Source organism: Hippopotamus amphibius, chromosome 3 (genome assembly GCF_030028045.1).
Source record: "Hippopotamus amphibius kiboko isolate mHipAmp2 chromosome 3, mHipAmp2.hap2, whole genome shotgun sequence".
In the NCBI taxonomy this organism is placed as follows: Eukaryota; Metazoa; Chordata; class Mammalia; order Artiodactyla; family Hippopotamidae; genus Hippopotamus; species Hippopotamus amphibius.
In genome coordinates this window covers 104,821,087-104,965,265 of record NC_080188.1, presented here as the reverse complement: position 1 = coordinate 104,965,265, position 144,179 = coordinate 104,821,087, and positions in this window count along the sequence as shown.

Below are 144,179 nucleotides of genomic sequence, written 5' to 3'. Positions count from 1 at the left end.
GTGGCACCTAGTGGTGTGATTGCCTACCTATGTGGGTGGCACATCAAGGTGGCACCTGGCAGGGTGGGGAATGACGGGGCTGAAGTGACACCCGGTGGCCATGATGGCCTAGCCATGTGAGTAGCATGCACTATGTAGCACCCCATGGGGCAGTGTCTGAGTGGGCTTAGGTGACACCTCGCGGCCTTGATAGCCTCACCATGCTGGTGACATGGTGAGGTAGCACCTTGCCTGGTGGGGTGTGACGTGGCTGAGATGACACATGGTGGTCATGATCCCTTGCCTCTTAGGTGGCTCCAGCGTGGTGGCACCCTGCTGTGAAAGCTATGAAGGGGTCAAGGTGACATCCCATGGCTATGACAGCCTCACCACATGGGTGACCCAAGTGAGGTGGCTCCCCACAAGACATGGTGTGACTGAGCTAAGCTGTCACCCAGTGGCAGTGATGGCTTCTCCATGCAGGTGACCCATACGAGGTGGTACCCCACTGGGTGGTGTGTGAAGCAACCAAGGTGACACCCAGCAGCTGTGAGGGCCTCATCACGTGGGTGATCTGTGCATGGTGGCTCCCCACCAGGCAGTGTGTGCTCAGGCAGAGGAGACATCTGGCAGCCATGACAGCCTCACCATGCAGTTGACCTTTGCCAGGTGGCAACCCTGCGGGATGGGGTGTGACCATGCAGACGTGACACCCAGCGGTGTGACCACCTTGCCATGCAGGTGCCATGTTGAGGTGACATTCTCCTGGGCAGGGAGTGACGCGGCTGAATATTGGTGGCCGTGAGTGCTGCACCATGTGGGTGGCACATGCTAGGTGACATCCCAATGGGCAAGGTGTACCCAGGCCGAGGTGACACTCAGTGGCTGTGAAGGCCTCACAACACAGGTGACCCATGCGATTTGGAATCCTGCATGGTGTGTTGTGACTGGGTTGACATGACACAGCGACCACATTGGACTTGCAATGTGGGTGGCATGCGTGAGGTTAGCCCTGCCAGGTAGGGTGTGATTGGGCTGAGGTGACACCTGGCAGCCATGATGGGCTTGCCACATGGATGGCACACAAGAGATGACACCCCACTGGGCATGGTGTCATGGGGATGAGGTAAAACACTATGGCCGTTACTGCCTCACCATGTGGGTAGCACATGTGAGGTCGCACCCTACCAGGCCTAGAGTGATGGGGCCAAAGTGAAACATGGTGGCTGAGATGACTTGCCACGTGGGTGGCTAGCACGAGGTGGCACCCAGCTGTGCGTGGTGTGAATGGGCCAAAATGACACCTGGCAGCTGTGACAGCCTCGCCACGCTGGTTACCGCTGTGTGGTGGCATCCCACTGGGTGGTGTATGACTGGGCCAAGGTGACAACCAGCAGCCATGAAGGCCTCACTGCATGGGTGACATTCATGAGTTGAAACCCCACTGGGTGGGGTGTGCCCAGGCCTAGGTGAAACATGGCGGCCATGAGGGCCTCAACACACTGGTGACCCGCATGAGGTGGTATCCTGCAGGGTGGGGTGTGCCCATGCCGAGGTGACACCTGGTTGCTATGATTGCCCTGCAACGTGGGTTACCAGTGCTGGGTGGGGTGCACCCAGGTTGAGGTGACACATGGTTTATGTGACAGATGAGCAATATGGGTGGCATGTGTAAGGTGACACTCCACTGGGAGGGTGTGACCAGGCTGAGGTGACGCCTTGTGGCTGTGATGGCCTTGCCATGTGGTTGGCATGTACGAGGTAGCACCCCACCAGGTAGGGAGTGATGGGGCCGAGGTTCCACCAGGCCACTGTAATGTCCTCAACATGCGGGTGACCAATGAGAGGTAGCATCCCACCAGGTGGGGTGTGCCCAGGCCTAGGTGACACCTGGCAGCCATGATGGCCTCACATTTCAGGTGACTCGTGAGAAGTGGCATTGCACACGGCGAGGTGCACCTGGGTTGAGGTGACACCTGATGACTGTGATGGACTCACCACACGGGTGGCTTGCATGAGGTGACACACTGGAGGACAGAGTGTGATTGAGCTAAGGTGACACCTGGTGGCTGTGGTGTCCTCATCACATGGGTGGCATGCAAGAGATGACACCCCACCAGGTGTGGTGTCATGGGGATGAGGTGACAGCTAGTGGCTGTGACTGCATTGTCATGTGGGTGGCACATGTGAGGTAGCACCCCATCAGGTTGGCAGAGTTGGGGCCGAGGTGACACATGGTGGCTGTGACGGCCTCACCACATGGGTGACCTGCATGAGGTGGCATTCCACCATGAGGCGTGTGTCTGGGCCATTTTGACACCCAGTGGCTGTGATTGTCCTCACCACGCGGGTGGCTCATGCAAGGTTTCACCATGCCAGGTGGTGTGTCATGGGGCTGAGGTGACACACCATGGTCATGATGACCTTGCCATGCTGGTGACATATGTGAGGTGGTACCTGACCTGGTGGAGATTGTCAGGACTGAAGTGACACCTGGAGGCCATGATGGGTTTGCCACACAGGTGACCCGTGTGAGGTGGCCCCCTGATGGGTGGAGTGCAATGGGGATGAGGTGACACCTGGTGGCTGTGACGGCCTTGCCATGTGTGTGGCCTGTATGAGGTAGCACCCCACCAGGTAGGGAGTGATGGGGCCGAGTTTCCACCAGGCCACAGTAATGTCCTGAACATGCGGGTGACCAATGAGATGTAGCATCCCACCAGGTGAGGTGTGCCCAGGCCTAGGTGACACCTGGCAGTGTGTTGGCCTCACCACATGGGTGACCCTGGCAGGCTGGAACCCCACTGGGCAGGTGTTTGTGGGCCAAGGTCAAACACAGGTTCTGTGATGGCCTCACCACATGGGTGGCACCCCACCGGGTTGGGTGTGCCCAGGCCAAGGTGACACTCAGGGGCCATGACAGCCTTACCACGTGGGTGACCAGTGTGATGTGGCAACCTGTTGGGCAGCACATGACTGTGCCAAAGTGACACCTGGTGGCTGTGATGGCCTCACGATGCAGGTGACCTGTACAAGGCCTCACCGCAAGGGTGGCATGCATGAGGTTGCTCTCCACTGGGCAGAGTGTCCCAAGGCCGAGGTGACACCTGCTGGCCATGATGGCCTCACCATGCGGGTGGCACATGTGGAGTGGCATCCCTCTGGGTGGGATTTGCCCAGGCCGAGGTCAAACCGCACTTCCATTATGGCCTCAGTACGTGGGTGACCCACATGAGGTTGCACCCAGCTGGGCAGGTTGTGCCAGTTCTGAGGTGAAACCCAGTGGGCATGAAGGCCTAGCCACACGGGAGACCCACACATGGTGGCACACAGCCAGGCAGTGTGTAACTGGGCCGAGGTGACACCCAGTGACCATTACGGCCTTGCCTCATGCGTGATATGTGTAAAATGGCACTCTGTGGCGTGGGGTGTGACCAGGCCTAAGTGACACCCTGGCCATGAGGGTCTTGCAACGTGCATCACCTGCATGATGTGGCTCCCCACTGGGCAGGTTTTGAAGTAGCCGAGGTGAAACTCGGCCTCCTGACCACATCGCCATGCAGGTGGCATGTGCGAAGTGTCACCATGATGGGTGGGGTGTGACCAGGTCTAGGTGACACCCAGCTGCCATGCAGGCCTCATCAGGCAGATGCACCACAGTATGTGGCACTCCTCCAGTTGGTGTGTGCCCAGGCAAAAGTGAATCCCAGCATTCATGAGGGCATCAACATGTGGGTGACCCATGCGAGGTGGCAGCCCCCAGGTGATGTGTGACTGGGCTGAGGTGAAACCCAATGGAATGTCAGCCTCACCACATAGGTGACCCTGGTGTGGTGGCATCCCACCAGGCGGCATGTGCCCAGGCCAAGGTCAAACACAGCTTCTGTGATGGCCTTGCCACTCGGGTGACAGGTGCAAGGTGGCTCCCCATCAGGTGGCGTGTGCCTGGGCTGAGGTGACAGCCAGCAGCTATGATGTACTTGCCACGTGGGTTACCTATGTGAGGTGGCACCCCACTGGGTGGATATGCCCAGGTTGATGTGACACCTGGCAGCCCTGATGTCCTCAGCACGTGGGTGACTGATGTGAGGTGGCACCCTGCTAGGTGGGGTGTGATGGATCTGAGGTGACATCTGGCAGCCATAATGGCCTTGCAACATGGGTGGCACATGCAAAGTGGCACACTGCAGGTGGGAGGTGAGGGGGTTTAGGTGACACCCAGTGGCTTTGACGGTGCAGCTATGTGTGTGACAAGTGCAAGGGTGCACCCATCTGGGTGGCGTGTTACTGGACCGAGGTTACACCTTGTGACCATAATGACCTCAGCACTTGGGTGGTATGCATGATGTGGCACCCTGCCAGCAGGGTGTGATGGGGCCAATGGACACCCCGTGGTTGTGACAGCCTCTCAACACGGGTGACCCATGTGAGGTGGCTTTTTGCCGGGCAGGGTGTGACTGAGCTGAGGTGACATCTGGCAGCCATTACAGCCTCACCACATGGGTGACACATGCGTGGTGGCATCCTGTTGTGCTGGATGTGCCTGGGCCTAGGTGACAGCCGGTTGCCATGAGGGCCATGCCACAAGTGTGACCCTTGTGAGATGGCACTCTGGTGGGTGGGGTGTGCATGGGCCTAGGTGCCACGTGGTGGCTGAGAGGGCCTCGCAACCCAGGTGACCCTCACGAGATGGCACCCTGCCTGATGGGATGTGCCCAATTCAAGGTGATACCTGATGGTCATGACAGCATCACCACATGCATGGCATGCGCAAGGTGGTACACTGTTGGGCTGTGTTTGATAATCCTAGGTGACACCCTGTGGCCATCATGGCCTTGCCATGTGGGTGGCATGCATGAAGTGGCTCCAGGCCGCACATGGTGTCCCTGGGCTGAGGTGAGACCTGGCAACACTGACGGCCTCACCACATGGCTTACACATGTAAGGTGGCACCCCACAGGGTGGATGTGCCTGGGCTGAGGTGAGGCCTGATATCCCTGGTGGCCTCACCACATGGGTGAATCACATGAGTTGACACCCCACCAGGCAGGGTGTGGTGGGGCTGAAGTGACACCCAGCAGCTGTAATGGCCTTGCAATGTGGGTGGAAGCTGCAAAGTGCCACCGCTCTGGGCAGGGTGTAAGGGTGCCGAGGTGACCCATGGTGCTGTGATGGCCCAGCTACATGGGTGGCAAGTGCAAGGTTGCACCCCACCAGGTGGGGTGTTACAGGGCCGAGGTGGCACCTGGTGTCTGTGATGGCCTCACCACTTGGGTGGCACACACATGGTAGCACCCTGCCAGGCAAGGTGCGATAGGGTCAATGGACACCCTGTGGCTGTGACAGCCTTGCAACCCTGGTGACCTATACTAGGTGGCTTCCTGCTGGCAGGTTGTGACCGAGCTGAGGTGACACCCAGCAGCAGTGATGGCCTTGCCACATGGGTGACCTGCAAGAGGTGGCACCATGCTGTGTGGGTTGTGACCAGGCCAAGGTGACACCTGGTGGCCATGACAGCCTCACCACAATCGTAGCAAGTGTGAGATTGCACCCTGCAGGCTGCAGTGTGACCAGGCCAAAGTGATCCACAGCAGCTGTGAGAGCCACATCACATGGGTGACCCTTGCAAAGTGGCACCCCGTTAGGTGGTGTGTGACTGGTCCAAGGTGATGCCCAGTGGCCATGAGGACCTCACCACATGGGTGACCCACATGAGCTGGCACCCTGCCTGGCAGGGTGTAACCAGGCCAAGGTGACATCTGGTGGCATAGAGGTGCTCACAACGTGAGTAACCATGCGAGGTGGCATCTCACATGGTGGGGTATGCCCGGGTTGAGGTGACACACTTTGACCGAGACAGACTTGCAGCACAGGTGGCATGCACCAGGTGACACCCCACTGTGCAGTGTGTGATCGGGCTGAGGTGACACCTGGTGGCTGTGATGGTCTCATCCTGAGGGAAGCACATGCTAGTTGACACCCTGGCAGGTGGGTATTGACCAGGAAGAGGTGACACCCAGTGGCCGTGATGGCCTCACTACATGGGGGACACACAAGAGATGACATGGTGCCAGGTGTGGTGTCACAGGGACAAGGTGGCACCTAGTGGTGTGATTGCCTACCTATGTGGGTGGCACATCAAGGTGGCAGCTGGCAGGGTGGGGAATGACGGGGCTGAAGTGACACCCGGTGGCCATGATGGCCTAGCCATGTGAGTAGCATGCACTATGTAGCACCCCATGGGGCAGTGTCTGAGTGGGCTTAGGTGACACCTCGCGGCCTTGATAGCCTCACCATGCTGGTGACATGGGTGAGGTAGCACCTTGCCTGGTGGGGTGTGACGTGGCTGAGATGACACATGGTGGTCATGATCCCTTGCCTCTTAGGTGGCTCCAGCGTGGTGGCACCCTGCTGTGAAAGCTATGAAGGGGTCAAGGTGACATCCCATGGCTATGACAGCCTCACCACATGGGTGACCCAAGTGAGGTGGCTCCCCACAAGACATGGTGTGACTGAGCTAAGCTGTCACCCAGTGGCAGTGATGGCTTCTCCATGCAGGTGACCCATACGAGGTGGTACCCCACTGGGTGGTGTGTGAAGCAACCAAGGTGACACCCAGCAGCTGTGAGGGCCTCATCACGTGGGTGATCTGTGCATGGTGGCTCCCCACCAGGCAGTGTGTGCTCAGGCAGAGGAGACATCTGGCAGCCATGACAGCCTCACCATGCAGTTGACCTTTGCCAGGTGGCAACCTGCGGGATGGGGTGTGACCATGCAGACGTGACACCCAGCGGTGTGACCACCTTGCCATGCAGGTGCCATGTTGAGGTGACATTCTCCTGGGCAGGGAGTGACGCGGCTGAATATTGGTGGCCGTGAGTGCTGCACCATGTGGGTGGCACATGCTAGGTGACATCCCAATGGGCAAGGTGTACCCAGGCCGAGGTGACACTCAGTGGCTGTGAAGGCCTCACAACACAGGTGACCCATGCGATTTGGAATCCTGCATGGTGTGTTGTGACTGGGTTGACATGACACAGCGACCACATTGGACTTGCAATGTGGGTGGCATGCGTGAGGTTAGCCCTGCCAGGTAGGGTGTGATTGGAATGAGGTGACACCTGGCAGCCATGATGGGCTTGCCACATGGATGGCACACAAGAGATGACACCCCACTGGGCATGGTGTCATGGGGATGAGGTAAAACACTATGGCCGTTACTGCCTCACCATGTGGGTAGCACATGTGAGGTCGCACCCTACCAGGCCTAGAGTGATGGGGCCAAAGTGAAACATGGTGGCTGAGATGACTTGCCACGTGGGTGGCTAGCACGAGGTGGCACCCAGCTGTGCGTGGTGTGAATGGGCCAAAATGACACCTGGCAGCTGTGACAGCCTCGCCACGCTGGTTACCGCTGTGTGGTGGCATCCCACTGGGTGGTGTATGACTGGGCCAAGGTGACAACCAGCAGCCATGAAGGCCTCACTGCATGGGTGACATTCATGAGTTGAAACCCCACTGGGTGGGGTGTGCCCAGGCCTAGGTGAAACATGGCGGCCATGAGGGCCTCAACACACTGGTGACCCGCATGAGGTGGTATCCTGCTGGGTGGGGTGTGCCCATGCCGAGGTGACACCTGGTTGCTATGATTGCCCTGCAACGTGGGTTACCAGTGCTGGGTGGGGTGCACCCAGGTTGAGGTGACACATGGTTTATGTGACAGATGAGCAATATGGGTGGCATGTGTAAGGTGACACTCCACTGGGGAGGGTGTGACCAGGCTGAGGTGACGCCTTGTGGCTGTGATGGCCTTGCCATGTGGTTGGCATGTACGAGGTAGCACCCCACCAGGTAGGGAGTGATGGGGCCGAGGTTCCACCAGGCCACTGTAATGTCCTCAACATGCGGGTGACCAATGAGAGGTAGCATCCCACCAGGTGGGGTGTGCCCAGGCCTAGGTGACACCTGGCAGCCATGATGGCCTCACATTTCAGGTGACTCGTGAGAAGTGGCATTGCACACGGCGAGGTGCACCTGGGTTGAGGTGACACCTGATGACTGTGATGGACTCACCACACGGGTGGCTTGCATGAGGTGACACACTGGAGGACAGAGTGTGATTGAGCTAAGGTGACACCTGGTGGCTGTGGTGTCCTCATCACATGGGTGGCATGCAAGAGATGACACCCCACCAGGTGTGGTGTCATGGGGATGAGGTGACAGCTAGTGGCTGTGACTGCATTGTCATGTGGGTGGCACATGTGAGGTAGCACCCCATCAGGTTGGCAGAGTTGGGGCCGAGGTGACACATGGTGGCTGTGACGGCCTCACCACATGGGTGACCTGCATGAGGTGGCATTCCACCATGAGGCGTGTGTCTGGGCCATTTTGACACCCAGTGGCTGTGATGTCCTCACCACGCGGGTGGCTCATGCAAGGTTTCACCATGCCAGGTGGTGTGTCATGGGGCTGAGGTGACACACCATGGTCATGATGACCTTGCCATGCTGGTGACATATGTGAGGTGGTACCTGACCTGGTGGAGATTGTCAGGACTGAAGTGACACCTGGAGGCCATGATGGGTTTGCCACACAGGTGACCCGTGTGAGGTGGCCCCCTGATGGGTGGAGTGCAATGGGGATGAGGTGACACCTGGTGGCTGTGACGGCCTTGCCATGTGTGTGGCCTGTATGAGGTAGCACCCCACCAGGTAGGGAGTGATGGGGCCGAGTTTCCACCAGGCCACAGTAATGTCCTGAACATGCGGGTGACCAATGAGATGTAGCATCCCACCAGGTGAGGTGTGCCCAGGCCTAGGTGACACCTGGCAGTGTGTTGGCCTCACCACATGGGTGACCCTGGCAGGCTGGAACCCCACTGGGCAGGTGTTTGTGGGCCAAGGTCAAACACAGGTTCTGTGATGGCCTCACCACATGGGGGGCACCCCACCGGGTTGGGTGTGCCCAGGCCAAGTTGACACTCAGGGGCCATGACAGCCTTACCACGTGGGTGACCAGTGTGATGTGGCAACCTGTTGGGCAGCACATGACTGTGCCAAAGTGACACCTGGTGGCTGTGATGGCCTCACGATGCAGGTGACCTGTACAAGGCCTCACCGCAAGGGTGGCATGCATGAGGTTGCTCTCCACTGGGCAGAGTGTCCCAAGGCCGAGGTGACACCTGCTGGCCATGATGGCCTCACCATGCGGGTGGCACATGTGGAGTGGCATCCCTCTGGGTGGGATTTGCCCAGGCCGAGGTCAAACCGCACTTCCATTATGGCCTCAGTACGTGGGTGACCCACATGAGGTTGCACCCAGCTGGGCAGGTTGTGCCAGTTCTGAGGTGAAACCCAGTGGGCATGAAGGCCTAGCCACACGGGAGACCCACACATGGTGGCACACAGCCAGGCAGTGTGTAACTGGGCCGAGGTGACACCCAGTGACCATTACGGCCTTGCCTCATGCGTGATATGTGTAAAATGGCACTCTGTGGCGTGGGGTGTGACCAGGCCTAAGTGACACCCTGGCCATGAGGGTCTTGCAACGTGCATCACCTGCATGATGTGGCTCCCCACTGGGCAGGTTTTGAAGTAGCCGAGGTGAAACTCGGCCTCCTGACCACATCGCCATGCAGGTGGCATGTGCGAAGTGTCACCATGATGGGTGGGGTGTGACCAGGTCTAGGTGACACCCAGCTGCCATGCAGGCCTCATCAGGCAGATGCACCACAGTATGTGGCACTCCTCCAGTTGGTGTGTGCCCAGGCAAAAGTGAATCCCAGCATTCATGAGGGCATCAACATGTGGGTGACCCATGCGAGGTGGCAGCCCCCAGGTGATGTGTGACTGGGCTGAGGTGAAACCCAATGGAATGTCAGCCTCACCACATAGGTGACCCTGGTGTGGTGGCATCCCACCAGGCGGCATGTGCCCAGGCCAAGGTCAAACACAGCTTCTGTGATGGCCTTGCCACTCGGGTGACAGGTGCAAGGTGGCTCCCCATCAGGTGGCGTGTGCCTGGGCTGAGGTGACAGCCAGCAGCTATGATGTACTTGCCACGTGGGTTACCTATGTGAGGTGGCACCCCACTGGGTGGATATGCCCAGGTTGATGTGACACCTGGCAGCCCTGATGTCCTCAGCACGTGGGTGACTGATGTGAGGTGGCACCCTGCTAGGTGGGGTGTGATGGATCTGAGGTGACATCTGGCAGCCATAATGGCCTTGCAACATGGGTGGCACATGCAAAGTGGCACACTGCAGGTGGGAGGTGAGGGGGTTTAGGTGACACCCAGTGGCTTTGACGGTGCAGCTATGTGTGTGACAAGTGCAAGGGTGCACCCATCTGGGTGGCGTGTTACTGGACCGAGGTTACACCTTGTGACCATAATGACCTCAGCACTTGGGTGGTATGCATGATGTGGCACCCTACCAGCAGGGTGTGATGGGGCCAATGGACACCCCGTGGTTGTGACAGCCTCTCAACACGGGTGACCCATGTGAGGTGGCTTTTTGCCGGGCAGGGTGTGACTGAGCTGAGGTGACATCTGGCAGCCATTACAGCCTCACCACATGGGTGACCCATGCGTGGTGGCATCCTGTTGGGCTGGATGTGCCTGGGCCTAGGTGACAGCCTGTTGCCATGAGGGCCATGCCACAAGTGTGACCCTTGTGAGATGGCACTCTGGTGGGTGGGGTGTGCATGGGCCTAGGTGCCACCTGGTGGCCGAGAGGGCCTCGCAACCCAGGTGACCCTCACGAGATGGCACCCTGCCTGATGGGATGTGCCCAATTCAAGGTGATACCTGATGGTCATGACAGCATCACCACATGCATGGCATGCGCAAGGTGGTACACTGTTGGGCTGTGTTTGATAATCCTAGGTGACACCCTGTGGCCATCATGGCCTTGCCATGTGGGTGGCATGCATGAAGTGGCTCCAGGCCGCACATGGTGTCCCTGGGCTGAGGTGAGACCTGGCAACACTGACGGCCTCACCACATGGCTTACACATGTAAGGTGGCACCCCACAGGGTGGATGTGCCTGGGCTGAGGTGAGGCCTGATATCCCTGGTGGCCTCACCACATGGGTGAATCACATGAGTTGACACCCCACCAGGCAGGGTGTGGTGGGGCTGAAGTGACACCCAGCAGCTGTAATGGCCTTGCAATGTGGGTGGAAGCTGCAAAGTGCCACCGCTCTGGGCAGGGTGTAAGGGTGCCGAGGTGACCCATGGTGCTGTGATGGCCCAGCTCCATGGGTGGCAAGTGCAAGGTTGCACCCCACCAGGTGGGGTGTTACAGGGCCGAGGTGGCACCTGGTGTCTGTGATGGCCTCACCACTTGGGTGGCACACACATGGTAGCACCCTGCCAGGCAAGGTGCGATAGGGTCAATGGACACCCTGTGGCTGTGACAGCCTTGCAACCCTGGTGACCTATACTAGGTGGCTTCCTGCTGGCAGGTTGTGACCGAGCTGAGGTGACACCCGGCAGCAGTGATGGCCTTGCCACATGGGTGACCTGCAAGAGGTGGCACCATGCTGTGTGGGTTGTGACCAGGCCAAGGTGACACCTGGTGGCCATGACAGCCTCACCACAATCGTAGCAAGTGTGAGATTGCACCCTGCAGGCTGCAGTGTGACCAGGCCAAAGTGATCCACAGCAGCTGTGAGAGCCACATCACATGGGTGACCCTTGCAAAGTGGCACCCCGTTAGGTGGTGTGTGACTGGTCCAAGGTGATGCCCAGTGGCCATGAGGACCTCACCACATGGGTGACCCACATGAGCTGGCACCCTGCCTGGCAGGGTGTAACCAGGCCAAGGTGACATCTGGTGGCATAGAGGTGCTCACAACGTGAGTAACCATGCGAGGTGGCATCTCACATGGTGGGGTATGCCCGGGTTGAGGTGACACACTTTGACCGAGACAGACTTGCAGCACAGGTGGCATGCACCAGGTGACACCCCACTGTGCAGTGTGTGATCAGGCTGAGGTGACACCTGGTGGCTGTGATGGTCTCGTCCTGAGGGAAGCACATGCTAGTTGACACCCTGGCAGGTGGGTATTGACCAGGAAAAGGTGACACCCAGTGGCCGTGATGGCCTCACTACATGGGGGACACACAAGAGATGACATGGTGCCAGGTGTGGTGTCACAGGGACAAGGTGGCACCTAGTGGTGTGATTGCCTAGCTATGTGGGTGGCACATCAAGGTGGCACCTGGCAGGGTGGGGAATGACGGGGCTGAAGTGACACCCGGTGGCCATGATGGCCTAGCCATGTGAGTAGCATGCACTATGTAGCACCCCATGGGGCAGTGTCTGAGTGGGCTTAGGTGACACCTCGCGGCCTTGATAGCCTCACCATGCTGGTGACATGGGTGAGGTAGCACCTTGCCTGGTGGGGTGTGACGTGGCTGAGATGACACATGGTGGTCATGATCCCTTGCCTCTTAGGTGGCTCCAGCGTGGTGGCACCCTGCTGTGAAAGCTATGAAGGGGTCAAGGTGACATCCCATGGCTATGACAGCCTCACCACATGGGTGACCCAAGTGAGGTGGCTCCCCACAAGACATGGTGTGACTGAGCTAAGCTGTCACCCAGTGGCAGTGATGGCTTCTCCATGCAGGTGACCCATACGAGGTGGTACCCCACTGGGTGGTGTGTGAAGCAACCAAGGTGACACCCAGCAGCTGTGAGGGCCTCATCACGTGGGTGATCTGTGCATGGTGGCTCCCCACCAGGCAGTGTGTGCTCAGGCAGAGGAGACATCTGGCAGCCATGACAGCCTCACCATGCAGTTGACCTTTGCCAGGTGGCAACCTGCGGGATGGGGTGTGACCATGCAGACGTGACACCCAGCGGTGTGACCACCTTGCCATGCAGGTGCCATGTTGAGGTGACATTCTCCTGGGCAGGGAGTGACGCGGCTGAATATTGGTGGCCGTGAGTGCTGCACCATGTGGGTGGCACATGCTAGGTGACATCCCAATGGGCAAGGTGTACCCAGGCCGAGGTGACACTCAGTGGCTGTGAAGGCCTCACAACACAGGTGACCCATGCGATTTGGAATCCTGCATGGTGTGGTGTGACTGGGTTGACATGACACAGCGACCACATTGGACTTGCAATGTGGGTGGCATGCGTGAGGTTAGCCCTGCCAGGTAGGGTGTGATTGGGCTGAGGTGACACCCGGCAGCCATGATGGGCTTGCCACATGGATGGCACACAAGAGATGACACCCCACTGGGCATGGTGTCATGGGGATGAGGTAAAACACTATGGCCATTACTGCCTCACCATGTGGGTAGCACATGTGAGGTCGCACCCTACCAGGCCTAGAGTGATGGGGCCAAAGTGAAACATGGTGGCTGAGATGACTTGCCACGTGGGTGGCTAGCACGAGGTGGCACCCAGCTGTGCGTGGTGTGAACGGGCCAAAATGACACCTGGCAGCTGTGACAGCCTTGCCACGCTGGTTACCACTGTGTGGTGGCATCCCACTGGGTGGTGTATGACTGGGCCAAGGTGACAACCAGCAGCCATGAAGGCCTCACTGCATGGGTGACATTCGTGAGTTGAAACCCCACTGGGTGGGGTGTGCCCAGGCCTAGGTGAAACATGGCGGCCGTGAGGGCCTCAACACACTGGTGACCCGCATGAGGTGGTATCCTGCTGGGTGGGGTGTGCCCATGCCGAGGTGACACCTGGTTGCTATGATTGCCCTGCAACGTGGGTTACCAGTGCTGGGTGGGGTGCACCCAGGTTGAGGTGACACATGGTTTATGTGACAGATGAGCAATATGGGTGGCATGTGTAAGGTGACACTCCACTGGGGAGGGTGTGACCAGGCTGAGGTGACACCTTGTGGCTGTGATGGCCTTGCCATGTGGTTGGCATGTACGAGGTAGCACCCCACCAGGTAGGGAGTGATGGGGCCGAGGTTCCACCAGGCCACTGTAATGTCCTCAACATGCGGGTGACCAATGAGAGGTAGCATCCCACCAGGTGGGGTGTGCCCAGGCCTAGGTGACACCTGGCAGCCATGATGGCCTCACATTTCAGGTGACTCGTGCAAAGTGGCATTGCACACGGCGAGGTGCACCTGGGTTGAGGTGACACCTGATGACTGTGATGGACTCACCACACGGGTGGCTTGCATGAGGTGACACACTGGAGGACAGAGTGTGATTGAGCTAAGGTGACACCTGGTGGCTGTGGTGTCCTCATCACATGGGTGGCATGCAAGAGATGACACCCCACCAGGTGTGGTGTCATGGGGATGAGGTGACAGCTAGTGGCTGTGACTGCATTGTCATGTGGGTGGCACATGTGAGGTAGCACCCCATCAGGTTGGCAGAGTTGGGGCCGAGGTGACACATGGTGGCTGTGACGGCCTCACCACATGGGTGACCTGCATGAGGTGGCATTCCACCATGAGGCATTTGTCTGGGCCATTTTGACACCCAGTGGCTGTGATGTCCTCACCACGCGGGTGGCTCATGCAAGGTTTCACCATGCCAGGTGGTGTGTCATGGGGCTGAGGTGACACACCATGGTCATGATGACCTTGCCATGCTGGTGACATATGTGAGGTGGTACCTGACCTGGTGGAGATTGTCAGGACTGAAGTGACACCTGGAGGCCATGATGGGTTTGCCACACAGGTGACCCGTGTGAGGTGGCCCCCTGATGGGTGGAGTGCAATGGGGATGAGGTGACACCTGGTGGCTGTGACGGCCTTGCCATGTGTGTGGCCTGTATGAGGTAGCACCCCACCAGGTAGGGAGTGATGGGGCCGAGTTTCCACCAGGCCACAGTAATGTCCTGAACATGCGGGTGACCAATGAGATGTAGCATCCCACCAGGTGAGGTGTGCCCAGGCCTAGGTGACACCTGGCAGTGTGTTGGCCTCACCACATGGGTGACCCTGGCAGGCTGGAACCCCACTGGGCAGGTGTTTGTGGGCCAAGGTCAAACACAGGTTCTGTGATGGCCTCACCACATGGGTGGCACCCCACCGGGTTGGGTGTGCCCAGGCCAAGGTGACACTCAGGGGCCATGACAGCCTTACCACGTCGGTGACCAGTGTGATGTGGCAACCTGTTGGGCAGCACATGACTGTGCCAAAGTGACACCTGGTGGCTGTGATGGCCTCACGATACAGGTGACCTGTACAAGGCCTCACCGCAAGGGTGGCATGCATGAGGTTGCTCTCCACTGGGCAGAGTGTCCCAAGGCCGAGGTGACACCTGCTGGCCATGATGGCCTCACCATGCGGGTGGCACATGTGGAGTGGCATCCCTCTGGGTGGGATTTGCCCAGGCCGAGGTCAAACCGCACTTCCATTATGGCCTCAGTACGTGGGTGACCCACATGAGGTTGCACCCAGCTGGGCAGGTTGTGCCAGTTCTGAGGTGAAACCCAGTGGGCATGAAGGCCTAGCCACACGGGAGACCCACACATGGTGGCACACAGCCAGGCAGTGTGTAACTGGGCCGAGGTGACACCCAGTGACCATTACGGCCTTGCCTCATGCGTGATATGTGTAAAATGGCACTCTGTGGCGTGGGGTGTGACCAGGCCTAAGTGACACCCTGGCCATGAGGGTCTTGCAACGTGCATCACCTGCATGATGTGGCTCCCCACTGGGCAGGTTTTGAAGTAGCCGAGGTGAAACTCGGCCTCCTGACCACATCGCCATGCAGGTGGCATGTGCAAAGTGTCACCATGATGGGTGGGGTGTGACCAGGTCTAGGTGACACCCAGCTGCCATGCAGGCCTCATCAGGCAGATGCACCACAGTATGTGGCACTCCTCCAGTTGGTGTGTGCCCAGGCAAAAGTGAATCCCAGCATTCATGAGGGCATCAACATGTGGGTGACCCATGCGAGGTGGCAGCCCCCAGGTGATGTGTGACTGGGCTGAGGTGAAACCCAATGGAATGTCAGCCTCACCACATAGGTGACCCTGGTGTGGTGGCATCCCACCAGGCGGCATGTGCCCAGGCCAAGGTCAAACACAGCTTCTGTGATGGCCTTGCCACTCGGGTGACAGGTGCAAGGTGGCTCCCCATCAGGTGGCGTGTGCCTGGGCTGAGGTGACAGCCAGCAGCTATGATGTACTTGCCACGTGGGTTACCTATGTGAGGTGGCACCCCACTGGGTGGATATGCCCAGGTTGATGTGACACCTGGCAGCCCTGATGTCCTCAGCACGTGGGTGACTGATGTGAGGTGGCACCCTGCTAGGTGGGGTGTGATGGATCTGAGGTGACATCTGGCAGCCATAATGGCCTTGCAACATGGGTGGCACATGCAAAGTGGCACACTGCAGGTGGGAGGTGAGGGGGTTTAGGTGACACCCAGTGGCTTTGACGGTGCAGCTATGTGTGTGACAAGTGCAAGGGTGCACCCATCTGGGTGGCGTGTTACTGGACCGAGGTTACACCTTGTGACCATAATGACCTCAGCACTTGGGTGGTATGCATGATGTGGCACCCTGCCAGCAGGGTGTGATGGGGCCAATGGACACCCCGTGGTTGTGACAGCCTCTCAACACGGGTGACCCATGTGAGGTGGCTTTTTGCCGGGCAGGGTGTGACTGAGCTGAGGTGACATCTGGCAGCCATTACAGCCTCACCACATGGGTGACACATGCGTGGTGGCATCCTGTTGTGCTGGATGTGCCTGGGCCTAGGTGACAGCCGGTTGCCATGAGGGCCATGCCACAAGTGTGACCCTTGTGAGATGGCACTCTGGTGGGTGGGGTGTGCATGGGCCTAGGTGCCACGTGGTGGCTGAGAGGGCCTCGCAACCCAGGTGACCCTCACGAGATGGCACCCTGCCTGATGGGATGTGCCCAATTCAAGGTGATACCTGATGGTCATGACAGCATCACCACATGCATGGCATGCGCAAGGTGGTACACTGTTGGGCTGTGTTTGATAATCCTAGGTGACACCCTGTGGCCATCATGGCCTTGCCATGTGGGTGGCATGCATGAAGTGGCTCCAGGCCGCACATGGTGTCCCTGGGCTGAGGTGAGACCTGGCAACACTGACGGCCTCACCACATGGCTTACACATGTAAGGTGGCACCCCACAGGGTGGATGTGCCTGGGCTGAGGTGAGGCCTGATATCCCTGGTGGCCTCACCACATGGGTGAATCACATGAGTTGACACCCCACCAGGCAGGGTGTGGTGGGGCTGAAGTGACACCCAGCAGCTGTAATGGCCTTGCAATGTGGGTGGAAGCTGCAAAGTGCCACCGCTCTGGGCAGGGTGTAAGGGTGCCGAGGTGACCCATGGTGCTGTGATGGCCCAGCTCCATGGGTGGCAAGTGCAAGGTTGCACCCCACCAGGTGGGGTGTTACAGGGCCGAGGTGGCACCTGGTGTCTGTGATGGCCTCACCACTTGGGTGGCACACACATGGTAGCACCCTGCCAGGCAAGGTGCGATAGGGTCAATGGACACCCTGTGGCTGTGACAGCCTTGCAACCCTGGTGACCTATACTAGGTGGCTTCCTGCTGGCAGGTTGTGACCGAGCTGAGGTGACACCCGGCAGCAGTGATGGCCTTGCCACATGGGTGACCTGCAAGAGGTGGCACCATGCTGTGTGGGTTGTGACCAGGCCAAGGTGACACCTGGTGGCCATGACAGCCTCACCACAATCGTAGCAAGTGTGAGATTGCACCCTGCAGGCTGCAGTGTGACCAGGCCAAAGTGATCCACAGCAGCTGTGAGAGCCACATCACATGGGTGACCCTTGCAAAGTGGCACCCCGTTAGGTGGTGTGTGACTGGTCCAAGGTGATGCCCAGTGGCCATGAGGACCTCACCACATGGGTGACCCACATGAGCTGGCACCCTGCCTGGCAGGGTGTAACCAGGCCAAGGTGACATCTGGTGGCATAGAGGTGCTCACAACGTGAGTAACCATGCGAGGTGGCATCTCACATGGTGGGGTATGCCCGGGTTGAGGTGACACACTTTGACCGAGACAGACTTGCAGCACAGGTGGCATGCACCAGGTGACACCCCACTGTGCAGTGTGTGATCGGGCTGAGGTGACACCTGGTGGCTGTGATGGTCTCATCCTGAGGGAAGCACATGCTAGTTGACACCCTGGCAGGTGGGTATTGACCAGGAAGAGGTGACACCCAGTGGCCGTGATGGCCTCACTACATGGGGGACACACAAGAGATGACATGGTGCCAGGTGTGGTGTCACAGGGACAAGGTGGCACCTAGTGGTGTGATTGCCTACCTATGTGGGTGGCACATCAAGGTGGCAGCTGGCAGGTTGGGGAATGACGGGGCTGAAGTGACACCCGGTGGCCATGATGGCCTAGCCATGTGAGTAGCATGCACTATGTAGCACCCCATGGGGCAGTGTCTGAGTGGGCTTAGGTGACACCTCGCGGCCTTGATAGCCTCACCATGCTGGTGACATGGGTGAGGTAGCACCTTGCCTGGTGGGGTGTGACGTGGCTGAGATGACACATGGTGGTCATGATCCCTTGCCTCTTAGGTGGCTCCAGCGTGGTGGCACCCTGCTGTGAAAGCTATGAAGGGGTCAAGGTGACATCCCATGGCTATGACAGCCTCACCACATGGGTGACCCAAGTGAGGTGGCTCCCCACAAGACATGGTGTGACTGAGCTAAGCTGTCACCCAGTGGCAGTGATGGCTTCTCCATGCAGGTGACCCATACGAGGTGGTACCCCACTGGGTGGTGTGTGAAGCAACCAAGGTGACACCCAGCAGCTGTGAGGGCCTCATCACGTGGGTGATCTGTGCATGGTGGCTCCCCACCAGGCAGTGTGTGCTCAGGCAGAGGAGACATCTGGCAGCCATGACAGCCTCACCATGCAGTTGACCTTTGCCAGGTGGCAACCTGCGGGATGGGGTGTGACCATGCAGACGTGACACCCAGCGGTGTGACCACCTTGCCATGCAGGTGCCATGTTGAGGTGACATTCTCCTGGGCAGGGAGTGACGCGGCTGAATATTGGTGGCCGTGAGTGCTGCACCATGTGGGTGGCACATGCTAGGTGACATCCCAATGGGCAAGGTGTACCCAGGCCGAGGTGACACTCAGTGGCTGTGAAGGCCTCACAACACAGGTGACCCATGCGATTTGGAATCCTGCATGGTGTGTTGTGACTGGGTTGACATGACACAGCGACCACATTGGACTTGCAATGTGGGTGGCATGCGTGAGGTTAGCCCTGCCAGGTAGGGTGTGATTGGGCTGAGGTGACACCTGGCAGCCATGATGGGCTTGCCACATGGATGGCACACAAGAGATGACACCCCACTGGGCATGGTGTCATGGGGATGAGGTAAAACACTATGGCCGTTACTGCCTCACCATGTGGGTAGCACATGTGAGGTCGCACCCTACCAGGCCTAGAGTGATGGGGCCAAAGTGAAACATGGTGGCTGAGATGACTTGCCACGTGGGTGGCTAGCACGAGGTGGCACCCAGCTGTGCGTGGTGTGAATGGGCCAAAATGACACCTGGCAGCTGTGACAGCCTCGCCACGCTGGTTACCGCTGTGTGGTGGCATCCCACTGGGTGGTGTATGACTGGGCCAAGGTGACAACCAGCAGCCATGAAGGCCTCACTGCATGGGTGACATTCATGAGTTGAAACCCCACTGGGTGGGGTGTGCCCAGGCCTAGGTGAAACATGGCGGCCATGAGGGCCTCAACACACTGGTGACCCGCATGAGGTGGTATCCTGCTGGGTGGGGTGTGCCCATGCCGAGGTGACACCTGGTTGCTATGATTGCCCTGCAACGTGGGTTACCAGTGCTGGGTGGGGTGCACCCAGGTTGAGGTGACACATGGTTTATGTGACAGATGAGCAATATGGGTGGCATGTGTAAGGTGACACTCCACTGGGGAGGGTGTGACCAGGCTGAGGTGACGCCTTGTGGCTGTGATGGCCTTGCCATGTGGTTGGCATGTACGAGGTAGCACCCCACCAGGTAGGGAGTGATGGGGCCGAGGTTCCACCAGGCCACTGTAATGTCCTCAACATGCGGGTGACCAATGAGAGGTAGCATCCCACCAGGTGGGGTGTGCCCAGGCCTAGGTGACACCTGGCAGCCATGATGGCCTCACATTTCAGGTGACTCGTGAGAAGTGGCATTGCACACGGCGAGGTGCACCTGGGTTGAGGTGACACCTGATGACTGTGATGGACTCACCACACGGGTGGCTTGCATGAGGTGACACACTGGAGGACAGAGTGTGATTGAGCTAAGGTGACACCTGGTGGCTGTGGTGTCCTCATCACATGGGTGGCATGCAAGAGATGACACCCCACCAGGTGTGGTGTCATGGGGATGAGGTGACAGCTAGTGGCTGTGACTGCATTGTCATGTGGGTGGCACATGTGAGGTAGCACCCCATCAGGTTGGCAGAGTTGGGGCCGAGGTGACACATGGTGGCTGTGACGGCCTCACCACATGGGTGACCTGCATGAGGTGGCATTCCACCATGAGGCGTGTGTCTGGGCCATTTTGACACCCAGTGGCTGTGATGTCCTCACCACGCGGGTGGCTCATGCAAGGTTTCACCATGCCAGGTGGTGTGTCATGGGGCTGAGGTGACACACCATGGTCATGATGACCTTGCCATGCTGGTGACATATGTGAGGTGGTACCTGACCTGGTGGAGATTGTCAGGACTGAAGTGACACCTGGAGGCCATGATGGGTTTGCCACACAGGTGACCCGTGTGAGGTGGCCCCCTGATGGGTGGAGTGCAATGGGGATGAGGTGACACCTGGTGGCTGTGACGGCCTTGCCATGTGTGTGGCCTGTATGAGGTAGCACCCCACCAGGTAGGGAGTGATGGGGCCGAGTTTCCACCAGGCCACAGTAATGTCCTGAACATGCGGGTGACCAATGAGATGTAGCATCCCACCAGGTGAGGTGTGCCCAGGCCTAGGTGACACCTGGCAGTGTGTTGGCCTCACCACATGGGTGACCCTGGCAGGCTGGAACCCCACTGGGCAGGTGTTTGTGGGCCAAGGTCAAACACAGGTTCTGTGATGGCCTCACCACATGGGGGGCACCCCACCGGGTTGGGTGTGCCCAGGCCAAGTTGACACTCAGGGGCCATGACAGCCTTACCACGTGGGTGACCAGTGTGATGTGGCAACCTGTTGGGCAGCACATGACTGTGCCAAAGTGACACCTGGTGGCTGTGATGGCCTCACGATGCAGGTGACCTGTACAAGGCCTCACCGCAAGGGTGGCATGCATGAGGTTGCTCTCCACTGGGCAGAGTGTCCCAAGGCCGAGGTGACACCTGCTGGCCATGATGGCCTCACCATGCGGGTGGCACATGTGGAGTGGCATCCCTCTGGGTGGGATTTGCCCAGGCCGAGGTCAAACCGCACTTCCATTATGGCCTCAGTACGTGGGTGACCCACATGAGGTTGCACCCAGCTGGGCAGGTTGTGCCAGTTCTGAGGTGAAACCCAGTGGGCATGAAGGCCTAGCCACACGGGAGACCCACACATGGTGGCACACAGCCAGGCAGTGTGTAACTGGGCCGAGGTGACACCCAGTGACCATTACGGCCTTGCCTCATGCGTGATATGTGTAAAATGGCACTCTGTGGCGTGGGGTGTGACCAGGCCTAAGTGACACCCTGGCCATGAGGGTCTTGCAACGTGCATCACCTGCATGATGTGGCTCCCCACTGGGCAGGTTTTGAAGTAGCCGAGGTGAAACTCGGCCTCCTGACCACATCGCCATGCAGGTGGCATGTGCGAAGTGTCACCATGATGGGTGGGGTGTGACCAGGTCTAGGTGACACCCAGCTGCCATGCAGGCCTCATCAGGCAGATGCACCACAGTATGTGGCACTCCTCCAGTTGGTGTGTGCCCAGGCAAAAGTGAATCCCAGCATTCATGAGGGCATCAACATGTGGGTGACCCATGCGAGGTGGCAGCCCCCAGGTGATGTGTGACTGGGCTGAGGTGAAACCCAATGGAATGTCAGCCTCACCACATAGGTGACCCTGGTGTGGTGGCATCCCACCAGGCGGCATGTGCCCAGGCCAAGGTCAAACACAGCTTCTGTGATGGCCTTGCCACTCGGGTGACAGGTGCAAGGTGGCTCCCCATCAGGTGGCGTGTGCCTGGGCTGAGGTGACAGCCAGCAGCTATGATGTACTTGCCACGTGGGTTACCTATGTGAGGTGGCACCCCACTGGGTGGATATGCCCAGGTTGATGTGACACCTGGCAGCCCTGATGTCCTCAGCACGTGGGTGACTGATGTGAGGTGGCACCCTGCTAGGTGGGGTGTGATGGATCTGAGGTGACATCTGGCAGCCATAATGGCCTTGCAACATGGGTGGCACATGCAAAGTGGCACACTGCAGGTGGGAGGTGAGGGGGTTTAGGTGACACCCAGTGGCTTTGACGGTGCAGCTATGTGTGTGACAAGTGCAAGGGTGCACCCATCTGGGTGGCGTGTTACTGGACCGAGGTTACACCTTGTGACCATAATGACCTCAGCACTTGGGTGGTATGCATGATGTGGCACCCTACCAGCAGGGTGTGATGGGGCCAATGGACACCCCGTGGTTGTGACAGCCTCTCAACACGGGTGACCCATGTGAGGTGGCTTTTTGCCGGGCAGGGTGTGACTGAGCTGAGGTGACATCTGGCAGCCATTACAGCCTCACCACATGGGTGACCCATGCGTGGTGGCATCCTGTTGGGCTGGATGTGCCTGGGCCTAGGTGACAGCCTGTTGCCATGAGGGCCATGCCACAAGTGTGACCCTTGTGAGATGGCACTCTGGTGGGTGGGGTGTGCATGGGCCTAGGTGCCACCTGGTGGCCGAGAGGGCCTCGCAACCCAGGTGACCCTCACGAGATGGCACCCTGCCTGATGGGATGTGCCCAATTCAAGGTGATACCTGATGGTCATGACAGCATCACCACATGCATGGCATGCGCAAGGTGGTACACTGTTGGGCTGTGTTTGATAATCCTAGGTGACACCCTGTGGCCATCATGGCCTTGCCATGTGGGTGGCATGCATGAAGTGGCTCCAGGCCGCACATGGTGTCCCTGGGCTGAGGTGAGACCTGGCAACACTGACGGCCTCACCACATGGCTTACACATGTAAGGTGGCACCCCACAGGGTGGATGTGCCTGGGCTGAGGTGAGGCCTGATATCCCTGGTGGCCTCACCACATGGGTGAATCACATGAGTTGACACCCCACCAGGCAGGGTGTGGTGGGGCTGAAGTGACACCCAGCAGCTGTAATGGCCTTGCAATGTGGGTGGAAGCTGCAAAGTGCCACCGCTCTGGGCAGGGTGTAAGGGTGCCGAGGTGACCCATGGTGCTGTGATGGCCCAGCTCCATGGGTGGCAAGTGCAAGGTTGCACCCCACCAGGTGGGGTGTTACAGGGCCGAGGTGGCACCTGGTGTCTGTGATGGCCTCACCACTTGGGTGGCACACACATGGTAGCACCCTGCCAGGCAAGGTGCGATAGGGTCAATGGACACCCTGTGGCTGTGACAGCCTTGCAACCCTGGTGACCTATACTAGGTGGCTTCCTGCTGGCAGGTTGTGACCGAGCTGAGGTGACACCCGGCAGCAGTGATGGCCTTGCCACATGGGTGACCTGCAAGAGGTGGCACCATGCTGTGTGGGTTGTGACCAGGCCAAGGTGACACCTGGTGGCCATGACAGCCTCACCACAATCGTAGCAAGTGTGAGATTGCACCCTGCAGGCTGCAGTGTGACCAGGCCAAAGTGATCCACAGCAGCTGTGAGAGCCACATCACATGGGTGACCCTTGCAAAGTGGCACCCCGTTAGGTGGTGTGTGACTGGTCCAAGGTGATGCCCAGTGGCCATGAGGACCTCACCACATGGGTGACCCACATGAGCTGGCACCCTGCCTGGCAGGGTGTAACCAGGCCAAGGTGACATCTGGTGGCATAGAGGTGCTCACAACGTGAGTAACCATGCGAGGTGGCATCTCACATGGTGGGGTATGCCCGGGTTGAGGTGACACACTTTGACCGAGACAGACTTGCAGCACAGGTGGCATGCACCAGGTGACACCCCACTGTGCAGTGTGTGATCAGGCTGAGGTGACACCTGGTGGCTGTGATGGTCTCGTCCTGAGGGAAGCACATGCTAGTTGACACCCTGGCAGGTGGGTATTGACCAGGAAAAGGTGACACCCAGTGGCCGTGATGGCCTCACTACATGGGGGACACACAAGAGATGACATGGTGCCAGGTGTGGTGTCACAGGGACAAGGTGGCACCTAGTGGTGTGATTGCCTAGCTATGTGGGTGGCACATCAAGGTGGCACCTGGCAGGGTGGGGAATGACGGGGCTGAAGTGACACCCGGTGGCCATGATGGCCTAGCCATGTGAGTAGCATGCACTATGTAGCACCCCATGGGGCAGTGTCTGAGTGGGCTTAGGTGACACCTCGCGGCCTTGATAGCCTCACCATGCTGGTGACATGGGTGAGGTAGCACCTTGCCTGGTGGGGTGTGACGTGGCTGAGATGACACATGGTGGTCATGATCCCTTGCCTCTTAGGTGGCTCCAGCGTGGTGGCACCCTGCTGTGAAAGCTATGAAGGGGTCAAGGTGACATCCCATGGCTATGACAGCCTCACCACATGGGTGACCCAAGTGAGGTGGCTCCCCACAAGACATGGTGTGACTGAGCTAAGCTGTCACCCAGTGGCAGTGATGGCTTCTCCATGCAGGTGACCCATACGAGGTGGTACCCCACTGGGTGGTGTGTGAAGCAACCAAGGTGACACCCAGCAGCTGTGAGGGCCTCATCACGTGGGTGATCTCTGCATGGTGGCTCCCCACCAGGCAGTGTGTGCTCAGGCAGAGGAGACATCTGGCAGCCATGACAGCCTCACCATGCAGTTGACCTTTGCCAGGTGGCAACCTGCGGGATGGGGTGTGACCATGCAGACGTGACACCCAGCGGTGTGACCACCTTGCCATGCAGGTGCCATGTTGAGGTGACATTCTCCTGGGCAGGGAGTGACGCGGCTGAATATTGGTGGCCGTGAGTGCTGCACCATGTGGGTGGCACATGCTAGGTGACATCCCAATGGGCAAGGTGTACCCAGGCCGAGGTGACACTCAGTGGCTGTGAAGGCCTCACAACACAGGTGACCCATGCGATTTGGAATCCTGCATGGTGTGGTGTGACTGGGTTGACATGACACAGCGACCACATTGGACTTGCAATGTGGGTGGCATGCGTGAGGTTAGCCCTGCCAGGTAGGGTGTGATTGGGCTGAGGTGACACCCGGCAGCCATGATGGGCTTGCCACATGGATGGCACACAAGAGATGACACCCCACTGGGCATGGTGTCATGGGGATGAGGTAAAACACTATGGCCATTACTGCCTCACCATGTGGGTAGCACATGTGAGGTCGCACCCTACCAGGCCTAGAGTGATGGGGCCAAAGTGAAACATGGTGGCTGAGATGACTTGCCACGTGGGTGGCTAGCACGAGGTGGCACCCAGCTGTGCGTGGTGTGAACGGGCCAAAATGACACCTGGCAGCTGTGACAGCCTTGCCACGCTGGTTACCACTGTGTGGTGGCATCCCACTGGGTGGTGTATGACTGGGCCAAGGTGACAACCAGCAGCCATGAAGGCCTCACTGCATGGGTGACATTCGTGAGTTGAAACCCCACTGGGTGGGGTGTGCCCAGGCCTAGGTGAAACATGGCGGCCGTGAGGGCCTCAACACACTGGTGACCCGCATGAGGTGGTATCCTGCTGGGTGGGGTGTGCCCATGCCGAGGTGACACCTGGTTGCTATGATTGCCCTGCAACGTGGGTTACCAGTGCTGGGTGGGGTGCACCCAGGTTGAGGTGACACATGGTTTATGTGACAGATGAGCAATATGGGTGGCATGTGTAAGGTGACACTCCACTGGGGAGGGTGTGACCAGGCTGAGGTGACACCTTGTGGCTGTGATGGCCTTGCCATGTGGTTGGCATGTACGAGGTAGCACCCCACCAGGTAGGGAGTGATGGGGCCGAGGTTCCACCAGGCCACTGTAATGTCCTCAACATGCGGGTGACCAATGAGAGGTAGCATCCCACCAGGTGGGGTGTGCCCAGGCCTAGGTGACACCTGGCAGCCATGATGGCCTCACATTTCAGGTGACTCGTGCAAAGTGGCATTGCACACGGCGAGGTGCACCTGGGTTGAGGTGACACCTGATGACTGTGATGGACTCACCGCACGGGTGGCTTGCATGAGGTGACACACTGGAGGACAGAGTGTGATTGAGCTAAGGTGACACCTGGTGGCTGTGGTGTCCTCATCACATGGGTGGCATGCAAGAGATGACACCCCACCAGGTGTGGTGTCATGGGGATGAGGTGACAGCTAGTGGCTGTGACTGCATTGTCATGTGGGTGGCACATGTGAGGTAGCACCCCATCAGGTTGGCAGAGTTGGGGCCGAGGTGACACATGGTGGCTGTGACGGCCTCACCACATGGGTGACCTGCATGAGGTGGCATTCCACCATGAGGCATTTGTCTGGGCCATTTTGACACCCAGTGGCTGTGATGTCCTCACCACGCGGGTGGCTCATGCAAGGTTTCACCATGCCAGGTGGTGTGTCATGGGGCTGAGGTGACACACCATGGTCATGATGACCTTGCCATGCTGGTGACATATGTGAGGTGGTACCTGACCTGGTGGAGATTGTCAGGACTGAAGTGACACCTGGAGGCCATGATGGGTTTGCCACACAGGTGACCCGTGTGAGGTGGCCCCCTGATGGGTGGAGTGCAATGGGGATGAGGTGACACCTGGTGGCTGTGACGGCCTTGCCATGTGTGTGGCCTGTATGAGGTAGCACCCCACCAGGTAGGGAGTGATGGGGCCGAGTTTCCACCAGGCCACAGTAATGTCCTGAACATGCGGGTGACCAATGAGATGTAGCATCCCACCAGGTGAGGTGTGCCCAGGCCTAGGTGACACCTGGCAGTGTGTTGGCCTCACCACATGGGTGACCCTGGCAGGCTGGAACCCCACTGGGCAGGTGTTTGTGGGCCAAGGTCAAACACAGGTTCTGTGATGGCCTCACCACATGGGTGGCACCCCACCGGGTTGGGTGTGCCCAGGCCAAGGTGACACTCAGGGGCCATGACAGCCTTACCACGTCGGTGACCAGTGTGATGTGGCAACCTGTTGGGCAGCACATGACTGTGCCAAAGTGACACCTGGTGGCTGTGATGGCCTCACGATACAGGTGACCTGTACAAGGCCTCACCGCAAGGGTGGCATGCATGAGGTTGCTCTCCACTGGGCAGAGTGTCCCAAGGCCGAGGTGACACCTGCTGGCCATGATGGCCTCACCATGCGGGTGGCACATGTGGAGTGGCATCCCTCTGGGTGGGATTTGCCCAGGCCGAGGTCAAACCGCACTTCCATTATGGCCTCAGTACGTGGGTGACCCACATGAGGTTGCACCCAGCTGGGCAGGTTGTGCCAGTTCTGAGGTGAAACCCAGTGGGCATGAAGGCCTAGCCACACGGGAGACCCACACATGGTGGCACACAGCCAGGCAGTGTGTAACTGGGCCGAGGTGACACCCAGTGACCATTACGGCCTTGCCTCATGCGTGATATGTGTAAAATGGCACTCTGTGGCGTGGGGTGTGACCAGGCCTAAGTGACACCCTGGCCATGAGGGTCTTGCAACGTGCATCACCTGCATGATGTGGCTCCCCACTGGGCAGGTTTTGAAGTAGCCGAGGTGAAACTCGGCCTCCTGACCACATCGCCATGCAGGTGGCATGTGCGAAGTGTCACCATGATGGGTGGGGTGTGACCAGGTCTAGGTGACACCCAGCTGCCATGCAGGCCTCATCAGGCAGATGCACCACAGTATGTGGCACTCCTCCAGTTGGTGTGTGCCCAGGCAAAAGTGAATCCCAGCATTCATGAGGGCATCAACATGTGGGTGACCCATGCGAGGTGGCAGCCCCCAGGTGATGTGTGACTGGGCTGAGGTGAAACCCAATGGAATGTCAGCCTCACCACATAGGTGACCCTGGTGTGGTGGCATCCCACCAGGCGGCATGTGCCCAGGCCAAGGTCAAACACAGCTTCTGTGATGGCCTTGCCACTCGGGTGACAGGTGCAAGGTGGCTCCCCATCAGGTGGCGTGTGCCTGGGCTGAGGTGACAGCCAGCAGCTATGATGTACTTGCCACGTGGGTTACCTATGTGAGGTGGCACCCCACTGGGTGGATATGCCCAGGTTGATGTGACACCTGGCAGCCCTGATGTCCTCAGCACGTGGGTGACTGATGTGAGGTGGCACCCTGCTAGGTGGGGTGTGATGGATCTGAGGTGACATCTGGCAGCCATAATGGCCTTGCAACATGGGTGGCACATGCAAAGTGGCACACTGCAGGTGGGAGGTGAGGGGGTTTAGGTGACACCCAGTGGCTTTGACGGTGCAGCTATGTGTGTGACAAGTGCAAGGGTGCACCCATCTGGGTGGCGTGTTACTGGACTGAGGTTACACCTTGTGACCATAATGACCTCAGCACTTGGGTGGTATGCATGATGTGGCACCCTGCCAGCAGGGTGTGATGGGGCCAATGGACACCCCGTGGTTGTGACAGCCTCTCAACACGGGTGACCCATGTGAGGTGGCTTTTTGCCGGGCAGGGTGTGACTGAGCTGAGGTGACATCTGGCAGCCATTACAGCCTCACCACATGGGTGACCCATGCGTGGTGGCATCCTGTTGGGCTGGATGTGCCTGGGCCTAGGTGACAGCCGGTTGCCATGAGGGCCATGCCACAAGTGTGACCCTTGTGAGATGGCACTCTGGTGGGTGGGGTGTGCATGGGCCTAGGTGCCACGTGGTGGCTGAGAGGGCCTCGCAACCCAGGTGACCCTCACGAGAGGGCACCCTGCCTGATGGGATGTGCCCAATTCAAGGTGATACCTGATGGTCATGACAGCATCACCACATGCATGGCATGCGCAAGGTGGTACACTGTTGGGCTGTGTTTGATAATCCTAGGTGACACCCTGTGGCCATCATGGCCTTGCCATGTGGGTGGCATGCATGAAGTGGCTCCAGGCCGCACATGGTGTCCCTGGGCTGAGGTGAGACCTGGCAACACTGACGGCCTCACCACATGGCTTACACATGTAAGGTGGCACCCCACAGGGTGGATGTGCCTGGGCTGAGGTGAGGCCTGATATCCCTGGTGGCCTCACCACATGGGTGAATCACATGAGTTGACACCCCACCAGGCAGGGTGTGGTGGGGCTGAAGTGACACCCAGCAGCTGTAATGGCCTTGCAATGTGGGTGGAAGCTGCAAAGTGCCACCGCTCTGGGCAGGGTGTAAGGGTGCCGAGGTGACCCATGGTGCTGTGATGGCCCAGCTACATGGGTGGCAAGTGCAAGGTTGCACCCCACCAGGTGGGGTGTTACAGGGCCGAGGTGGCACCTGGTGTCTGTGATGGCCTCACCACTTGGGTGGCACACACATGGTAGCACCCTGCCAGGCAAGGTGCGATAGGGTCAATGGACACCCTGTGGCTGTGACAGCCTTGCAACCCTGGTGACCTATACTAGGTGGCTTCCTGCTGGCAGGTTGTGACCGAGCTGAGGTGACACCCGGCAGCAGTGATGGCCTTGCCACATGGGTGACCTGCAAGAGGTGGCACCATGCTGTGTGGGTTGTGACCAGGCCAAGGTGACACCTGGTGGCCATGACAGCCTCACCACAATCGTAGCAAGTGTGAGATTGCACCCTGCAGGCTGCAGTGTGACCAGGCCAAAGTGATCCACAGCAGCTGTGAGAGCCACATCACATGGGTGACCCTTGCAAAGTGGCACCCCGTTAGGTGGTGTGTGACTGGTCCAAGGTGATGCCCAGTGGCCATGAGGACCTCACCACATGGGTGACCCACATGAGCTGGCACCCTGCCTGGCAGGGTGTAACCAGGCCAAGGTGACATCTGGTGGCATAGAGGTGCTCACAACGTGAGTAACCATGCGAGGTGGCATCTCACATGGTGGGGTATGCCCGGGTTGAGGTGACACACTTTGACCGAGACAGACTTGCAGCACAGGTGGCATGCACCAGGTGACACCCCACTGTGCAGTGTGTGATCGGGCTGAGGTGACACCTGGTGGCTGTGATGGTCTCATCCTGAGGGAAGCACATGCTAGTTGACACCCTGGCAGGTGGGTATTGACCAGGAAGAGGTGACACCCAGTGGCCGTGATGGCCTCACTACATGGGGGACACACAAGAGATGACATGGTGCCAGGTGTGGTGTCACAGGGACAAGGTGGCACCTAGTGGTGTGATTGCCTACCTATGTGGGTGGCACATCAAGGTGGCAGCTGGCAGGTTGGGGAATGACGGGGCTGAAGTGACACCCGGTGGCCATGATGGCCTAGCCATGTGAGTAGCATGCACTATGTAGCACCCCATGGGGCAGTGTCTGAGTGGGCTTAGGTGACACCTCGCGGCCTTGATAGCCTCACCATGCTGGTGACATGGGTGAGGTAGCACCTTGCCTGGTGGGGTGTGACGTGGCTGAGATGACACATGGTGGTCATGATCCCTTGCCTCTTAGGTGGCTCCAGCGTGGTGGCACCCTGCTGTGAAAGCTATGAAGGGGTCAAGGTGACATCCCATGGCTATGACAGCCTCACCACATGGGTGACCCAAGTGAGGTGGCTCCCCACAAGACATGGTGTGACTGAGCTAAGCTGTCACCCAGTGGCAGTGATGGCTTCTCCATGCAGGTGACCCATACGAGGTGGTACCCCACTGGGTGGTGTGTGAAGCAACCAAGGTGACACCCAGCAGCTGTGAGGGCCTCATCACGTGGGTGATCTGTGCATGGTGGCTCCCCACCAGGCAGTGTGTGCTCAGGCAGAGGAGACATCTGGCAGCCATGACAGCCTCACCATGCAGTTGACCTTTGCCAGGTGGCAACCTGCGGGATGGGGTGTGACCATGCAGACGTGACACCCAGCGGTGTGACCACCTTGCCATGCAGGTGCCATGTTGAGGTGACATTCTCCTGGGCAGGGAGTGACGCGGCTGAATATTGGTGGCTGTGAGTGCTGCACCATGTGGGTGGCACATGCTAGGTGACATCCCAATGGGCAAGGTGTACCCAGGCCGAGGTGACACTCAGTGGCTGTGAAGGCCTCACAACACAGGTGACCCATGCGATTTGGAATCCTGCATGGTGTGTTGTGACTGGGTTGACATGACACAGCGACCACATTGGACTTGCAATGTGGGTGGCATGCGTGAGGTTAGCCCTGCCAGGTAGGGTGTGATTGGGCTGAGGTGACACCCAGCAGCCATGATGGGCTTGCCACATGGATGGCACACAAGAGATGACACCCCACTGGGCATGGTGTCATGGGGATGAGGTAAAACACTATGGCCGTTACTGCCTCACCATGTGGGTAGCACATGTGAGGTCGCACCCTACCAGGCCTAGAGTGATGGGGCCAAAGTGAAACATGGTGGCTGAGATGACTTGCCACGTGGGTGGCTAGCACGAGGTGGCACCCAGCTGTGCGTGGTGTGAATGGGCCAAAATGACACCTGGCAGCTGTGACAGCCTCGCCACGCTGGTTACCGCTGTGTGGTGGCATCCCACTGGGTGGTGTATGACTGGGCCAAGGTGACAACCAGCAGCCATGAAGGCCTCACTGCATGGGTGACATTCATGAGTTGAAACCCCACTGGGTGGGGTGTGCCCAGGCCTAGGTGAAACATGGCGGCCATGAGGGCCTCAACACACTGGTGACCCGCATGAGGTGGTATCCTGCTGGGTGGGGTGTGCCCATGCCGAGGTGACACCTGGTTGCTATGATTGCCCTGCAACGTGGGTTACCAGTGCTGGGTGGGGTGCACCCAGGTTGAGGTGACACATGGTTTATGTGACAGATGAGCAATATGGGTGGCATGTGTAAGGTGACACTCCACTGGGGAGGGTGTGACCAGGCTGAGGTGACGCCTTGTGGCTGTGATGGCCTTGCCATGTGGTTGGCATGTACGAGGTAGCACCCCACCAGGTAGGGAGTGATGGGGCCGAGGTTCCACCAGGCCACTGTAATGTCCTCAACATGCGGGTGACCAATGAGAGGTAGCATCCCACCAGGTGGGGTGTGCCCAGGCCTAGGTGACACCTGGCAGCCATGATGGCCTCACATTTCAGGTGACTCGTGAGAAGTGGCATTGCACACGGCGAGGTGCACCTGGGTTGAGGTGACACCTGATGACTGTGATGGACTCACCACACGGGTGGCTTGCATGAGGTGACACACTGGAGGACAGAGTGTGATTGAGCTAAGGTGACACCTGGTGGCTGTGGTGTCCTCATCACATGGGTGGCATGCAAGAGATGACACCCCACCAGGTGTGGTGTCATTGGGATGAGGTGACAGCTAGTGGCTGTGACTGCATTGTCATGTGGGTGGCACATGTGAGGTAGCACCCCATCAGGTTGGCAGAGTTGGGGCCGAGGTGACACATGGTGGCTGTGACGGCCTCACCACATGGGTGACCTGCATGAGGTGGCATTCCACCATGAGGCGTGTGTCTGGGCCATTTTGACACCCAGTGGCTGTGATGTCCTCACCACGCGGGTGGCTCATGCAAGGTTTCACCATGCCAGGTGGTGTGTCATGGGGCTGAGGTGACACACCATGGTCATGATGACCTTGCCATGCTGGTGACATATGTGAGGTGGTACCTGACCTGGTGGAGATTGTCAGGACTGAAGTGACACCTGGAGGCCATGATGGGTTTGCCACACAGGTGACCCGTGTGAGGTGGCCCCCTGATGGGTGGAGTGCAATGGGGCTGAGGTGACACCTGGTGGCTGTGACGGCCTTGCCATGTGGGTGGCCTGTATGAGGTAGCACCCCACCAGGTAGGGAGTGATGGGGCCGAGTTTCCACCAGGCCACAGTAATGTCCTGAACATGCGGGTGACCAATGAGATGTAGCATCCCACCAGGTGAGGTGTGCCCAGGCCTAGGTGACACCTGGCAGTGTGTTGGCCTCACCACATGGGTGACCCTGGCAGGCTGGAACCCCACTGGGCAGGTGTTTGTGGGCCAAGGTCAAACACAGGTTCTGTGATGGCCTCACCACATGGGTGGCACCCCACCGGGTTGGGTGTGCCCAGGCCAAGGTGACACTCAGGGGCCATGACAGCCTTACCACGTGGGTGACCAGTGTGATGTGGCAACCTGTTGGGCAGCACATGACTGTGCCAAAGTGACACCTGGTGGCTGTGATGGCCTCACCATGCAGGTGACCTGTACAAGGCCTCACCGCAAGGGTGGCATGCATGAGGTTGCTCTCCACTGGGCAGAGTGTCCCAAGGCCGAGGTGACACCTGCTGGCCATGATGGCCTCACCATGCGGGTGGCACATGTGGAGTGGCATCCCTCTGGGTGGGATTTGCCCAGGCCGAGGTCAAACCGCACTTCCATTATGGCCTCAGTACGTGGGTGACCCACATGAGGTTGCACCCAGCTGGGCAGGTTGTGCCAGTTCTGAGGTGAAACCCAGTGGGCATGAAGGCCTAGCCACACGGGAGACCCACACATGGTGGCACACAGCCAGGCAGTGTGTAACTGGGCCGAGGTGACACCCAGTGACCATTACGGCCTTGCCTCATGCGTGATATGTGTAAAATGGCACTCTGTGGCGTGGGGTGTGACCAGGCCTAAGTGACACCCTGGCCATGAGGGTCTTGCAACGTGCATCACCTGCATGATGTGGCTCCCCACTGGGCAGGTTTTGAAGTAGCCGAGGTGAAACTCGGCCTCCTGACCACATCGCCATGCAGGTGGCATGTGCGAAGTGTCACCATGATGGGTGGGGTGTGACCAGGTCTAGGTGACACCCAGCTGCCATGCAGGCCTCATCAGGCAGATGCACCACAGTATGTGGCACTCCTCCAGTTGGTGTGTGCCCAGGCAAAAGTGAATCCCAGCATTCATGAGGGCATCAACATGTGGGTGACCCATGCGAGGTGGCAGCCCCCAGGTGATGTGTGACTGGGCTGAGGTGAAACCCAATGGAATGTCAGCCTCACCACATAGGTGACCCTGGTGTGGTGGCATCCCACCAGGCGGCATGTGCCCAGGCCAAGGTCAAACACAGCTTCTGTGATGGCCTTGCCACTCGGGTGACAGGTGCAAGGTGGCTCCCCATCAGGTGGCGTGTGCCTGGGCTGAGGTGACAGCCAGCAGCTATGATGTACTTGCCACGTGGGTTACCTATGTGAGGTGGCACCCCACTGGGTGGATATGCCCAGGTTGATGTGACACCTGGCAGCCCTGATGTCCTCAGCACGTGGGTGACTGATGTGAGGTGGCACCCTGCTAGGTGGGGTGTGATGGATCTGAGGTGACATCTGGCAGCCATAATGGCCTTGCAACATGGGTGGCACATGCAAAGTGGCACACTGCAGGTGGGAGGTGAGGGGGTTTAGGTGACACCCAGTGGCTTTGACGGTGCAGCTATGTGTGTGACAAGTGCAAGGGTGCACCCATCTGGGTGGCGTGTTACTGGACCGAGGTTACACCTTGGGACCATAATGACCTCAGCACTTGGGTGGTATGCATGATGTGGCACCCTGCCAGCAGGGTGTGATGGGGCCAATGGACACCCCGTGGTTGTGACAGCCTCTCAACACGGGTGACCCATGTGAGGTGGCTTTTTGCCGGGCAGGGTGTGACTGAGCTGAGGTGACATCTGGCAGCCATTACAGCCTCACCACATGGGTGACACATGCGTGGTGGCATCCTGTTGTGCTGGATGTGCCTGGGCCTAGGTGACAGCCGGTTGCCATGAGGGCCATGCCACAAGTGTGACCCTTGTGAGATGGCACTCTGGTGGGTGGGGTGTGCATGGGCCTAGGTGCCACGTGGTGGCTGAGAGGGCCTCGCAACCCAGGTGACCCTCACGAGATGGCACCCTGCCTGATGGGATGTGCCCAATTCAAGGTGATACCTGATGGTCATGACAGCATCACCACATGCATGGCATGCGCAAGGTGGTACACTGTTGGGCTGTGTTTGATAATCCTAGGTGACACCCTGTGGCCATCATGGCCTTGCCATGTGGGTGGCATGCATGAAGTGGCTCCAGGCCGCACATGGTGTCCCTGGGCTGAGGTGAGACCTGGCAACACTGACGGCCTCACCACATGGCTTACACATGTAAGGTGGCACCCCACAGGGTGGATGTGCCTGGGCTGAGGTGAGGCCTGATATCCCTGGTGGCCTCACCACATGGGTGAATCACATGAGTTGACACCCCACCAGGCAGGGTGTGGTGGGGCTGAAGTGACACCCAGCAGCTGTAATGGCCTTGCAATGTGGGTGGAAGCTGCAAAGTGCCACCGCTCTGGGCAGGGTGTAAGGGTGCCGAGGTGACCCATGGTGCTGTGATGGCCCAGCTCCATGGGTGGCAAGTGCAAGGTTGCACCCCACCAGGTGGGGTGTTACAGGGCCGAGGTGGCACCTGGTGTCTGTGATGGCCTCACCACTTGGGTGGCACACACATGGTAGCACCCTGCCAGGCAAGGTGCGATAGGGTCAATGGACACCCTGTGGCTGTGACAGCCTTGCAACCCTGGTGACCTATACTAGGTGGCTTCCTGCTGGCAGGTTGTGACCGAGCTGAGGTGACACCCGGCAGCAGTGATGGCCTTGCCACATGGGTGACCTGCAAGAGGTGGCACCATGCTGTGTGGGTTGTGACCAGGCCAAGGTGACACCTGGTGGCCATGACAGCCTCACCACAATCGTAGCAAGTGTGAGATTGCACCCTGCAGGCTGCAGTGTGACCAGGCCAAAGTGATCCACAGCAGCTGTGAGAGCCACATCACATGGGTGACCCTTGCAAAGTGGCACCCCGTTAGGTGGTGTGTGACTGGTCCAAGGTGATGCCCAGTGGCCATGAGGACCTCACCACATGGGTGACCCACATGAGCTGGCACCCTGCCTGGCAGGGTGTAACCAGGCCAAGGTGACATCTGGTGGCATAGAGGTGCTCACAACGTGAGTAACCATGCGAGGTGGCATCTCACATGGTGGGGTATGCCCGGGTTGAGGTGACACACTTTGACCGAGACAGACTTGCAGCACAGGTGGCATGCACCAGGTGACACCCCACTGTGCAGTGTGTGATCGGGCTGAGGTGACACCTGGTGGCTGTGATGGTCTCGTCCTGAGGGAAGCACATGCTAGTTGACACCCTGGCAGGTGGGTATTGACCAGGAAGAGGTGACACCCAGTGGCCGTGATGGCCTCACTACATGGGGGACACACAAGAGATGACATGGTGCCAGGTGTGGTGTCACAGGGACAAGGTGGCACCTAGTGGTGTGATTGCCTAGCTATGTGGGTGGCACATCAAGGTGGCACCTGGCAGGGTGGGGAATGACGGGGCTGAAGTGACACCTGGTGGCCATGATGGCCTAGCCATGTGAGTAGCATGCACTATGTAGCACCCCATCGGGCAGTGTCTGAGTGGGCTTAGGTGACACCTCGCGGCCTTGATAGCCTCACCATGCTGGTGACATGGGTGAGGTAGCACCTTGCCTGGTGGGGTGTGACGTGGCTGAGATGACACATGGTGGTCATGATCCCTTGCCTCTTAGGTGGCTCCAGCGTGGTGGCACCCTGCTGTGAAAGCTATGAAGGGGTCAAGGTGACATCCCATGGCTATGACAGCCTCACCACATGGGTGACCCAAGTGAGGTGGCTCCCCACAAGACATGGTGTGACTGAGCTAAGCTGTCACCCAGTGGCAGTGATGGCTTCTCCATGCAGGTGACCCATACGAGGTGGTACCCCACTGGGTGGTGTGTGAAGCAACCAAGGTGACACCCAGCAGCTGTGAGGGCCTCATCACGTGGGTGATCTCTGCATGGTGGCTCCCCACCAGGCAGTGTGTGCTCAGGCAGAGGAGACATCTGGCAGCCATGACAGCCTCACCATGCAGTTGACCTTTGCCAGGTGGCAACCTGCGGGATGGGGTGTGACCATGCAGACGTGACACCCAGCGGTGTGACCACCTTGCCATGCAGGTGCCATGTTGAGGTGACATTCTCCTGGGCAGGGAGTGATGCGGCTGAACATTGGTGGCCGTGAGTGCTGCACCATGTGGGTGGCACATGCTAGGTGACATCCCAATGGGCAAGGTGTACCCAGGCCGAGGTGACACTCAGTGGCTGTGAAGGCCTCACAACACAGGTGACCCATGCGATTTGGAATCCTGCATGGTGTGTTGTGACTGGGTTGACATGACACAGCGACCACATTGGACTTGCAATGTGGGTGGCATGCGTGAGGTTAGCCCTGCCAGGTAGGGTGTGATTGGGCTGAGGTGACACCCGGCAGCCATGATGGGCTTGCCACATGGATGGCACACAAGAGATGACACCCAACTGGGCATGGTGTCATGGGGATGAGGTAAAACACTATGGCCGTTACTGCCTCACCATGTGGGTAGCACATGTGAGGTCGCACCCTACCAGGCCTAGAGTGATGGGGTCAAAGTGAAACATGGTGGCTGAGATGACTTGCCACGTGGGTGGCTAGCACGAGGTGGCACCCAGCTGTGCGTGGTGTGAACGGGCCAAAATGACACCTGGCAGCTGTGACAGCCTCGCCACGCTGGTTACTGCTGTGTGGTGGCATCCCACTGGGTGGTGTATGACTGGGCCAAGGTGACAACCAGCAGCCATGAAGGCCTCACTACATGGGTGACATTCGTGAGTTGAAACCCCACTGGGTGGGGTGTGCCCAGGCCTAGGTGAAACATGGCGGCCGTGAGGGCCTCAACACACTGGTGACCCGCATGAGGTGGTATCCTGCTGGGTGGGGTGTGCCCATGCCGAGGTGACACCTGGTTGCTATGATTGCCCTGCAACGTGGGTTACCAGTGCTGGGTGGGGTGCACCCAGGTTGAGGTGACACATGGTTTATGTGACAGATGAGCAATATGGGTGGCATGTGTAAGGTGACACTCCACTGGGGAGGGTGTGACCAGGCTGAGGTGACACCTTGTGGCTGTGATGGCCTTGCCATGTGGTTGGCATGTACGAGGTAGCACCCCACCAGGTAGGGAGTGATGGGGCCGAGGTTCCACCAGGCCACTGTAATGTCCTCAACATGCGGGTGACCAATGAGAGGTAGCATCCCACCAGGTGGGGTGTGCCCAGGCCTAGGTGACACCTGGCAGCCATGATGGCCTCACATTTCAGGTGACTCGTGCAAAGTGGCATTGCACACGGCGAGGTGCACCTGGGTTGAGGTGACACCTGATGACTGTGATGGACTCACCACACGGGTGGCTTGCATGAGGTGACACACTGGAGGACAGAGTGTGATTGAGCTAAGGTGACACCTGGTGGCTGTGGTGTCCTCATCACATGGGTGGCATGCAAGAGATGACACCCCACCAGGTGTGGTGTCATGGGGATGAGGTGACAGCTAGTGGCTGTGACTGCATTGTCATGTGGGTGGCACATGTGAGGTAGCACCCCATCAGGTTGGCAGAGTTGGGGCCGAGGTGACACATGGTGGCTGTGACGGCCTCACCACATGGGTGACCTGCATGAGGTGGCATTCCACCATGAGGCGTGTGTCTGGGCCATTTTGACACCCAGTGGCTGTGATGTCCTCACCACGCGGGTGGCTCATGCAAGGTTTCACCATGCCAGGTGGTGTGTCATGGGGCTGAGGTGACACACCATGGTCATGATGACCTTGCCATGCTGGTGACATATGTGAGGTGGTACCTGACCTGGTGGAGATTGACAGGACTGAAGTGACACCTGGAGGCCATGATGGGTTTGCCACACAGGTGACCTGTGTGAGGTGGCCCCCTGATGGGTGGAGTGCAATGGGGCTGAGGTGACACCTGGTGGCTGTGACGGCCTTGCCATGTGTGTGGCCTGTATGAGGTAGCACCCCACCATGTAGGGAGTGATGGGGCCGAGTTTCCACCAGGCCACAGTAATGTCCTGAACATGCGGGTGACCAATGAGATGTAGCATCCCACCAGGTGAGGTGTGCCCAGGCCTAGGTGACACCTGGCAGTGTGTTGGCCTCACCACATGGGTGACCCTGGCAGGCTGGAACCCCACTGGGCAGGTGTTTGTGGGCCAATGTCAAACACAGGTTCTGTGATGGCCTCACCACATGGGTGGCACCCCACCGGGTTGGGTGTGCCCAGGCCAAGGTGACACTCAGGGGCCATGACAGCCTTACCACGTGGGTGACCAGTGTGATGTGGCAACCTGTTGGGCAGCACATGACTGTGCCAAAGTGACACCTGGTGGCTGTGATGGCCTCACCATGCAGGTGACCTGTACAAGGCCTCACCGCAAGGGTGGCATGCATGAGGTTGCTCTCCACTGGGCAGAGTGTCCCAAGGCCGAGGTGACACCTGCTGGCCATGATGGCCTCACCATGCGGGTGGCACATGTGGAGTGGCATCCCTCTGGGTGGGATTTGCCCAGGCCGAGGTCAAACCGCACTTCCATTATGGCCTCAGTACGTGGGTGACCCACATGAGGTTGCACCCAGCTGGGCAGGTTGTGCCAGTTCTGAGGTGAAACCCAGTGGGCATGAAGGCCTAGCCACACGGGAGACCCACACATGGTGGCACACAGCCAGGCAGTGTGTAACTGGGCCGAGGTGACACCCTGTGACCATTACGGCCTTGCCTCATGCGTGATATGTGTAAAATGGCACTCTGTGGCGTGGGGTGTGACCAGGCCTAAGTGACACCCTGGCCATGAGGGTCTTGCAACGTGCATCACCTGCATGATGTGGCTCCCCACTGGGCAGGTTTTGAAGTAGCCGAGGTGAAACTCGGCCTCCTGACCACATCGCCATGCAGGTGGCATGTGCGAAGTGTCACCATGATGGGTGGGGTGTGACCAGGTCTAGGTGACACCCAGCTGCCATGCAGGCCTCATCAGGCAGATGCACCACAGTATGTGGCACTCCTCCAGTTGGTGTGTGCCCAGGCAAAAGTGAATCCCAGCATTCATGAGGGCATCAACATGTGGGTGACCCATGTGAGGTGGCAGCCCCCAGGTGATGTGTGACTGGGCTGAGGTGAAACCCAATGGAATGTCAGCCTCACCACATAGGTAACCCTGGTGTGGTGGCATCCCACCAGGCGGCATGTGCCCAGGCCAAGGTCAAACACAGCTTCTGTGATGGCCTTGCCACTCGGGTGACAGGTGCAAGGTGGCTCCCCATCTGGTGGCGTGTGCCTGGGCTGAGGTGACAGCCAGCAGCTATGATGTACTTGCCACGTGGGTTACCTATGTGAGGTGGCACCCCACTGGGTGGATATGCCCAGGTTGATGTGACACCTGGCAGCCCTGATGTCCTCAGCACGTGGGTGACTGATGTGAGGTGGCACCCTGCTAGGTGGGGTGTGATGGATCTGAGGTGACATCTGGCAGCCATAATGGCCTTGCAACATGGGTGGCACATGCAAAGTGGCACACCGCAGGTGGGATGTGAGGGGGTCTAGGTGACACCCGGTGGCTTTGACGGTGCAGCTATGTGTGTGACAAGTGCAAGGGTGCACCCATCTGGGTGGGGTGTTACTGGACCGAGGTTACACCTTGTGACCATAATGGCCTCAGCACTTGGGTGGTATGCATGATGTGGCACCCTGCCAGCAGGGTGTGATGGGGCCAATGGACACCCCGTGGTTGTGACAGCCTCTCAACACGGGTGACCCATGTGAGGTGGCTTTTTGCCGGGCAGGGTGTGACTGAGCTGAGGTGACATCTGGCAGCCATTACAGCCTCACCACATGGGTGACCCATGCGTGGTGGCATCCTGTTGGGCTGGATGTGCCTGGGCCTAGGTGACAGCCGGTTGCCATGAGGGCCATGCCACAAGTGTGACCCTTGTGAGATGGCACTCTGGTGGGTGGGGTGTGCATGGGCCTAGGTGCCACCTGGTGGACGAGAGGGCCTCGCAACCCAGGTGACCCTCACGAGATGGCACCCTGCCTGATGGGATGTGCCCAATTCAAGGTGATACCTGATGGTCATGACAGCATCACCACATGCATGGCATGCGCAAGGTGGTACACTGTTGGGCTGTGTTTGATAATCCTAGGTGACACCCTGTGGCCATCATGGCCTTGCCATGTGGGTGGCATGCATGAAGTGGCTCCAGGCCGCACATGGTGTCCCTGGGCTGAGGTGAGACCTGGCAACACTGACGGCCTCACCACATGGCTTACACATGTAAGGTGGCACCCCACAGGGTGGATGTGCCTGGGCTGAGGTGAGGCCTGATATCCCTGGTGGCCTCACCACATGGGTGAATCACATGAGTTGACACCCCACCAGGCAGGGTGTGCTGGGGCTGAAGTGACACCCAGCAGCTGTAATGGCCTTGCAATGTGGGTGGAAGCTGCAAAGTGCCACCGCTCTGGGCAGGGTGTAAGGGTGCCGAGGTGACCCATGGTGCTGTGATGGCCCAGCTACATGGGTGGCAAGTGCAAGGTTGCACCCCACCAGGTGGGGTGTTACAGGGCCGAGGTGGCACCTGGTGTCTGTGATGGCCTCACCACTTGGGTGGCACACACATGGTAGCACCCTGCCAGGCAAGGTGCGATAGGGTCAATGGACACCCTGTGGCTGTGACAGCCTTGCAACCCTGGTGACCTATACTAGGTGGCTTCCTGCTGGCAGGTTGTGACCGAGCTGAGGTGACACCCGGCAGCAGTGATGGCCTTGCCACATGGGTGACCTGCAAGAGGTGGCACCATGCTGTGTGGGTTGTGACCAGGCCAAGGTGACACCTGGTGGCCATGACAGCCTCACCACAATCGTAGCAAGTGTGAGATTGCACCCTGCAGGCTGCAGTGTGACCAGGCCAAAGTGATCCACAGCAGCTGTGAGAGCCACATCACATGGGTGACCCTTGCAAAGTGGCACCCCGTTAGGTGGTGTGTGACTGGTCCAAGGTGATGCCCAGTGGCCATGAGGACCTCACCACATGGGTGACCCACATGAGCTGGCACCCTGCCTGGCAGGGTGTAACCAGGCCAAGGTGACATCTGGTGGCATAGAGGTGCTCACAACGTGAGTAACCATGCGAGGTGGCATCTCACATGGTGGGGTATGCCCGGGTTGAGGTGACACACTTTGACCGAGACAGACTTGCAGCACAGGTGGCATGCACCAGGTGACACCCCACTGTGCAGTGTGTGATCGGGCTGAGGTGACACCTGGTGGCTGTGATGGTCTCATCCTGAGGGAAGCACATGCTAGTTGACACCCTGGCAGGTGGGTATTGACCAGGAAGAGGTGACACCCAGTGGCCGTGATGGCCTCACTACATGGGGGACACACAAGAGATGACATGGTGCCAGGTGTGGTGTCACAGGGACAAGGTGGCACCTAGTGGTGTGATTGCCTACCTATGTGGGTGGCACATCAAGGTGGCAGCTGGCAGGGTGGGGAATGACGGGGCTGAAGTGACACCCGGTGGCCATGATGGCCTAGCCATGTGAGTAGCATGCACTATGTAGCACCCCATGGGGCAGTGTCTGAGTGGGCTTAGGTGACACCTCGCGGCCTTGATAGCCTCACCATGCTGGTGACATGGGTGAGGTAGCACCTTGCCTGGTGGGGTGTGACGTGGCTGAGATGACACATGGTGGTCATGATCCCTTGCCTCTTAGGTGGCTCCAGCGTGGTGGCACCCTGCTGTGAAAGCTATGAAGGGGTCAAGGTGACATCCCATGGCTATGACAGCCTCACCACATGGGTGACCCAAGTGAGGTGGCTCCCCACAAGACATGGTGTGACTGAGCTAAGCTGTCACCCAGTGGCAGTGATGGCTTCTCCATGCAGGTGACCCATACGAGGTGGTACCCCACTGGGTGGTGTGTGAAGCAACCAAGGTGACACCCAGCAGCTGTGAGGGCCTCATCACGTGGGTGATCTGTGCATGGTGGCTCCCCACCAGGCAGTGTGTGCTCAGGCAGAGGAGACATCTGGCAGCCATGACAGCCTCACCATGCAGTTGACCTTTGCCAGGTGGCAACCTGCGGGATGGGGTGTGACCATGCAGACGTGACACCCAGCGGTGTGACCACCTTGCCATGCAGGTGCCATGTTGAGGTGACATTCTCCTGGGCAGGGAGTGACGCGGCTGAATATTGGTGGCCGTGAGTGCTGCACCATGTGGGTGGCACATGCTAGGTGACATCCCAATGGGCAAGGTGTACCCAGGCCGAGGTGACACTCAGTGGCTGTGAAGGCCTCACAACACAGGTGACCCATGCGATTTGGAATCCTGCATGGTGTGTTGTGACTGGGTTGACATGACACAGCGACCACATTGGACTTGCAATGTGGGTGGCATGCGTGAGGTTAGCCCTGCCAGGTAGGGTGTGATTGGGCTGAGGTGACACCCGGCAGCCATGATGGGCTTGCCACATGGATGGCACACAAGAGATGACACCCCACTGGGCATGGTGTCATGGGGATGAGGTAAAACACTATGGCCGTTACTGCCTCACCATGTGGGTAGCACATGTGAGGTCGCACCCTACCAGGCCTAGAGTGATGGGGCCAAAGGGAAACATGGTGGCTGAGATGACTTGCCACGTGGGTGGCTAGCACGAGGTGGCACCCAGCTGTGCGTGGTGTGAACAGGCCAAAATGACACCTGGCAGCTGTGACAGCCTCGCCACGCTGGTTACCGCTGTGTGGTGGCATCCCACTGGGTGGTGTATGACTGGGCCAAGGTGACAACCAGCAGCCATGAAGGCCTCACTACATGGGTGACATTCGTGATTTGAAACCCCACTGGGTGGGGTGTGCCCAGGCCTAGGTGAAACATGGCGGCCGTGAGGGCCTCAACACACTGGTGACCCGCATGAGGTGGTATCCTGCTGGGTGGGGTGTGCCCATGCCGAGGTGACACCTGGTTGCTATGATTGCCCTGCAACGTGGGTTACCAGTGCTGGGTGGGGTGCACCCAGGTTGAGGTGACACATGGTTTATGTGACAGATGAGCAATATGGGTGGCATGTGTAAGGTGACACTCCACTGGGGAGGGTGTGACCAGGCTGAGGTGACACCTTGTGGCTGTGACGGCCTTGCCATGTGGTTGGCATGTACGAGGTAGCACCCCACCAGGTAGGGAGAGATGGGGCCGAGGTTCCACCAGGCCACTGTAATGTCCTCAACATGCGGGTGACCAATGAGAGGTAGCATCCCACCAGGTGGGGTGTGCCCAGGCCTAGGTGACACCTGGCAGCCATGATGGCCTCACATTTCAGGTGACTCGTGCGAAGTGGCATTGCACACGGCGAGGTGCACCTGGGTTGAGGTGACACCTGATGACTGTGATGGACTCACCACACGGGTGGCTTGCATGAGGTGACACACTGGAGGACAGAGTGTGATTGAGCTAAGGTGACACCTGGTGGCTGTGGTGTCCTCATCACATGGGTGGCATGCAAGTGATGACACCCCACCAGGTGTGGTGTCATTGGGATGAGGTGACAGCTAGTGGCTGTGACTGCATTGTCATGTGGGTGGCACATGTGAGGTAGCACCCCATCAGGTTGGCAGAGTTGGGGCCGAGGTGACACATGGTGGCTGTGACGGCCTCACCACATGGGTGACCTGCATGAGGTGGCATTCCACCATGAGGCGTGTGTCTGGGCCATTTTGACACCCAGTGGCTGTGATGTCCTCACCACGCGGGTGGCTCATGCAAGGTTTCACCATGCCAGGTGGTGTGTCATGGGGCTGAGGTGACACACCATGGTCATGATGACCTTGCCATGCTGGTGACATATGTGAGGTGGTACCTGACCTGGTGGAGATTGTCAGGACTGAAGTGACACCTGGAGGCCATGATGGGTTTGCCACACAGGTGACCCATGTGAGGTGGCCCCCTGATGGGTGGAGTGCAATGGGGATGAGGTGACACCTGGTGGCTGTGACGGCCTTGCCATGTGGGTGGCCTGTATGAGGTAGCACCCCACCAGGTAGGGAGTGATGGGGCCGAGTTTCCACCAGGCCACAGTAATGTCCTGAACATGCGGGTGACCAATGAGATGGAGCATCCCACCAGGTGAGGTGTGCCCAGGCCTAGGTGACACCTGGCAGTGTGTTGGCCTCACCACATGGGTGACCCTGGCAGGCTGGAACCCCACTGGGCAGGTGTTTGTGGGCCAAGGTCAAACACAGGTTCTGTGATGGCCTCACCACATGGGTGGCACCCCACCGGGTTGGGTGTGCCCAGGCCAAGGTGACACTCAGGGGCCATGACAGCCTTACCATGTGGGTGACCAGTGTGATGTGGCAACCTGTTGGGCAGCACATGACTGTGCCAAAGTGACACCTGGTGGCTGTGATGGCCTCACCATGCAGGTGACCTGTACAAGGCCTCACAGCAAGGGTGGCATGCATGAGGTTGCTCTCCACTGGGCAGAGTGTCCCAAGGCCGAGGTGACACCTGCTGGCCATGATGGCTTCACCATGCGGGTGGCACATGTGGAGTGGCATCCCTCTGGGTGGGATTTGCCCAGGCCGAGGTCAAACCGCACTTCCATTATGGCCTCAGTACGTGGGTGACCCACATGAGGTTGCACCCAGCTGGGCAGGTTGTGCCAGTTCTGAGGTGAAACCCAGTGGGCATGAAGGCCTAGCCACACGGGAGACCCACACATGGTGGCACACAGCCAGGCAGTGTGTAACTGGGCCGAGGTGACACCCAGTGACCATTACGGCCTTGCCTCATGCGTGATATGTGTAAAATGGCACTCTGTGGCGTGGGGTGTGACCAGGCCTAAGTGACACCCTGGCCATGAGGGTCTTGCAACGTGCATCACCTGCATGATGTGGCTCCCCACTGGGCAGGTTTTGAAGTAGCCGAGGTGAAACTCGGCCTCCTGACCACATCGCCATGCAGGTGGCATGTGCGAAGTGTCACCATGATGGGTGGGGTGTGACCAGGTCTAGGTGACACCCAGCTGCCATGCAGGCCTCATCAGGCAGATGCACCACAGTATGTGGCACTCCTCCAGTTGGTGTGTGCCCAGGCAAAAGTGAATCCCAGCATTCATGAGGGCATCAACATGTGGGTGACCCATGCGAGGTGGCAGCCCCCAGGTGATGTGTGACTGGGCTGAGGTGAAACCCAATGGAATGTCAGCCTCACCACATAGGTGACCCTGGTGTGGTGGCATCCCACCAGGCGGCATGTGCCCAGGCCAAGGTCAAACACAGCTTCTGTGATGGCCTTGCCACTCGGGTGACAGGTGCAAGGTGGCTCCCCATCTGGTGGCGTGTGCCTGGGCTGAGGTGACAGCCAGCAGCTATGATGTACTTGCCACGTGGGTTACCTATGTGAGGTGGCACCCCACTGGGTGGATATGCCCAGGTTGATGTGACACCTGGCAGCCCTGATGGCCTCAGCACGTGGGTGACTGATGTGAGGTGGCACCCTGCTAGGTGGGGTGTGATGGATCTGAGGTGACATCTGGCAGCCATAATGGCCTTGCAACATGGGTGGCACATGCAAAGTGGCACACTGCAGGTGGGAGGTGAGGGGGTTTAGGTAACACCCAGTGGCTTTGACGGTGCAGCTATGTGTGTGACAAGTGCAAGGGTGCACCCATCTGGGTGGCGTGTTACTGGACCGAGGTTACACCTTGTGACCATAATGACCTCAGCACTTGGGTGGTATGCATGATGTGGCACCCTGCCAGCAGGGTGTGATGGGGCCAATGGACACCCCGTGGTTGTGACAGCCTCTCAACACGGGTGACCCATGTGAGGTGGCTTTTTGCCGGGCAGGGTGTGACTGAGCTGAGGTGACATCTGGCAGCCATTACAGCCTCACCGCATGGGTGACACATGCGTGGTGGCATCCTGTTGTGCTGGATGTGCCTGGGCCTAGGTGACAGCCGGTTGCCATGAGGGCCATGCCACAAGTGTGACCCTTGTGAGATGGCACTCTGGTGGGTGGGGTGTGCATGGGCCAGGTGCCACGTGGTGGCTGAGAGGGCCTCGCAACCCAGGTGACCCTCACGAGATGGCACCCTGCCTGATGGGATGTGCCCAATTCAAGGTGATACCTGATGGTCATGACAGCATCACCACATGCATGGCATGCGCAAGGTGGTACACTGTTGGGCTGTGTTTGATAATCCTAGGTGACACCCTGTGGCCATCATGGCCTTGCCATGTGGGTGGCATGCATGAAGTGGCTCCAGGCCGCACATGGTGTCCCTGGGCTGAGGTGAGACCTGGCAACACTGACGGCCTCACCACATGGCTTACACATGTAAGGTGGCACCCCACAGGGTGGATGTGCCTGGGCTGAGGTGAGGCCTGATATCCCTGGTGGCCTCACCACATGGGTGAATCACATGAGTTGACACCCCACCAGGCAGGGTGTGCTGGGGCTGAAGTGACACCCAGCAGCTGTAATGGCCTTGCAATGTGGGTGGAAGCTGCAAAGTGCCACCGCTCTGGGCAGGGTGTAAGGGTGCCGAGGTGACCCATGGTGCTGTGATGGCCCAGCTACATGGGTGGCAAGTGCAAGGTTGCACCCCACCAGGTGGGGTGTTACAGGGCCGAGGTGGCACCTGGTGTCTGTGATGGCCTCACCACTTGGGTGGCACACACATGGTAGCACCCTGCCAGGCAAGGTGCGATAGGGTCAATGGACACCCTGTGGCTGTGACAGCCTTGCAACCCTGGTGACCTATACTAGGTGGCTTCCTGCTGGCAGGTTGTGACCGAGCTGAGGTGACACCTGGCAGCAGTGATGGCCTTGCCACATGGGTGACCTGCAAGAGGTGGCACCATGCTGTGTGGGTTGTGACCAGGCCAAGGTGACACCTGGTGGCCATGACAGCCTCACCACAATCGTAGCAAGTGTGAGATTGCACCCTGCAGGCTGCAGTGTGACCAGGCCAAAGTGATCCACAGCAGCTGTGAGAGCCACATCACATGGGTGACCCTTGCAAAGTGGCACCCCGTTAGGTGGTGTGTGACTGGTCCAAGGTGATGCCCAGTGGCCATGAGGACCTCACCACATGGGTGACCCACATGAGCTGGCACCCTGCCTGGCAGGGTGTAACCAGGCCAAGGTGACATCTGGTGGCATAGAGGTGCTCACAACGTGAGTAACCATGCGAGGTGGCATCTCACATGGTGGGGTATGCCCGGGTTGAGGTGACACACTTTGACCGAGACAGACTTGCAGCACAGGTGGCATGCACCAGGTGACACCCCACTGTGCAGTGTGTGATCGGGCTGAGGTGACACCTGGTGGCTGTGATGGTCTCGTCCTGAGGGAAGCACATGCTAGTTGACACCCTGGCAGGTGGGTATTGACCAGGAAGAGGTGACACCCAGTGGCCGTGATGGCCTCACTACATGGGGGACACACAAGAGATGACATGGTGCCAGGTGTGGTGTCACAGGGACAAGGTGGCACCTAGTGGTGTGATTGCCTAGCTATGTGGGTGGCACATCAAGGTGGCACCTGGCAGGGTGGGGAATGACAGGGCTGAAGTGACACCCGGTGGCCATGATGGCCTAGCCATGTGAGTAGCATGCACTATGTAGCACCCCATGGGGCAGTGTCTGAGTGGGCTTAGGTGACACCTCGCGGCCTTGATAGCCTCACCATGCTGGTGACATGGGTGAGGTAGCACCTTGCCTGGTGGGGTGTGACGTGGCTGAGATGACACATGGTGGTCATGATCCCTTGCCTCTTAGGTGGCTCCAGCGTGGTGGCACCCTGCTGTGAAAGCTATGAAGGGGTCAAGGTGACATCCCATGGCTATGACAGCCTCACCACATGGGTGACCCAAGTGAGGTGGCTCCCCACAAGACATGGTGTGACTGAGCTAAGCTGTCACCCAGTGGCAGTGATGGCTTCTCCATGCAGGTGACCCATACGAGGTGGTACCCCACTGGGTGGTGTGTGAAGCAACCAAGGTGACACCCAGCAGCTGTGAGGGCCTCATCACGTGGGTGATCTCTGCATGGTGGCTCCCCACCAGGCAGTGTGTGCTCAGGCAGAGGAGACATCTGGCAGCCATGACAGCCTCACCATGCAGTTGACCTTTGCCAGGTGGCAACCTGCGGGATGGGGTGTGACCATGCAGACGTGACACCCAGCGGTGTGACCACCTTGCCATGCAGGTGCCATGTTGAGGTGACATTCTCCTGGGCAGGGAGTGACGGGGATGAATATTGGTGGCCGTGAGTGCTGCACCATGTGGGTGGCACATGCTAGGTGACATCCCAATGGGCAAGGTGTACCCAGGCCGAGGTGACACTCAGTGGCTGTGAAGGCCTCACAACACAGGTGACCCATGCGATTTGGAATCCTGCATGGTGTGTTGTGACTGGGTTGACATGACACAGCGACCACATTGGACTTGCAATGTGGGTGGCATGCGTGAGGTTAGCCCTGCCAGGTAGGGTGTGATTGGGCTGAGGTGACACCCGGCAGCCATGATGGGCTTGCCACATGGATGGCACACAAGAGATGACACCCCACTGGGCATGGTGTCATGGGGATGAGGTAAAACACTATGGCCGTTACTGCCTCACCATGCGGGTAGCACATGTGAGGTCGCACCCTACCAGGCCTAGAGTGATGGGGCCAAAGGGAAACATGGTGGCTGAGATGACTTGCCACGTGGGTGGCTAGCACGAGGTGGCACCCAGCTGTGCGTGGTGTGAACGGGCCAAAATGACACCTGGCAGCTGTGACAGCCTCGCCACGCTGGTTACCGCTGTGTGGTGGCATCCCACTGGGTGGTGTATGACTGGGCCAAGGTGACAACCAGCAGCCATGAAGGCCTCACTGCATGGGTGACATTCGTGAGTTGAAACCCCACTGGGTGGGGTGTGCCCAGGCCTAGGTGAAGCATGGCGGCAGTGAGGCCCTCAACACACTGGTGACCCGCATGAGGTGGTATCCTGCTGGGTGGGGTGTGCCCATGCCGAGGTGACACCTGGTTGCTATGATTGCCCTGCAACGTGGGTTACCAGTGCTGGGTGGGGTGCACCCAGGTTGAGGTGACACATGGTTTATGTGACAGATGAGCAATATGGGTGGCATGTGTAAGGTGACACTCCACTGGGGAGGGTGTGACCAGGCTGAGGTGACACCTTGTGGCTGTGATGGCCTTGCCATGTGGTTGGCATGTACGAGGTAGCACCCCACCAGGTAGGGAGTGATGGGGCCGAGGTTCCACCAGGCCACTGTAATGTCCTCAACATGCGGGTGACCAATGAGAGGTAGCATCCCACCAGGTGGGGTGTGCCCAGGCCTAGGTGACACCTGGCAGCCATGATGGCCTCACATTTCAGGTGACTCGTGCGAAGTGGCATTGCACACGGCGAGGTGCACCTGGGTTGAGGTGACACCTGATGACTGTGATGGACTCACCACACGGGTGGCTTGCATGAGGTGACACACTGGAGGACAGAGTGTGATTGAGCTAAGGTGACACCTGGTGGCTGTGGTGTCCTCATCACATGGGTGGCATGCAAGAGATGACACCCCACCAGGTGTGGTGTCATGGGGATGAGGTGACAGCTAGTGGCTGTGACTGCATTGTCATGTGGGTGGCACATGTGAGGTAGCACCCCATCAGGTTGGCAGAGTTGGGGCCGAGGTGACACATGGTGGCTGTGACGGCCTCACCACATGGGTGACCTGCATGAGGTGGCATTCCACCATGAGGCGTGTGTCTGGGCCATTTTGACACCCAGTGGCTGTGATGTCCTCACCACGCGGGTGGCTCATGCAAGGTTTCACCATGCCAGGTGGTGTGTCATGGGGCTGAGGTGACACACCATGGTCATGATGACCTTGCCATGCTGGTGACATATGTGAGGTGGTACCTGACCTGGTGGAGATTGTCAGGACTGAAGTGACACCTGGCGGCCATGATGGGTTTGCCACACAGGTGACCCGTGTGAGGTGGCCCCCTGATGGGTGGAGTGCAATGGGGATGAGGTGACACCTGGTGGCTGTGACGGCCTTGCCATGTGGGTGGCCTGTATGAGGTAGCACCCCACCAGGTAGGGAGTGATGGGGCCGAGTTTCCACCAGGCCACAGTAATGTCCTGAACATGCGGGTGACCAATGAGATGTAGCATCCCACCAGGTGAGGTGTGCCCAGGCCTAGGTGACACCTGGCAGTGTGTTGGCCTCACCACATGGGTGACCCTGGCAGGCTGGAACCCCAGTGGGCAGGTGTTTGTGGGCCAAGGTCAAACACAGGTTCTGTGATGGCCTCACCACATGGGTGGCACCCCACCGGGTTGGGTGTGCCCAGGCCAAGGTGACACTCAGGGGCCATGACAGCCTTACCACGTGGGTGACCAGTGTGATGTGGCAACCTGTTGGGCAGCACATGACTGTGCCAAAGTGACACCTGGTGGCTGTGATGGCCTCACCATGCAGGTGACCTGTACAAGGCCTCACCGCATGGGTGGCATGCATGAGGTTGCTCTCCACTGGGCAGAGTGTCCCAAGGCCGAGGTGACACCTGCTGGCCATGATGGCCTCACCATGCGGGTGGCACATGTGGAGTGGCATCCCTCTGGGTGGGATTTGCCCAGGCCGAGGTCAAACCCCACTTCCATTATGGCCTCAATACGTGGGTGACCCACATGAGGTTGCACCCAGCTGGGCAGGTTGTGCCAGTTCTGAGGTGAAACCCAGTGGGCATGAAGGCCTAGCCACACGGGAGACCCACACATGGTGGCACACAGCCAGGCAGTGTGTAACTGGGCCGAGGTGACACCCAGTGACCATTACGGCCTTGCCTCATGCGTGATATGTGTAAAATGGCACTCTGTGGCGTGGGGTGTGACCAGGCCTAAGTGACACCCTGGCCATGAGGGTCTTGCAACGTGCATCACCTGCATGATGTGGCTCCCCACTGGGCAGGTTTTGAAGTAGCCGAGGTGAAACTCGGCCTCCTGACCACATCGCCATGCAGGTGGCATGTGCGAAGTGTCACCGTGATGGGTGGGGTGTGACCAGGTCTAGGTGACACCCAGCTGCCATGCAGGCCTCATCAGGCAGATGCACCACAGTATGTGGCACTCCTCCAGTTGGTGTGTGCCCAGGCAAAAGTGAATCCCAGCATTCATGAGGGCATCAACATGTGGGTGACCCATGCGAGGTGGCAGCCCCCAGGTGATGTGTGACTGGGCTGAGGTGAAACCCAATGGAATGTCAGCCTCACCACATAGGTGACCCTGGTGTGGTGGCATCCCACCAGGTGGCATGTGCCCAGGCCAAGGTCAAACACAGCTTCTGTGATGGCCTTGCCACTCGGGTGACAGGTGCAAGGTGGCTCCCCATCTGGTGGCGTGCGCCTGGGCTGAGGTGTCAGCCAGCAGCTATGATGTACTTGCCACGTGGGTTACCTATGTGAGGTGGCACCCCACTGGGTGGATATGCCCAGGTTGATGTGACACCTGGCAGCCCTGATGTCCTCAGCATGTGGGTGACTGATGTGAGGTGGCACCCTGCTAGGTGGGGTGTGATGGATCTGAGGTGACATCTGGCAGCCATAATGGCCTTGCAACATGGGTGGCACATGCAAAGTGGCACACCGCAGGTGGGATGTGAGGGGGTCTAGGTGACACCCGGTTGCTTTGACGGTGCAGCTATGTGTGTGACAAGTGCAAGGGTGCACCCATCTGGGTGGCGTGTTACTGGACCGAGGTTACACCTTGTGACCATAATGGCCTCAGCACTTGGGTGGTATGCATGATGTGGCACCCTGCCAGCAGGGTGTGATGGGGCCAATGGACACCCCGTGGTTGTGACAGCCTCTCAACACGGGTGACCCATGTGAGGTGGCTTTTTGCCGGGCAGGGTGTGACTGAGCTGAGGTGACATCTGGCAGCCATTACAGCCTCACCACATGGGTGACCCATGCGTGGTGGCATCCTGTTGGGCTGGATGTGCCTGGGCCTAGGTCACAGCCTGTTGCCATGAGGGCCATGCCGCAAGTGTGACCCTTGTGAGATGGCACTCTGGTGGGTGGGGTGTGCATGGGCCTAGGTGCCACCTGGTGGCCGAGAGGGCCTCGCAACCCAGGTGACCCTCACGAGATGGCACCCTGCCTGATGGGATGTGCCCAATTCAAGGTGATACCTGATGGTCATGACAGCATCACCACATGCATGGCATGCGCAAGGTGGTACACTGTTGGGCTGTGTTTGATAATCCTAGGTGACACCCTGTGGCCATCATGGCCTTGCCATGTGGGTGGCATGCATGAAGTGGCTCCAGGCCGCACATGGTGTCCCTGGGCTGAGGTGAGACCTGGCAACACTGACGGCCTCACCACATGGCTTACACATGTAAGGTGGCACCCCACAGGGTGGATGTGCCTGGGCTGAGGTGAGGCCTGATATCCCTGGTGGCCTCACCACATGGGTGAATCACATGAGTTGACACCCCACCAGGCAGGGTGTGCTGGGGCTGAAGTGACACCCAGCAGCTGTAATGGCCTTGCAATGTGGGTGGAAGCTGCAAAGTGCCACCGCTCTGGGCAGGGTGTAAGGGTGCCGAGGTGACCCATGGTGCTGTGATGGCCCAGCTACATGGGTGGCAAGTGCAAGGTTGCACCCCACCAGGTGGGGTGTTACAGGGCCGAGGTGGCACCTGGTGTCTGTGATGGCCTCACCACTTGGGTGGCACACACATGGTAGCACCCTGCCAGGCAAGGTGCGATAGGGTCAATGGACACCCTGTGGCTGTGACAGCCTTGCAACCCTGGTGACCTATACTAGGTGGCTTCCTGCTGGCAGGTTGTGACCGAGCTGAGGTGACACCCGGCAGCAGTGATGGCCTTGCCACATGGGTGACCTGCAAGAGGTGGCACCATGCTGTGTGGGTTGTGACCAGGCCAAGGTGACACCTGGTGGCCATGACAGCCTCACCACAATCGTAGCAAGTGTGAGATTGCACCCTGCAGGCTGCAGTGTGACCAGGCCAAAGTGATCCACAGCAGCTGTGAGAGCCACATCACATGGGTGACCCTTGCAAAGTGGCACCCCGTTAGGTGGTGTGTGACTGGTCCAAGGTGATGCCCAGTGGCCATGAGGACCTCACCACATGGGTGACCCACATGAGCTGGCACCCTGCCTGGCAGGGTGTAACCAGGCCAAGGTGACATCTGGTGGCATAGAGGTGCTCACAACGTGAGTAACCATGCGAGGTGGCATCTCACATGGTGGGGTATGCCCGGGTTGAGGTGACACACTTTGACCGAGACAGACTTGCAGCACAGGTGGCATGCACCAGGTGACACCCCACTGTGCAGTGTGTGATCGGGCTGAGGTGACACCTGGTGGCTGTGATGGTCTCGTCCTGAGGGAAGCACATGCTAGTTGACACCCTGGCAGGTGGGTATTGACCAGGAAGAGGTGACACCCAGTGGCCGTGATGGCCTCACTACATGGGGGACACACAAGAGATGACATGGTGCCAGGTGTGGTGTCACAGGGACAAGGTGGCACCTAGTGGTGTGATTGCCTAGCTATGTGGGTGGCACATCAAGGTGGCAGCTGGCAGGGTGGGGAATGACGGGGCTGAAGTGACACCCGGTGGCCATGATGGCCTAGCCATGTGAGTAGCATGCACTATGTAGCACCCCATCGGGCAGTGTCTGAGTGGGCTTAGGTGACACCTCGTGGCCTTGATAGCCTCACCATGCTGGTGACATGGGTGAGGTAGCACCTTGCCTGGTGGGGTGTGACGTGGCTGAGTTGACACATGGTGGTCATGATCCCTTGCCTCTTAGGTGGCTCCAGCGTGGTGGCACCCTGCTGTGAAAGCTATGAAGGGGTCAAGGTGACATCCCATGGCTATGACAGCCTCACCACATGGGTGACCCAAGTGAGGTGGCTCCCCACAAGACATGGTGTGACTGAGCTAAGCTGTCACCCAGTGGCAGTGATGGCTTCTCCATGCAGGTGACCCATACGAGGTGGTACCCCACTGGGTGGTGTGTGAAGCAACCAAGGTGACACCCAGCAGCTGTGAGGGCCTCATCACGTGGGTGATCTCTGCATGGTGGCTCCCCACCAGGCAGTGTGTGCTCAGGCAGAGGAGACATCTGGCAGCCATGACAGCCTCACCATGCAGTTGACCTTTGCCAGGTGGCAACCTGCGGGATGGGGTGTGACCATGCAGACGTGACACCCAGCGGTGTGACCACCTTGCCATGCAGGTGCCATGTTGAGGTGACATTCTCCTGGGCAGGGAGTGACGCGGCTGAATATTGGTGGCCGTGAGTGCTGCACCATGTGGGTGGCACATGCTAGGTGACATCCCAATGGGCAAGGTGTACCCAGGCCGAGGTGACACTCAGTGGCTGTGAAGGCCTCACAACACAGGTGACCCATGCGATTTGGAATCCTGCATGGTGTGTTGTGACTGGGTTGACATGACACAGCGACCACATTGGACTTGCAATGTGGGTGGCATGCGTGAGGTTAGCCCTGCCAGGTAGGGTGTGATTGGGCTGAGGTGACACCCAGCAGCCATGATGGGCTTGCCACATGGATGGCACACAAGAGATGACACCCCACTGGGCATGTTGTCATGGGGATGACGTAAAACACCATGGCCGTTACTGCCTCACCATGTGGGTAGCACATGTGAGGTCGCACCCTACCAGGCCTAGAGTGATAGGGCCAAAGTGAAACATGGTGGCTGAGATGACTTGCCACGTGGGTGGCTAGCACGAGGTGGCACCCAGCTGTGCGTGGTGTGAACGGGCCAAAATGACACCTGGCAGCTGTGACAGCCTCGCCACGCTGGTTACCGCTGTGTGGTGGCATCCCACTGGGTGGTGTATGACTGGGCCAAGGTGACAACCAGCAGCCATGAAGGCCTCACTACATGGGTGACATTCGTGAGTTGAAACCCCACTGGGTGGGGTGTGCCCAGGCCTAGGTGAAACATGGCGGCCGTGAGGGCCTCAACACACTGGTGACCCGCATGAGGTGGTATCCTGCTGGGTGGGGTGTGCCCATGCCGAGGTGACACCTGGTTGCTATGATTGCCCTGCAACGTGGGTTACCAGTGCTGGGTGGGGTGCACCCAGGTTGAGGTGACACATGGTTTATGTGACAGATGAGCAATATGGGTGGCATGTGTAAGGTGACACTCCACTGGGGAGGGTGTGACCAGGCTGAGGTGACACCTTGTGGCTGTGATGGCCTTGCCATGTGGGTGGCATGTACGAGGTAGCACCCCACCAGGTAGGGAGTGATGGGGCCGAGGTTCCACCAGGCCACTGTAATGTCCTCAACATGCGGGTGACCAATGAGAGGTAGCATCCCACCAGGTGGGGTGTGCCCAGGCCTAGGTGACACCTGGCAGCCATGATGGCCTCACATTTCAGGTGACTCGTGCGAAGTGGCATTGCACACGGCGAGGTGCACCTGGGTTGAGGTGACACCTGATGACTGTGATGGACTCACCACACGGGTGGCTTGCATGAGGTGACACACTGGAGGACAGAGTGTGATTGAGCTAAGGTGACACCTGGTGGCTGTGGTGTCCTCATCACATGGGTGGCATGCAAGAGATGACACCCCACCAGGTGTGGTGTCATGGGGATGAGGTGACAGCTAGTGGCTGTGACTGCATTGTCATGTGGGTGGCACATGTGAGGTAGCACCCCATCAGGTTGGCAGAGTTGGGGCCGAGGTGACACATGGTGGCTGTGACAGCCTCACCACATGGGTGACCTGCATGAGGTGGCATTCCACCATGAGGCGTGTGTCTGGGCCATTTTGACACCCAGTGGCTGTGATGTCCTCACCACGCGGGTGGCTCATGCAAGGTTTCACCATGCCAGGTGGTGTGTCATGGGGCTGAGGTGACACACCATGGTCATGATGACCTTGCCATGCTGGTGACATATGTGAGGTGGTACCTGACCTGGTGGAGATAGTCAGGACTGAAGTGACACCTGGCGGCCATGATGGGTTTGCCACACAGGTGACCCGTGTGAGGTGGCCCCCTGATGGGTGGAGTGCAATGGGGCTGAGGTGACACCTGGTGGCTGTGACGGCCTTGCCATGTGGGTGGCCTGTATGAGGTAGCACCCCACCAGGTAGGGAGTGATGGGGCCGAGTTTCCACCAGGCCACAGTAATGTCCTGAACATGCGGGTGACCAATGAGATGTAGCATCCCACCAGGTGAGGTGTGCCCAGGCCTAGGTGACACCTGGCAGTGTGTTGGCCTCACCACATGGGTGACCCTGGCAGGCTGGAACCCCACTGGGCAGGTGTTTGTGGGCCAAGGTCAAACACAGGTTCTGTGATGGCCTCACCACATGGGTGGCACCCCACCGGGTTGGGTGTGCCCAGGCCAAGGTGACACTCAGGGGCCATGACAGCCTTACCACGTGGGTGACCAGTGTGATGTGGCAACCTGTTGGGCAGCACATGACTGTGCCAAAGTGACACCTGGTGGCTGTGATGGCCTCACCATGCAGGTGACCTGTACAAGGCCTCACTGCAAGGGTGGCATGCATGAGGTTGCTCTCCACTGGGCAGAGTGTCCCAAGGCCTAGGTGACACCTGCTGGCCATGATGGCCTCACCATGCGGGTGGCACATGTGGAGTGGCATCCCTCTGGGTGGGATTTGCCCAGGCCGAGGTCAAACCCCACTTCCATTATGGCCTCAATACGTGGGTGACCCACATGAGGTTGCACCCAGCTGGGCAGGTTGTGCCAGTTCTGAGGTGAAATCCAGTGGGCATGAAGGCCTAGCCACACGGGAGACCCACACATGGTGGCACACAGCCAGGCAGTGTGTAACTGGGCCGAGGTGACACCCAGTGACCATTACGGCCTTGCCTCATGGGTGATATGTGTAAAGTGGCACTCTGTGGGGCGGGGTGTGACCAGGCCTAAGTGACACCCTGGCCATGAGGGTCTTGCAATGTGCATCACCTGCATGATGTGGCTCCCCACTGGGCAGGGTGTGAAGTAGCCGAGGTGAAACTCGGCCTCCTGAGCACATCGCCATGCAGGTGGCATGTTCGAAGTGTCACCGTGATGGGTGGGGTGTGACCAGGTCTAGGTGACACCCAGCTGCCATGCAGGCCTCATCAGGCAGATGCACCACAGTATGTGGCACTCCTCCAGTTGGTGTGTGCCCAGGCAAAAGTGAATCCCAGCATTCATGAGGGCATCAACATGTGGGTGACCCATGCGAGGTGGCAGCCCCCAGGTGATGTGTGACTGGGCTGAGGTGAAACCCAATGGAATGTCAGCCTCACCACATAGGTGACCCTGGTGTGGTGGCATCCCACCAGGCGGCATGTGCCCAGGCCAAGGTCAAACACAGCTTCTGTGATGGCCTTGCCACTCGGGTGACAGGTGCAAGGTGGCTCCCCATCAGGTGGCATGTGCCTGGGCTGAGGTGACAGCCAGCAGCTATGATGTACTTGCCACGTGGGTTACCTATGTGAGGTGGCACCCCACTGGGTGGATATGCCCAGGTTGATGTGACACCTGGCAGCCCTGATGTCCTCAGCACGTGGGTGACTGATGTGAGGTGGCACCCTGCTAGGTGGGGTGTGATGGATCTGAGGTGACATCTGGCAGCCATAATGGCCTTGCAACATGGGTGGCACATGCAAAGTGGCACACCGCAGGTGGGATGTGAGGGGGTCTAGGTGACACCCGGTGGCTTTGACGGTGCAGCTATGTGTGTGACAAGTGCAAGGGTGCACCCATCTGGGTGGGGTGTTACTGGACCGAGGTTACACCTTGTGACCATAATGGCCTCAGCACTTGGGTGGTATGCATGATGTGGCACCCTGCCAGCAGGGTGTGATGGGGCCAATGGACACCCCGTGGTTGTGACAGCCTCTCAACACGGGTGACCCATGTGAGGTGGCTTTTTGCCGGGCAGGGTGTGACTGAGCTGAGGTGACATCTGGCAGCCATTACAGCCTCACCACATGGGTGACCCATGCGTGGTGGCATCCTGTTGGGCTGGATGTGCCTGGGCCTAGGTGACAGCCTGTTGCCATGAGGGCCATGCCGCAAGTGTGACCCTTGTGAGATGGCACTCTGGTGGGTGGGGTGTGCATGGGCCTAGGTGCCACCTGGTGGCCGAGAGGGCCTCGCAACCCAGGTGACCCTCACGAGATGGCACCCTGCCTGATGGGATGTGCCCAATTCAAGGTGATACCTGATGGTCATGACAGCATCACCACATGCATGGCATGCGCAAGGTGGTACACTGTTGGGCTGTGTTTGATAATCCTAGGTGACACCCTGTGGCCATCATGGCCTTGCCATGTGGGTGGCATGCATGAAGTGGCTCCAGGCCGCACATGGTGTCCCTGGGCTGAGGTGAGACCTGGCAACACTGACGGCCTCACCACATGGCTTACACATGTAAGGTGGCACCCCACAGGGTGGATGTGCCTGGGCTGAGGTGAGGCCTGATATCCCTGGTGGCCTCACCACATGGGTGAATCACATGAGTTGACACCCCACCAGGCAGGGTGTGGTGGGGCTGAAGTGACACCCAGCAGCTGTAATGGCCTTGCAATGTGGGTGGAAGCTGCAAAGTGCCACCGCTCTGGGCAGGGTGTAAGGGTGCTGAGGTGACCCATGGTGCTGTGATGGCCCAGCTACATGGGTGGCAAGTGCAAGGTTGCACCCCACCAGGTGGGGTGTTACAGGGCCGAGGTGGCACCTGGTGTCTGTGATGGCCTCACCACTTGGGTGGCACACACATGGTAGCACCCTGCCAGGCAAGGTGCGATAGGGTCAATGGACACCCTGTGGCTGTGACAGCCTTGCAACCCTGGTGACCTATACTAGGTGGCTTCCTGCTGGCAGGTTGTGACCGAGCTGAGGTGACACCCGGCAGCAGTGATGGCCTTGCCACATGGGTGACCTGCAAGAGGTGGCACCATGCTGTGTGGGTTGTGACCAGGCCAAGGTGACACCTGGTGGCCATGACAGCCTCACCACAATCGTAGCAAGTGTGAGATTGCACCCTGCAGGCTGCAGTGTGAGCAGGCCAAAGTGATCCACAGCAGCTGTGAGAGCCACATCACATGGGTGACCCTTGCAAAGTGGCACCCCGTTAGGTGGTGTGTGACTGGTCCAAGGTGATGCCCAGTGGCCATGAGGACCTCACCACATGGGTGACCCACATGAGCTGGCACCCTGCCTGGCAGGGTGTAACCAGGCCAAGGTGACATCTGGTGGCATAGAGGTGCTCACAACGTGAGTAACCATGCGAGGTGGCATCTCACATGGTGGGGTATGCCCGGGTTGTGGTGACACACTTTGACCGAGACAGACTTGCAGCACAGGTGGCATGCACCAGGTGACACCCCACTGTGCAGTGTGTGATCGGGCTGAGGTGACACCTGGTGGCTGTGATGGTCTCGTCCTGAGGGAAGCACATGCTAGTTGACACCCTGGCAGGTGGGTATTGACCAGGAAGAGGTGACACCCAGGGGCCGTGATGGCCTCACTACATGGGGGACACACAAGAGATGACATGGTGCCAGGTGTGGTGTCACAGGGACAAGGTGGCACCTAGTGGTGTGATTGCCTAGCTATGTGGGTGGCACATCAAGGTGGCACCTGGCAGGGTGGGGAATGACGGGGCTGAAGTGACACCCGGTGGCCATGATGGCCTAGCCATGTGAGTAGCATGCACTATGTAGCACCCCATGGGGCAGTGTCTGAGTGGGCTTAGGTGACACCTCGCGGCCTTGATAGCCTCACCATGCTGGTGACATGGGTGAGGTAGCACCTTGCCTGGTGGGGTGTGACGTGGCTGAGATGACACATGGTGGTCATGATCCCTTGCCTCTTAGGTGGCTCCAGCGTGGTGGCACCCTGCTGTGAAAGCTATGAAGGGGTCAAGGTGACATCCCATGGCTATGACAGCCTCACCACATGGGTGACCCAAGTGAGGTGGCTCCCCACAAGACATGGTGTGACTGAGCTAAGCTGTCACCCAGTGGCAGTGATGGCTTCTCCATGCAGGTGACCCATACGAGGTGGTACCCCACTGGGTGGTGTGTGAAGCAACCAAGGTGACACCCAGCAGCTGTGAGGGCCTCATCACGTGGGTGATCTCTGCATGGTGGCTCCCCACCAGGCAGTGTGTGCTCAGGCAGAGGAGACATCTGGCAGCCATGACAGCCTCACCATGCAGTTGACCTTTGCCAGGTGGCAACCTGCGGGATGGGGTGTGACCATGCAGACGTGACACCCAGTGGTGTGACCACCTTGCCATGCAGGTGCCATGTTGAGGTGACATTCTCCTGGGCAGGGAGTGACGCGGCTGAATATTGGTGGCCGTGAGTGCTGCACCATGTGGGTGGCACATGCTAGGTGACATCCCAATGGGCAAGGTGTACCCAGGCCGAGGTGACACTCAGTGGCTGTGAAGGCCTCACAACACAGGTGACCCATGCGATTTGGAATCCTGCATGGTGTGTTGTGACTGGGTTGACATGACACAGCGACCACATTGGACTTGCAATGTGGGTGGCATGCATGAGGTTAGCCCTGCCAGGTAGGGTGTGATTGGGCTGAGGTGACACCCGGCAGCCATGATGGGCTTGCCACATGGATGGCACACAAGAGATGACACCCCACTGGGCATGGTGTCATGGGGATGAGGTAAAACACTATGGCCTTTAATGCCTCACCATGTGGGTAGCACATGTGAGGTCGCACCCTACCAGGCCTAGAGTGATGGGGCCAAAGTGAAACATGGTGGCTGAGATGACTTGCCACGTGGGTGGCTAGCACGAGGTGGCACCCAGCTGTGCGTGGTGTGAATGGGCCAAAATGACACCTGGCAGCTGTGACAGCCTCGCCACGCTGGTTACCGCTGTGTGGTGGCATCCCACTGGGTGGTGTATGACTGGGCCAAGGTGACAACCAGCAGCCATGAAGGCCTCACTGCATGGGTGACATTCGTGAGTTGAAACCCCACTGGGTGGGGTGTGCCCAGGCCTAGGTGAAACATGGCGGCCGTGAGGGACTCAACACACTGGTGACCCACATGAGGTGGTATCCTGCTGGGTGGGGTGTGCCCATGCCGAGGTGACACCTGGTTGCTATGATTGCCCTGCAACGTGGGTTACCAGTGCTGGGTGGGGTGCACCCAGGTTGAGGTGACACATGGTTTATGTGACAGATGAGCAATATGGGTGGCATGTGTAAGGTGACACTCCACTGGGGAGGGTGTGACCAGGCTGAGGTGACACCTTGTGGCTGTGATGGCCTTGCCATGTGGTTGGCATGTACGAGGTAGCACCCCACCAGGTAGGGAGTGATGGGGCCGAGGTTCCACCAGGCCACTGTAATGTCCTCAACATGCGGGTGACCAATGAGAGGTAGCATCCCACCAGGTGGGGTGTGCCCAGGCCTAGGTGACACCTGGCAGCCATGATGGCCTCACATTTCAGGTGACTCGTGCAAAGTGGCATTGCACACGGCGAGGTGCACCTGGGTTGAGGTGACACCTGATGACTGTGATGGACTCACCACACGGGTGGCTTGCATGAGGTGACACACTGGAGGACAGAGTGTGATTGAGCTAAGGTGACACCTGGTGGCTGTGGTGTCCTCATCACATGGGTGGCATGCAAGAGATGACACCCCACCAGGTGTGGTGTCATGGGGATGAGGTGACAGCTAGTGGCTGTGACTGCATTGTCATGTGGGTGGCACATGTGAGGTAGCACCCCATCAGGTTGGCAGAGTTGGGGCCGAGGTGACACATGGTGGCTGTGACAGCCTCACCACATGGGTGACCTGCATGAGGTGGCATTCCACCATGAGGCGTGTGTCTGGGCCATTTTGACACCCAGTGGCTGTGATGTCCTCACCACGCGGGTGGCTCATGCAAGGTTTCACCATGCCAGGTGGTGTGTCATGGGGCTGAGGTGACACACCATGGTCATGATGACCTTGCCATGCTGGTGACATATGTGAGGTGGTACCTGACCTGGTGGAGATTGACAGGACTGAAGTGACACCTGGCGGCCATGATGGGTTTGCCACACAGTTGACCCGTGTGAGGTGGCCCCCTGATGGGTGGAGTGCAATGGGGCTGAGGTGACACCTGGTGGCTGTGACGGCCTTGCCATGTGGGTGGCCTGTATGAGGTAGCACCCCACCAGGTAGGGAGTGATGGGGCCGAGTTTCCACCAGGCCACAGTAATGTCCTGAACATGCGGGTGACCAATGAGATGTAGCATCCCACCAGGTGAGGTGTGCCCAGGCCTAGGTGACACCTGGCAGTGTGTTGGCCTCACCACATGGGTGACCCTGGCAGGCTGGAACCCCACTGGGCAGGTGTTTGTGGGCCAAGGTCAAACACAGGTTCTGTGATGGCCTCACCACATGGGTGGCACCCCACTGGGTTGGGTGTGCCCAGGCCAAGGTGACACTCAGGGGCCATGACAGCCTTACCACGTGGGTGACCAGTGTGATGTGGCAACCTGTTGGGCAGCACATGACTGTGCCAAAGTGACACCTGGTGGCTGTGATGGCCTCTCCATGCAGGTGACCTGTACAAGGCCTCACCGCATGGGTGGCATGCATGAGGTTGCTCTCCACTGGGCAGAGTGTCCCAAGGCCGAGGTGACACCTGCTGGCCATGATGGCCTCACCATGCGGATGGCACATGTGGAGTGGCATCCCTCTGGGTGGGATTTGCCCAGGCCAAGGTCAAACCCCACTTCCATTATGGCCTCAATACGTGGGTGACCCACATGAGGTTGCACCCAGCTGGGCAGGTTGTGCCAGTTCTGAGGTGAAACCCAGTGGGCATGAAGGCCTAGCCACACGGGAGACCCACACATGGTAGCACACAGCCATGCAGTGTGTAACTGGGCCGAGGTGACACCCAGTGACCATTACGGCCTTGCCTCATGGGTGATATGTGTAAAGTGGCACTCTGTGGGGTGGGGTGTGACCAGGCCTAAGTGACACCCTGGCCATGAGGGTCTTGCCACGTGCATCACCTGCATGATGTGGCTCCCCACTGGGCAGGGTGTGAAGTAGCCGAGGTGAAACTCGGCCTCCTGAGCACATCGCCATGCAGGTGGCATGTGCGAAGTGTCACCGTGATGGGTGGGTTGTGACCAGGTCTAGGTGACACCCAGCTGCCATGCAGGCCTCATCAGGCAGATGCACCACAGTATGTGGCACTCCTCCAGTTGGTGTGTGCCCAGGCGCAAGTGAATCCCAGCATTCATGAGGGCATCAACATGTGGGTGACCCATGCGAGGTGGCAGCCCCCAGGTGATGTGTGACTGGGCTGAGGTGAAACCCAATGGAATGTCAGCCTCACCACATAGGTGACCCTGGTGTGGTGGCATCCCACCAGGCGGCATGTGCCCAGGCCAAGGTCAAACACAGCTTCTGTGATGGCCTTGCCACTCGGGTGACAGGTGCAAGGTGGCTCCCCATCAGGTGGCATGTGCCTGGTCTGAGGTGACAGCCAGCAGCTATGATGTACTTGCCACGTGGGTTACCTATGTGAGGTGCCACCCCACTGGGTGGATATGCCCAGGTTGATGTGACACCTGGCAGCCCTGATGGCCACAGCACGTGTGTGACTGATGTGAGGTGGCACCCTGCTAGGTGGGGTGTGATGGATCTGAGGTGACATCTGGCAGCCATAATGGCCTTGCAACATGGGTGGCACATGCAAAGTGGCACACTGCAGGTGGGAGGTGAGGGGGTGTAGGTGACACCCAGTGGCTTTGACGGTGCAGCTATGTGTGTGACAAGTGCAAGGGTGCACCCATCTGGGTGGCGTGTTACTGGACCGAGGTTACACCTTGTGACCATAATGACCTCAGCACTTGGGTGGTATGCATGATGTGGCACCCTGCCAGCAGGGTGTGATGGGGCCAATGGACACCCCGTGGTTGTGACAGCCTCTCAACACGGGTGACCCATGTGAGGTGGCTTTTTGCCAGGCAGGGTGTGACTGAGCTGAGGTGACATCTGGCAGCCATTACAGCCTCACCACATGGGTGACCCATGCGTGGTGGCATCCTGTTGGGCTGGATGTGCCTGGGCCTAGGTGACAGCCGGTTGCCATGAGGGCCATGCCACAAGTGTGACCCTTGTGAGATGGCACTCTGGTGGGTGGGGTGTGCATGGGCCTAGGTGCCACCTGGTGGCCGAGAGGGCCTCGCAACCCAGGTGACCCTCACGAGATGGCACCCTGCCTGATGGGATGTGCCCAATTCAAGGTGATACCTGATGGTCATGACAGCATCACCACATGCATGGCATGCGCAAGGTGGTACACTGTTGGGCTGTGTTTGATAATCCTAGGTGACACCCTGTGGCCATCATGGCCTTGCCATGTGGGTGGCATGCATGAAGTGGCTCCAGGCCGCACATGGTGTCCCTGGGCTGAGGTGAGACCTGGCAACACTGACGGCCTCACCACATGGCTTACACATGTAAGGTGGCACCCCACAGGGTGGATGTGCCTGGGCTGAGGTGAGGCCTGATATCCCTGGTGGCCTCACCACATGGGTGAATCACATGAGTTGACACCCCACCAGGCAGGGTGTGGTGTGGCTGAAGTGACACCCAGCAGCTGTAATGGCCTTGCAATGTGGGTGGAAGCTGCAAAGTGCCACCGCTCTGGGCAGGGTGTAAGGGTGCCGAGGTGACCCATGGTGCTGTGATGGCCCAGCTACATGGGTGGCAAGTGCAAGGTTGCACCCCACCAGGTGGGGTGTTACAGGGCCGAGGTGGCACCTGGTGTCTGTGATGGCCTCACCACTTGGGTGGCACACACATGGTAGCACCCTGCCAGGCAAGGTGCGATAGGGTCAATGGACACCCTGTGGCTGTGACAGCCTTGCAACCCTGGTGACCTATACTAGGTGGCTTCCTGCTGGCAGGTTGTGACCGAGCTGAGGTGACACCCGGCAGCAGTGATGGCCTTGCCACATGGGTGACCTGCAAGAGGTGGCACCATGCTGTGTGGGTTGTGACCAGGCCAAGGTGACACCTGGTGGCCATGACAGCCTCACCACAATCGTAGCAAGTGTGAGATTGCACCCTGCAGGCTGCAGTGTGACCAGGCCAAAGTGATCCACAGCAGCTGTGAGAGCCACATCACATGGGTGACCCTTGCAAAGTGGCACCCTGTTAGGTGGTGTGTGACTGGTCCAAGGTGATGCCCAGTGGCCATGAGGACCTCACCACATGGGTGACCCACATGAGCTGGCACCCTGCCTGGCAGGGTGTAACCAGGCCAAGGTGACATCTGGTGGCATAGAGGTGCTCACAACGTGAGTAACCATGCGAGGTGGCATCTCACATGGTGGGGTATGCCCGGGTTGAGGTGACACACTTTGACCGAGACAGACTTGCAGCACAGGTGGCATGCACCAGGTGACACCCCACTGTGCAGTGTGTGATCGGGCTGAGGTGACACCTGGTGGCTGTGATGGTCTCGTCCTGAGGGAAGCACATGCTAGTTGACACCCTGGCAGGTGGGTATTGACCAGGAAGAGGTGACACCCAGGGGCCGTGATGGCCTCACTACATGGGGGACACACAAGAGATGACATGGTGCCAGGTGTGGTGTCACAGGGACAAGGTGGCACCTAGTGGTGTGATTGCCTAGCTATGTGGGTGGCACATCAAGGTGGCACCTGGCAGGGTGGGGAATGACGGGGCTGAAGTGACACCCGGTGGCCATGATGGCCTAGCCATGTGAGTAGCATGCACTATGTAGCACCCCATGGGGCAGTGTCTGAGTGGGCTTAGGTGACACCTCGCGGCCTTGATAGCCTCACCATGCTGGTGACATGGGTGAGGTAGCACCTTGCCTGGTGGGGTGTGACGTGGCTGAGATGACACATGGTGGTCATGATCCCTTGCCTCTTAGGTGGCTCCAGCGTGGTGGCACCCTGCTGTGAAAGCTATGAAGGGGTCAAGGTGACATCCCATGGCTATGACAGCCTCACCACATGGGTGACCCAAGTGAGGTGGCTCCCCACAAGACATGGTGTGACTGAGCTAAGCTGTCACCCAGTGGCAGTGATGGCTTCTCCATGCAGGTGACCCATACGAGGTGGTACCCCACTGGGTGGTGTGTGAAGCAACCAAGGTGACACCCAGCAGCTGTGAGGGCCTCATCACGTGGGTGATCTGTGCATGGTGGCTCCCCACCAGGCAGTGTGTGCTCAGGCAGAGGAGACATCTGGCAGCCATGACAGCCTCACCATGCAGTTGACCTTTGCCAGGTGGCAACCTGCGGGATGGGGTGTGACCATGCAGACGTGACACCCAGCGGTGTGACCACCTTGCCATGCAGGTGCCATGTTGAGGTGACATTCTCCTGGGCAGGGAGTGACGCGGCTGAATATTGGTGGCCGTGAGTGCTGCACCATGTGGGTGGCACATGCTAGGTGACATCCCAATGGGCAAGGTGTACCCAGGCCGAGGTGACACTCAGTGGCTGTGAAGGCCTCACAACACAGGTGACCCATGCGATTTGGAATCCTGCATGGTGTGTTGTGACTGGGTTGACATGACACAGCGACCACATTGGACTTGCAATGTGGGTGGCATGCGTGAGGTTAGCCCTGCCAGGTAGGGTGTGATTGGGCTGAGGTGACACCCGGCAGCCATGATGGGCTTGCCACATGGATGGCACACAAGAGATGACACCCCACTGGGCATGGTGTCATGGGGATGAGGTAAAACACTATGGCCGTTAATGCCTCACCATGTGGGTAGCACATGTGAGGTCGCACCCTACCAGGCCTAGAGTGATGGGGCCAAAGTGAAACATGGTGGCTGAGATGACTTGCCACGTGGGTGGCTAGCACGAGGTGGCACCCAGCTGTGCGTGGTGTGAATGGGCCAAAATGACACCTGGCAGCTGTGACAGCCTCGCCACGCTGGTTACCGCTGTGTGGTGGCATCCCACTGGGTGGTGTATGACTGGGCCAAGGTGACAACCAGCAGCCATGAAGGCCTCACTGCATGGGTGACATTCGTGAGTTGAAACCCCACTGGGTGGGGTGTGCCCAGGCCTAGGTGAAACATGGCGGCCGTGAGGGACTCAACACACTGGTGACCCACATGAGGTGGTATCCTGCTGGGTGGGGTGTGCCCATGCCGAGGTGACACCTGGTTGCTATGATTGCCCTGCAACGTGGGTTACCAGTGCTGGGTGGGGTGCACCCAGGTTGAGGTGACACATGGTTTATGTGACAGATGAGCAATATGGGTGGCATGTGTAAGGTGACACTCCACTGGGGAGGGTGTGACCAGGCTGAGGTGACACCTTGTGGCTGTGATGGCCTTGCCATGTGGTTGGCATGTACAAGGTAGCACCCCACCAGGTAGGGAGTGATGGGGCCGAGGTTCCACCAGGCCACTGTAATGTCCTCAACATGCGGGTGACCAATGAGAGGTAGCATCCCACCAGGTGGGGTGTGCCCAGGCCTAGGTGACACCTGGCAGCCATGATGGCCTCACATTTCAGGTGACTCGTGCAAAGTGGCATTGCACACGGCGAGGTGCACCTGGGTTGAGGTGACACCTGATGACTGTGATGGACTCACCACACGGGTGGCTTGCATGAGGTGACACACTGGAGGACAGAGTGTGATTGAGCTAAGGTGACACCTGGTGGCTGTGGTGTCCTCATCACATGGGTGGCATGCAAGAGATGACACCCCACCAGGTGTGGTGTCATGGGGATGAGGTGACAGCTAGTGGCTGTGACTGCATTGTCATGTGGGTGGCACATGTGAGGTAGCACCCCATCAGGTTGGCAGAGTTGGGGCCGAGGTGACACATGGTGGCTGTGACGGCCTCACCACATGGGTGACCTGCATGAGGTGGCATTCCACCATGAGGCGTGTGTCTGGGCCATTTTGACACCCAGTGGCTGTGATGTCCTCACCACGCGGGTGGCTCATGCAAGGTTTCACCATGCCAGGTGGTGTGTCATGGGGCTGAGGTGACACACCATGGTCATGATGACCTTGCCATGCTGGTGACATATGTGAGGTGGTACCTGACCTGGTGGAGATTGACAGGACTGAAGTGACACCTGGCGGCCATGATGGGTTTGCCACACAGGTGACCCGTGTGAGGTGGCCCCCTGATGGGTGGAGTGCAATGGGGCTGAGGTGACACCTGGTGGCTGTGACGGCCTTGCCATATGGGTGGCCTGTATGAGGTAGCACCCCACCAGGTAGGGAGTGATGGGGCCGAGTTTCCACCAGGCCACAGTAATGTCCTGAACATGCGGGTGACCAATGAGATGTAGCATCCCACCAGGTGAGGTGTGCCCAGGCCTAGGTGACACCTGGCAGTGTGTTGGCCCCACCACATGGGTGACCCTGGCAGGCTGGAACCCCACTGGGCAGGTGTTTGTGGGCCAAGGTCAAACACAGGTTCTGTGATGGCCTCACCACATGGGTGGCACCCCACCGGGTTGGGTGTGCCCAGGCCAAGGTGACACTCAGGGGCCATGACAGCCTTACCACGTGGGTGACCAGTGTGATGTGGCAACCTGTTGGGCAGCACATGACTGTGCCAAAGTGACACCTGGTGGCTGTGATGGCCTCACGATGCAGGTGACCTGTACAAGGCCTCACCGCAAGGGTGGCATGCATGAGGTTGCTCTCCACTGGGCAGAGTGTCCCAAGGCCGAGGTGACACCTGCTGGCCATGATGGCCTCACCATGCGGGTGGCACATGTGGAGTGGCATCCCTCTGGGTGGGATTTGCCCAGGCCGAGGTCAAACCGCACTTCCATTATGGCCTCAGTACGTGGGTGACCCACATGAGGTTGCACCCAGCTGGGCAGGTTGTGCCAGTTCTGAGGTGAAACCCAGTGGGCATGAAGGCCTAGCCACACGGGAGACCCACACATGGTGGCACACAGCCAGGCAGTGTGTAACTGGGCCGAGGTGACACCCAGTGACCATTACGGCCTTGCCTCATGCGTGATATGTGTAAAATGGCACTCTGTGGCGTGGGGTGTGACCAGGCCTAAGTGACACCCTGGCCATGAGGGTCTTGCAACGTGCATCACCTGCATGATGTGGCTCCCCACTGGGCAGGTTTTGAAGTAGCCGAGGTGAAACTCGGCCTCCTGACCACATCGCCATGCAGGTGGCATGTGCGAAGTGTCACCATGATGGGTGGGGTGTGACCAGGTCTAGGTGACACCCAGCTGCCATGCAGGCCTCATCAGGCAGATGCACCACAGTATGTGGCACTCCTCCAGTTGGTGTGTGCCCAGGCGCAAGTGAATCCCAGCATTCATGAGGGCATCAACATGTGGGTGACCCATGCGAGGTGGCAGCCCCCAGGTGATGTGTGACTGGGCTGAGGTGAAACCCAATGGAATGTCAGCCTCACCACATAGGTGACCCTGGTGTGGTGGCATCCCACCAGGCGGCATGTGCCCAGGCCAAGGTCAAACACAGCTTCTGTGATGGCCTTGCCACTCGGGTGACAGGTGCAAGGTGGCTCCCCATCAGGTGGCGTGTGCCTGGGCTGAGGTGACAGCCAGCAGCTATGATGTACTTGCCACGTGGGTTACCTATGTGAGGTGGCACCCCACTGGGTGGATATGCCCAGGTTGATGTGACACCTGGCAGCCCTGATGTCCTCAGCACGTGGGTGACTGATGTGAGGTGGCACCCTGCTAGGTGGGGTGTGATGGATCTGAGGTGACATCTGGCAGCCATAATGGCCTTGCAACATGGGTGGCACATGCAAAGTGGCACACTGCAGGTGGGAGGTGAGGGGGTTTAGGTGACACCCAGTGGCTTTGACGGTGCAGCTATGTGTGTGACAAGTGCAAGGGTGCACCCATCTGGGTGGCGTGTTACTGGACCGAGGTTACACCTTGTGACCATAATGACCTCAGCACTTGGGTGGTATGCATGATGTGGCACCCTGCCAGCAGGGTGTGATGGGGCCAATGGACACCCCGTGGTTGTGACAGCCTCTCAACACGGGTGACCCATGTGAGGTGGCTTTTTGCCGGGCAGGGTGTGACTGAGCTGAGGTGACATCTGGCAGCCATTACAGCCTCACCACATGGGTGACACATGCGTGGTGGCATCCTGTTGTGCTGGATGTGCCTGGGCCTAGGTGACAGCCGGTTGCCATGAGGGCCATGCCACAAGTGTGACCCTTGTGAGATGGCACTCTGGTGGGTGGGGTGTGCATGGGCCTAGGTGCCACGTGGTGGCTGAGAGGGCCTCGCAACCCAGGTGACCCTCACGAGATGGCACCCTGCCTGATGGGATGTGCCCAATTCAAGGTGATACCTGATGGTCATGACAGCATCACCACATGCATGGCATGCGCAAGGTGGTACACTGTTGGGCTGTGTTTGATAATCCTAGGTGACACCCTGTGGCCATCATGGCCTTGCCATGTGGGTGGCATGCATGAAGTGGCTCCAGGCCGCACATGGTGTCCCTGGGCTGAGGTGAGACCTGGCAACACTGACGGCCTCACCACATGGCTTACACATGTAAGGTGGCACCCCACAGGGTGGATGTGCCTGGGCTGAGGTGAGGCCTGATATCCCTGGTGGCCTCACCACATGGGTGAATCACATGAGTTGACACCCCACCAGGCAGGGTGTGGTGGGGCTGAAGTGACACCCAGCAGCTGTAATGGCCTTGCAATGTGGGTGGAAGCTGCAAAGTGCCACCGCTCTGGGCAGGGTGTAAGGGTGCCGAGGTGACCCATGGTGCTGTGATGGCCCAGCTACATGGGTGGCAAGTGCAAGGTTGCACCCCACCAGGTGGGGTGTTACAGGGCCGAGGTGGCACCTGGTGTCTGTGATGGCCTCACCACTTGGGTGGCACACACATGGTAGCACCCTGCCAGGCAAGGTGCGATAGGGTCAATGGACACCCTGTGGCTGTGACAGCCTTGCAACCCTGGTGACCTATACTAGGTGGCTTCCTGCTGGCAGGTTGTGACCGAGCTGAGGTGACACCCGGCAGCAGTGATGGCCTTGCCACATGGGTGACCTGCAAGAGGTGGCACCATGCTGTGTGGGTTGTGACCAGGCCAAGGTGACACCTGGTGGCCATGACAGCCTCACCACAATCGTAGCAAGTGTGAGATTGCACCCTGCAGGCTGCAGTGTGACCAGGCCAAAGTGATCCACAGCAGCTGTGAGAGCCACATCACATGGGTGACCCTTGCAAAGTGGCACCCCGTTAGGTGGTGTGTGACTGGTCCAAGGTGATGCCCAGTGGCCATGAGGACCTCACCACATGGGTGACCCACATGAGCTGGCACCCTGCCTGGCAGGGTGTAACCAGGCCAAGGTGACATCTGGTGGCATAGAGGTGCTCACAACGTGAGTAACCATGCGAGGTGGCATCTCACATGGTGGGGTATGCCCGGGTTGAGGTGACACACTTTGACCGAGACAGACTTGCAGCACAGGTGGCATGCACCAGGTGACACCCCACTGTGCAGTGTGTGATCGGGCTGAGGTGACACCTGGTGGCTGTGATGGTCTCATCCTGAGGGAAGCACATGCTAGTTGACACCCTGGCAGGTGGGTATTGACCAGGAAGAGGTGACACCCAGTGGCCGTGATGGCCTCACTACATGGGGGACACACAAGAGATGACATGGTGCCAGGTGTGGTGTCACAGGGACAAGGTGGCACCTAGTGGTGTGATTGCCTACCTATGTGGGTGGCACATCAAGGTGGCAGCTGGCAGGGTGGGGAATGACGGGGCTGAAGTGACACCCGGTGGCCATGATGGCCTAGCCATGTGAGTAGCATGCACTATGTAGCACCCCATGGGGCAGTGTCTGAGTGGGCTTAGGTGACACCTCGCGGCCTTGATAGCCTCACCATGCTGGTGACATGGGTGAGGTAGCACCTTGCCTGGTGGGGTGTGACGTGGCTGAGATGACACATGGTGGTCATGATCCCTTGCCTCTTAGGTGGCTCCAGCGTGGTGGCACCCTGCTGTGAAAGCTATGAAGGGGTCAAGGTGACATCCCATGGCTATGACAGCCTCACCACATGGGTGACCCAAGTGAGGTGGCTCCCCACAAGACATGGTGTGACTGAGCTAAGCTGTCACCCAGTGGCAGTGATGGCTTCTCCATGCAGGTGACCCATACGAGGTGGTACCCCACTGGGTGGTGTGTGAAGCAACCAAGGTGACACCCAGCAGCTGTGAGGGCCTCATCACGTGGGTGATCTGTGCATGGTGGCTCCCCACCAGGCAGTGTGTGCTCAGGCAGAGGAGACATCTGGCAGCCATGACAGCCTCACCATGCAGTTGACCTTTGCCAGGTGGCAACCTGCGGGATGGGGTGTGACCATGCAGACGTGACACCCAGCGGTGTGACCACCTTGCCATGCAGGTGCCATGTTGAGGTGACATTCTCCTGGGCAGGGAGTGACGCGGCTGAATATTGGTGGCCGTGAGTGCTGCACCATGTGGGTGGCACATGCTAGGTGACATCCCAATGGGCAAGGTGTACCCAGGCCGAGGTGACACTCAGTGGCTGTGAAGGCCTCACAACACAGGTGACCCATGCGATTTGGAATCCTGCATGGTGTGTTGTGACTGGGTTGACATGACACAGCGACCACATTGGACTTGCAATGTGGGTGGCATGCATGAGGTTAGCCCTGCCAGGTAGGGTGTGATTGGGCTGAGGTGACACCCGGCAGCCATGATGGGCTTGCCACATGGATGGCACACAAGAGATGACACCCCACTGGGCATGGTGTCATGGGGATGAGGTAAAACACTATGGCCGTTAATGCCTCACCATGTGGGTAGCACATGTGAGGTCGCACCCTACCAGGCCTAGAGTGATGGGGCCAAAGTGAAACATGGTGGCTGAGATGACTTGCCACGTGGGTGGCTAGCACGAGGTGGCACCCAGCTGTGCGTGGTGTGAATGGGCCAAAATGACCCCTGGCAGCTGTGACAGCCTCGCCACGCTGGTTACCGCTGTGTGGTGGCATCCCACTGGGTGGTGTATGACTGGGCCAAGGTGACAACCAGCAGCCATGAAGGCCTCACTGCATGGGTGACATTCGTGAGTTGAAACCCCACTGGGTGGGGTGTGCCCAGGCCTAGGTGAAACATGGCGGCCGTGAGGGACTCAACACACTGGTGACCCACATGAGGTGGTATCCTGCTGGGTGGGGTGTGCCCATGCCGAGGTGACACCTGGTTGCTATGATTGCCCTGCAACGTGGGTTACCAGTGCTGGGTGGGGTGCACCCAGGTTGAGGTGACACATGGTTTATGTGACAGATGAGCAATATGGGTGGCATGTGTAAGGTGACACTCCACTGGGGAGGGTGTGACCAGGCTGAGGTGACACCTTGTGGCTGTGATGGCCTTGCCATGTGGTTGGCATGTACAAGGTAGCACCCCACCAGGTAGGGAGTGATGGGGCCGAGGTTCCACCAGGCCACTGTAATGTCCTCAACATGCGGGTGACCAATGAGAGGTAGCATCCCACCAGGTGGGGTGTGCCCAGGCCTAGGTGACACCTGGCAGCCATGATGGCCTCACATTTCAGGTGACTCGTGCAAAGTGGCATTGCACACGGCGAGGTGCACCTGGGTTGAGGTGACACCTGATGACTGTGATGGACTCACCACACGGGTGGCTTGCATGAGGTGACACACTGGAGGACAGAGTGTGATTGAGCTAAGGTGACACCTGGTGGCTGTGGTGTCCTCATCACATGGGTGGCATGCAAGAGATGACACCCCACCAGGTGTGGTGTCATGGGGATGAGGTGACAGCTAGTGGCTGTGACTGCATTGTCATGTGGGTGGCACATGTGAGGTAGCACCCCATCAGGTTGGCAGAGTTGGGGCCGAGGTGACACATGGTGGCTGTGACGGCCTCACCACATGGGTGACCTGCATGAGGTGGCATTCCACCATGAGGCGTGTGTCTGGGCCATTTTGACACCCAGTGGCTGTGATGTCCTCACCACGCGGGTGGCTCATGCAAGGTTTCACCATGCCAGGTGGTGTGTCATGGGGCTGAGGTGACACACCATGGTCATGATGACCTTGCCATGCTGGTGACATATGTGAGGTGGTACCTGACCTGGTGGAGATTGACAGGACTGAAGTGACACCTGGCGGCCATGATGGGTTTGCCACACAGGTGACCCGTGTGAGGTGGCCCCCTGATGGGTGGAGTGCAATGGGGCTGAGGTGACACCTGGTGGCTGTGACGGCCTTGCCATATGGGTGGCCTGTATGAGGTAGCACCCCACCAGGTAGGGAGTGATGGGGCCGAGTTTCCACCAGGCCACAGTAATGTCCTGAACATGCGGGTGACCAATGAGATGTAGCATCCCACCAGGTGAGGTGTGCCCAGGCCTAGGTGACACCTGGCAGTGTGTTGGCCTCACCACATGGGTGACCCTGGCAGGCTGGAACCCCACTGGGCAGGTGTTTGTGGGCCAAGGTCAAACACAGGTTCTGTGATGGCCTCACCACATGGGTGGCACCCCACCGGGTTGGGTGTGCCCAGGCCAAGGTGACACTCAGGGGCCATGACAGCCTTACCACGTGGGTGACCAGTGTGATGTGGCAACCTGTTGGGCAGCACATGACTGTGCCAAAGTCACACCTGGTGGCTGTGATGGCCTCACCATGCAGGTGACCTGTACAAGGCCTCACCGCAAGGGTGGCATGCATGAGGTTGCTCTCCACTGGGCAGAGTGTCCCAAGGCCGAGGTGACACCTGCTGGCCATGATGGCCTCACCATGCGGGTGGCACATGTGGAGTGGCATCCCTCTGGGTGGGATTTGCCCAGGCCGAGGTCAAACCGCACTTCCATTATGGCCTCAGTACGTGGGTGACCCACATGAGGTTGCACCCAGCTGGGCAGGTTGTGCCAGTTCTGAGGTGAAACCCAGTGGGCATGAAGGCCTAGCCACACGGGAGACCCACACATGGTGGCACACAGCCAGGCAGTGTGTAACTGGGCCGAGGTGACACCCAGTGACCATTACGGCCTTGCCTCATGCGTGATATGTGTAAAATGGCACTCTGTGGCGTGGGGTGTGACCAGGCCTAAGTGACACCCTGGCCATGAGGGTCTTGCAACGTGCATCACCTGCATGATGTGGCTCCCCACTGGGCAGGTTTTGAAGTAGCCGAGGTGAAACTCGGCCTCCTGACCACATCGCCATGCAGGTGGCATGTGCGAAGTGTCACCATGATGGGTGGGGTGTGACCAGGTCTAGGTGACACCCAGCTGCCATGCAGGCCTCATCAGGCAGATGCACCACAGTATGTGGCACTCCTCCAGTTGGTGTGTGCCCAGGCAAAAGTGAATCCCAGCATTCATGAGGGCATCAACATGTGGGTGACCCATGCGAGGTGGCAGCCCCCAGGTGATGTGTGACTGGGCTGAGGTGAAACCCAATGGAATGTCAGCCTCACCACATAGGTGACCCTGGTGTGGTGGCATCCCACCAGGCGGCATGTGCCCAGGCCAAGGTCAAACACAGCTTCTGTGATGGCCTTGCCACTCGGGTGACAGGTGCAAGGTGGCTCCCCATCAGGTGGCGTGTGCCTGGGCTGAGGTGACAGCCAGCAGCTATGATGTACTTGCCACGTGGGTTACCTATGTGAGGTGGCACCCCACTGGGTGGATATGCCCAGGTTGATGTGACACCTGGCAGCCCTGATGTCCTCAGCACGTGGGTGACTGATGTGAGGTGGCACCCTGCTAGGTGGGGTGTGATGGATCTGAGGTGACATCTGGCAGCCATAATGGCCTTGCAACATGGGTGGCACATGCAAAGTGGCACACTGCAGGTGGGAGGTGAGGGGGTTTAGGTGACACCCAGTGGCTTTGACGGTGCAGCTATGTGTGTGACAAGTGCAAGGGTGCACCCATCTGGGTGGCGTGTTACTGGACCGAGGTTACACCTTGGGACCATAATGACCTCAGCACTTGGGTGGTATGCATGATGTGGCACCCTGCCAGCAGGGTGTGATGGGGCCAATGGACACCCCGTGGTTGTGACAGCCTCTCAACACGGGTGACCCATGTGAGGTGGCTTTTTGCCGGGCAGGGTGTGACTGAGCTGAGGTGACATCTGGCAGCCATTACAGCCTCACCACATGGGTGACACATGCGTGGTGGCATCCTGTTGTGCTGGATGTGCCTGGGCCTAGGTGACAGCCGGTTGCCATGAGGGCCATGCCACAAGTGTGACCCTTGTGAGATGGCACTCTGGTGGGTGGGGTGTGCATGGGCCTAGGTGCCACGTGGTGGCTGAGAGGGCCTCGCAACCCAGGTGACCCTCACGAGATGGCACCCTGCCTGATGGGATGTGCCCAATTCAAGGTGATACCTGATGGTCATGACAGCATCACCACATGCATGGCATGCGCAAGGTGGTACACTGTTGGGCTGTGTTTGATAATCCTAGGTGACACCCTGTGGCCATCATGGCCTTGCCATGTGGGTGGCATGCATGAAGTGGCTCCAGGCCGCACATGGTGTCCCTGGGCTGAGGTGAGACCTGGCAACACTGACGGCCTCACCACATGGCTTACACATGTAAGGTGGCACCCCACAGGGTGGATGTGCCTGGGCTGAGGTGAGGCCTGATATCCCTGGTGGCCTCACCACATGGGTGAATCACATGAGTTGACACCCCACCAGGCAGGGTGTGGTGGGGCTGAAGTGACACCCAGCAGCTGTAATGGCCTTGCAATGTGGGTGGAAGCTGCAAAGTGCCACCGCTCTGGGCAGGGTGTAAGGGTGCCGAGGTGACCCATGGTGCTGTGATGGCCCAGCTACATGGGTGGCAAGTGCAAGGTTGCACCCCACCAGGTGGGGTGTTACAGGGCCGAGGTGGCACCTGGTGTCTGTGATGGCCTCACCACTTGGGTGGCACACACATGGTAGCACCCTGCCAGGCAAGGTGCGATAGGGTCAATGGACACCCTGTGGCTGTGACAGCCTTGCAACCCTGGTGACCTATACTAGGTGGCTTCCTGCTGGCAGGTTGTGACCGAGCTGAGGTGACACCCGGCAGCAGTGATGGCCTTGCCACATGGGTGACCTGCAAGAGGTGGCACCATGCTGTGTGGGTTGTGACCAGGCCAAGGTGACACCTGGTGGCCATGACAGCCTCACCACAATCGTAGCAAGTGTGAGATTGCACCCTGCAGGCTGCAGTGTGACCAGGCCAAAGTGATCCACAGCAGCTGTGAGAGCCACATCACATGGGTGACCCTTGCAAAGTGGCACCCCGTTAGGTGGTGTGTGACTGGTCCAAGGTGATGCCCAGTGGCCATGAGGACCTCACCACATGGGTGACCCACATGAGCTGGCACCCTGCCTGGCAGGGTGTAACCAGGCCAAGGTGACATCTGGTGGCATAGAGGTGCTCACAACGTGAGTAACCATGCGAGGTGGCATCTCACATGGTGGGGTATGCCCGGGTTGAGGTGACACACTTTGACCGAGACAGACTTGCAGCACAGGTGGCATGCACCAGGTGACACCCCACTGTGCAGTGTGTGATCGGGCTGAGGTGACACCTGGTGGCTGTGATGGTCTCATCCTGAGGGAAGCACATGCTAGTTGACACCCTGGCAGGTGGGTATTGACCAGGAAGAGGTGACACCCAGTGGCCGTGATGGCCTCACTACATGGGGGACACACAAGAGATGACATGGTGCCAGGTGTGGTGTCACAGGGACAAGGTGGCACCTAGTGGTGTGATTGCCTACCTATGTGGGTGGCACATCAAGGTGGCAGCTGGCAGGGTGGGGAATGACGGGGCTGAAGTGACACCCGGTGGCCATGATGGCCTAGCCATGTGAGTAGCATGCACTATGTAGCACCCCATGGGGCAGTGTCTGAGTGGGCTTAGGTGACACCTCGCGGCCTTGATAGCCTCACCATGCTGGTGACATGGGTGAGGTAGCACCTTGCCTGGTGGGGTGTGACGTGGCTGAGATGACACATGGTGGTCATGATCCCTTGCCTCTTAGGTGGCTCCAGCGTGGTGGCACCCTGCTGTGAAAGCTATGAAGGGGTCAAGGTGACATCCCATGGCTATGACAGCCTCACCACATGGGTGACCCAAGTGAGGTGGCTCCCCACAAGACATGGTGTGACTGAGCTAAGCTGTCACCCAGTGGCAGTGATGGCTTCTCCATGCAGGTGACCCATACGAGGTGGTACCCCACTGGGTGGTGTGTGAAGCAACCAAGGTGACACCCAGCAGCTGTGAGGGCCTCATCACGTGGGTGATCTGTGCATGGTGGCTCCCCACCAGGCAGTGTGTGCTCAGGCAGAGGAGACATCTGGCAGCCATGACAGCCTCACCATGCAGTTGACCTTTGCCAGGTGGCAACCTGCGGGATGGGGTGTGACCATGCAGACGTGACACCCAGCGGTGTGACCACCTTGCCATGCAGGTGCCATGTTGAGGTGACATTCTCCTGGGCAGGGAGTGACGCGGCTGAATATTGGTGGCCGTGAGTGCTGCACCATGTGGGTGGCACATGCTAGGTGACATCCCAATGGGCAAGGTGTACCCAGGCCGAGGTGACACTCAGTGGCTGTGAAGGCCTCACAACACAGGTGACCCATGCGATTTGGAATCCTGCATGGTGTGTTGTGACTGGGTTGACATGACACAGCGACCACATTGGACTTGCAATGTGGGTGGCATGCGTGAGGTTAGCCCTGCCAGGTAGGGTGTGATTGGGCTGAGGTGACACCCGGCAGCCATGATGGGCTTGCCACATGGATGGCACACAAGAGATGACACCCCACTGGGCATGGTGTCATGGGGATGAGGTAAAACACTATGGCCGTTACTGCCTCACCATGTGGGTAGCACATGTGAGGTCGCACCCTACCAGGCCTAGAGTGATGGGGCCAAAGTGAAACATGGTGGCTGAGATGACTTGCCACGTGGGTGGCTAGCACAAGGTGGCACCCAGCTGTGCGTGGTGTGAATGGGCCAAAATGACACCTGGCAGCTGTGACAGCCTCGCCACGCTGGTTACCGCTGTGTGGTGGCATCCCACTGGGTGGTGTATGACTGGGCCAAGGTGACAACCAGCAGCCATGAAGGCCTCACTGCATGGGTGACATTCATGAGTTGAAACCCCACTGGGTGGGGTGTGCCCAGGCCTAGGTGAAACATGGCGGCCATGAGGGCCTCAACACACTGGTGACCCGCATGAGGTGGTATCCTGCTGGGTGGGGTGTGCCCATGCCGAGGTGACACCTGGTTGCTATGATTGCCCTGCAACGTGGGTTACCAGTGCTGGGTGGGGTGCACCCAGGTTGAGGTGACACATGGTTTATGTGACAGATGAGCAATATGGGTGGCATGTGTAAGGTGACACTCCACTGGGAGGGTGTGACCAGGCTGAGGTGACGCCTTGTGGCTGTGATGGCCTTGCCATGTGGTTGGCATGTACGAGGTAGCACCCCACCAGGTAGGGAGTGATGGGGCCGAGGTTCCACCAGGCCACTGTAATGTCCTCAACATGCGGGTGACCAATGAGAGGTAGCATCCCACCAGGTGGGGTGTGCCCAGGCCTAGGTGACACCTGGCAGCCATGATGGCCTCACATTTCAGGTGACTCGTGAGAAGTGGCATTGCACACGGCGAGGTGCACCTGGGTTGAGGTGACACCTGATGACTGTGATGGACTCACCACACGGGTGGCTTGCATGAGGTGACACACTGGAGGACAGAGTGTGATTGAGCTAAGGTGACACCTGGTGGCTGTGGTGTCCTCATCACATGGGTGGCATGCAAGAGATGACACCCCACCAGGTGTGGTGTCATTGGGATGAGGTGACAGCTAGTGGCTGTGACTGCATTGTCATGTGGGTGGCACATGTGAGGTAGCACCCCATCAGGTTGGCAGAGTTGGGGCCGAGGTGACACATGGTGGCTGTGACGGCCTCACCACATGGGTGACCTGCATGAGGTGGCATTCCACCATGAGGCGTGTGTCTGGGCCATTTTGACACCCAGTGGCTGTGATGTCCTCACCACGCGGGTGGCTCATGCAAGGTTTCACCATGCCAGGTGGTGTGTCATGGGGCTGAGGTGACACACCATGGTCATGATGACCTTGCCATGCTGGTGACATATGTGAGGTGGTACCTGACCTGGTGGAGATTGTCAGGACTGAAGTGACACCTGGAGGCCATGATGGGTTTGCCACACAGGTGACCCGTGTGAGGTGGCCCCCTGATGGGTGGAGTGCAATGGGGATGAGGTGACACCTGGTGGCTGTGACGGCCTTGCCATGTGTGTGGCCTGTATGAGGTAGCACCCCACCAGGTAGGGAGTGATGGGCCGAGTTTCCACCAGGCCACAGTAATGTCCTGAACATGCGGGTGACCAATGAGATGTAGCATCCCACCAGGTGAGGTGTGCCCAGGCCTAGGTGACACCTGGCAGTGTGTTGGCCTCACCACATGGGTGACCCTGGCAGGCTGGAACCCCACTGGGCAGGTGTTTGTGGGCCAAGGTCAAACACAGGTTCTGTGATGGCCTCACCACATGGGGGGCACCCCACCGGGTTGGGTGTGCCCAGGCCAAGTTGACACTCAGGGGCCATGACAGCCTTACCACGTGGGTGACCAGTGTGATGTGGCAACCTGTTGGGCAGCACATGACTGTGCCAAAGTCACACCTGGTGGCTGTGATGGCCTCACCATGCAGGTGACCTGTACAAGGCCTCACCGCAAGGGTGGCATGCATGAGGTTGCTCTCCACTGGGCAGAGTGTCCCAAGGCCGAGGTGACACCTGCTGGCCATGATGGCCTCACCATGCGGGTGGCACATGTGGAGTGGCATCCCTCTGGGTGGGATTTGCCCAGGCCGAGGTCAAACCCCACTTCCATTATGGCCTCAGTACGTGGGTGACCCACATGAGGTTGCACCCAGCTGGGCAGGTTGTGCCAGTTCTGAGGTGAAACCCAGTGGGCATGAAGGCCTAGCCACACGGGAGACCCACACATGGTGGCACACAGCCAGGCAGTGTGTAACTGGGCCGAGGTGACACCCAGTGACCATTACGGCCTTGCCTCATGCGTGATATGTGTAAAATGGCACTCTGTGGCGTGGGGTGTGACCAGGCCTAAGTGACACCCTGGCCATGAGGGTCTTGCAACGTGCATCACCTGCATGATGTGGCTCCCCACTGGGCAGGTTTTGAAGTAGCCGAGGTGAAACTCGGCCTCCTGACCACATCGCCATGCAGGTGGCATGTGCGAAGTGTCACCATGATGGGTGGGGTGTGACCAGGTCTAGGTGACACCCAGCTGCCATGCAGGCCTCATCAGGCAGATGCACCACAGTATGTGGCACTCCTCCAGTTGGTGTGTGCCCAGGCGCAAGTGAATCCCAGCATTCATGAGGGCATCAACATGTGGGTGACCCATGCGAGGTGGCAGCCCCCAGGTGATGTGTGACTGGGCTGAGGTGAAACCCAATGGAATGTCAGCCTCACCACATAGGTGACCCTGGTGTGGTGGCATCCCACCAGGCGGCATGTGCCCAGGCCAAGGTCAAACACAGCTTCTGTGATGGCCTTGCCACTCGGGTGACAGGTGCAAGGTGGCTCCCCATCACGTGGCGTGTGCCTGGGCTGAGGTGACAGCCAGCAGCTATGATGTACTTGCCACGTGGGTTACCTATGTGAGGTGGCACCCCACTGGGTGGATATGCCCAGGTTGATGTGACACCTGGCAGCCCTGATGTCCTCAGCACGTGGGTGACTGATGTGAGGTGGCACCCTGCTAGGTGGGGTGTGATGGATCTGAGGTGACATCTGGCAGCCATAATGGCCTTGCAACATGGGTGGCACATGCAAAGTGGCACACTGCAGGTGGGAGGTGAGGGGGTTTAGGTGACACCCAGTGGCTTTGACGGTGCAGCTATGTGTGTGACAAGTGCAAGGGTGCACCCATCTGGGTGGCGTGTTACTGGACCGAGGTTACACCTTGTGACCATAATGACCTCAGCACTTGGGTGGTATGCATGATGTGGCACCCTGCCAGCAGGGTGTGATGGGGCCAATGGACACCCCGTGGTTGTGACAGCCTCTCAACACGGGTGACCCATGTGAGGTGGCTTTTTGCCGGGCAGGGTGTGACTGAGCTGAGGTGACATCTGGCAGCCATTACAGCCTCACCACATGGCTGACCCATGCGTGGTGGCATCCTGTTGGGCTGGATGTGCCTGGGCCTAGGTGACAGCCTGTTGCCATGAGGGCCATGCCACAAGTGTGACCCTTGTGAGATGGCACTCTGGTGGGTGGGGTGTGCATGGGCCTAGGTGCCACCTGGTGGCCGAGAGGGCCTCGCAACCCAGGTGACCCTCACGAGATGGCACCCTGCCTGATGGGATGTGCCCAATTCAAGGTGATACCTGATGGTCATGACAGCATCACCACATGCATGGCATGCGCAAGGTGGTACACTGTTGGGCTGTGTTTGATAATCCTAGGTGACACCCTGTGGCCATCATGGCCTTGCCATGTGGGTGGCATGCATGAAGTGGCTCCAGGCCGCACATGGTGTCCCTGGGCTGAGGTGAGACCTGGCAACACTGACGGCCTCACCACATGGCTTACACATGTAAGGTGGCACCCCACAGGGTGGATGTGCCTGGGCTGAGGTGAGGCCTGATATCCCTGGTGGCCTCACCACATGGGTGAATCACATGAGTTGACACCCCACCAGGCAGGGTGTGGTGTGGCTGAAGTGACACCCAGCAGCTGTAATGGCCTTGCAATGTGGGTGGAAGCTGCAAAGTGCCACCGCTCTGGGCAGGGTGTAAGGGTGCCGAGGTGACCCATGGTGCTGTGATGGCCCAGCTACATGGGTGGCAAGTGCAAGGTTGCACCCCACCAGGTGGGGTGTTACAGGGCCGAGGTGGCACCTGGTGTCTGTGATGGCCTCACCACTTGGGTGGCACACACATGGTAGCACCCTGCCAGGCAAGGTGCGATAGGGTCAATGGACACCCTGTGGCTGTGACAGCCTTGCAACCCTGGTGACCTATACTAGGTGGCTTCCTGCTGGCAGGTTGTGACCGAGCTGAGGTGACACCCGGCAGCAGTGATGGCCTTGCCACATGGGTGACCTGCAAGAGGTGGCACCATGCTGTGTGGGTTGTGACCAGGCCAAGGTGACACCTGGTGGCCATGACAGCCTCACCACAATCGTAGCAAGTGTGAGATTGCACCCTGCAGGCTGCAGTGTGACCAGGCCAAAGTGATCCACAGCAGCTGTGAGAGCCACATCACATGGGTGACCCTTGCAAAGTGGCACCCCGTTAGGTGGTGTGTGACTGGTCCAAGGTGATGCCCAGTGGCCATGAGGACCTCACCACATGGGTGACCCACATGAGCTGGCACCCTGCCTGGCAGGGTGTAACCAGGCCAAGGTGACATCTGGTGGCATAGAGGTGCTCACAACGTGAGTAACCATGCGAGGTGGCATCTCACATGGTGGGGTATGCCCGGGTTGAGGTGACACACTTTGACCGAGACAGACTTGCAGCACAGGTGGCATGCACCAGGTGACACCCCACTGTGCAGTGTGTGATCGGGCTGAGGTGACACCTGGTGGCTGTGATGGTCTCGTCCTGAGGGAAGCACATGCTAGTTGACACCCTGGCAGGTGGGTATTGACCAGGAAGAGGTGACACCCAGTGGCCGTGATGGCCTCACTACATGGGGGACACACAAGAGATGACATGGTGCCAGGTGTGGTGTCACAGGGACAAGGTGGCACCTAGTGGTGTGATTGCCTAGCTATGTGGGTGGCACATCAAGGTGGCAGCTGGCAGGGTGGGGAATGACGGGGCTGAAGTGACACCCGGTGGCCATGATGGCCTAGCCATGTGAGTAGCATGCACTATGTAGCACCCCATGGGGCAGTGTCTGAGTGGGCTTAGGTGACACCTCGCGGCCTTGATAGCCTCACCATGCTGGTGACATGGGTGAGGTAGCACCTTGCCTGGTGGGGTGTGACGTGGCTGAGATGACACATGGTGGTCATGATCCCTTGCCTCTTAGGTGGCTCCAGCGTGGTGGCACCCTGCTGTGAAAGCTATGAAGGGGTCAAGGTGACATCCCATGGCTATGACAGCCTCACCACATGGGTGACCCAAGTGAGGTGGCTCCCCACAAGACATGGTGTGACTGAGCTAAGCTGTCACCCAGTGGCAGTGATGGCTTCTCCATGCAGGTGACCCATACGAGGTGGTACCCCACTGGGTGGTGTGTGAAGCAACCAAGGTGACACCCAGCAGCTGTGAGGGCCTCATCACGTGGGTGATCTCTGCATGGTGGCTCCCCACCAGGCAGTGTGTGCTCAGGCAGAGGAGACATCTGGCAGCCATGACAGCCTCACCATGCAGTTGACCTTTGCCAGGTGGCAACCTGCGGGATGGGGTGTGACCATGCAGACGTGACACCCAGCGGTGTGACCACCTTGCCATGCAGGTGCCATGTTGAGGTGACATTCTCCTGGGCAGGGAGTGACGCGGCTGAATATTGGTGGCCGTGAGTGCTGCACCATGTGGGTGGCACATGCTAGGTGACATCCCAATGGGCAAGGTGTACCCAGGCCGAGGTGACACTCAGTGGCTGTGAAGGCCTCACAACACAGGTGACCCATGCGATTTGGAATCCTGCATGGTGTGGTGTGACTGGGTTGACATGACACAGCGACCACATTGGACTTGCAATGTGGGTGGCATGCGTGAGGTTAGCCCTGCCAGGTAGGGTGTGATTGGGCTGAGGTGACACCCGGCAGCCATGATGGGCTTGCCACATGGATGGCACACAAGAGATGACACCCCACTGGGCATGGTGTCATGGGGATGAGGTAAAACACTATGGCCGTTACTGCCTCACCATGTGGGTAGCACATGTGAGGTCGCACCCTACCAGGCCTAGAGTGATGGGGCCAAAGGGAAACATGGTGGCTGAGATGACTTGCCACGTGGGTGGCTAGCACGAGGTGGCACCCAGCTGTGCGTGGTGTGAACGGGCCAAAATGACACCTGGCAGCTGTGACAGCCTCGCCACGCTGGTTACCGCTGTGTGGTGGCATCCCACTGGGTGGTGTATGACTGGGCCAAGGTGACAACCAGCAGCCATGAAGGCCTCACTGCATGGGTGACATTCGTGAGTTGAAACCCCACTGGGTGGGGTGTGCCCAGGCCTAGGTGAAACATGGCGGCAGTGAGGCCCTCAACACACTGGTGACCCGCATGAGGTGGTATCCTGCTGGGTGGGGTGTGCCCATGCCGAGGTGACACCTGGTTGCTATGATTGCCCTGCAACGTGGGTTACCAGTGCTGGGTGGGGTGCACCCAGGTTGAGGTGACACATGGTTTATGTGACAGATGAGCAATATGGGTGGCATGTGTAAGGTGACACTCCACTGGGGAGGGTGTGACCAGGCTGAGGTGACACCTTGTGGCTGTGATGGCCTTGCCATGTGGTTGGCATGTACGAGGTAGCACCCCACCAGGTAGGGAGTGATGGGGCCGAGGTTCCACCAGGCCACTGTAATGTCCTCAACATGCGGGTGACCAATGAGAGGTAGCATCCCACCAGGTGGGGTGTGCCCAGGCCTAGGTGACACCTGGCAGCCATGATGGCCTCACATTTCAGGTGACTCGTGCGAAGTGGCATTGCACACGGCAAGGTGCACCTGGGTTGAGGTGACACCTGATGACTGTGATGGACTCACCACACGGGTGGCTTGCATGAGGTGACACACTGGAGGACAGAGTGTGATTGAGCTAAGGTGACACCTGGTGGCTGTGGTGTCCTCATCACATGGGTGGCATGCAAGAGATGACACCCCACCAGGTGTGGTGTCATGGGGATGAGGTGACAGCTAGTGGCTGTGACTGCATTGTCATGTGGGTGGCACATGTGAGGTAGCACCCCATCAGGTTGGCAGAGTTGGGGCCGAGGTGACACATGGTGGCTGTGACGGCCTCACCACATGGGTGACCTGCATGAGGTGGCATTCCACCATGAGGCGTGTGTCTGGGCCATTTTGACACCCAGTGGCTGTGATGTCCTCACCACGCGGGTGGCTCATGCAAGGTTTCACCATGCCAGGTGGTGTGTCATGGGGCTGAGGTGACACACCATGGTCATGATGACCTTGCCATGCTGGTGACATATGTGAGGTGGTACCTGACCTGGTGGAGATTGTCAGGACTGAAGTGACACCTGGCGGCCATGATGGGTTTGCCACACAGGTGACCCGTGTGAGGTGGCCCCCTGATGGGTGGAGTGCAATGGGGATGAGGTGACACCTGGTGGCTGTGACGGCCTTGCCATGTGGGTGGCCTGTATGAGGTAGCACCCCACCAGGTAGGGAGTGATGGGGCCGAGTTTCCACCAGGCCACAGTAATGTCCTGAACATGCGGGTGACCAATGAGATGTAGCATCCCACCAGGTGAGGTGTGCCCAGGCCTAGGTGACACCTGGCAGTGTGTTGGCCTCACCACATGGGTGACCCTGGCAGGCTGGAACCCCACTGGGCAGGTGTTTGTGGGCCAAGGTCAAACACAGGTTCTGTGATGGCCTCACCACATGGGTGGCACCCCACCGGGTTGGGTGTGCCCAGGCCAAGGTGACACTCAGGGGCCATGACAGCCTTACCACGTGGGTGACCAGTGTGATGTGGCAACCTGTTGGGCAGCACATGACTGTGCCAAAGTGACACCTGGTGGCTGTGATGGCCTCACGATGCAGGTGACCTGTACAAGGCCTCACCGCATGGGTGGCATGCATGAGGTTGCTCTCCACTGGGCAGAGTGTCCCAAGGCCGAGGTGACACCTGCTGGCCATGATGGCCTCACCATGCGGGTGGCACATGTGGAGTGGCATCCCTCTGGGTGGGATTTGCCCAGGCCGAGGTCAAACCCCACTTCCATTATGGCCTCAATACGTGGGTGACCCACATGAGGTTGCACCCAGCTGGGCAGGTTGTGCCAGTTCTGAGGTGAAACCCAGTGGGCATGAAGGCCTAGCCACACGGGAGACCCACACATGGTGGCACACAGCCAGGCAGTGTGTAACTGGGCCGAGGTGACACCCAGTGACCATTACGGCCTTGCCTCATGCGTGATATGTGTAAAATGGCACTCTGTGGCGTGGGGTGTGACCAGGCCTAAGTGACACCCTGGCCATGAGGGTCTTGCAACGTGCATCACCTGCATGATGTGGCTCCCCACTGGGCAGGTTTTGAAGTAGCTGAGGTGAAACTCGGCCTCCTGACCACATCGCCATGCAGGTGGCATGTGCGAAGTGTCACCGTGATGGGTGGGGTGTGACCAGGTCTAGGTGACACCCAGCTGCCATGCAGGCCTCATCAGGCAGATGCACCACAGTATGTGGCACTCCTCCAGTTGGTGTGTGCCCAGGCAAAAGTGAATCCCAGCATTCATGAGGGCATCAACATGTGGGTGACCCATGCGAGGTGGCAGCCCCCAGGTGATGTGTGACTGGGCTGAGGTGAAACCCAATGGAATGTCAGCCTCACCACATAGGTGACCCTGGTGTGGTGGCATCCCACCAGGTGGCATGTGCCCAGGCCAAGGTCAAACACAGCTTCTGTGATGGCCTTGCCACTCGGGTGACAGGTGCAAGGTGGCTCCCCATCTGGTGGCGTGTGCCTGGGCTGAGGTGACAGCCAGCAGCTATGATGTACTTGCCACGTGGGTTACCTATGTGAGGTGGCACCCCACTGGGTGGATATGCCCAGGTTGATGTGACACCTGGCAGCCCTGATGTCCTCAGCATGTGGGTGACTGATGTGAGGTGGCACCCTGCTAGGTGGGGTGTGATGGATCTGAGGTGACATCTGGCAGCCATAATGGCCTTGCAACATGGGTGGCACATGCAAAGTGGCACACCACAGGTGGGATGTGAGGGGGTCTAGGTGACACCCGGTTGCTTTGACGGTGCAGCTATGTGTGTGACAAGTGCAAGGGTGCACCCATCTGGGTGGCGTGTTACTGGACCGAGGTTACACCTTGTGACCATAATGGCCTCAGCACTTGGGTGGTATGCATGATGTGGCACCCTGCCAGCAGGGTGTGATGGGGCCAATGGACACCCCGTGGTTGTGACAGCCTCTCAACACGGGTGACCCATGTGAGGTGGCTTTTTGCCGGGCAGGGTGTGACTGAGCTGAGGTGACATCTGGCAGCCATTACAGCCTCACCACATGGGTGACCCATGCGTGGTGGCATCCTGTTGGGCTGGATGTGCCTGGGCCTAGGTCACAGCCTGTTGCCATGAGGGCCATGCCGCAAGTGTGACCCTTGTGAGATGGCACTCTGGTGGGTGGGGTGTGCATGGGCCTAGGTGCCACCTGGTGGCCGAGAGGGCCTCGCAACCCAGGTGACCCTCACGAGATGGCACCCTGCCTGATGGGATGTGCCCAATTCAAGGTGATACCTGATGGTCATGACAGCATCACCACATGCATGGCATGCGCAAGGTGGTACACTGTTGGGCTGTGTTTGATAATCCTAGGTGACACCCTGTGGCCATCATGGCCTTGCCATGTGGGTGGCATGCATGAAGTGGCTCCAGGCCGCACATGGTGTCCCTGGGCTGAGGTGAGACCTGGCAACACTGACGGCCTCACCACATGGCTTACACATGTAAGGTGGCACCCCACAGGGTGGATGTGCCTGGGCTGAGGTGAGGCCTGATATCCCTGGTGGCCTCACCACATGGGTGAATCACATGAGTTGACACCCCACCAGGCAGGGTGTGGTGGGGCTGAAGTGACACCCAGCAGCTGTAATGGCCTTGCAATGTGGGTGGAAGCTGCAAAGTGCCACCGCTCTGGGCAGGGTGTAAGGGTGCCGAGGTGACCCATGGTGCTGTGATGGCCCAGCTACATGGGTGGCAAGTGCAAGGTTGCACCCCACCAGGTGGGGTGTTACAGGGCCGAGGTGGCACCTGGTGTCTGTGATGGCCTCACCACTTGGGTGGCACACACATGGTAGCACCCTGCCAGGCAAGGTGCGATAGGGTCAATGGACACCCTGTGGCTGTGACAGCCTTGCAACCCTGGTGACCTATACTAGGTGGCTTCCTGCTGGCAGGTTGTGACCGAGCTGAGGTGACACCCGGCAGCAGTGATGGCCTTGCCACATGGGTGACCTGCAAGAGGTGGCACCATGCTGTGTGGGTTGTGACCAGGCCAAGGTGACACCTGGTGGCCATGACAGCCTCACCACAATCGTAGCAAGTGTGAGATTGCACCCTGCAGGCTGCAGTGTGACCAGGCCAAAGTGATCCACAGCAGCTGTGAGAGCCACATCACATGGGTGACCCTTGCAAAGTGGCACCCCGTTAGGTGGTGTGTGACTGGTCCAAGGTGATGCCCAGTGGCCATGAGGACCTCACCACATGGGTGACCCACATGAGCTGGCACCCTGCCTGGCAGGGTGTAACCAGGCCAAGGTGACATCTGGTGGCATAGAGGTGCTCACAACGTGAGTAACCATGCGAGGTGGCATCTCACATGGTGGGGTATGCCCGGGTTGAGGTGACACACTTTGACCGAGACAGACTTGCAGCACAGGTGGCATGCACCAGGTGACACCCCACTGTGCAGTGTGTGATCGGGCTGAGGTGACACCTGGTGGCTGTGATGGTCTCGTCCTGAGGGAAGCACATGCTAGTTGACACCCTGGCAGGTGGGTATTGACCAGGAAGAGGTGACACCCAGTGGCCGTGATGGCCTCACTACATGGGGGACACACAAGAGATGACATGGTGCCAGGTGTGGTGTCACAGGGACAAGGTGGCACCTAGTGGTGTGATTGCCTAGCTATGCGGGTGGCACATCAAGGTGGCACCTGGCAGGGTGGGGAATGACGGGGCTGAAGTGACACCCGGTGGCCATGATGGCCTAGCCATGTGAGTAGCATGCACTATGTAGCACCCCATCGGGCAGTGTCTGAGTGGGCTTAGGTGACACCTCGTGGCCTTGATAGCCTCACCATGCTGGTGACATGGGTGAGGTAGCACCTTGCCTGGTGGGGTGTGACGTGGCTGAGTTGACACATGGTGGTCATGATCCCTTGCCTCTTAGGTGGCTCCAGCGTGGTGGCACCCTGCTGTGAAAGCTATGAAGGGGTCAAGGTGACATCCCATGGCTATGACAGCCTCACCACATGGGTGACCCAAGTGAGGTGGCTCCCCACAAGACATGGTGTGACTGAGCTAAGCTGTCACCCAGTGGCAGTGATGGCTTCTCCATGCAGGTGACCCATACGAGGTGGTACCCCACTGGGTGGTGTGTGAAGCAACCAAGGTGACACCCAGCAGCTGTGAGGGCCTCATCACGTGGGTGATCTGTGCATGGTGGCTCCCCACCAGGCAGTGTGTGCTCAGGCAGAGGAGACATCTGGCAGCCATGACAGCCTCACCATGCAGTTGACCTTTGCCAGGTGGCAACCTGCGGGATGGGGTGTGACCATGCAGACGTGACACCCAGCGGTGTGACCACCTTGCCATGCAGGTGCCATGTTGAGGTGACATTCTCCTGGGCAGGGAGTGACGCGGCTGAATATTGGTGGCCGTGAGTGCTGCACCATGTGGGTGGCACATGCTAGGTGACATCCCAATGGGCAAGGTGTACCCAGGCCGAGGTGACACTCAGTGGCTGTGAAGGCCTCACAACACAGGTGACCCATGCGATTTGGAATCCTGCATGGTGTGTTGTGACTGGGTTGACATGACACAGCGACCACATTGGACTTGCAATGTGGGTGGCATGCGTGAGGTTAGCCCTGCCAGGTAGGGTGTGATTGGGCTGAGGTGACACCCAGCAGCCATGATGGGCTTGCCACATGGATGGCACACAAGAGATGACACCCCACTGGGCATGGTGTCATGGGGATGACGTAAAACACCATGGCCGTTACTGCCTCACCATGTGGGTAGCACATGTGAGGTCGCACCCTACCAGGCCTAGAGTGATAGGGCCAAAGTGAAACATGGTGGCTGAGATGACTTGCCACGTGGGTGGCTAGCACGAGGTGGCACCCAGCTGTGCGTGGTGTGAACGGGCCAAAATGACACCTGGCAGCTGTGACAGCCTCGCCACGCTGGTTACCGCTGTGTGGTGGCATCCCACTGGGTGGTGTATGACTGGGCCAAGGTGACAACCAGCAGCCATGAAGGCCTCACTACATGGGTGACATTCGTGAGTTGAAACCCCACTGGGTGGGGTGTGCCCAGGCCTAGGTGAAACATGGCGGCCGTGAGGGCCTCAACACACTGGTGACCCGCATGAGGTGGTATCCTGCTGGGTGGGGTGTGCCCATGCCGAGGTGACACCTGGTTGCTATGATTGCCCTGCAACGTGGGTTACCAGTGCTGGGTGGGGTGCACCCAGGTTGAGGTGACACATGGTTTATGTGACAGATGAGCAATATGGGTGGCATGTGTAAGGTGACACTCCACTGGGGAGGGTGTGACCAGGCTGAGGTGACACCTTGTGGCTGTGATGGCCTTGCCATGTGGGTGGCATGTACGAGGTAGCACCCCACCAGGTAGGGAGTGATGGGGCCGAGGTTCCACCAGGCCACTGTAATGTCCTCAACATGCGGGTGACCAATGAGAGGTAGCATCCCACCAGGTGGGGTGTGCCCAGGCCTAGGTGACACCTGGCAGCCATGATGGCCTCACATTTCAGGTGACTCGTGCGAAGTGGCATTGCACACGGCGAGGTGCACCTGGGTTGAGGTGACACCTGATGACTGTGATGGACTCACCACACGGGTGGCTTGCATGAGGTGACACACTGGAGGACAGAGTGTGATTGAGCTAAGGTGACACCTGGTGGCTGTGGTGTCCTCATCACATGGGTGGCATGCAAGAGATGACACCCCACCAGGTGTGGTGTCATGGGGATGAGGTGACAGCTAGTGGCTGTGACTGCATTGTCATGTGGGTGGCACATGTGAGGTAGCACCCCATCAGGTTGGCAGAGTTGGGGCCGAGGTGACACATGGTGGCTGTGACAGCCTCACCACATGGGTGACCTGCATGAGGTGGCATTCCACCATGAGGCGTGTGTCTGGGCCATTTTGACACCCAGTGGCTGTGATGTCCTCACCACGCGGGTGGCTCATGCAAGGTTTCACCATGCCAGGTGGTGTGTCATGGGGCTGAGGTGACACACCATGGTCATGATGACCTTGCCATGCTGGTGACATATGTGAGGTGGTACCTGACCTGGTGGAGATAGTCAGGACTGAAGTGACACCTGGCGGCCATGATGGGTTTGCCACACAGGTGACCCGTGTGAGGTGGCCCCCTGATGGGTGGAGTGCAATGGGGCTGAGGTGACACCTGGTGGCTGTGACGGCCTTGCCATGTGGGTGGCCTGTATGAGGTAGCACCCCACCAGGTAGGGAGTGATGGGGCCGAGTTTCCACCAGGCCACAGTAATGTCCTGAACATGCGGGTGACCAATGAGATGTAGCATCCCACCAGGTGAGGTGTGCCCAGGCCTAGGTGACACCTGGCAGTGTGTTGGCCTCACCACATGGGTGACCCTGGCAGGCTGGAACCCCACTGGGCAGGTGTTTGTGGGCCAAGGTCAAACACAGGTTCTGTGATGGCCTCACCACATGGGTGGCACCCCACCGGGTTGGGTGTGCCCAGGCCAAGGTGACACTCAGGGGCCATGACAGCCTTACCACGTGGGTGACCAGTGTGATGTGGCAACCTGTTGGGCAGCACATGACTGTGCCAAAGTGACACCTGGTGGCTGTGATGGCCTCACCATGCAGGTGACCTGTACAAGGCCTCACTGCAAGGGTGGCATGCATGAGGTTGCTCTCCACTGGGCAGAGTGTCCCAAGGCCTAGGTGACACCTGCTGGCCATGATGGCCTCACCATGCGGGTGGCACATGTGGAGTGGCATCCCTCTGGGTGGGATTTGCCCAGGCCGAGGTCAAACCGCACTTCCATTATGGCCTCAATACGTGGGTGACCCACATGAGGTTGCACCCAGCTGGGCAGGTTGTGCCAGTTCTGAGGTGAAACCCAGTGGGCATGAAGGCCTAGCCACACGGGAGACCCACACATGGTGGCACACAGCCAGGCAGTGTGTAACTGGGCCGAGGTGACACCCAGTGACCATTACGGCCTTGCCTCATGGGTGATATGTGTAAAGTGGCACTCTGTGGGGTGGGGTGTGACCAGGCCTAAGTGACACCCTGGCCATGAGGGTCTTGCAATGTGCATCACCTGCATGATGTGGCTCCCCACTGGGCAGGGTGTGAAGTAGCCGAGGTGAAACTCGGCCTCCTGAGCACATCGCCATGCAGGTGGCATGTTCGAAGTGTCACCGTGATGGGTGGGGTGTGACCAGGTCTAGGTGACACCCAGCTGCCATGCAGGCCTCATCAGGCAGATGCACCACAGTATGTGGCACTCCTCCAGTTGGTGTGTGCCCAGGCGCAAGTGAATCCCAGCATTCATGAGGGCATCAACATGTGGGTGACCCATGCGAGGTGGCAGCCCCCAGGTGATGTGTGACTGGGCTGAGGTGAAACCCAATGGAATGTCAGCCTCACCACATAGGTGACCCTGGTGTGGTGGCATCCCACCAGGCGGCATGTGCCCAGGCCAAGGTCAAACACAGCTTCTGTGATGGCCTTGCCACTCGGGTGACAGGTGCAAGGTGGCTCCCCATCAGGTGGCATGTGCCTGGGCTGAGGTGACAGCCAGCAGCTATGATGTACTTGCCACGTGGGTTACCTATGTGAGGTGGCACCCCACTGGGTGGATATGCCCAGGTTGATGTGACACCTGGCAGCCCTGATGTCCTCAGCACGTGGGTGACTGATGTGAGGTGGCACCCTGCTAGGTGGGGTGTGATGGATCTGAGGTGACATCTGGCAGCCATAATGGCCTTGCAACATGGGTGGCACATGCAAAGTGGCACACCGCAGGTGGGATGTGAGGGGGTCTAGGTGACACCCGGTGGCTTTGACGGTGCAGCTATGTGTGTGACAAGTGCAAGGGTGCACCCATCTGGGTGGGGTGTTACTGGACCGAGGTTACACCTTGTGACCATAATGGCCTCAGCACTTGGGTGGTATGCATGATGTGGCACCCTGCCAGCAGGGTGTGATGGGGCCAATGGACACCCCGTGGTTGTGACAGCCTCTCAACACGGGTGACCCATGTGAGGTGGCTTTTTGCCGGGCAGGGTGTGACTGAGCTGAGGTGACATCTGGCAGCCATTACAGCCTCACCACATGGGTGACCCATGCGTGGTGGCATCCTGTTTGGCTGGATGTGCCTGGGCCTAGGTGACAGCCTGTTGCCATGAGGGCCATGCCGCAAGTGTGACCCTTGTGAGATGGCACTCTGGTGGGTGGGGTGTGCATGGGCCTAGGTGCCACCTGGTGGCCGAGAGGGCCTCGCAACCCAGGTGACCCTCACGAGATGGCACCCTGCCTGATGGGATGTGCCCAATTCAAGGTGATACCTGATGGTCATGACAGCATCACCACATGCATGGCATGCGCAAGGTGGTACACTGTTGGGCTGTGTTTGATAATCCTAGGTGACACCCTGTGGCCATCATGGCCTTGCCATGTGGGTGGCATGCATGAAGTGGCTCCAGGCCGCACATGGTGTCCCTGGGCTGAGGTGAGACCTGGCAACACTGACGGCCTCACCACATGGCTTACACATGTAAGGTGGCACCCCACAGGGTGGATGTGCCTGGGCTGAGGTGAGGCCTGATATCCCTGGTGGCCTCACCACATGGGTGAATCACATGAGTTGACACCCCACCAGGCAGGGTGTGGTGGGGCTGAAGTGACACCCAGCAGCTGTAATGGCCTTGCAATGTGGGTGGAAGCTGCAAAGTGCCACCGCTCTGGGCAGGGTGTAAGGGTGCTGAGGTGACCCATGGTGCTGTGATGGCCCAGCTACATGGGTGGCAAGTGCAAGGTTGCACCCCACCAGGTGGGGTGTTACAGGGCCGAGGTGGCACCTGGTGTCTGTGATGGCCTCACCACTTGGGTGGCACACACATGGTAGCACCCTGCCAGGCAAGGTGCGATAGGGTCAATGGACACCCTGTGGCTGTGACAGCCTTGCAACCCTGGTGACCTATACTAGGTGGCTTCCTGCTGGCAGGTTGTGACCGAGCTGAGGTGACACCCGGCAGCAGTGATGGCCTTGCCACATGGGTGACCTGCAAGAGGTGGCACCATGCTGTGTGGGTTGTGACCAGGCCAAGGTGACACCTGGTGGCCATGACAGCCTCACCACAATCGTAGCAAGTGTGAGATTGCACCCTGCAGGCTGCAGTGTGAGCAGGCCAAAGTGATCCACAGCAGCTGTGAGAGCCACATCACATGGGTGACCCTTGCAAAGTGGCACCCCGTTAGGTGGTGTGTGACTGGTCCAAGGTGATGCCCAGTGGCCATGAGGACCTCACCACATGGGTGACCCACATGAGCTGGCACCCTGCCTGGCAGGGTGTAACCAGGCCAAGGTGACATCTGGTGGCATAGAGGTGCTCACAACGTGAGTAACCATGCGAGGTGGCATCTCACATGGTGGGGTATGCCCGGGTTGAGGTGACACACTTTGACCGAGACAGACTTGCAGCACAGGTGGCATGCACCAGGTGACACCCCACTGTGCAGTGTGTGATCGGGCTGAGGTGACACCTGGTGGCTGTGATGGTCTCGTCCTGAGGGAAGCACATGCTAGTTGACACCCTGGCAGGTGGGTATTGACCAGGAAGAGGTGACACCCAGGGGCCGTGATGGCCTCACTACATGGGGGACACACAAGAGATGACATGGTGCCAGGTGTGGTGTCACAGGGACAAGGTGGCACCTAGTGGTGTGATTGCCTAGCTATGTGGGTGGCACATCAAGGTGGCACCTGGCAGGGTGGGGAATGACGGGGCTGAAGTGACACCCGGTGGCCATGATGGCCTAGCCATGTGAGTAGCATGCACTATGTAGCACCCCATGGGGCAGTGTCTGAGTGGGCTTAGGTGACACCTCGTGGCCTTGATAGCCTCACCATGCTGGTGACATGGGTGAGGTAGCACCTTGCCTGGTGGGGTGTGACGTGGCTGAGATGACACATGGTGGTCATGATCCCTTGCCTCTTAGGTGGCTCCAGCGTGGTGGCACCCTGCTGTGAAAGCTATGAAGGGGTCAAGGTGACATCCCATGGCTATGACAGCCTCACCACATGGGTGACCCAAGTGAGGTGGCTCCCCACAAGACATGGTGTGACTGAGCTAAGCTGTCACCCAGTGGCAGTGATGGCTTCTCCATGCAGGTGACCCATACGAGGTGGTACCCCACTGGGTGGTGTGTGAAGCAACCAAGGTGACACCCAGCAGCTGTGAGGGCCTCATCACGTGGGTGATCTGTGCATGGTGGCTCCCCACCAGGCAGTGTGTGCTCAGGCAGAGGAGACATCTGGCAGCCATGACAGCCTCACCATGCAGTTGACCTTTGCCAGGTGGCAACCTGCGGGATGGGGTGTGACCATGCAGACGTGACACCCAGCGGTGTGACCACCTTGCCATGCAGGTGCCATGTTGAGGTGACATTCTCCTGGGCAGGGAGTGACGCGGCTGAATATTGGTGGCCGTGAGTGCTGCACCATGTGGGTGGCACATGCTAGGTGACATCCCAATGGGCAAGGTGTACCCAGGCCGAGGTGACACTCAGTGGCTGTGAAGGCCTCACAACACAGGTGACCCATGCGATTTGGAATCCTGCATGGTGTGGTGTGACTGGGTTGACATGACACAGCGACCACATTGGACTTGCAATGTGGGTGGCATGCGTGAGGTTAGCCCTGCCAGGTAGGGTGTGATTGGGCTGAGGTGACACCCGGCAGCCATGATGGGCTTGCCACATGGATGGCACACAAGAGATGACACCCCACTGGGCATGGTGTCATGGGGATGAGGTAAAACACTATGGCCGTTACTGCCTCACCATGTGGGTAGCACATGTGAGGTCGCACCCTACCAGGCCTAGAGTGATGGGGCCAAAGGGAAACATGGTGGCTGAGATGACTTGCCACGTGGGTGGCTAGCACGAGGTGGCACCCAGCTGTGCGTGGTGTGAACGGGCCAAAATGACACCTGGCAGCTGTGACAGCCTCGCCACGCTGGTTACCGCTGTGTGGTGGCATCCCACTGGGTGGTGTATGACTGGGCCAAGGTGACAACCAGCAGCCATGAAGGCCTCACTGCATGGGTGACATTCGTGAGTTGAAACCCCACTGGGTGGGGTGTGCCCAGGCCTAGGTGAAACATGGCGGCAGTGAGGCCCTCAACACACTGGTGACCCGCATGAGGTGGTATCCTGCTGGGTGGGGTGTGCCCATGCCGAGGTGACACCTGGTTGCTATGATTGCCCTGCAACGTGGGTTACCAGTGCTGGGTGGGGTGCACCCAGGTTGAGGTGACACATGGTTTATGTGACAGATGAGCAATATGGGTGGCATGTGTAAGGTGACACTCCACTGGGGAGGGTGTGACCAGGCTGAGGTGACACCTTGTGGCTGTGATGGCCTTGCCATGTGGTTGGCATGTACGAGGTAGCACCCCACCAGGTAGGGAGTGATGGGGCCGAGGTTCCACCAGGCCACTGTAATGTCCTCAACATGCGGGTGACCAATGAGAGGTAGCATCCCACCAGGTGGGGTGTGCCCAGGCCTAGGTGACACCTGGCAGCCATGATGGCCTCACATTTCAGGTGACTCGTGCGAAGTGGCATTGCACACGGCAAGGTGCACCTGGGTTGAGGTGACACCTGATGACTGTGATGGACTCACCACACGGGTGGCTTGCATGAGGTGACACACTGGAGGACAGAGTGTGATTGAGCTAAGGTGACACCTGGTGGCTGTGGTGTCCTCATCACATGGGTGGCATGCAAGAGATGACACCCCACCAGGTGTGGTGTCATGGGGATGAGGTGACAGCTAGTGGCTGTGACTGCATTGTCATGTGGGTGGCACATGTGAGGTAGCACCCCATCAGGTTGGCAGAGTTGGGGCCGAGGTGACACATGGTGGCTGTGACGGCCTCACCACATGGGTGACCTGCATGAGGTGGCATTCCACCATGAGGCGTGTGTCTGGGCCATTTTGACACCCAGTGGCTGTGATGTCCTCACCACGCGGGTGGCTCATGCAAGGTTTCACCATGCCAGGTGGTGTGTCATGGGGCTGAGGTGACACACCATGGTCATGATGACCTTGCCATGCTGGTGACATATGTGAGGTGGTACCTGACCTGGTGGAGATAGTCAGGACTGAAGTGACACCTGGCGGCCATGATGGGTTTGCCACACAGGTGACCCGTGTGAGGTGGCCCCCTGATGGGTGGAGTGCAATGGGGCTGAGGTGACACCTGGTGGCTGTGACGGCCTTGCCATGTGGGTGGCCTGTATGAGGTAGCACCCCACCAGGTAGGGAGTGATGGGGCCGAGTTTCCACCAGGCCACAGTAATGTCCTGAACATGCGGGTGACCAATGAGATGTAGCATCCCACCAGGTGAGGTGTGCCCAGGCCTAGGTGACACCTGGCAGTGTGTTGGCCTCACCACATGGGTGACCCTGGCAGGCTGGAACCCCACTGGGCAGGTGTTTGTGGGCCAAGGTCAAACACAGGTTCTGTGATGGCCTCACCACATGGGTGGCACCCCACCGGGTTGGGTGTGCCCAGGCCAAGGTGACACTCAGGGGCCATGACAGCCTTACCACGTGGGTGACCAGTGTGATGTGGCAACCTGTTGGGCAGCACATGACTGTGCCAAAGTGACACCTGGTGGCTGTGATGGCCTCACCATGCAGGTGACCTGTACAAGGCCTCACTGCAAGGGTGGCATGCATGAGGTTGCTCTCCACTGGGCAGAGTGTCCCAAGGCCTAGGTGACACCTGCTGGCCATGATGGCCTCACCATGCGGGTGGCACATGTGGAGTGGCATCCCTCTGGGTGGGATTTGCCCAGGCCGAGGTCAAACCGCACTTCCATTATGGCCTCAATACGTGGGTGACCCACATGAGGTTGCACCCAGCTGGGCAGGTTGTGCCAGTTCTGAGGTGAAACCCAGTGGGCATGAAGGCCTAGCCACACGGGAGACCCACACATGGTGGCACACAGCCAGGCAGTGTGTAACTGGGCCGAGGTGACACCCAGTGACCATTACGGCCTTGCCTCATGGGTGATATGTGTAAAGTGGCACTCTGTGGGGTGGGGTGTGACCAGGCCTAAGTGACACCCTGGCCATGAGGGTCTTGCAATGTGCATCACCTGCATGATGTGGCTCCCCACTGGGCAGGGTGTGAAGTAGCCGAGGTGAAACTCGGCCTCCTGAGCACATCGCCATGCAGGTGGCATGTTCGAAGTGTCACCGTGATGGGTGGGGTGTGACCAGGTCTAGGTGACACCCAGCTGCCATGCAGGCCTCATCAGGCAGATGCACCACAGTATGTGGCACTCCTCCAGTTGGTGTGTGCCCAGGCGCAAGTGAATCCCAGCATTCATGAGGGCATCAACATGTGGGTGACCCATGCGAGGTGGCAGCCCCCAGGTGATGTGTGACTGGGCTGAGGTGAAACCCAATGGAATGTCAGCCTCACCACATAGGTGACCCTGGTGTGGTGGCATCCCACCAGGCGGCATGTGCCCAGGCCAAGGTCAAACACAGCTTCTGTGATGGCCTTGCCACTCGGGTGACAGGTGCAAGGTGGCTCCCAATCAGGTGGCATGTGCCTGGGCTGAGGTGACAGCCAGCAGCTATGATGTACTTGCCACGTGGGTTACCTATGTGAGGTGGCACCCCACTGGGTGGATATGCCCAGGTTGATGTGACACCTGGCAGCCCTGATGTCCTCAGCACGTGGGTGACTGATGTGAGGTGGCACCCTGCTAGGTGGGGTGTGATGGATCTGAGGTGACATCTGGCAGCCATAATGGCCTTGCAACATGGGTGGCACATGCAAAGTGGCACACCGCAGGTGGGATGTGAGGGGGTCTAGGTGACACCCGGTGGCTTTGACGGTGCAGCTATGTGTGTGACAAGTGCAAGGGTGCACCCATCTGGGTGGGGTGTTACTGGACCGAGGTTACACCTTGTGACCATAATGGCCTCAGCACTTGGGTGGTATGCATGATGTGGCACCCTGCCAGCAGGGTGTGATGGGGCCAATGGACACCCCGTGGTTGTGACAGCCTCTCAACACGGGTGACCCATGTGAGGTGGCTTTTTGCCGGGCAGGGTGTGACTGAGCTGAGGTGACATCTGGCAGCCATTACAGCCTCACCACATGGGTGACCCATGCGTGGTGGCATCCTGTTTGGCTGGATGTGCCTGGGCCTAGGTGACAGCCTGTTGCCATGAGGGCCATGCCGCAAGTGTGACCCTTGTGAGATGGCACTCTGGTGGGTGGGGTGTGCATGGGCCTAGGTGCCACCTGGTGGCCGAGAGGGCCTCGCAACCCAGGTGACCCTCACGAGATGGCACCCTGCCTGATGGGATGTGCCCAATTCAAGGTGATACCTGATGGTCATGACAGCATCACCACATGCATGGCATGCGCAAGGTGGTACACTGTTGGGCTGTGTTTGATAATCCTAGGTGACACCCTGTGGCCATCATGGCCTTGCCATGTGGGTGGCATGCATGAAGTGGCTCCAGGCCGCACATGGTGTCCCTGGGCTGAGGTGAGACCTGGCAACACTGACGGCCTCACCACATGGCTTACACATGTAAGGTGGCACCCCACAGGGTGGATGTGCCTGGGCTGAGGTGAGGCCTGATATCCCTGGTGGCCTCACCACATGGGTGAATCACATGAGTTGACACCCCACCAGGCAGGGTGTGGTGGGGCTGAAGTGACACCCAGCAGCTGTAATGGCCTTGCAATGTGGGTGGAACCTGCAAAGTGCCACCGCTCTGGGCAGGGTGTAAGGGTGCTGAGGTGACCCATGGTGCTGTGATGGCCCAGCTACATGGGTGGCAAGTGCAAGGTTGCACCCCACCAGGTGGGGTGTTACAGGGCCGAGGTGGCACCTGGTGTCTGTGATGGCCTCACCACTTGGGTGGCACACACATGGTAGCACCCTGCCAGGCAAGGTGCGATAGGGTCAATGGACACCCTGTGGCTGTGACAGCCTTGCAACCCTGGTGACCTATACTAGGTGGCTTCCTGCTGGCAGGTTGTGACCGAGCTGAGGTGACACCCGGCAGCAGTGATGGCCTTGCCACATGGGTGACCTGCAAGAGGTGGCACCATGCTGTGTGGGTTGTGACCAGGCCAAGGTGACACCTGGTGGCCATGACAGCCTCACCACAATCGTAGCAAGTGTGAGATTGCACCCTGCAGGCTGCAGTGTGAGCAGGCCAAAGTGATCCACAGCAGCTGTGAGAGCCACATCACATGGGTGACCCTTGCAAAGTGGCACCCCGTTAGGTGGTGTGTGACTGGTCCAAGGTGATGCCCAGTGGCCATGAGGACCTCACCACATGGGTGACCCACATGAGCTGGCACCCTGCCTGGCAGGGTGTAACCAGGCCAAGGTGACATCTGGTGGCATAGAGGTGCTCACAACGTGAGTAACCATGCGAGGTGGCATCTCACATGGTGGGGTATGCCCGGGTTGAGGTGACACACTTTGACCGAGACAGACTTGCAGCACAGGTGGCATGCACCAGGTGACACCCCACTGTGCAGTGTGTGATCGGGCTGAGGTGACACCTGGTGGCTGTGATGGTCTCGTCCTGAGGGAAGCACATGCTAGTTGACACCCTGGCAGGTGGGTATTGACCAGGAAGAGGTGACACCCAGGGGCCGTGATGGCCTCACTACATGGGGGACACACAAGAGATGACATGGTGCCAGGTGTGGTGTCACAGGGACAAGGTGGCACCTAGTGGTGTGATTGCCTAGCTATGTGGGTGGCACATCAAGGTGGCACCTGGCAGGGTGGGGAATGACGGGGCTGAAGTGACACCCGGTGGCCATGATGGCCTAGCCATGTGAGTAGCATGCACTATGTAGCACCCCATGGGGCAGTGTCTGAGTGGGCTTAGGTGACACCTCGTGGCCTTGATAGCCTCACCATGCTGGTGACATGGGTGAGGTAGCACCTTGCCTGGTGGGGTGTGACGTGGCTGAGATGACACATGGTGGTCATGATCCCTTGCCTCTTAGGTGGCTCCAGCGTGGTGGCACCCTGCTGTGAAAGCTATGAAGGGGTCAAGGTGACATCCCATGGCTATGACAGCCTCACCACATGGGTGACCCAAGTGAGGTGGCTCCCCACAAGACATGGTGTGACTGAGCTAAGCTGTCACCCAGTGGCAGTGATGGCTTCTCCATGCAGGTGACCCATACGAGGTGGTACCCCACTGGGTGGTGTGTGAAGCAACCAAGGTGACACCCAGCAGCTGTGAGGGCCTCATCACGTGGGTGATCTGTGCATGGTGGCTCCCCACCAGGCAGTGTGTGCTCAGGCAGAGGAGACATCTGGCAGCCATGACAGCCTCACCATGCAGTTGACCTTTGCCAGGTGGCAACCTGCGGGATGGGGTGTGACCATGCAGACGTGACACCCAGCGGTGTGACCACCTTGCCATGCAGGTGCCATGTTGAGGTGACATTCTCCTGGGCAGGGAGTGACGCGGCTGAATATTGGTGGCCGTGAGTGCTGCACCATGTGGGTGGCACATGCTAGGTGACATCCCAATGGGCAAGGTGTACCCAGGCCGAGGTGACACTCAGTGGCTGTGAAGGCCTCACAACACAGGTGACCCATGCGATTTGGAATCCTGCATGGTGTGGTGTGACTGGGTTGACATGACACAGCGACCACATTGGACTTGCAATGTGGGTGGCATGCGTGAGGTTAGCCCTGCCAGGTAGGGTGTGATTGGGCTGAGGTGACACCCGGCAGCCATGATGGGCTTGCCACATGGATGGCACACAAGAGATGACACCCCACTGGGCATGGTGTCATGGGGATGAGGTAAAACACTATGGCCGTTACTGCCTCACCATGTGGGTAGCACATGTGAGGTCGCACCCTACCAGGCCTAGAGTGATGGGGCCAAAGGGAAACATGGTGGCTGAGATGACTTGCCACGTGGGTGGCTAGCACGAGGTGGCACCCAGCTGTGCGTGGTGTGAACGGGCCAAAATGACACCTGGCAGCTGTGACAGCCTCGCCACGCTGGTTACCGCTGTGTGGTGGCATCCCACTGGGTGGTGTATGACTGGGCCAAGGTGACAACCAGCAGCCATGAAGGCCTCACTGCATGGGTGACATTCGTGAGTTGAAACCCCACTGGGTGGGGTGTGCCCAGGCCTAGGTGAAACATGGCGGCAGTGAGGCCCTCAACACACTGGTGACCCGCATGAGGTGGTATCCTGCTGGGTGGGGTGTGCCCATGCCGAGGTGACACCTGGTTGCTATGATTGCCCTGCAACGTGGGTTACCAGTGCTGGGTGGGGTGCACCCAGGTTGAGGTGACACATGGTTTATGTGACAGATGAGCAATATGGGTGGCATGTGTAAGGTGACACTCCACTGGGGAGGGTGTGACCAGGCTGAGGTGACACCTTGTGGCTGTGATGGCCTTGCCATGTGGTTGGCATGTACGAGGTAGCACCCCACCAGGTAGGGAGTGATGGGGCCGAGGTTCCACCAGGCCACTGTAATGTCCTCAACATGCGGGTGACCAATGAGAGGTAGCATCCCACCAGGTGGGGTGTGCCCAGGCCTAGGTGACACCTGGCAGCCATGATGGCCTCACATTTCAGGTGACTCGTGCGAAGTGGCATTGCACACGGCAAGGTGCACCTGGGTTGAGGTGACACCTGATGACTGTGATGGACTCACCACACGGGTGGCTTGCATGAGGTGACACACTGGAGGACAGAGTGTGATTGAGCTAAGGTGACACCTGGTGGCTGTGGTGTCCTCATCACATGGGTGGCATGCAAGAGATGACACCCCACCAGGTGTGGTGTCATGGGGATGAGGTGACAGCTAGTGGCTGTGACTGCATTGTCATGTGGGTGGCACATGTGAGGTAGCACCCCATCAGGTTGGCAGAGTTGGGGCCGAGGTGACACATGGTGGCTGTGACGGCCTCACCACATGGGTGACCTGCATGAGGTGGCATTCCACCATGAGGCGTGTGTCTGGGCCATTTTGACACCCAGTGGCTGTGATGTCCTCACCACGCGGGTGGCTCATGCAAGGTTTCACCATGCCAGGTGGTGTGTCATGGGGCTGAGGTGACACACCATGGTCATGATGACCTTGCCATGCTGGTGACATATGTGAGGTGGTACCTGACCTGGTGGAGATAGTCAGGACTGAAGTGACACCTGGCGGCCATGATGGGTTTGCCACACAGGTGACCCGTGTGAGGTGGCCCCCTGATGGGTGGAGTGCAATGGGGCTGAGGTGACACCTGGTGGCTGTGACGGCCTTGCCATGTGGGTGGCCTGTATGAGGTAGCACCCCACCAGGTAGGGAGTGATGGGGCCGAGTTTCCACCAGGCCACAGTAATGTCCTGAACATGCGGGTGACCAATGAGATGTAGCATCCCACCAGGTGAGGTGTGCCCAGGCCTAGGTGACACCTGGCAGTGTGTTGGCCTCACCACATGGGTGACCCTGGCAGGCTGGAACCCCACTGGGCAGGTGTTTGTGGGCCAAGGTCAAACACAGGTTCTGTGATGGCCTCACCACATGGGTGGCACCCCACCGGGTTGGGTGTGCCCAGGCCAAGGTGACACTCAGGGGCCATGACAGCCTTACCACGTGGGTGACCAGTGTGATGTGGCAACCTGTTGGGCAGCACATGACTGTGCCAAAGTGACACCTGGTGGCTGTGATGGCCTCACCATGCAGGTGACCTGTACAAGGCCTCACTGCAAGGGTGGCATGCATGAGGTTGCTCTCCACTGGGCAGAGTGTCCCAAGGCCTAGGTGACACCTGCTGGCCATGATGGCCTCACCATGCGGGTGGCACATGTGGAGTGGCATCCCTCTGGGTGGGATTTGCCCAGGCCGAGGTCAAACCGCACTTCCATTATGGCCTCAATACGTGGGTGACCCACATGAGGTTGCACCCAGCTGGGCAGGTTGTGCCAGTTCTGAGGTGAAACCCAGTGGGCATGAAGGCCTAGCCACACGGGAGACCCACACATGGTGGCACACAGCCAGGCAGTGTGTAACTGGGCCGAGGTGACACCCAGTGACCATTACGGCCTTGCCTCATGGGTGATATGTGTAAAGTGGCACTCTGTGGGGTGGGGTGTGACCAGGCCTAAGTGACACCCTGGCCATGAGGGTCTTGCAATGTGCATCACCTGCATGATGTGGCTCCCCACTGGGCAGGGTGTGAAGTAGCCGAGGTGAAACTCGGCCTCCTGAGCACATCGCCATGCAGGTGGCATGTTCGAAGTGTCACCGTGATGGGTGGGGTGTGACCAGGTCTAGGTGACACCCAGCTGCCATGCAGGCCTCATCAGGCAGATGCACCACAGTATGTGGCACTCCTCCAGTTGGTGTGTGCCCAGGCGCAAGTGAATCCCAGCATTCATGAGGGCATCAACATGTGGGTGACCCATGCGAGGTGGCAGCCCCCAGGTGATGTGTGACTGGGCTGAGGTGAAACCCAATGGAATGTCAGCCTCACCACATAGGTGACCCTGGTGTGGTGGCATCCCACCAGGCGGCATGTGCCCAGGCCAAGGTCAAACACAGCTTCTGTGATGGCCTTGCCACTCGGGTGACAGGTGCAAGGTGGCTCCCCATCAGGTGGCATGTGCCTGGGCTGAGGTGACAGCCAGCAGCTATGATGTACTTGCCACGTGGGTTACCTATGTGAGGTGGCACCCCACTGGGTGGATATGCCCAGGTTGATGTGACACCTGGCAGCCCTGATGTCCTCAGCACGTGGGTGACTGATGTGAGGTGGCACCCTGCTAGGTGGGGTGTGATGGATCTGAGGTGACATCTGGCAGCCATAATGGCCTTGCAACATGGGTGGCACATGCAAAGTGGCACACCGCAGGTGGGATGTGAGGGGGTCTAGGTGACACCCGGTGGCTTTGACGGTGCAGCTATGTGTGTGACAAGTGCAAGGGTGCACCCATCTGGGTGGGGTGTTACTGGACCGAGGTTACACCTTGTGACCATAATGGCCTCAGCACTTGGGTGGTATGCATGATGTGGCACCCTGCCAGCAGGGTGTGATGGGGCCAATGGACACCCCGTGGTTGTGACAGCCTCTCAACACGGGTGACCCATGTGAGGTGGCTTTTTGCCGGGCAGGGTGTGACTGAGCTGAGGTGACATCTGGCAGCCATTACAGCCTCACCACATGGGTGACCCATGCGTGGTGGCATCCTGTTTGGCTGGATGTGCCTGGGCCTAGGTGACAGCCTGTTGCCATGAGGGCCATGCCGCAAGTGTGACCCTTGTGAGATGGCACTCTGGTGGGTGGGGTGTGCATGGGCCTAGGTGCCACCTGGTGGCCGAGAGGGCCTCGCAACCCAGGTGACCCTCACGAGATGGCACCCTGCCTGATGGGATGTGCCCAATTCAAGGTGATACCTGATGGTCATGACAGCATCACCACATGCATGGCATGCGCAAGGTGGTACACTGTTGGGCTGTGTTTGATAATCCTAGGTGACACCCTGTGGCCATCATGGCCTTGCCATGTGGGTGGCATGCATGAAGTGGCTCCAGGCCGCACATGGTGTCCCTGGGCTGAGGTGAGACCTGGCAACACTGACGGCCTCACCACATGGCTTACACATGTAAGGTGGCACCCCACAGGGTGGATGTGCCTGGGCTGAGGTGAGGCCTGATATCCCTGGTGGCCTCACCACATGGGTGAATCACATGAGTTGACACCCCACCAGGCAGGGTGTGGTGGGGCTGAAGTGACACCCAGCAGCTGTAATGGCCTTGCAATGTGGGTGGAAGCTGCAAAGTGCCACCGCTCTGGGCAGGGTGTAAGGGTGCTGAGGTGACCCATGGTGCTGTGATGGCCCAGCTACATGGGTGGCAAGTGCAAGGTTGCACCCCACCAGGTGGGGTGTTACAGGGCCGAGGTGGCACCTGGTGTCTGTGATGGCCTCACCACTTGGGTGGCACACACATGGTAGCACCCTGCCAGGCAAGGTGCGATAGGGTCAATGGACACCCTGTGGCTGTGACAGCCTTGCAACCCTGGTGACCTATACTAGGTGGCTTCCTGCTGGCAGGTTGTGACCGAGCTGAGGTGACACCCGGCAGCAGTGATGGCCTTGCCACATGGGTGACCTGCAAGAGGTGGCACCATGCTGTGTGGGTTGTGACCAGGCCAAGGTGACACCTGGTGGCCATGACAGCCTCACCACAATCGTAGCAAGTGTGAGATTGCACCCTGCAGGCTGCAGTGTGAGCAGGCCAAAGTGATCCACAGCAGCTGTGAGAGCCACATCACATGGGTGACCCTTGCAAAGTGGCACCCCGTTAGGTGGTGTGTGACTGGTCCAAGGTGATGCCCAGTGGCCATGAGGACCTCACCACATGGGTGACCCACATGAGCTGGCACCCTGCCTGGCAGGGTGTAACCAGGCCAAGGTGACATCTGGTGGCATAGAGGTGCTCACAACGTGAGTAACCATGCGAGGTGGCATCTCACATGGTGGGGTATGCCCGGGTTGAGGTGACACACTTTGACCGAGACAGACTTGCAGCACAGGTGGCATGCACCAGGTGACACCCCACTGTGCAGTGTGTGATCGGGCTGAGGTGACACCTGGTGGCTGTGATGGTCTCGTCCTGAGGGAAGCACATGCTAGTTGACACCCTGGCAGGTGGGTATTGACCAGGAAGAGGTGACACCCAGGGGCCGTGATGGCCTCACTACATGGGGGACACACAAGAGATGACATGGTGCCAGGTGTGGTGTCACAGGGACAAGGTGGCACCTAGTGGTGTGATTGCCTAGCTATGTGGGTGGCACATCAAGGTGGCACCTGGCAGGGTGGGGAATGACGGGGCTGAAGTGACACCCGGTGGCCATGATGGCCTAGCCATGTGAGTAGCATGCACTATGTAGCACCCCATGGGGCAGTGTCTGAGTGGGCTTAGGTGACACCTCGTGGCCTTGATAGCCTCACCATGCTGGTGACATGGGTGAGGTAGCACCTTGCCTGGTGGGGTGTGACGTGGCTGAGATGACACATGGTGGTCATGATCCCTTGCCTCTTAGGTGGCTCCAGCGTGGTGGCACCCTGCTGTGAAAGCTATGAAGGGGTCAAGGTGACATCCCATGGCTATGACAGCCTCACCACATGGGTGACCCAAGTGAGGTGGCTCCCCACAAGACATGGTGTGACTGAGCTAAGCTGTCACCCAGTGGCAGTGATGGCTTCTCCATGCAGGTGACCCATACGAGGTGGTACCCCACTGGGTGGTGTGTGAAGCAACCAAGGTGACACCCAGCAGCTGTGAGGGCCTCATCACGTGGGTGATCTCTGCATGGTGGCTCCCCACCAGGCAGTGTGTGCTCAGGCAGAGGAGACATCTGGCAGCCATGACAGCCTCACCATGCAGTTGACCTTTGCCAGGTGGCAACCTGCGGGATGGGGTGTGACCATGCAGACGTGACACCCAGCGGTGTGACCACCTTGCCATGCAGGTGCCATGTTGAGGTGACATTCTCCTGGGCAGGGAGTGACGCGGCTGAATATTGGTGGCCGTGAGTGCTGCACCATGTGGGTGGCACATGCTAGGTGACATCCCAATGGGCAAGGTGTACCCAGGCCGAGGTGACACTCAGTGGCTGTGAAGGCCTCACAACACAGGTGACCCATGCGATTTGGAATCCTGCATGGTGTGGTGTGACTGGGTTGACATGACACAGCGACCACATTGGACTTGCAATGTGGGTGGCATGCGTGAGGTTAGCCCTGCCAGGTAGGGTGTGATTGGGCTGAGGTGACACCCGGCAGCCATGATGGGCTTGCCACATGGATGGCACACAAGAGATGACACCCCACTGGGCATGGTGTCATGGGGATGAGGTAAAACACTATGGCCGTTACTGCCTCACCATGTGGGTAGCACATGTGAGGTCGCACCCTACCAGGCCTAGAGTGATGGGGCCAAAGGGAAACATGGTGGCTGAGATGACTTGCCACGTGGGTGGCTAGCACGAGGTGGCACCCAGCTGTGCGTGGTGTGAACGGGCCAAAATGACACCTGGCAGCTGTGACAGCCTCGCCACGCTGGTTACCGCTGTGTGGTGGCATCCCACTGGGTGGTGTATGACTGGGCCAAGGTGACAACCAGCAGCCATGAAGGCCTCACTGCATGGGTGACATTCGTGAGTTGAAACCCCACTGGGTGGGGTGTGCCCAGGCCTAGGTGAAACATGGCGGCAGTGAGGCCCTCAACACACTGGTGACCCGCATGAGGTGGTATCCTGCTGGGTGGGGTGTGCCCATGCCGAGGTGACACCTGGTTGCTATGATTGCCCTGCAACGTGGGTTACCAGTGCTGGGTGGGGTGCACCCAGGTTGAGGTGACACATGGTTTATGTGACAGATGAGCAATATGGGTGGCATGTGTAAGGTGACACTCCACTGGGGAGGGTGTGACCAGGCTGAGGTGACACCTTGTGGCTGTGATGGCCTTGCCATGTGGTTGGCATGTACGAGGTAGCACCCCACCAGGTAGGGAGTGATGGGGCCGAGGTTCCACCAGGCCACTGTAATGTCCTCAACATGCGGGTGACCAATGAGAGGTAGCATCCCACCAGGTGGGGTGTGCCCAGGCCTAGGTGACACCTGGCAGCCATGATGGCCTCACATTTCAGGTGACTCGTGCGAAGTGGCATTGCACACGGCAAGGTGCACCTGGGTTGAGGTGACACCTGATGACTGTGATGGACTCACCACACGGGTGGCTTGCATGAGGTGACACACTGGAGGACAGAGTGTGATTGAGCTAAGGTGACACCTGGTGGCTGTGGTGTCCTCATCACATGGGTGGCATGCAAGAGATGACACCCCACCAGGTGTGGTGTCATGGGGATGAGGTGACAGCTAGTGGCTGTGACTGCATTGTCATGTGGGTGGCACATGTGAGGTAGCACCCCATCAGGTTGGCAGAGTTGGGGCCGAGGTGACACATGGTGGCTGTGACGGCCTCACCACATGGGTGACCTGCATGAGGTGGCATTCCACCATGAGGCGTGTGTCTGGGCCATTTTGACACCCAGTGGCTGTGATGTCCTCACCACGCGGGTGGCTCATGCAAGGTTTCACCATGCCAGGTGGTGTGTCATGGGGCTGAGGTGACACACCATGGTCATGATGACCTTGCCATGCTGGTGACATATGTGAGGTGGTACCTGACCTGGTGGAGATTGTCAGGACTGAAGTGACACCTGGCGGCCATGATGGGTTTGCCACACAGGTGACCCGTGTGAGGTGGCCCCCTGATGGGTGGAGTGCAATGGGGATGAGGTGACACCTGGTGGCTGTGACGGCCTTGCCATGTGGGTGGCCTGTATGAGGTAGCACCCCACCAGGTAGGGAGTGATGGGGCCGAGTTTCCACCAGGCCACAGTAATGTCCTGAACATGCGGGTGACCAATGAGATGTAGCATCCCACCAGGTGAGGTGTGCCCAGGCCTAGGTGACACCTGGCAGTGTGTTGGCCTCACCACATGGGTGACCCTGGCAGGCTGGAACCCCACTGGGCAGGTGTTTGTGGGCCAAGGTCAAACACAGGTTCTGTGATGGCCTCACCACATGGGTGGCACCCCACCGGGTTGGGTGTGCCCAGGCCAAGGTGACACTCAGGGGCCATGACAGCCTTACCACGTGGGTGACCAGTGTGATGTGGCAACCTGTTGGGCAGCACATGACTGTGCCAAAGTGACACCTGGTGGCTGTGATGGCCTCACCATGCAGGTGACCTGTACAAGGCCTCACCGCATGGGTGGCATGCATGAGGTTGCTCTCCACTGGGCAGAGTGTCCCAAGGCCGAGGTGACACCTGCTGGCCATGATGGCCTCACCATGCGGGTGGCACATGTGGAGTGGCATCCCTCTGGGTGGGATTTGCCCAGGCCGAGGTCAAACCCCACTTCCATTATGGCCTCAATACGTGGGTGACCCACATGAGGTTGCACCCAGCTGGGCAGGTTGTGCCAGTTCTGAGGTGAAACCCAGTGGGCATGAAGGCCTAGCCACACGGGAGACCCACACATGGTGGCACACAGCCAGGCAGTGTGTAACTGGGCCGAGGTGACACCCAGTGACCATTACGGCCTTGCCTCATGCGTGATATGTGTAAAATGGCACTCTGTGGCGTGGGGTGTGACCAGGCCTAAGTGACACCCTGGCCATGAGGGTCTTGCAACGTGCATCACCTGCATGATGTGGCTCCCCACTGGGCAGGTTTTGAAGTAGCTGAGGTGAAACTCGGCCTCCTGACCACATCGCCATGCAGGTGGCATGTGCGAAGTGTCACCGTGATGGGTGGGGTGTGACCAGGTCTAGGTGACACCCAGCTGCCATGCAGGCCTCATCAGGCAGATGCACCACAGTATGTGGCACTCCTCCAGTTGGTGTGTGCCCAGGCAAAAGTGAATCCCAGCATTCATGAGGGCATCAACATGTGGGTGACCCATGCGAGGTGGCAGCCCCCAGGTGATGTGTGACTGGGCTGAGGTGAAACCCAATGGAATGTCAGCCTCACCACATAGGTGACCCTGGTGTGGTGGCATCCCACCAGGTGGCATGTGCCCAGGCCAAGGTCAAACACAGCTTCTGTGATGGCCTTGCCACTCGGGTGACAGGTGCAAGGTGGCTCCCCATCTGGTGGCGTGTGCCTGGGCTGAGGTGACAGCCAGCAGCTATGATGTACTTGCCACGTGGGTTACCTATGTGAGGTGGCACCCCACTGGGTGGATATGCCCAGGTTGATGTGACACCTGGCAGCCCTGATGTCCTCAGCATGTGGGTGACTGATGTGAGGTGGCACCCTGCTAGGTGGGGTGTGATGGATCTGAGGTGACATCTGGCAGCCATAATGGCCTTGCAACATGGGTGGCACATGCAAAGTGGCACACCACAGGTGGGATGTGAGGGGGTCTAGGTGACACCCGGTTGCTTTGACGGTGCAGCTATGTGTGTGACAAGTGCAAGGGTGCACCCATCTGGGTGGCGTGTTACTGGACCGAGGTTACACCTTGTGACCATAATGGCCTCAGCACTTGGGTGGTATGCATGATGTGGCACCCTGCCAGCAGGGTGTGATGGGGCCAATGGACACCCCGTGGTTGTGACAGCCTCTCAACACGGGTGACCCATGTGAGGTGGCTTTTTGCCGGGCAGGGTGTGACTGAGCTGAGGTGACATCTGGCAGCCATTACAGCCTCACCACATGGGTGACCCATGCGTGGTGGCATCCTGTTGGGCTGGATGTGCCTGGGCCTAGGTCACAGCCTGTTGCCATGAGGGCCATGCCGCAAGTGTGACCCTTGTGAGATGGCACTCTGGTGGGTGGGGTGTGCATGGGCCTAGGTGCCACCTGGTGGCCGAGAGGGCCTCGCAACCCAGGTGACCCTCACGAGATGGCACCCTGCCTGATGGGATGTGCCCAATTCAAGGTGATACCTGATGGTCATGACAGCATCACCACATGCATGGCATGCGCAAGGTGGTACACTGTTGGGCTGTGTTTGATAATCCTAGGTGACACCCTGTGGCCATCATGGCCTTGCCATGTGGGTGGCATGCATGAAGTGGCTCCAGGCCGCACATGGTGTCCCTGGGCTGAGGTGAGACCTGGCAACACTGACGGCCTCACCACATGGCTTACACATGTAAGGTGGCACCCCACAGGGTGGATGTGCCTGGGCTGAGGTGAGGCCTGATATCCCTGGTGGCCTCACCACATGGGTGAATCACATGAGTTGACACCCCACCAGGCAGGGTGTGGTGGGGCTGAAGTGACACCCAGCAGCTGTAATGGCCTTGCAATGTGGGTGGAAGCTGCAAAGTGCCACCGCTCTGGGCAGGGTGTAAGGGTGCCGAGGTGACCCATGGTGCTGTGATGGCCCAGCTACATGGGTGGCAAGTGCAAGGTTGCACCCCACCAGGTGGGGTGTTACAGGGCCGAGGTGGCACCTGGTGTCTGTGATGGCCTCACCACTTGGGTGGCACACACATGGTAGCACCCTGCCAGGCAAGGTGCGATAGGGTCAATGGACACCCTGTGGCTGTGACAGCCTTGCAACCCTGGTGACCTATACTAGGTGGCTTCCTGCTGGCAGGTTGTGACCGAGCTGAGGTGACACCCGGCAGCAGTGATGGCCTTGCCACATGGGTGACCTGCAAGAGGTGGCACCATGCTGTGTGGGTTGTGACCAGGCCAAGGTGACACCTGGTGGCCATGACAGCCTCACCACAATCGTAGCAAGTGTGAGATTGCACCCTGCAGGCTGCAGTGTGACCAGGCCAAAGTGATCCACAGCAGCTGTGAGAGCCACATCACATGGGTGACCCTTGCAAAGTGGCACCCCGTTAGGTGGTGTGTGACTGGTCCAAGGTGATGCCCAGTGGCCATGAGGACCTCACCACATGGGTGACCCACATGAGCTGGCACCCTGCCTGGCAGGGTGTAACCAGGCCAAGGTGACATCTGGTGGCATAGAGGTGCTCACAACGTGAGTAACCATGCGAGGTGGCATCTCACATGGTGGGGTATGCCCGGGTTGAGGTGACACACTTTGACCGAGACAGACTTGCAGCACAGGTGGCATGCACCAGGTGACACCCCACTGTGCAGTGTGTGATCGGGCTGAGGTGACACCTGGTGGCTGTGATGGTCTCGTCCTGAGGGAAGCACATGCTAGTTGACACCCTGGCAGGTGGGTATTGACCAGGAAGAGGTGACACCCAGTGGCCGTGATGGCCTCACTACATGGGGGACACACAAGAGATGACATGGTGCCAGGTGTGGTGTCACAGGGACAAGGTGGCACCTAGTGGTGTGATTGCCTAGCTATGTGGGTGGCACATCAAGGTGGCACCTGGCAGGGTGGGGAATGACGGGGCTGAAGTGACACCCGGTGGCCATGATGGCCTAGCCATGTGAGTAGCATGCACTATGTAGCACCCCATCGGGCAGTGTCTGAGTGGGCTTAGGTGACACCTCGTGGCCTTGATAGCCTCACCATGCTGGTGACATGGGTGAGGTAGCACCTTGCCTGGTGGGGTGTGACGTGGCTGAGTTGACACATGGTGGTCATGATCCCTTGCCTCTTAGGTGGCTCCAGCGTGGTGGCACCCTGCTGTGAAAGCTATGAAGGGGTCAAGGTGACATCCCATGGCTATGACAGCCTCACCACATGGGTGACCCAAGTGAGGTGGCTCCCCACAAGACATGGTGTGACTGAGCTAAGCTGTCACCCAGTGGCAGTGATGGCTTCTCCATGCAGGTGACCCATACGAGGTGGTACCCCACTGGGTGGTGTGTGAAGCAACCAAGGTGACACCCAGCAGCTGTGAGGGCCTCATCACGTGGGTGATCTGTGCATGGTGGCTCCCCACCAGGCAGTGTGTGCTCAGGCAGAGGAGACATCTGGCAGCCATGACAGCCTCACCATGCAGTTGACCTTTGCCAGGTGGCAACCTGCGGGATGGGGTGTGACCATGCAGACGTGACACCCAGCGGTGTGACCACCTTGCCATGCAGGTGCCATGTTGAGGTGACATTCTCCTGGGCAGGGAGTGACGCGGCTGAATATTGGTGGCCGTGAGTGCTGCACCATGTGGGTGGCACATGCTAGGTGACATCCCAATGGGCAAGGTGTACCCAGGCCGAGGTGACACTCAGTGGCTGTGAAGGCCTCACAACACAGGTGACCCATGCGATTTGGAATCCTGCATGGTGTGTTGTGACTGGGTTGACATGACACAGCGACCACATTGGACTTGCAATGTGGGTGGCATGCGTGAGGTTAGCCCTGCCAGGTAGGGTGTGATTGGGCTGAGGTGACACCCAGCAGCCATGATGGGCTTGCCACATGGATGGCACACAAGAGATGACACCCCACTGGGCATGGTGTCATGGGGATGACGTAAAACACCATGGCCGTTACTGCCTCACCATGTGGGTAGCACATGTGAGGTCGCACCCTACCAGGCCTAGAGTGATAGGGCCAAAGTGAAACATGGTGGCTGAGATGACTTGCCACGTGGGTGGCTAGCACGAGGTGGCACCCAGCTGTGCGTGGTGTGAACGGGCCAAAATGACACCTGGCAGCTGTGACAGCCTCGCCACGCTGGTTACCGCTGTGTGGTGGCATCCCACTGGGTGGTGTATGACTGGGCCAAGGTGACAACCAGCAGCCATGAAGGCCTCACTACATGGGTGACATTCGTGAGTTGAAACCCCACTGGGTGGGGTGTGCCCAGGCCTAGGTGAAACATGGCGGCCGTGAGGGCCTCAACACACTGGTGACCCGCATGAGGTGGTATCCTGCTGGGTGGGGTGTGCCCATGCCGAGGTGACACCTGGTTGCTATGATTGCCCTGCAACGTGGGTTACCAGTGCTGGGTGGGGTGCACCCAGGTTGAGGTGACACATGGTTTATGTGACAGATGAGCAATATGGGTGGCATGTGTAAGGTGACACTCCACTGGGGAGGGTGTGACCAGGCTGAGGTGACACCTTGTGGCTGTGATGGCCTTGCCATGTGGGTGGCATGTACGAGGTAGCACCCCACCAGGTAGGGAGTGATGGGGCCGAGGTTCCACCAGGCCACTGTAATGTCCTCAACATGCGGGTGACCAATGAGAGGTAGCATCCCACCAGGTGGGGTGTGCCCAGGCCTAGGTGACACCTGGCAGCCATGATGGCCTCACATTTCAGGTGACTCGTGCGAAGTGGCATTGCACACGGCGAGGTGCACCTGGGTTGAGGTGACACCTGATGACTGTGATGGACTCACCACACGGGTGGCTTGCATGAGGTGACACACTGGAGGACAGAGTGTGATTGAGCTAAGGTGACACCTGGTGGCTGTGGTGTCCTCATCACATGGGTGGCATGCAAGAGATGACACCCCACCAGGTGTGGTGTCATGGGGATGAGGTGACAGCTAGTGGCTGTGACTGCATTGTCATGTGGGTGGCACATGTGAGGTAGCACCCCATCAGGTTGGCAGAGTTGGGGCCGAGGTGACACATGGTGGCTGTGACAGCCTCACCACATGGGTGACCTGCATGAGGTGGCATTCCACCATGAGGCGTGTGTCTGGGCCATTTTGACACCCAGTGGCTGTGATGTCCTCACCACGCGGGTGGCTCATGCAAGGTTTCACCATGCCAGGTGGTGTGTCATGGGGCTGAGGTGACACACCATGGTCATGATGACCTTGCCATGCTGGTGACATATGTGAGGTGGTACCTGACCTGGTGGAGATAGTCAGGACTGAAGTGACACCTGGCGGCCATGATGGGTTTGCCACACAGGTGACCCGTGTGAGGTGGCCCCCTGATGGGTGGAGTGCAATGGGGCTGAGGTGACACCTGGTGGCTGTGACGGCCTTGCCATGTGGGTGGCCTGTATGAGGTAGCACCCCACCAGGTAGGGAGTGATGGGGCCGAGTTTCCACCAGGCCACAGTAATGTCCTGAACATGCGGGTGACCAATGAGATGTAGCATCCCACCAGGTGAGGTGTGCCCAGGCCTAGGTGACACCTGGCAGTGTGTTGGCCTCACCACATGGGTGACCCTGGCAGGCTGGAACCCCACTGGGCAGGTGTTTGTGGGCCAAGGTCAAACACAGGTTCTGTGATGGCCTCACCACATGGGTGGCACCCCACCGGGTTGGGTGTGCCCAGGCCAAGGTGACACTCAGGGGCCATGACAGCCTTACCACGTGGGTGACCAGTGTGATGTGGCAACCTGTTGGGCAGCACATGACTGTGCCAAAGTGACACCTGGTGGCTGTGATGGCCTCACCATGCAGGTGACCTGTACAAGGCCTCACTGCAAGGGTGGCATGCATGAGGTTGCTCTCCACTGGGCAGAGTGTCCCAAGGCCTAGGTGACACCTGCTGGCCATGATGGCCTCACCATGCGGGTGGCACATGTGGAGTGGCATCCCTCTGGGTGGGATTTGCCCAGGCCGAGGTCAAACCGCACTTCCATTATGGCCTCAATACGTGGGTGACCCACATGAGGTTGCACCCAGCTGGGCAGGTTGTGCCAGTTCTGAGGTGAAACCCAGTGGGCATGAAGGCCTAGCCACACGGGAGACCCACACATGGTGGCACACAGCCAGGCAGTGTGTAACTGGGCCGAGGTGACACCCAGTGACCATTACGGCCTTGCCTCATGGGTGATATGTGTAAAGTGGCACTCTGTGGGGTGGGGTGTGACCAGGCCTAAGTGACACCCTGGCCATGAGGGTCTTGCAATGTGCATCACCTGCATGATGTGGCTCCCCACTGGGCAGGGTGTGAAGTAGCCGAGGTGAAACTCGGCCTCCTGAGCACATCGCCATGCAGGTGGCATGTTCGAAGTGTCACCGTGATGGGTGGGGTGTGACCAGGTCTAGGTGACACCCAGCTGCCATGCAGGCCTCATCAGGCAGATGCACCACAGTATGTGGCACTCCTCCAGTTGGTGTGTGCCCAGGCGCAAGTGAATCCCAGCATTCATGAGGGCATCAACATGTGGGTGACCCATGCGAGGTGGCAGCCCCCAGGTGATGTGTGACTGGGCTGAGGTGAAACCCAATGGAATGTCAGCCTCACCACATAGGTGACCCTGGTGTGGTGGCATCCCACCAGGCGGCATGTGCCCAGGCCAAGGTCAAACACAGCTTCTGTGATGGCCTTGCCACTCGGGTGACAGGTGCAAGGTGGCTCCCCATCAGGTGGCATGTGCCTGGGCTGAGGTGACAGCCAGCAGCTATGATGTACTTGCCACGTGGGTTACCTATGTGAGGTGGCACCCCACTGGGTGGATATGCCCAGGTTGATGTGACACCTGGCAGCCCTGATGTCCTCAGCACGTGGGTGACTGATGTGAGGTGGCACCCTGCTAGGTGGGGTGTGATGGATCTGAGGTGACATCTGGCAGCCATAATGGCCTTGCAACATGGGTGGCACATGCAAAGTGGCACACCGCAGGTGGGATGTGAGGGGGTCTAGGTGACACCCGGTGGCTTTGACGGTGCAGCTATGTGTGTGACAAGTGCAAGGGTGCACCCATCTGGGTGGGGTGTTACTGGACCGAGGTTACACCTTGTGACCATAATGGCCTCAGCACTTGGGTGGTATGCATGATGTGGCACCCTGCCAGCAGGGTGTGATGGGGCCAATGGACACCCCGTGGTTGTGACAGCCTCTCAACACGGGTGACCCATGTGAGGTGGCTTTTTGCCGGGCAGGGTGTGACTGAGCTGAGGTGACATCTGGCAGCCATTACAGCCTCACCACATGGGTGACCCATGCGTGGTGGCATCCTGTTTGGCTGGATGTGCCTGGGCCTAGGTGACAGCCTGTTGCCATGAGGGCCATGCCGCAAGTGTGACCCTTGTGAGATGGCACTCTGGTGGGTGGGGTGTGCATGGGCCTAGGTGCCACCTGGTGGCCGAGAGGGCCTCGCAACCCAGGTGACCCTCACGAGATGGCACCCTGCCTGATGGGATGTGCCCAATTCAAGGTGATACCTGATGGTCATGACAGCATCACCACATGCATGGCATGCGCAAGGTGGTACACTGTTGGGCTGTGTTTGATAATCCTAGGTGACACCCTGTGGCCATCATGGCCTTGCCATGTGGGTGGCATGCATGAAGTGGCTCCAGGCCGCACATGGTGTCCCTGGGCTGAGGTGAGACCTGGCAACACTGACGGCCTCACCACATGGCTTACACATGTAAGGTGGCACCCCACAGGGTGGATGTGCCTGGGCTGAGGTGAGGCCTGATATCCCTGGTGGCCTCACCACATGGGTGAATCACATGAGTTGACACCCCACCAGGCAGGGTGTGGTGGGGCTGAAGTGACACCCAGCAGCTGTAATGGCCTTGCAATGTGGGTGGAAGCTGCAAAGTGCCACTGCTCTGGGCAGGGTGTAAGGGTGCTGAGGTGACCCATGGTGCTGTGATGGCCCAGCTACATGGGTGGCAAGTGCAAGGTTGCACCCCACCAGGTGGGGTGTTACAGGGCCGAGGTGGCACCTGGTGTCTGTGATGGCCTCACCACTTGGGTGGCACACACATGGTAGCACCCTGCCAGGCAAGGTGCGATAGGGTCAATGGACACCCTGTGGCTGTGACAGCCTTGCAACCCTGGTGACCTATACTAGGTGGCTTCCTGCTGGCAGGTTGTGACCGAGCTGAGGTGACACCCGGCAGCAGTGATGGCCTTGCCACATGGGTGACCTGCAAGAGGTGGCACCATGCTGTGTGGGTTGTGACCAGGCCAAGGTGACACCTGGTGGCCATGACAGCCTCACCACAATCGTAGCAAGTGTGAGATTGCACCCTGCAGGCTGCAGTGTGAGCAGGCCAAAGTGATCCACAGCAGCTGTGAGAGCCACATCACATGGGTGACCCTTGCAAAGTGGCACCCCGTTAGGTGGTGTGTGACTGGTCCAAGGTGATGCCCAGTGGCCATGAGGACCTCACCACATGGGTGACCCACATGAGCTGGCACCCTGCCTGGCAGGGTGTAACCAGGCCAAGGTGACATCTGGTGGCATAGAGGTGCTCACAACGTGAGTAACCATGCGAGGTGGCATCTCACATGGTGGGGTATGCCCGGGTTGAGGTGACACACTTTGACCGAGACAGACTTGCAGCACAGGTGGCATGCACCAGGTGACACCCCACTGTGCAGTGTGTGATCGGGCTGAGGTGACACCTGGTGGCTGTGATGGTCTCGTCCTGAGGGAAGCACATGCTAGTTGACACCCTGGCAGGTGGGTATTGACCAGGAAGAGGTGACACCCAGGGGCCGTGATGGCCTCACTACATGGGGGACACACAAGAGATGACATGGTGCCAGGTGTGGTGTCACAGGGACAAGGTGGCACCTAGTGGTGTGATTGCCTAGCTATGTGGGTGGCACATCAAGGTGGCACCTGGCAGGGTGGGGAATGACGGGGCTGAAGTGACACCCGGTGGCCATGATGGCCTAGCCATGTGAGTAGCATGCACTATGTAGCACCCCATGGGGCAGTGTCTGAGTGGGCTTAGGTGACACCTCGTGGCCTTGATAGCCTCACCATGCTGGTGACATGGGTGAGGTAGCACCTTGCCTGGTGGGGTGTGACGTGGCTGAGATGACACATGGTGGTCATGATCCCTTGCCTCTTAGGTGGCTCCAGCGTGGTGGCACCCTGCTGTGAAAGCTATGAAGGGGTCAAGGTGACATCCCATGGCTATGACAGCCTCACCACATGGGTGACCCAAGTGAGGTGGCTCCCCACAAGACATGGTGTGACTGAGCTAAGCTGTCACCCAGTGGCAGTGATGGCTTCTCCATGCAGGTGACCCATACGAGGTGGTACCCCACTGGGTGGTGTGTGAAGCAACCAAGGTGACACCCAGCAGCTGTGAGGGCCTCATCACGTGGGTGATCTGTGCATGGTGGCTCCCCACCAGGCAGTGTGTGCTCAGGCAGAGGAGACATCTGGCAGCCATGACAGCCTCACCATGCAGTTGACCTTTGCCAGGTGGCAACCTGCGGGATGGGGTGTGACCATGCAGACGTGACACCCAGTGGTGTGACCACCTTGCCATGCAGGTGCCATGTTGAGGTGACATTCTCCTGGGCAGGGAGTGACACGGCTGAATATTGGTGGCCGTGAGTGCTGCACCATGTGGGTGGCACATGCTAGGTGACATCCCAATGGGCAAGGTGTACCCAGGCCGAGGTGACACTCAGTGGCTGTGAAGGCCTCACAACACAGGTGACCCATGCGATTTGGAATCCTGCATGGTGTGTTGTGACTGGGTTGACATGACACAGCGACCACATTGGACTTGCAATGTGGGTGGCATGCATGAGGTTAGCCCTGCCAGGTAGGGTGTGATTGGGCTGAGGTGACACCCGGCAGCCATGATGGGCTTGCCACATGGATGGCACACAAGAGATGACACCCCACTGGGCATGGTGTCATGGGGATGAGGTAAAACACTATGGCCTTTAATGCCTCACCATGTGGGTAGCACATGTGAGGTCGCACCCTACCAGGCCTAGAGTGATGGGGCCAAAGTGAAACATGGTGGCTGAGATGACTTGCCACGTGGGTGGCTAGCACGAGGTGGCACCCAGCTGTGCGTGGTGTGAATGGGCCAAAATGACACCTGGCAGCTGTGACAGCCTCGCCACGCTGGTTACCGCTGTGTGGTGGCATCCCACTGGGTGGTGTATGACTGGGCCAAGGTGACAACCAGCAGCCATGAAGGCCTCACTGCATGGGTGACATTCGTGAGTTGAAACCCCACTGGGTGGGGTGTGCCCAGGCCTAGGTGAAACATGGCGGCCGTGAGGGACTCAACACACTGGTGACCCACATGAGGTGGTATCCTGCTGGGTGGGGTGTGCCCATGCCGAGGTGACACCTGGTTGCTATGATTGCCCTGCAACGTGGGTTACCAGTGCTGGGTGGGGTGCACCCAGGTTGAGGTGACACATGGTTTATGTGACAGATGAGCAATATGGGTGGCATGTGTAAGGTGAACTCCACTGGGGAGGGTGTGACCAGGCTGAGGTGACACCTTGTGGCTGTGATGGCCTTGCCATGTGGTTGGCATGTACGAGGTAGCACCCCACCAGGTAGGGAGTGATGGGGCCGAGGTTCCACCAGGCCACTGTAATGTCCTCAACATGCGGGTGACCAATGAGAGGTAGCATCCCACCAGGTGGGGTGTGCCCAGGCCTAGGTGACACCTGGCAGCCATGATGGCCTCACATTTCAGGTGACTCGTGCAAAGTGGCATTGCACACGGCGAGGTGCACCTGGGTTGAGGTGACACCTGATGACTGTGATGGACTCACCACACGGGTGGCTTGCATGAGGTGACACACTGGAGGACAGAGTGTGATTGAGCTAAGGTGACACCTGGTGGCTGTGGTGTCCTCATCACATGGGTGGCATGCAAGAGATGACACCCCACCAGGTGTGGTGTCATGGGGATGAGGTGACAGCTAGTGGCTGTGACTGCATTGTCATGTGGGTGGCACATGTGAGGTAGCACCCCATCAGGTTGGCAGAGTTGGGGCCGAGGTGACACATGGTGGCTGTGACGGCCTCACCACATGGGTGACCTGCATGAGGTGGCATTCCACCATGAGGCGTGTGTCTGGGCCATTTTGACACCCAGTGGCTGTGATGTCCTCACCACGCGGGTGGCTCATGCAAGGTTTCACCATGCCAGGTGGTGTGTCATGGGGCTGAGGTGACACACCATGGTCATGATGACCTTGCCATGCTGGTGACATATGTGAGGTGGTACCTGACCTGGTGGAGATTGACAGGACTGAAGTGACACCTGGCGGCCATGATGGGTTTGCCACACAGTTGACCCGTGTGAGGTGGCCCCCTGATGGGTGGAGTGCAATGGGGCTGAGGTGACACCTGGTGGCTGTGACGGCCTTGCCATGTGGGTGGCCTGTATGAGGTAGCACCCCACCAGGTAGGGAGTGATGGGGCCGAGTTTCCACCAGGCCACAGTAATGTCCTGAACATGCGGGTGACCAATGAGATGTAGCATCCCACCAGGTGAGGTGTGCCCAGGCCTAGGTGACACCTGGCAGTGTGTTGGCCTCACCACATGGGTGACCCTGGCAGGCTGGAACCCCACTGGGCAGGTGTTTGTGGGCCAAGGTCAAACACAGGTTCTGTGATGGCCTCACCACATGGGTGGCACCCCACTGGGTTGGGTGTGCCCAGGCCAAGGTGACACTCAGGGGCCATGACAGCCTTACCACGTGGGTGACCAGTGTGATGTGGCAACCTGTTGGGCAGCACATGACTGTGCCAAAGTGACACCTGGTGGCTGTGATGGCCTCTCCATGCAGGTGACCTGTACAAGGCCTCACCGCATGGGTGGCATGCATGAGGTTGCTCTCCACTGGGCAGAGTGTCCCAAGGCCGAGGTGACACCTGCTGGCCATGATGGCCTCACCATGCGGATGGCACATGTGGAGTGGCATCCCTCTGGGTGGGATTTGCCCAGGCCAAGGTCAAACCCCACTTCCATTATGGCCTCAATACGTGGGTGACCCACATGAGGTTGCACCCAGCTGGGCAGGTTGTGCCAGTTCTGAGGTGAAACCCAGTGGGCATGAAGGCCTAGCCGCACGGGAGACCCACACATGGTGGCACACAGCCAGGCAGTGTGTAACTGGGCCGAGGTGACACCCAGTGACCATTACGGCCTTGCCTCATGGGTGATATGTGTAAAGTGGCACTCTGTGGGGTGGGGTGTGACCAGGCCTAAGTGACACCCTGGCCATGAGGGTCTTGCCACGTGCATCACCTGCATGATGTGGCTCCCCACTGGGCAGGGTGTGAAGTAGCCGAGGTGAAACTCGGCCTCCTGACCACATCGCCATGCAGGTGGCATGTGCGAAGTGTCACCGTGATGGGTGGGTTGTGACCAGGTCTAGGTGACACCCAGCTGCCATGCAGGCCTCATCAGGCAGATGCACCACAGTATGTGGCACTCCTCCAGTTGGTGTGTGCCCAGGCGCAAGTGAATCCCAGCATTCATGAGGGCATCAACATGTGGGTGACCCATGCGAGGTGGCAGCCCCCAGGTGATGTGTGACTGGGCTGAGGTGAAACCCAATGGAATGTCAGCCTCACCACATAGGTGACCCTGGTGTGGTGGCATCCCACCAGGCGGCATGTGCCCAGGCCAAGGTCAAACACAGCTTCTGTGATGGCCTTGCCACTCGGGTGACAGGTGCAAGGTGGCTCCCCATCAGGTGGCATGTGCCTGGTCTGAGGTGACAGCCAGCAGCTATGATGTACTTGCCACGTGGGTTACCTATGTGAGGTGGCACCCCACTGGGTGGATATGCCCAGGTTGATGTGACACCTGGCAGCCCTGATGTCCTCAGCACGTGGGTGACTGATGTGAGGTGGCACCCTGCTAGGTGGGGTGTGATGGATCTGAGGTGACATCTGGCAGCCATAATGGCCTTGCAACATGGGTGGCACATGCAAAGTGGCACACTGCAGGTGGGAGGTGAGGGGGTGTAGGTGACACCCAGTGGCTTTGACGGTGCAGCTATGTGTGGGACAAGTGCAAGGGTGCACCCATCTGGGTGGGGTGTTACTGGACCGAGGTTACACCTTGTGACCATAATGACCTCAGCACTTGGGTGGTATGCATGATGTGGCACCCTGCCAGCAGGGTGTGATGGGGCCAATGGACACCCCGTGGTTGTGACAGCCTCTCAACACGGGTGACCCATGTGAGGTGGCTTTTTGCCGGGCAGGGTGTGACTGAGCTGAGGTGACATCTGGCAGCCATTACAGCCTCACCACATGGGTGACCCATGCGTGGTGGCATCCTGTTGGGCTGGATGTGCCTGGGCCTAGGTGACAGCCGGTTGCCATGAGGGCCATGCCACAAGTGTGACCCTTGTGAGATGGCACTCTGGTGGGTGGGGTTTGCATGGGCCTAGGTGCCACCTGGTGGCCGAGAGGGCCTCGCAACCCAGGTGACCCTCACGAGATGGCACCCTGCCTGATGGGATGTGCCCAATTCAAGGTGATACCTGATGGTCATGACAGCATCACCACATGCATGGCATGTGCAAGGTGGTACACTGTTGGGCTGTGTTTGATAATCCTAGGTGACACCCTGTGGCCATCATGGCCTTGCCATGTGGGTGGCATGCATGAAGTGGCTCCAGGCCGCACATGGTGTCCCTGGGCTGAGGTGAGACCTGGCAACACTGACGGCCTCACCACATGGCTTACACATGTAAGGTGGCACCCCACAGGGTGGATGTGCCTGGGCTGAGGTGAGGCCTGATATCCCTGGTGGCCTCACCACATGGGTGAATCACATGAGTTGACACCCCACCAGGCAGGGTGTGGTGTGGCTGAAGTGACACCCAGCAACTGTAATGGCCTTGCAATGTGGGTGGAAGCTGCAAAGTGCCACCGCTCTGGGCAGGGTGTAAGGGTGCCGAGGTGACCCATGGTGCTGTGATGGCCCAGCTCCATGGGTGGCAAGTGCAAGGTTGCACCCCACCAGGTGGGGTGTTACAGGGCCGAGGTGGCACCTGGTGTCTGTGATGGCCTCACCACTTGGGTGGCACACACATGGTAGCACCCTGCCAGGCAAGGTGCGATAGGGTCAATGGACACCCTGTGGCTGTGACAGCCTTGCAACCCTGGTGACCTATACTAGGTGGCTTCCTGCTGGCAGGTTGTGACCGAGCTGAGGTGACACCCGGCAGCAGTGATGGCCTTGCCACATGGGTGACCTGCAAGAGGTGGCACCATGCTGTGTGGGTTGTGACCAGGCCAAGGTGACACCTGGTGGCCATGACAGCCTCACCACAATCGTAGCAAGTGTGAGATTGCACCCTGCAGGCTGCAGTGTGACCAGGCCAAAGTGATCCACAGCAGCTGTGAGAGCCACATCACATGGGTGACCCTTGCAAAGTGGCACCCCGTTAGGTGGTGTGTGACTGGTCCAAGGTGATGCCCAGTGGCCATGAGGACCTCACCACATGGGTGACCCACATGAGCTGGCACCCTGCCTGGCAGGGTGTAACCAGGCCAAGGTGACATCTGGTGGCATAGAGGTGCTCACAACGTGAGTAACCATGCGAGGTGGCATCTCACATGGTGGGGTATGCCCGGGTTGAGGTGACACACTTTGACCGAGACAGACTTGCAGCACAGGTGGCATGCACCAGGTGACACCCCACTGTGCAGTGTGTGATCGGGCTGAGGTGACACCTGGTGGCTGTGATGGTCTCGTCCTGAGGGAAGCACATGCTAGTTGACACCCTGGCAGGTGGGTATTGACCAGGAAGAGGTGACACCCAGGGGCCGTGATGGCCTCACTACATGGGGGACACACAAGAGATGACATGGTGCCAGGTGTGGTGTCACAGGGACAAGGTGGCACCTAGTGGTGTGATTGCCTAGCTATGTGGGTGGCACATCAAGGTGGCACCTGGCAGGGTGGGGAATGACGGGGCTGAAGTGACACCCGGTGGCCATGATGGCCTAGCCATGTGAGTAGCATGCACTATGTAGCACCCCATGGGGCAGTGTCTGAGTGGGCTTAGGTGACACCTCGCGGCCTTGATAGCCTCACCATGCTGGTGACATGGGTGAGGTAGCACCTTGCCTGGTGGGGTGTGACGTGGCTGAGATGACACATGGTGGTCATGATCCCTTGCCTCTTAGGTGGCTCCAGCGTGGTGGCACCCTGCTGTGAAAGCTATGAAGGGGTCAAGGTGACATCCCATGGCTATGACAGCCTCACCACATGGGTGACCCAAGTGAGGTGGCTCCCCACAAGACATGGTGTGACTGAGCTAAGCTGTCACCCAGTGGCAGTGATGGCTTCTCCATGCAGGTGACCCATACGAGGTGGTACCCCACTGGGTGGTGTGTGAAGCAACCAAGGTGACACCCAGCAGCTGTGAGGGCCTCATCACGTGGGTGATCTGTGCATGGTGGCTCCCCACCAGGCAGTGTGTGCTCAGGCAGAGGAGACATCTGGCAGCCATGACAGCCTCACCATGCAGTTGACCTTTGCCAGGTGGCAACCTGCGGGATGGGGTGTGACCATGCAGACGTGACACCCAGCGGTGTGACCACCTTGCCATGCAGGTGCCATGTTGAGGTGACATTCTCCTGGGCAGGGAGTGACGCGGCTGAATATTGGTGGCCGTGAGTGCTGCACCATGTGGGTGGCACATGCTAGGTGACATCCCAATGGGCAAGGTGTACCCAGGCCGAGGTGACACTCAGTGGCTGTGAAGGCCTCACAACACAGGTGACCCATGCGATTTGGAATCCTGCATGGTGTGTTGTGACTGGGTTGACATGACACAGCGACCACATTGGACTTGCAATGTGGGTGGCATGCGTGAGGTTAGCCCTGCCAGGTAGGGTGTGATTGGGCTGAGGTGACACCCGGCAGCCATGATGGGCTTGCCACATGGATGGCACACAAGAGATGACACCCCACTGGGCATGGTGTCATGGGGATGAGGTAAAACACTATGGCCGTTAATGCCTCACCATGTGGGTAGCACATGTGAGGTCGCACCCTACAAGGCCTAGAGTGATGGGGCCAAAGTGAAACATGGTGGCTGAGATGACTTGCCACGTGGGTGGCTAGCACGAGGTGGCACCCAGCTGTGCGTGGTGTGAATGGGCCAAAATGACACCTGGCAGCTGTGACAGCCTCGCCACGCTGGTTACCGCTGTGTGGTGGCATCCCACTGGGTGGTGTATGACTGGGCCAAGGTGACAACCAGCAGCCATGAAGGCCTCACTGCATGGGTGACATTCGTGAGTTGAAACCCCACTGGGTGGGGTGTGCCCAGGCCTAGGTGAAACATGGCGGCCGTGAGGGACTCAACACACTGGTGACCCACATGAGGTGGTATCCTGCTGGGTGGGGTGTGCCCATGCCGAGGTGACACCTGGTTGCTATGATTGCCCTGCAACGTGGGTTACCAGTGCTGGGTGGGGTGCACCCAGGTTGAGGTGACACATGGTTTATGTGACAGATGAGCAATATGGGTGGCATGTGTAAGGTGACACTCCACTGGGGAGGGTGTGACCAGGCTGAGGTGACACCTTGTGGCTGTGATGGCCTTGCCATGTGGTTGGCATGTACAAGGTAGCACCCCACCAGGTAGGGAGTGATGGGGCCGAGGTTCCACCAGGCCACTGTAATGTCCTCAACATGCGGGTGACCAATGAGAGGTAGCATCCCACCAGGTGGGGTGTGCCCAGGCCTAGGTGACACCTGGCAGCCATGATGGCCTCACATTTCAGGTGACTCGTGCAAAGTGGCATTGCACACGGCGAGGTGCACCTGGGTTGAGGTGACACCTGATGACTGTGATGGACTCACCACACGGGTGGCTTGCATGAGGTGACACACTGGAGGACAGAGTGTGATTGAGCTAAGGTGACACCTGGTGGCTGTGGTGTCCTCATCACATGGGTGGCATGCAAGAGATGACACCCCACCAGGTGTGGTGTCATGGGGATGAGGTGACAGCTAGTGGCTGTGACTGCATTGTCATGTGGGTGGCACATGTGAGGTAGCACCCCATCAGGTTGGCAGAGTTGGGGCCGAGGTGACACATGGTGGCTGTGACGGCCTCACCACATGGGTGACCTGCATGAGGTGGCATTCCACCATGAGGCGTGTGTCTGGGCCATTTTGACACCCAGTGGCTGTGATGTCCTCACCACGCGGGTGGCTCATGCAAGGTTTCACCATGCCAGGTGGTGTGTCATGGGGCTGAGGTGACACACCATGGTCATGATGACCTTGCCATGCTGGTGACATATGTGAGGTGGTACCTGACCTGGTGGAGATTGACAGGACTGAAGTGACACCTGGCGGCCATGATGGGTTTGCCACACAGGTGACCCGTGTGAGGTGGCCCCCTGATGGGTGGAGTGCAATGGGGCTGAGGTGACACCTGGTGGCTGTGACGGCCTTGCCATGTGGGTGGCCTGTATGAGGTAGCACCCCACCAGGTAGGGAGTGATGGGGCCGAGTTTCCACCAGGCCACAGTAATGTCCTGAACATGCGGGTGACCAATGAGATGTAGCATCCCACCAGGTGAGGTGTGCCCAGGCCTAGGTGACACCTGGCAGTGTGTTGGCCTCACCACATGGGTGACCCTGGCAGGCTGGAACCCCACTGGGCAGGTGTTTGTGGGCCAAGGTCAAACACAGGTTCTGTGATGGCCTCACCACATGGGTGGCACCCCACTGGGTTGGGTGTGCCCAGGCCAAGGTGACACTCAGGGGCCATGACAGCCTTACCACGTGGGTGACCAGTGTGATGTGGCAACCTGTTGGGCAGCACATGACTGTGCCAAAGTGACACCTGGTGGCTGTGATGGCCTCACGATGCAGGTGACCTGTACAAGGCCTCACCGCATGGGTGGCATGCATGAGGTTGCTCTCCACTGGGCAGAGTGTCCCAAGGCCGAGGTGACACCTGCTGGCCATGATGGCCTCACCATGCGGATGGCACATGTGGAGTGGCATCCCTCTGGGTGGGATTTGCCCAGGCCAAGGTCAAACCCCACTTCCATTATGGCCTCAATACGTGGGTGACCCACATGAGGTTGCACCCAGCTGGGCAGGTTGTGCCAGTTCTGAGGTGAAACCCAGTGGGCATGAAGGCCTAGCCACACGGGAGACCCACACATGGTGGCACACAGCCAGGCAGTGTGTAACTGGGCCGAGGTGACACCCAGTGACCATTACGGCCTTGCCTCATGGGTGATATGTGTAAAGTGGCACTCTGTGGGGTGGGGTGTGACCAGGCCTAAGTGACACCCTGGCCATGAGGGTCTTGCAATGTGCATCACCTGCATGATGTGGCTCCCCACTGGGCAGGGTGTGAAGTAGCCGAGGTGAAACTCGGCCTCCTGAGCACATCGCCATGCAGGTGGCATGTTCGAAGTGTCACCGTGATGGGTGGGGTGTGACCAGGTCTAGGTGACACCCAGCTGCCATGCAGGCCTCATCAGGCAGATGCACCACAGTATGTGGCACTCCTCCAGTTGGTGTGTGCCCAGGCGCAAGTGAATCCCAGCATTCATGAGGGCATCAACATGTGGGTGACCCATGCGAGGTGGCAGCCCCCAGGTGATGTGTGACTGGGCTGAGGTGAAACCCAATGGAATGTCAGCCTCACCACATAGGTGACCCTGGTGTGGTGGCATCCCACCAGGCAGCATGTGCCCAGGCCAAGGTCAAACACAGCTTCTGTGATGGCCTTGCCACTCGGGTGACAGGTGCAAGGTGGCTCCCCATCAGGTGGCATGTGCCTGGGCTGAGGTGACAGCCAGCAGCTATGATGTACTTGCCACGTGGGTTACCTATGTGAGGTGGCACCCCACTGGGTGGATATGCCCAGGTTGATGTGACACCTGGCAGCCCTGATGTCCTCAGCACGTGGGTGACTGATGTGAGGTGGCACCCTGCTAGGTGGGGTGTGATGGATCTGAGGTGACATCTGGCAGCCATAATGGCCTTGCAACATGGGTGGCACATGCAAAGTGGCACACCGCAGGTGGGATGTGAGGGGGTTTAGGTGACACCCGGTGGCTTTGACGGTGCAGCTATGTGTGTGACAAGTGCAAGGGTGCACCCATCTGGGTGGGGTGTTACTGGACCGAGGTTACACCTTGTGACCATAATGGCCTCAGCACTTGGGTGGTATGCATGATGTGGCACCCTGCCAGCAGGGTGTGATGGGGCCAATGGACACCCCGTGGTTGTGACAGCCTCTCAACACGGGTGACCCATGTGAGGTGGCTTTTTGCCGGGCAGGGTGTGACTGAGCTGAGGTGACATCTGGCAGCCATTACAGCCTCACCACATGGGTGACCCATGCGTGGTGGCATCCTGTTTGGCTGGATGTGCCTGGGCCTAGGTGACAGCCTGTTGCCATGAGGGCCATGCCGCAAGTGTGACCCTTGTGAGATGGCACTCTGGTGGGTGGGGTGTGCATGGGCCTAGGTGCCACCTGGTGGCCGAGAGGGCCTCGCAACCCAGGTGACCCTCACGAGATGGCACCCTGCCTGATGGGATGTGCCCAATTCAAGGTGATACCTGATGGTCATGACAGCATCACCACATGCATGGCATGCGCAAGGTGGTACACTGTTGGGCTGTGTTTGATAATCCTAGGTGACACCCTGTGGCCATCATGGCCTTGCCATGTGGGTGGCATGCATGAAGTGGCTCCAGGCCGCACATGGTGTCCCTGGGCTGAGGTGAGACCTGGCAACACTGACGGCCTCACCACATGGCTTACACATGTAAGGTGGCACCCCACAGGGTGGATGTGCCTGGGCTGAGGTGAGGCCTGATATCCCTGGTGGCCTCACCACATGGGTGAATCACATGAGTTGACACCCCACCAGGCAGGGTGTGGTGGGGCTGAAGTGACACCCAGCAGCTGTAATGGCCTTGCAATGTGGGTGGAAGCTGCAAAGTGCCACCGCTCTGGGCAGGGTGTAAGGGTGCTGAGGTGACCCATGGTGCTGTGATGGCCCAGCTACATGGGTGGCAAGTGCAAGGTTGCACCCCACCAGGTGGGGTGTTACAGGGCCGAGGTGGCACCTGGTGTCTGTGATGGCCTCACCACTTGGGTGGCACACACATGGTAGCACCCTGCCAGGCAAGGTGCGATAGGGTCAATGGACACCCTGTGGCTGTGACAGCCTTGCAACCCTGGTGACCTATACTAGGTGGCTTCCTGCTGGCAGGTTGTGACCGAGCTGAGGTGACACCCGGCAGCAGTGATGGCCTTGCCACATGGGTGACCTGCAAGAGGTGGCACCATGCTGTGTGGGTTGTGACCAGGCCAAGGTGACACCTGGTGGCCATGACAGCCTCACCACAATCGTAGCAAGTGTGAGATTGCACCCTGCAGGCTGCAGTGTGACCAGGCCAAAGTGATCCACAGCAGCTGTGAGAGCCACATCACATGGGTGACCCTTGCAAAGTGGCACCCCGTTAGGTGGTGTGTGACTGGTCCAAGGTGATGCCCAGTGGCCATGAGGACCTCACCACATGGGTGACCCACATGAGCTGGCACCCTGCCTGGCAGGGTGTAACCAGGCCAAGGTGACATCTGGTGGCATAGAGGTGCTCACAACGTGAGTAACCATGCGAGGTGGCATCTCACATGGTGGGGTATGCCCGGGTTGAGGTGACACACTTTGACCGAGACAGACTTGCAGCACAGGTGGCATGCACCAGGTGACACCCCACTGTGCAGTGTGTGATCGGGCTGAGGTGACACCTGGTGGCTGTGATGGTCTCGTCCTGAGGGAAGCACATGCTAGTTGACACCCTGGCAGGTGGGTATTGACCAGGAAGAGGTGACACCCAGGGGCCGTGATGGCCTCACTACATGGGGGACACACAAGAGATGACATGGTGCCAGGTGTGGTGTCACAGGGACAAGGTGGCACCTAGTGGTGTGATTGCCTAGCTATGTGGGTGGCACATCAAGGTGGCACCTGGCAGGGTGGGGAATGACGGGGCTGAAGTGACACCCGGTGGCCATGATGGCCTAGCCATGTGAGTAGCATGCACTATGTAGCACCCCATCGGGCAGTGTCTGAGTGGGCTTAGGTGACACCTCGCGGCCTTGATAGCCTCACCATGCTGGTGACATGGGTGAGGTAGCACCTTGCCTGGTGGGGTGTGACGTGGCTGAGATGACACATGGTGGTCATGATCCCTTGCCTCTTAGGTGGCTCCAGCGTGGTGGCACCCTGCTGTGAAAGCTATGAAGGGGTCAAGGTGACATCCCATGGCTATGACAGCCTCACCACATGGGTGACCCAAGTGAGGTGGCTCCCCACAAGACATGGTGTGACTGAGCTAAGCTGTCACCCAGTGGCAGTGATGGCTTCTCCATGCAGGTGACCCATACGAGGTGGTACCCCACTGGGTGGTGTGTGAAGCAACCAAGGTGACACCCAGCAGCTGTGAGGGCCTCATCACGTGGGTGATCTGTGCATGGTGGCTCCCCACCAGGCAGTGTGTGCTCAGGCAGAGGAGACATCTGGCAGCCATGACAGCCTCACCATGCAGTTGACCTTTGCCAGGTGGCAACCTGCGGGATGGGGTGTGACCATGCAGACGTGACACCCAGTGGTGTGACCACCTTGCCATGCAGGTGCCATGTTGAGGTGACATTCTCCTGGGCAGGGAGTGACGGGGCTGAATATTGGTGGCCGTGAGTGCTGCACCATGTGGGTGGCACATGCTAGGTGACATCCCAATGGGCAAGGTGTACCCAGGCCGAGGTGACACTCAGTGGCTGTGAAGGCCTCACAACACAGGTGACCCATGCGATTTGGAATCCTGCATGGTGTGTTGTGACTGGGTTGACATGACACAGCGACCACATTGGACTTGCAATGTGGGTGGCATGCATGAGGTTAGCCCTGCCAGGTAGGGTGTGATTGGGCTGAGGTGACACCCGGCAGCCATGATGGGCTTGCCACATGGATGGCACACAAGAGATGACACCCCACTGGGCATGGTGTCATGGGGATGAGGTAAAACACTATGGCCTTTAATGCCTCACCATGTGGGTAGCACATGTGAGGTCGCACCCTACCAGGCCTAGAGTGATGGGGCCAAAGTGAAACATGGTGGCTGAGATGACTTGCCACGTGGGTGGCTAGCACGAGGTGGCACCCAGCTGTGCGTGGTGTGAATGGGCCAAAATGACACCTGGCAGCTGTGACAGCCTCGCCACGCTGGTTACCGCTGTGTGGTGGCATCCCACTGGGTGGTGTATGACTGGGCCAAGGTGACAACCAGCAGCCATGAAGGCCTCACTGCATGGGTGACATTCGTGAGTTGAAACCCCACTGGGTGGGGTGTGCCCAGGCCTAGGTGAAACATGGCGGCCGTGAGGGACTCAACACACTGGTGACCCACATGAGGTGGTATCCTGCTGGGTGGGGTGTGCCCATGCCGAGGTGACACCTGGTTGCTATGATTGCCCTGCAACGTGGGTTACCAGTGCTGGGTGGGGTGCACCCAGGTTGAGGTGACACATGGTTTATGTGACAGATGAGCAATATGGGTGGCATGTGTAAGGTGACACTCCACTGGGGAGGGTGTGACCAGGCTGAGGTGACACCTTGTGGCTGTGATGGCCTTGCCATGTGGTTGGCATGTACGAGGTAGCACCCCACCAGGTAGGGAGTGATGGGGCCGAGGTTCCACCAGGCCACTGTAATGTCCTCAACATGCGGGTGACCAATGAGAGGTAGCATCCCACCAGGTGGGGTGTGCCCAGGCCTAGGTGACACCTGGCAGCCATGATGGCCTCACATTTCAGGTGACTCGTGCAAAGTGGCATTGCACACGGCGAGGTGCACCTGGGTTGAGGTGACACCTGATGACTGTGATGGACTCACCACACGGGTGGCTTGCATGAGGTGACACACTGGAGGACAGAGTGTGATTGAGCTAAGGTGACACCTGGTGGCTGTGGTGTCCTCATCACATGGGTGGCATGCAAGAGATGACACCCCACCAGGTGTGGTGTCATGGGGATGAGGTGACAGCTAGTGGCTGTGACTGCATTGTCATGTGGGTGGCACATGTGAGGTAGCACCCCATCAGGTTGGCAGAGTTGGGGCCGAGGTGACACATGGTGGCTGTGACGGCCTCACCACATGGGTGACCTGCATGAGGTGGCATTCCACCATGAGGCGTGTGTCTGGGCCATTTTGACACCCAGTGGCTGTGATGTCCTCACCACGCGGGTGGCTCATGCAAGGTTTCACCATGCCAGGTGGTGTGTCATGGGGCTGAGGTGACACACCATGGTCATGATGACCTTGCCATGCTGGTGACATATGTGAGGTGGTACCTGACCTGGTGGAGATTGTCAGGACTGAAGTGACACCTGGCGGCCATGATGGGTTTGCCACACAGTTGACCCGTGTGAGGTGGCCCCCTGATGGGTGGAGTGCAATGGGGCTGAGGTGACACCTGGTGGCTGTGACGGCCTTGCCATGTGGGTGGCCTGTATGAGGTAGCACCCCACCAGGTAGGGAGTGATGGGGCCGAGTTTCCACCAGGCCACAGTAATGTCCTGAACATGCGGGTGACCAATGAGATGTAGCATCCCACCAGGTGAGGTGTGCCCAGGCCTAGGTGACACCTGGCAGTGTGTTGGCCTCACCACATGGGTGACCCTGGCAGGCTGGAACCCCACTGGGCAGGTGTTTGTGGGCCAAGGTCAAACACAGGTTCTGTGATGGCCTCACCACATGGGTGGCACCCCACTGGGTTGGGTGTGCCCAGGCCAAGGTGACACTCAGGGGCCATGACAGCCTTACCACGTGGGTGACCAGTGTGATGTGGCAACCTGTTGGGCAGCACATGACTGTGCCAAAGTGACACCTGGTGGCTGTGATGGCCTCTCCATGCAGGTGACCTGTACAAGGCCTCACCGCATGGGTGGCATGCATGAGGTTGCTCTCCACTGGGCAGAGTGTCCCAAGGCCGAGGTGACACCTGCTGGCCATGATGGCCTCACCATGCGGATGGCACATGTGGAGTGGCATCCCTCTGGGTGGGATTTGCCCAGGCCAAGGTCAAACCCCACTTCCATTATGGCCTCAATACGTGGGTGACCCACATGAGGTTGCACCCAGCTGGGCAGGTTGTGCCAGTTCTGAGGTGAAACCCAGTGGGCATGAAGGCCTAGCCACACGGGAGACCCACACATGGTGGCACACAGCCAGGCAGTGTGTAACTGGGCCGAGGTGACACCCAGTGACCATTACGGCCTTGCCTCATGGGTGATATGTGTAAAGTGGCACTCTGTGGGGTGGGGTGTGACCAGGCCTAAGTGACACCCTGGCCATGAGGGTCTTGCAACGTGCATCACCTGCATGATGTGGCTCCCCACTGGGCAGGGTGTGAAGTAGCCGAGGTGAAACTCGGCCTCCTGAGCACATCGCCATGCAGGTGGCATGTGCGAAGTGTCACCGTGATGGGTGGGGTGTGACCAGGTCTAGGTGACACCCAGCTGCCATGCAGGCCTCATCAGGCAGATGCACCACAGTATGTGGCACTCCTCCAGTTGGTGTGTGCCCAGGCGCAAGTGAATCCCAGCATTCATGAGGGCATCAACATGTGGGTGACCCATGCGAGGTGGCAGCCCCCAGGTGATGTGTGACTGGGCTGAGGTGAAACCCAATGGAATGTCAGCCTCACCACATAGGTGACCCTGGTGTGGTGGCATCCCACCAGGCGGCATGTGCCCAGGCCAAGGTCAAACACAGCTTCTGTGATGGCCTTGCCACTCGGGTGACAGGTGCAAGGTGGCTCCCCATCAGGTGGCATGTGCCTGGGCTGAGGTGACAGCCAGCAGCTATGATGTACTTGCCACGTGGGTTACCTATGTGAGGTGGCACCCCACTGGGTGGATATGCCCAGGTTGATGTGACACCTGGCAGCCCTGATGGCCACAGCACGTGGGTGACTGATGTGAGGTGGCACCCTGCTAGGTGGGGTGTGATGGATCTGAGGTGACATCTGGCAGCCATAATGGCCTTGCAACATGGGTGGCACATGCAAAGTGGCACACTGCAGGTGGGAGGTGAGGGGGTGTAGGTGACACCCAGTGGCTTTGACGGTGCAGCTATGTGTGTGACAAGTGCAAGGGTGCACCCATCTGGGTGGCGTGTTACTGGACCGAGGTTACACCTTGTGACCATAATGACCTCAGCACTTGGGTGGTATGCATGATGTGGCACCCTGCCAGCAGGGTGTGATGGGGCCAATGGACACCCCGTGGTTGTGACAGCCTCTCAACACGGGTGACCCATGTGAGGTGGCTTTTTGCCGGGCAGGGTGTGACTGAGCTGAGGTGACATCTGGCAGCCATTACAGCCTCACCACATGGGTGACCCATGCGTGGTGGCATCCTGTTGGGCTGGATGTGCCTGGGCCTAGGTGACAGCCGGTTGCCATGAGGGCCATGCCACAAGTGTGACCCTTGTGAGATGGCACTCTGGTGGGTGGGGTGTGCATGGGCCTAGGTGCCACCTGGTGGCCGAGAGGGCCTCGCAACCCAGGTGACCCTCACGAGATGGCACCCTGCCTGATGGGATGTGCCCAATTCAAGGTGATACCTGATGGTCATGACAGCATCACCACATGCATGGCATGCGCAAGGTGGTACACTGTTGGGCTGTGTTTGATAATCCTAGGTGACACCCTGTGGCCATCATGGCCTTGCCATGTGGGTGGCATGCATGAAGTGGCTCCAGGCCGCACATGGTGTCCCTGGGCTGAGGTGAGACCTGGCAACACTGACGGCCTCACCACATGGCTTACACATGTAAGGTGGCACCCCACAGGGTGGATGTGCCTGGGCTGAGGTGAGGCCTGATATCCCTGGTGGCCTCACCACATGGGTGAATCACATGAGTTGACACCCCACCAGGCAGGGTGTGGTGGGGCTGAAGTGACACCCAGCAGCTGTAATGGCCTTGCAATGTGGGTGGAAGCTGCAAAGTGCCACCGCTCTGGGCAGGGTGTAAGGGTGCCGAGGTGACCCATGGTGCTGTGATGGCCCAGCTCCATGGGTGGCAAGTGCAAGGTTGCACCCCACCAGGTGGGAGGTTACAGGGCCGAGGTGGCACCTGGTGTCTGTGATGGCCTCACCACTTGGGTGGCACACACATGGTAGCACCCTGCAAGGCAAGGTGCGATAGGGTCAATGGACACCCTGTGGCTGTGACAGCCTTGCAACCCTGGTGACCTATACTAGGTGGCTTCCTGCTGGCAGGTTGTGACCGAGCTGAGGTGACACCCGGCAGCAGTGATGGCCTTGCCACATGGGTGACCTGCAAGAGGTGGCACCATGCTGTGTGGGTTGTGACCAGGCCAAGGTGACACCTGGTGGCCATGACAGCCTCACCACAATCGTAGCAAGTGTGAGATTGCACCCTGCAGGCTGCAGTGTTACCAGGCCAAAGTGATCCACAGCAGCTGTGAGAGCCACATCACATGGGTGACCCTTGCAAAGTGGCACCCCGTTAGGTGGTGTGTGACTGGTCCAAGGTGATGCCCAGTGGCCATGAGGACCTCACCACATGGGTGACCCACATGAGCTGGCACCCTGCCTGGCAGGGTGTAACCAGGCCAAGGTGACATCTGGTGGCATAGAGGTGCTCACAACGTGAGTAACCATGCGAGGTGGCATCTCACATGGTGGGGTATGCCCGGGTTGAGGTGACACACTTTGACCGAGACAGACTTGCAGCACAGGTGGCATGCACCAGGTGACACCCCACTGTGCAGTGTGTGATCGGGCTGAGGTGACACCTGGTGGCTGTGATGGTCTCGTCCTGAGGGAAGCACATGCTAGTTGACACCCTGGCAGGTGGGTATTGACCAGGAAGAGGTGACACCCAGTGGCCGTGATGGCCTCACTACATGGGGGACACACAAGAGATGACATGGTGCCAGGTGTGGTGTCACAGGGACAAGGTGGCACCTAGTGGTGTGATTGCCTAGCTATGCGGGTGGCACATCAAGGTGGCACCTGGCAGCGTGGGGAATGATGGGGCTGAAGTGACACCCGGTGGCCATGATGGCCTAGCCATGTGAGTAGCATGCACTATGTAGCACCCCATCGGGCAGTGTCTGAGTGGGCTTAGGTGACACCTCGCGGCCTTGATAGCCTCACCATGCTGGTGACATGGGTGAGGTAGCACCTTGCCTGGTGGGGTGTGACGTGGCTGAGATGACACATGGTGGTCATGATCCCTTGCCTCTTAGGTGGCTCCAGCGTGGTGGCACCCTGCTGTGAAAGCTATGAAGGGGTCAAGGTGACATCCCATGGCTATGACAGCCTCACCACATGGGTGACCCAAGTGAGGTGGCTCCCCACAAGACATGGTGTGACTGAGCTAAGCTGTCACCCAGTGGCAGTGATGGCTTCTCCATGCAGGTGACCCATACGAGGTGGTACCCCACTGGGTGGTGTGTGAAGCAACCAAGGTGACACCCAGCAGCTGTGAGGGCCTCATCACGTGGGTGATCTCTGCATGGTGGCTCCCCACCAGGCAGTGTGTGCTCAGGCAGAGGAGACATCTGGCAGCCATGACAGCCTCACCATGCAGTTGACCTTTGCCAGGTGGCAACCTGCGGGATGGGGTGTGACCATGCAGACGTGACACCCAGCAGTGTGACCACCTTGCCATGCAGGTGCCATGTTGAGGTGACATTCTACTGGGCAGGGAGTGACGCGGCTGAATATTGGTGGCCGTGAGTGCTGCACCATGTGGGTGGCACATGCTAGGTGACATCCCAATGGGCAAGGTGTACCCAGGCCGAAGTGACACTCAGTGGCTGTGAAGGCCTCACAACACAGGTGACCCATGCGATTTGGAATCCTGCATGGTGTGTTGTGACTGGGTTGACATGACACAGCGACCACATTGGACTTGAAATGTGGGTGGCATGCGTGAGGTTAGCCCTGCCAGGTAGGGTGTGATTGGGCTGAGGTGACACCCAGCAGCCATGATGGGCTTGCCACATGGATGGCACACAAGAGATGACACCCCACTGGTCATGGTGTCATGCGGATGAGGTAAAACACTATGGCCGTTACTGCCTCACCATGTGGGTAGCACATGTGAGGTCGCACCCTACCAGGCCTAGAGTGATGGGGCCAAAGTGAAACATGGTGGCTGAGATGACTTGCCACGTGGGTGGCTAGCATGAGGTGGCACCCAGCTGTGCGTGGTGTGAATGGGCCAAAATGACACCTGGCAGCTGTGACAGCCTCGCCACGCTGGTTACCGCTGTGTGGTGGCATCCCACTGGGTGGTGTATGACTGGGCCAAGGTGACAACCAGCAGCCATGAAGGCCTCACTGCATGGGTGACATTCGTGAGTTGAAACCCCACTGGGTGGGGTGTGCCCAGGCCTAGGTGAAACATGGCGGCCATGAGGGCCTCAACACACTGGTGACCCGCATGAGGTGGTATCCTGCTGGGTGGGGTGTGCCCATGCCGAGGTGACACCTGGTTGCTATGATTGCCCTGCAACGTGGGTTACCAGTGCTGGGTGGGGTGCACCCAGGTTGAGGTGACACATGGTTTATGTGACAGATGAGCAATATGGGTGGCATGTGTAAGGTGACACTCCACTGGGGAGGGTGTGACCAGGCTGAGGTGACACCTTGTGGCTGTGATGGCCTTGCCATGTGGTTGGCATGTACGAGGTAGCACCCCACCAGGTAGGGAGTGATGGGGCCGAGGTTCCACCAGGCCACTGTAATGTCCTCAACATGCGAGTGACCAATGAGAGGTAGCATCCCACCAGGTGGGGTGTGCCCAGGCCTAGGTGACACCTGGCAGCCATGATGGCCTCACATTTCAGGTGACTCGTGCAAAGTGGCATTGCACACGGCGAGGTGCACCTGGGTTGAGGTGACACCTGATGACTGTGATGGACTCACCACACGGGTGGCTTGCATGAGGTGACACACTGGAGGACAGAGTGTGATTGAGCTAAGGTGACACCTGGTGGCTGTGGTGTCCTCATCACATGGGTGGCATGCAAGAGATGACACCCCACCAGGTGTGGTGTCATGGGGATGAGGTGACAGCTAGGGGCTGTGACTGCATTGTCATGTGGGTGGCACATGTGAGGTAGCACCCCATCAGGTTGGCAGAGTTGGGGCCGAGGTGACACATGGTGGCTGTGACGGCCTCACCACATGGGTGACCTGCATGAGGTGGCATTCCACCATGAGGCGTGTGTCTGGGCCATTTTGACACCCAGTGGCTGTGATGTCCTCACCACGCGGGTGGCTCATGCAAGGTTTCACCATGCCAGGTGGTGTGTCATGGGGCTGAGGTGACACACCATGGTCATGATGACCTTGCCATGCTGGTGACATATGTGAGGTGGTACCTGACCTGGTGGAGATTGTCAGGACTGAAGTGACACCTGGCGGCCATGATGGGTTTGCCACACAGGTGACCCGTGTGAGGTGGCCCCCTGATGGGTGGAGTGCAATGGGGCTGAGGTGACACCTGGTGGCTGTGACGGCCTTGCCATGTGGGTGGCCTGTATGAGGTAGCACCCCACCAGGTAGGGAGTGATGGGGCCGAGTTTCCACCAGGCCACAGTAATGTCCTGAACATGCGGGTGACCAATGAGATGTAGCATCCCACCAGGTGAGGTGTGCCCAGGCCTAGGTGACACCTGGCAGTGTGTTGGCCTCACCACATGGGTGACCCTGGCAGGCTGGAACCCCACTGGGCAGGTGTTTCTGGGCCAAGGTCAAACACAGGTCCTGTGATGGCCTCACCACATGGGTGGCACCCCACCAGGTTGGGTGTGCCCAGGCCAAGGTGACACTCAGGGGCCATGACAGCCTTACCACGTGGGTGACCAGTGTGATGTGGCAACCTGTTGGGCAGCACATGACTGTGCCAAAGTGACACCTGGTGGCTGTGATGGCCTCACCATGCAGGTGACCTGTACAAGGCCTCACCGCAAGGGTGGCATGCATGAGGTTGCTCTCCACTGGGCAGAGTGTCCCAAGGCCGAGGTGACACCTGGTGGCCATGATGGCCTCACCATGCGGGTGGCACATGTGGAGTGGCATCCCTCTGGGTGGGATTTGCCCAGGCCAAGGTCAAACCCCACTTCCATTATGGCCTCAATACGTGGGTGACCCACATGAGGTTGCACCCAGCTGGGCAGGTTGTGCCAGTTCTGAGGTTAAACCCAGTGGGCATGAAGGCCTAGCCACACGGGAGACCCACACATGGTGGCACACAGCCAGGCAGTGTGTAACTGGGCCGAGGTGACACCCAGTGACCATTACGGCCTTGCCTCATGGGTGATATGTGTAAAGTGGCACTCTGTGGGGTGGGGTGTGACCAGGCCTAAGTGACACCCTGGCCATGAGGGTCTTGCAACGTGCATCACCTGCATGATGTGGCTCCCCACTGGGCAGGGTGTGAAGTAGCCGAGGTGAAACTCGGCCTCCTGAGCACATCGCCATGCAGGTGGCATGTGCGAAGTGTCACCGTGATGGGTGGGGTGTGACCAGGTCTAGGTGACACCCAGCTGCCATGCAGGCCTCATCAGGCAGATGCACCACAGTATGTGGCACTCCTCCAGTTGGTGTGTGCCCAGGCGCAAGTGAATCCCAGCATTCATGAGGGCATCAACATGTGGGTGACCCATGCGAGGTGGCAGCCCCCAGGTGATGTGTGACTGGGCTGAGGTGAAACCCAATGGAATGTCAGCCTCACCACATAGGTGACCCTGGTGTGGTGGCATCCCACCAGGCGGCATGTGCCCAGGCCAAGGTCAAACACAGCTTCTGTGATGGCCTTGCCACTCGGGTGACAGGTGCAAGGTGGCTCCCCATCAGGTGGCATGTGCCTGGGCTGAGGTGACAGCCAGCAGCTATGATGTACTTGCCACGTGGGTTACCTATGTGAGGTGGCACCCCACTGGGTGGATATGCCCAGGTTGATGTGACACCTGGCAGCCCTGATGTCCTCAGCACGTGGGTGACTGATGTGAGGTGGCACCCTGCTAGGTGGGGTGTGATGGATCTGAGGTGACATCTGGCAGCCATAATGGCCTTGCAACATGGGTGGCACATGCAAAGTGGCACACTGCAGGTGGGAGGTGAGGGGGTGTAGGTGACACCCAGTGGCTTTGACGGTGCAGCTATGTGTGTGACAAGTGCAAGGGTGCACCCATCTGGGTGGCGTGTTACTGGACCGAGGTTACACCTTGTGACCATAATGACCTCAGCACTTGGGTGGTATGCATGATGTGGCACCCTGCCAGCAGGGTGTGATGGGGCCAATGGACACCCCGTGGTTGTGACAGCCTGTCAACACGGGTGACCCATGTGAGGTGGCTTTTTGCCGGGCAGGGTGTGACTGAGCTGAGGTGACATCTGGCAGCCATTACAGCCTCACCACATG